General features: G+C 46.3%; 2 protein-coding genes across 2 annotated transcripts; both read right to left on the bottom strand.

Moving 5' to 3' along the window:
• Window positions 1-41750: 41750 nt before the first annotated feature.
• On the bottom strand, window positions 41751-73045 carry ADAM33 (ADAM metallopeptidase domain 33). Its single transcript, XM_076337555.1, has 24 exons — window positions 72919-73045; window positions 69891-69973; window positions 62448-62524; window positions 58839-58914; window positions 58271-58347; window positions 57527-57713; window positions 57020-57085; window positions 56835-56906; window positions 56169-56335; window positions 55971-56055; window positions 55108-55250; window positions 52657-52834; window positions 52199-52288; window positions 51627-51822; window positions 49484-49592; window positions 48738-48942; window positions 47698-47775; window positions 46651-46759; window positions 46148-46298; window positions 45422-45512; window positions 44475-44720; window positions 44012-44175; window positions 43217-43234; window positions 41751-41927 (listed from the first exon to the last, which is right to left on the bottom strand). Exons 1-24 carry the CDS (start codon window positions 73043-73045, stop codon window positions 41876-41878), a joined length of 2847 nt encoding a protein of 948 aa, XP_076193670.1. The 3' UTR covers window positions 41751-41875.
• A 7195-nt stretch (window positions 73046-80240) lies between these two features.
• ALMS1 (ALMS1 centrosome and basal body associated protein) lies at window positions 80241-141036 on the bottom strand. The gene is made up of 18 exons (XM_076335644.1): window positions 140908-141036; window positions 139098-139293; window positions 128595-128712; window positions 125019-127242; window positions 121627-121786; window positions 118631-120370; window positions 117864-117994; window positions 108126-109878; window positions 106874-106999; window positions 104955-105125; window positions 99972-101161; window positions 96520-96634; window positions 94431-94610; window positions 92361-92605; window positions 91093-91276; window positions 90821-90881; window positions 86429-86528; window positions 80241-80529 (listed from the first exon to the last, which is right to left on the bottom strand). The coding sequence occupies exons 3-18, from the start codon at window positions 128669-128671 to the stop codon at window positions 80485-80487; spliced, it is 8502 nt and encodes a 2833-aa protein (XP_076191759.1). The 5' UTR covers window positions 128672-128712; window positions 139098-139293; window positions 140908-141036; the 3' UTR covers window positions 80241-80484.
• Window positions 141037-144179: the final 3143 nt, after the last annotated feature.

The following is a 144179-nucleotide window of genomic DNA, read 5'->3' as shown; positions in this document are numbered from 1 at the left end:
ACAGCTCTGATAACTTCAGATATTTACAACACACATATTCATTTGTCTCAGCTCTCTTTCTAGGCTGCAATTCATCTTATTGCAGGTAGACATCTGAAAGTAGGTCATATTAATCTAAATGCGGACAAATGAATCCTACCCTAAGTGACAACTTCTGTCATGTGCAATTCACCCTTCTCCCCTTCTTGTCTCAAACAGAGTAAGTGTGTGCATCCAGCAGACAGTGTTATTCTGTAGGAATTGTTTAATTTTTTTGTTTTGGTTTTTTTTAGCTGTCACTATAGATGTCATAGACAGGGAGATGCACCAGAAAAGTGTCCTGTCTGATGTCCACAGGCCAGAGCACGCAGACCACAAAAACATCACACTTGTACAGTATTTTCAGCCAAACTGAGAGCTTGATGACAAGCCTGAGGGTGGTTCTCAAAAGACTTAGAGGGTCTGCTAAGCTCCACAGTCCATGTGGAGACCGCTGCTCTACACGGTCCTGGCTGTACCTATCTCCTGGCTGGTAAGAGATGAGATGTGCCAATGACTTAGCTGAGAAGACCTAGACCAGTTTGGTCTTACTAATTCTGGCCTGGAAGTCCTATAGGCATTTATCAAGCGTCACACCTTTTTTTTTTCCTAAATCCCTGCTGGAGGTGGCGGGAGGGCAGGAATTTGGGAGGTTGTGAGCAGGACCCAGCAAATGGAGAGACCACGCACCCTGTCCCACCCCTCCTTCACAGCTCTTAGTGGCAGGCTGTCCCAGGGGACACTAAACACAAGAAGGGAATGTTTTTCCCCCATCCCACTCAAGAGAGGTACTGATTTTTGAGTCGAAAGCTCTCACGCACCTTTCCCAAGATGACAGGTAACCAGACTGCAAAGCTCCTTTCATACCTCGTTGCTTCTCGCCTCTGTGCAGGACTGGCAAAGTGCTCAGGAAAGATGCGGCATTATTCCCATCACCCTCTTAAAAAGACCTTTGGTGGCAAATATTTCCACTCCATTTTGTCCTCTGTTGAAAGATTAACAGCTTAATTTTGCAGCTGTCCCACCCTCTCTGCCTCCCAGCCCTCCTCCTTTTCAGGACAAAAAATTATTGATTTTTTTTTTTTTTTTGCTGTGACATTTCCAGGCATTTTCCTGCCTATGAAAACTGAAAAGTGACTAGCACAGATTTAATTGTGTTGGTGGGCAGGTCTTATATAAAAGCCTAAACTCTCTTCACACTGTGCTTCAAAAGGCTTTGGGGGGGGGGCACAGTGGGCTTTGCAAAGGGTACTTAAGAGCTTAGCGCTCATTACCCTATTACTGTAGCAAGGGGCAACATCTGGCTTTGCATCATAGCGTGGCCAGAAAACTTTTCCAGGTTCATTTTCTTTTTACTCTGACTTGCTCCCTAAAACCGTTGATGGTAGATGCTGTACGGGACACAGGCGTTATTGCTCTTCAGGGTTTTATGGCAACTCCTTTCTGCCTCTTCCCTGCACACTGTTTCTGCTATCATTAGGGTGTTTCCCTAATTGCAGAAATAAGCTATTATCGCACACGTCCTCTTCAAACTGCATAAACAAGATGCGAAACTGCTTCAACTCCCTTATTTCTAAACCGATATATGGGAAGTGAAGCAGAGGTGCACCCGGGTCCTAAAAAGGACTTTTCAATAAAGAAGACCCAAGCAGATCGTGCGTTGGGAAAGACAGTGCCATCAGCAGTAAAAAAAGCAGAAATCTGACCCACTCTCCTCTCCCAAATCACCGGCTTTAGGTTAAACTTTTTTTTAGCAAGACCCAGAATGTGTGTTTCTTATCAGCCTGCTCATGTTTAAGGTGCTTGAAGTCTCACTTTTTAGCTTTCCTCCATAATTACAAGAGTTTTTACAAACTAGTTTTAGAGAGGGAAGAAAAAAAAATAGCATAATCACGTAACTCCTGGAATTGGGACTTTAAAAGTGCATCAACTGCTGCAGTATTTGTGATAAACAGTGTTGCCAGCCGAGGGACTGTTATAAAACTTTGGACATAAGGAACTTATAAGCAGATTGCTTATTGGAGGGGTTTGCCAACCTTTGGAGGACAAGAGGGAGCAACCCAAGGCAGAGAAAGCTGTGCATGCTCACGGCATGACACGTCAAACGCTTTATGGTGGGCTGGCAGAGCTTGCAGCCGGGCTGACACGCAAGGGAGAAGGAGGAGGAGGCAACGGGGGTGGGACTGGAGAGGCAGCCCTTCTCATGAGAAATGCTTTGCTCCAGATTATGCTCTGTTTTGGTAATTGCATGCAAAAGTCTGGGTGTTAAGGCAGTCTGCGACCAAAGTAAAACCAACTGATGGAGACACATCTTTTTTGGCAGCTTTCTGTGTATGTACAGGAAAGGTAGGACAGGGCTTGGGAAGACTCAGTTACCACTGTGGTTACTAAAAGCAATGCTGCTTATTTAATGTACTCCTGCGAGAGATCAGATTTTCTACGCCACAGCCCTTTGATGGACAGGTAAGGTGATCTAAAATGAACATGGCACACATTAAAGGGATTCAAAGCCCTTGACTGACCTCAGCTTGTGCCCACAGATGGGAAAGATTTGCAAGGAAGGTGTGGTGCCCAAGGGATTGGTGCACTCTTTTCGTACCTATCGGTGACCCACAAGGAAACCCCAAGACCTCACCAATGAAGTCTACAGAAGAAACAAGACCCTGGAAGAATATATTGCTGATACAAGGCAGCCTAGATGATATGGTGAGAAGGACATGAGCAATCGGTGAGCATGTTAACACTGCCCAAAGTATAATCAGTACAGAGGCTCACGGTGTGAAGATGAAGATGGTGTGGTTTTTGGGTGGGAGTGGAAAGCCCAGGGATTTTGCAAGGAGAGGTCCAGGTATCACGTCCGTATGTAGCAGTAGGGCCGCTGTGTCTGGAACACTGCATCTTGTTCTGGTATTTACATTGAAAGCAAGAGCAGGGAGAGGTGAATGATTGGAAAGTCTGAGTTAACCTGAGAGGACCCCGGAGTTCAAGTTGGTTTGTTATGAAAGAGGAAGGCCAAGGGGTGGCTGGAACACAGTCTGAGAGACTCCTCATTAAGTGCAGAAATCTGGCATCACTTGTCAGTCTGTCAGACAAAGAGATAAAAAGATCCTGAGGCTAGATGTTAAAGCAGGACAAAATCAAACAAGAAATTACATCCGGTTGCTCTTTTACTAGGAAGGGTAAATAAAATTGGAACAACTTATCAATGGCTGTGCTGGATTGTCCATTGCTAGAAAAGACTTTAAAAAAAGTCCTAGGTGGGTTTTGTTCTTTTCCCCAAAATCTACTCTGATCCCATTAAATAGGAGGGGGACAAATGTCTTCCTGACCTAACAAGAAATCTCCAAAGTCTGCACGTGAGCTGCAGGGCAGTTCCCACATCCACTGAAAAACCCAGGGAGGGAGGGAGCTGCAGAGGTACCTTCTAGGCAAGAAATTGCAACAGCTCCGTGGGGTCCCTTCTTTTCTTTTTGTCCTGGTTTCGGCAGGGATAGAGTTAATTTCCTTCCTAGTAGCTGGTACAGTGCTGTGGTTTGGATTTAGGATGAGAACAAAGTTGATAACACACCGATGTTTTAGTTGTTGCTAGGTAATGCTTACACTAGCCAAGGACTTTTTAGTTTCCATGCTCTACCGACTGAGAAGGCTGGGGGTGCACAAGAAGCTGGGAGGGGGCACAGCCAAACTGGCCAGAGGGACATTCCATACCATGGGACGTCATGCTCAGTACATAAACTGGGGGAAAGCTGGCCGGGGGGGCCGCTGCTCGGGGCCTGGCTGGGCATCGGTCAGCGGGTGGTGAGCAATTGTACTGTGCATCACTTGCTTTGTGTATTAGCATTATTATTATTATTATTATTATTATTATTATTATTATTACATCATTATTATTATTTTATTTCAATTATTAAACTGTTTTTATTTCAACCCATGAGTTTTTCTCACTTTTACTCTTCCAATTCTCTCCCCCATCCCACCGAGGGGGGGGGAGAGAGCGAGCGGCTGCCAACTGAGGTTAAACCACGACACTTTTGCAGGACGGAGATGCACTGAGCACACCCCTCTGTTCCTGGGCTGCTGGTTAGCTATGCACATGTTCATCCTTTCTCCTTTCTGGGGAAGAGCTTGTAACCCTCGCCTGGTTCCCGTGGAGCATTGGCAAATTCAGTAGCGAGCAGTGCCACCTTGGGAATCCAAAGAGGAGAAGGTAAGTAGCTCTTCTCGCCTTGCAGTCCCTATGAGGATCATCAGGTGGTGGAAACACTGTCCTTTCAGGGCCTTTCCCGAATCCCCTTGTGCTTTCCTGAGGATGGGGGAGTTCACCAACACCCTCTCCTCTCTCCAACAGCAAGGGGGACAACCCAGGACACTTCACAGGGCTCAGTGTAGCAAAGGGAAGCCAGTGTGTGCAAGGAGCAGATGCCTAGGAATAACCCAGTCACAGTCCTGTGCTGTCAGGTGCTTTCCCACGATAGAGCATGTCCTCCTGTGTCTATGATTAGATATGATAGTAGCAACAGTGGTGAAAATGTACAGTTAAAAAAAAAAAGCAAGAAAGAAAATACAGCAGCCCCTAAAATCAGTGAGCCATTAAATAGGTGATGATCATTTCCAGAGAAGTTTCAAATATTTAATTAGAAAAAACTGAGGGGAAAAAAAAAAGTAAAAATAAAACACCTGTCTGTCCTCCAGCCCAGCCCCCAGTGCCGTTGCTCCCCACCACTGGGGACAAAAATAGCACCTTTCTCTCCAAGAGGGTGGGGATAAAAGGGATGAGCTCAAAAGGAATGAACAGGTCCAACTCCGGGTCCCCGTATCAGCTTCTCTCTGCAAGGAACATGGTGAAGAAGAGACCCCGGAGAGGGTTTCCAGCAAATGATGATGTGAATTACTTGCGTCAGGACTAAGTAGGTGAGACCAGGACTGCTCTTTGCTCTCTGCAAGGGTAACACCACCACAGGGGACTGGCCCTGTTCTTCTTCACATCCACTGAAGCATTAAAGCCTTTTTGCCATCCTCTCCTGGCTATGTTGCCTTTCTCATCTCTCCCAGCTTACCCAGAATAGTCCCCAGCCTATGAGATGGGCAAAGGACAGTGTCTGGCTTTTTGCATTGCTCCTTGACCCAAGTTCAGCTCCACTCCAACTAGTCCAGCAAAACCATGCTGCTCACCTGCCTTCCACCTCCTTGGGTTAGTGGATGGGGTCCTGCCTGGTCCCATCCCACCCTATGAGGATATTCCTTTCTTGTCGGTGAAGACCAGCACTACCAGGAAAAAGGTGCTGACACAATTTCTAAATTAATTAAGAACTGGGGGCCTCCAGTAAACCACATGCAGTGGGTAGAGGAACTGGTTGCAGTGAGTAGAGTTCCCATCCAGAATGTTTTTCACTGAGCTGGTCTAAGAAGTAGGCGAGGACTTATCTAAGGACAGATAAATCACCTACCAGAGGTGCCAGTCACTCTCTATTGCCCAACTCTGGAGTCTAGAGGGCCATCCTACATCTGATCCGTGTGTAGACTGTTAAGGTTGGGCAAGACAAATTAAACCCCAAGGCCTGGAAATGGTTTTTACATCATCTCACAGATGGTGTGAGCCACTGCTCAACCCATAGCCTGTCCCCAGTCACTCATGCAAGAAGGGTTGGTTTTCCTCATAGTGGCCATCACTGATTTGGACATGGTCACGATGAATTTTGGCAGCACTGTGACTGGTCATGTCCTGCCTCCTTGCCATGACCCCAGGAGCAATCCCAAACAGACCGGTGCTCCTCCAATCCTGCTTGCTTTTTAGGCCAATAAAAAGCAAAATCCAGGTGCCCATTTTTGGAAGACCAGCCCCAGCCCCCACCAGATCACAGTGGTCTGCCTTCTCATTAACAGTTTGGACACCTCCAGAGAGCTTTTTAAATGCAATTTATTTTCCCTTCAAATGAACACAGGTCTGAATATTGGAACAAGAGGAGGAGGTTGGGAGGGAGCAAGGGGTGTATTCTGCAAGCAAATCCCCATTGGCTCTGGTTGTTATGTTGAATTGGGCTGCATCTGTCACATCTGATTAGATTGTGTTGTCCTTTTTTATCTCCCTGATCTAAGCTATGATTCTTCCACTTTTATGTGACATTTCTTTGGCAATATAACTGCTTGGATTATATATTCAAAATGTTTCCCAAACCATAAAACATCCAGATTGCAAAGGGTATTTATTTGCACTGTTATGTTTTGCTTTATTTTGGTTTTTTGGGGGTTTTTTGCTGATGCTGCTTGTAAAGAGGATCCATGAGGCTTTTTGCATTAAAAATTATCAATGGGTTACATTTAGAACAAGGCTATCTATCTGTATCGTACTTGGGCAAGGATGGGACTGTTCGGTTTCAAGAACAGTGTCTGTCTTCTGTTGACCTGATGTCAGGGCAGAGTAAATCCATGAAGTCTTTTAGGTCAACAAATTTTTAGGGGAGGCAAGAATCTCACCCAAAATGATCATATCTACACTTGACTTTGCTGGGAAGTCCTTTGACTATATCATCACTTGTACAAACCACGATTGCTGGGAATAGTGACAAAAATAGGGATCGGGGGGTGATGTTTTTCAAGCTGTGGTATCTCCAAGACCCATCAGTTACACAGTGGGCTGAACTAGTAGCAGAAGAGCCAGTATATCAGCTAATTCCCTCTCCAGTTGTGGATATGCCTGTAAGTCTGGGTACAGACAGTGACAAACCTAATCCTTCCATGCTCTGAGCTGGAAACAGGCTTGATGAGCCCAGGCCCACCATCCAGAAGACCTCAGCCACCACACAGGTCCATTTAGCCTCATCATGTGCCTTGACCATGAGCCAGATGCAATGCCTAGGGAGAAAGCGTTTCTCGCCAGCAGATGTTCTCCAGTTCTCCAGGTGGCCCACCCCTTTCATTGTCAGCCATCTCCAAATGGCCTTGCATGTCAGAGGCAATTAAAAGCAAATAATAATGACAAGAGATATTGACAAGTAGACATCATGGGCCGGCTACTCAGCTCTGTCAATAGATGTTATTCTTGGAGCATGGATAGAGTTACACTTATTATATCAGCTGAGACTTTCAACATCTTTTTACTCTGAGACACTCCTCATCTATAGCTTTTATTCAACTAGATGGTTTCTTCCAGGCTCCTCTCTTCTTGCACACATTTTGTAACCTCAGACACGCTGCCCCGCAAGGCCAATTCTGGACCGGTCAGTTAACTGACCAACACAGTTGGGATTTGATGACTGAATCACTGTGGGAGATGATTGGGAAAAGCCTTTTGGTCCCATTAAATGGCTCAGCTGAAGCAGACCTGGCCCACAAGATCCCCGACGAGGATTGATGCTGGGGCTCCATAATCATGCAGAGAGGATGTTCAGCTGCAGGAACCCACCAGGCGAAGGCTCTCTTGGTAACATCCATACTTCATCCTGGTGGCCCATAATAAACCAACACAAAGGTTGGTGGAGGATCAGGCAGGGAAGGTTGTTATCATGAGAATGATGGACCCAAGTGGACCAAGTCCCCACACCGCCCTACTCTCTCAGACCTGCAGACCCCAGGGCCAAATATTGCCCTGTGAAAAACATCTGACACATCTCTCCATCGACCTGACCCCATCTCACTAAACCTGGTCACATCTTTGTGCCAACATAATCTTTACTCATTTTCATCCATTATTAGCAGGGGTTGAAAGAGTCCTATTAAAAAGCAACTTTGTGCGTGTGTGTGTGTGTGCTCGGAAGATAAATATAATCACTGGGACTGATTGACTAAGAAACTCCTTTCTAGAGTCTGCTGATTATTCCTATGGAGGCGATACCATGATGATGAATTAGCAATGGATTATTAGAGTAGTCCTGTGTCATGTCTGCAGGGCTAATTTTCCTGCTGAGGTAACGTGTGTTTACCAAGCCAAATTTTCAACTGTCTTATCTTTCTCTCCTTGTTTGCAAGAAAATAATTCAAAGCTTCCTCACCAAACTGTGGTCATGGATAGGGGAATGATTGAAAGGCTGAGCTGGTTTGACAGGCTGGGAAAAAAGGTTGTGTGAAGAATTGCATCTCACCTCAAACACAAGATGCCTATTAAATAAACCAACAACAAAGATAGACAAACCAGCTCCCACAGAGCTCAAGTGCCAGCTTTGGCTTTTGTCTTTACCAAGGAGACCTTGAACATGTAGGTGAGAAATGTCACCTGGGCATTTGATACGCTGGCAAGGAAGCATAACACCAGAAGGGTGGTTAATTCAGGTGCTAAGGCTGTTGGGAGCCCCGTAACACAGCTAAGGGAACCAAGAGCAAGATTCATATGTAGGCGAGCCTTTGGGACCAAAGCAAATAACATTTTCTTCTGAAGACAACGGGCTCATGCAACTATATTCATCTGCTCTAGTTCTTCAAGGACAATGAGATTGGTGGACCACAGACAACCAGCCATGAGTGGACAGGTCCAGAACGACCAGGGTGACAAGGCTGGGTAGGGAAGGAGCTGAAGATTAATTTGGTAGTGTACAATATCCTTGCGCAGTCATGGAAAACAACAGGGCAAAGCCCACAGCTGCCAAGTTCCTGCTCCCACACAGGCTTGAAATGGATTTTCTGCCCCAGGACCGAGCACCCCCTGCTCCACCCCCGGGGATGAGCAAGTCAAGGGAAATTCAAACACTTCCCATTGGAAAGACCCTTCTTCTGAGCCATGTCTGGCTCTGAGCTCACCATACTGGAACTGTTTAATGGATGTTGTGGGTGAGTTACTGAAATGATATTTTACAGAGGGTTTTTTTTCCCCACTCAACAAATTCTCTGCCTTTGTAAGGTCTTAAATCAATGCTGAAGCCACTCAGTCTGTTTTCTTGTCTTTCCAAAGTATGTTGAAAGCTTTTCAGGCTGTATCCCTCTCAGTCTCAATTCTGTCATTGGTGTTGCAATGCTTGAGTGGGCTGTGCCATGTGTGACCACCTGGACATATCCTCAGCCAAGCAGTTACATGGGACAGTGATGGGGCCAGACTCAATGGCTCAAATCACTTATGGCCTGGCATGCATCTAAGTGCCAAATCCCTCCTTGGCATTTTCCCCCAGCCCAATCTCTCAGCTCTGGAGTTAGAGAAGGCTCCCCAAAGCAGAAGGACAAATGAGAAGGCAAATGATAGAGAATATGATGTGGGGAATAGCTGTATAATCCCATTTGGGATCTACCTGGGCTGGCTGTGTGGAAGGACCAGGGACCCAGGATGCCCCAAGCACTGAGCCAGGGGATGCACCCTCCCTTCGCTAGCCCAGGAACATGACAGTATTTGCATTTAGATGGGAACAGTTATGAACTCAAATGGCCTTTTGTCACCACACAGCTGCTGCACACAGCTGCTCCTTGATGCAAAAAGGTCCCTTATGGTTGCTACACATCAGCACCCTGCAGTCCTTTGGTGTCTTCCCCCATTCATCTGAATAAAAGCGCTGGGTGGAAATGCCAGAGAGCAGAGAGATTTCCCTGCGGAGTCCTCCCATCGGTCTGTGATCCCTGCACAGCCGTGCCTGCTAACATACCACAACACGTTGGAGGGGGAGACTCTGCACACAGATTCAGACACCTGAACGTAAGCATTTCTGCGTGACCTGGGTGCTTGATTCAGTTGCTTAAATGTGACATATGACATGAAAGATGCTGTAGGTTATCTATAGGGCCACCATGCCACAAAGGTGCAAATCTCCCATGATCTGCAAGCCCTGTGCAGGCATCTCAGATGCCCCTGGACATCTCAAATGCCACTAGACAGCTGTCTTTAAGAAACCGAGTCAAGTCAACTAATGAATACACACTTGAGCTTGGAGAGCAATTCAGCTGAGCCTGTGTCTGCTCCAGAAGGAGCAGAACTGCTCTCCAGACTCCTTGGACTATATTTAGTACTTCCATCAAATTACAACATGAGCTCCCATGCCTTGATCCTAGGAGACGCCTGCACGTACAGAGCTAAAGCCAGGGTGTGAATCTGGAGCTGAATCTCTCCTGGAGTGCTTTTGGCATGAAAAAAAAAAGGATTATTGGTTTAAAAACACACTTCTTTTATAACAGCAGAAACATCCTTTTCTGTAATGCCCTGGGAAACTGGGGTGACATAGTGCAGAAAGAAAGCCCCCAGAAAGCGTAGCTGTGATCTCACTAACCATCACATCACTCCCTTGATGTCAGCGGACGTGATTTCACATTTACCCACTGCAACATCCAGAGGTTTCCAACGAGATCTGTGACTCAACAGGACGGCAGGATTATTGCCCTCACCAAAAAAAACCCCACTGATTCAGTGCAATTGAAATGTTTTTCCTGAAACACAGTGGTTTGGGGGAGGTCAATGACTCATGGGCATGTGGGAGTTCACACTGTCCACTTTTGGAGCTGAGGATGGGATAAAAGCTAAGCATCTAACACAGTACTTTATTAGGGCCCGTGAACCCTATAATCCCCCAGTGGCTGTAAAACAAATCCTTCACCTTGTGAATTCAGGACGTTCATATTTCCAACTCAGAAGCTGTAAGGAGGTGGGCTAGACTTAGCAGAGCCAATATTGAAGATATCTGGACTTCGGATGCTAAAAATCAGGGGTTAGTTACAAAACTGCAATAAAGATCTCATCTGACTGTTGAGATTTTTATGTATGCAAGTTCAGCTGAAATTATTCTGAATCTGGATGCCTTTCCTTTCTGGAAACTGAAACATTTGTAATGGAAGATTTCCCCTCTCTAGCAAGTGCCACCCTGCCCCTTGCAGATGCACTGTCTATTTGTTTACCAACCTTATTTTAGAACTAATATTGACCAGTATTACTCTCTTGGCAGGGTTGTTTTTTCCCCCTCAATGGTGAAATTGCACATGAATGCTGAATTTTCCAGTTAATTGAGCAAGCTAAGTACTGGCAATGCAACAGGCCCCTGCAACGTACATATGCTTTATTCCCCTTTTCCTCGAGGGATCTATATTAGAATCATTGTAAGGAAAAGAAAAGACCGAAGAAAAAAAAAAAAAAGGAGGACACTTGCTGTAACTTGCAGGGTCATTTCTCGGGGGTCTCTGAAATCCTTTCCAGCTTATTTTCTCTGCATCTTGGGGGTTATCTCAGGATACCCCAGAAGCAGTGATGCCTCTATGAGTGATAGGTTTGAGGGAAAAAAAGGGCTGAAACTGAGCTGTGAGGAGCAGAGGAGATTGGAAATGGGATCCTTGTTCAGAGGCAAACACCAGGAAATGGCCATTCTGAGATGGAAATTTCAGCCTTTCCCATGAAACTGGAAGTCCTGGGTCAGGTTTAGGAGTTCAAGTGCAATGCTGACAGCCTTGGCTGTAGGATGGATGCATGGCAAGCTCAGGGCTCAGACCCGAAATGGGGTAAACTGGAAAACCCCTCTCCAGCAAAATCAACTTGTTTGGCCACCCCACCATGGAGTCAACCCTGTCCCAAGGAGCACTTCAGTGCTGATGGCTGGGGCTTTCATAGAATTGTAGAATCATAGAATAGTTTGGGTTGAAAGGAACCTCTAAAGGCCATCTAGTCCAACCCCCCGGCCGTGGGCAGGGACATCTTCAACTACATCAGGTCGCTCAGAGCCCCGTCCAACCTGACCTGGAATGTTTCCAGGGATGGGGCATCCACCACCTCTCTGGGCAACCTGGGCCAGTGTCTCACCACCCTCAGCATCAAAAATTTCTTCCTTCTATCTAGTCTGAATCTCCCCCCCTTTAGTTTAAAGCCGTTCCCCCTTGTCCTGTCGCAACAGGCCCTGCTACAAAGTTTGCCGCCATCTTTTTTATAAGCCCCCTTTAAGTACTGACAGGCTGCAGGGAAAGATGGTCCATCCACTCTGCAATACAAAATCCATCAGCTCCAAGGCGAGGTGTAATTGAGGGCCAGGTCCTTCACTGGTGTAAAGCATTGTGGCTACACCAACACCCAGCAGCATAGGATTTTATTTACCATATGTTCCTCATTGACACAGTTCGCTTTATGTGAAAAAGGATTTGCATTAGGATCGCTGGCGAGAGCAGGAGATGGATGTAAACAGCATGCTCAGCAATAGGTCTGCCCCCTGTGCTGGAGGGGACAAGACTGGTCAAGCCCCTGGGCTGAATATAGCTCCGTATTTTGCAGACAGGGCTTGCTTTCTCCTCCAGGTTTGGGACTGAGCTGCCAGTCAAAATATGAGTCAGGTGTGACTTCCACTGCCGGTGTTAGTGCAGGAAATTCCTTCCCTTTTCACAAAAAAGGTATTATTCTCCCCCGTTTGAACAGGGGCTTTGCAGGAGCTCTCCTTCCCATGGCTGAAAGCCAGGGATGGAAAGCCCACATGCTCCACCTTCACAGGTTCAGGATGTCCTTACAACAGAGAGGGGCTGATTTCCAGCCCCCTATTTTTAACCTGAATTTTAAGGCCCCTAGAAGAGTTCTTACTCAAATGCTCCACTTAGGGTTCCCAAGGCATTTCTTTCTGTCCTTATTACCACTAGAAATCAAGATTTTAGCCATTTCCAGTGCCTCACACTGGAGATTTGGGAAACCAACTCTATTTTACTTCTTCCCCATCTTCCCTCTGAACCAGCTCTCCCGCTGTCTTTTCTTTCACCGCTCCTGGCTCAGATATCCCCTACAATTTTTTTTTCCTCTTCCCTTGCAAGGGTTAAATCACCTCCGAGTAGCCCAGCCACTTACTCCCAGAAACCCGTTCAAGTGGGACCTGCTGCCAGTGCCGGAACATATTTGTATCCCACTGTTCCCAGCCATGTGGCAGGTGATTCTTAGTCACAACAAATTTGCTTTGCTCCTGCAGGACTGTCATGTAGTGTTTACTCCAGGACCACAGGAAATATCGCTGGTCTGAGGCAGGGCTTGAACATGGGAACTGCTCATTTACTGTTTTGCACAGGGTGTCATACTTTTATTAAAACCCAGACAAGCCTGACACCTTGGTGACAGAATATAATTTCCCTAACCAAATGCCTTGACACCAAAAATTAGGCTAAATTGCATTATTTTAAAAGAGCAGATGGGAATGCTAAACATTTACCCGGGGAAATGCTTAAATTGCCACAGTCCATTACCGCCACAGCACGGCAGGGTGCCTAATGGCCTCCATTAGTGAGTGCAGAGCAGAAGCCACAGGTGAAAGTCCATCCGTGGGTGGTCATGTTCCTTTGCAAGCAGTAGCTTCGCTCCTCCCCAAACACAGCAGGCCTGGAGATGCTGGGAGAGAAGATCAGTTTTATAGCGAGGCTGTGAAGATAAGAGGATAAGGGGTTAAAGCATGACCTGTGGGGTAGCTCTTCTGCCCATCCACACTGGTCCTGCAGCAGAAAATGTCAGAGATGACTGCCCGGCCAGCTACTTCTTCAGAAACCTCCCACTTGCTATTGACTGAACCCTTCACAGTTCAAGTAAAGGACTACAGCAATGGGAGTCCTGACCCACACAGTGTTTGCAGCTTTTGCTCAAGCCGGGGTGACAGCGCAGACCCCAAGAACGAGCATTACTGCCTTTCCAAGCTGTATGCGGCCAAGCAAGCCAGGAGACATGCCTGTGTCCTTGTCCCAGATGTCAGTAGCAGGGCCTCACTCTGGACCTTATCTTCCCCATCTCCAAACAGCAGGATCAGCACATGGATTTGGAAGCTGTAGAGGGGCAAGCAAACTTTTGCCTAGAGAACGACTGGGTATTGGGGTGCTTAGATTGGCAGGTGAGAAATCGGGATTCTTGGCTTCTCTGTCCTATCATCTCTGACTGATTAAATAAAATCTGGAGGAGACATCTGACTTCTTAAGAAAGAAGGTAGTGATGCCTACGGCATCTAGATGGAAGGGAGGTACCTCCTGGAGGCTGGCTGAGCATTTGGGATCTTCAACTCAGAACAGCTGGTTGCTTGTGTTAAACCATGGCATTGACTTTTGCACGGGCAGCCGTCAGAGTTGCCCTTCACTGACTGAGAGCCCATCAACAGGGGAAGAGTTGTGCCCCTGCAAACTAACAAATTGTGGCAGGAAGAAGGCATTAGATTGGAAACCTGGAGATGCCAGTCCTGGCTTAGCCACATGTTTGTAGTGTGACCAAGTCTTGGCCCCCACCTGTAGATTCATGAACATGTCACAGCAAAAGCCATACACCCAGAAAGCAAATCAAGCTTCATGCCTAGGGCATTTACATCTCACATTTTAGCCCTCAGCTGGTCAGCAAACCAACCAAAACTCGACATGTGTGAAGGAGCAACTCACTGCTTCATCTTTCACATCCCTGGATTCTCAGGGATGGAGGGAAGGAAGGTGGAGGTCAGTCCGGGCTGGTTGTCTGTTGATGTCAGGGCTGCACACCATAGCTCCCGTTTCCTGCAGTGTTTCTGGAGAGCATGCAGCTCCCCTTGTCCCTGATGACAGATTTGGGGACATATTCATGGAAGAAAACTCCATCAGGTAAATGTCAAGGCCACATTTTGGCTCAGAAAGGTCCTGAGCTACAGCCTGCTGGTGACTGGAGACTTACTGGAGCCTTTTTGGGAAAGCGTCACTGTGTGCTTGTGCTGTCCTTTACCTTTGACATCTGCTACCAACCACTCTCAGAGGCAGGATATATGACCTGGTGTGGACAGCCTTCTCTTGTGCTGAGCATGCCAAGGTGCAAAGAAAGAAGGACTGGTTTGTCCTGAGTTGAAGAACATGAAATGTTGCCTTCAGCTGGCAGCAGAGCCAGCACTGATTAAAGAGAGGTCCAAGCTTCCTCAAAGCCTCTTTGCTCCCACAAGAAAAGCAGGCTGTTGTGCAGAGGTCTCACCAGTTTTTGTCGTGCTGCTGCTGGACCGAAAATACTTCCAAGTGCTGGATGGGGGCATCAAAGCAGCCCACAGTCCCCCCCAGTGCATTGCAAACCTGCAACTGCCAGCACTGCACAGGGTCTTCGATGGGGCTAGACGGGGGAGGGTGGAAGGGCTGTTGCTCCTGTGGGTTGAAGCACGTCTGCCCACATTTCTCAAGCAGGCGACAGCAGAGAGGCAATGTCCCTGGGGAAGATGGGGGAAGGCAAGGAAGAAAGTGTGAGAAATCTTCTTCACCCAGCAGCAGGCTCTGTCAAGAAAACACCCAGCCCCAGGAGCTGGGGAGGGATCTGCAGGTCCCAGCAGAGCCACAGCCTAGGGAAGGCAACTAGGTCAGGAGGTGGAAGTCCTCTGCCCAGGGCTCTCTGCCACCACTGGCAGACCTGCAGGTTTTCTTTCTCACTGTGTCCATATTCAGCACAGCTGCCCAAGCAAGGTCTGACCCAAATCATAGCTTAGTTTGAGCACTGCTGAGCTTTAATAACCTGAGAAAGCCGTTGTGCTTGCCAAATCTACTTCATTTCTGCCTCAGAGTTGTCTTGCAATTGGCTCCAGCGATGAGCAGAGTGAAATCCATGCTGACACGTAACCCATGTCTTTCCCTGGACAGCAAGTTTGCCACAAATTGGATCTTTCTAGTGGTACTTTTCTGAATGCTTTCCAAATGGTCAATGTGCTTTTTGAATCAAGGACTCCATATTCAACTAGTTATGTCAACAGTTTTGCAGAAGGATGGCACATTCGACCTTCTGAATACTCTCTTGTTACGTGTCCAAGGTCCCTCAGGACTTGCCAGCCCCATCCCTGATTTGAAACACCATCAGCTAGAAGCCTCTGTAAAAATAAAACAACCCAGAAAACCCAGGGCAATTTCTAGAAATGCAAACCCAAGTCCAAATTGGAGTAGGTTCAACAATTTCTGCACTCTCTGGAAGCAGAAATGCAAGGAGTGTTTAAGAAACAGTTGGAGAGAAAGCAATCAAGACAATAACAACAACAACAAAAAAAGAGAAGTAGATGTGAAAAAAAAACTTGGTGTGCTGGAAACAGCAGCCGTTTAGCTGGAAAGAGACCCCCCAAGAGAGCAAACAGATGAGGTTGGGGGGGAGGAGAGGGGAGGAAGCAGCATCAGAGAAAAAATACAGCAAAGAGACTGAGCTGGGGAGAGAGTGAGAGCCACAAAACAAGCAGAGAGAACACAAAGCAATCATTAATTAGAGGAGGAAAAAGAAATAATGTGCAACAAATTGCAGAGAGCATTGGCAATTAGCGGCAAGGAATCCATTCCCTTCTGCGCACAATAGTCGCCAGATAAGAACATCCATTTCAGGATGTTTTGCTCAAGTATTGCTGGAGGGCAAGTAGCCATACCAGTTCCGGCATTTGTGCTGGCACTGCCTGTGCAAAGGGAGGAAAGATTTGTCATGAGAGGGAACAGCTGGCTGGGGAGGGGGAACCCGAAGAGACTGGAAAAGTGTGGGTGGCAAAGGATTTAAGAAAAGCATGTCTGTTCGATAACACTCTGAATAAGCTGAAGTATGTATTTAAGACCCAGTAACATCAGGCACCTGCTTCCTCAACTGGGGACCGCACTTGGAGCTGATGCGAACTATCCCTAAACCTGCCTTGACATCTAGAGCAGTGACCCTCATTGCCTGGAACGATGTGGGACGATGCAGGGTTAGCTACCCATATTCCCTCTGGACTCAAGTCACTCCTTAAATAACTTAAGTGCTTTGTGCTGGAAAGCTCTGCAGAGATTGAAGGAACCAGTTCTCCACCCCAATGGGTCTTGAACCAATCCAGGGTACTTTTTATAGATATAGAGATCTGCCCAGGTCCGAGACTTAGCATGAGCGAACTACCAATGCTCCCCAGCGGCTGAAACCAGCACATCCTAAATTAATCAGTGCAAGGCCAGTTATCACTGGGTGGTACCTCTTTAAAGCACAATAGCTCAATTGTTTTTGAGCATGTTGCAAGAGCTTGCTTCTGTCCCAGTTTTCTGGAAGGCTCCCGGCTCCGTTAGTCATCGTGGCCTGCAATGAAAGGTGGAGGTGATGGGGAGGGTGTTTCTTCGCTTCCTGCCCAGCAAAGGGATTGCCAAGTTACAGCTCAGGATCTGAGTGTGGATGGTCAAGTACAGCTCACGCCCCACTCACTGCAGGTGGGATTTAATTCACTGATCTCAATGCCCACATTTAGATGTGTCCATGTAGTTACCCAAGGGTCTGAGCACCCACTGCAGACTTTGGAATCATAGAATCATTTAGTTTGGAAAAGACCTCTAAGATCATCAAGTCCAACCTAACACTGCCAAGTCCACCACTAAACCATGTCCCTAAGCGCCACATCTACGCATCTTTTAAATACCTCCAGGGATGGGGACTCCACCACTTCCCTGCGCAGCCTGTCCCAATGTTTCACCACTCTCTCAGTAAAGACATTTTTCCTCACGTCCAATCTAAACCTCCCCTGGCGCAACTTGAGGCCGTTTCCTCTCGTCCTGTCGCTTGTTACTTGGGAGAAGAGACCGACCCCACCTCGCTACAACCTCCTTTCAGGGAGTTGTAGAGAGCGATGAGGTCTCCCCTCAGCCTCCTTTTCTCCAGGCTAAACAACCCCAGTCCCCTCAGCCGCTCCTCAGAAGACTTGTTCTCCAGACCCCTCACCAGCCTCGTTGCCCTTCTCTGGACACGCTCCAGCACCTCGACGTCCTTCTTGGAGTGAGGGGCCCAAAACTGAACACAGTATTCGAGGTGCGGCCTCACCAGGGCCGAGTACAGGGGCACCATCACTTCCCTGCTCCTGCTGGCCACACTATTTCTGATACAGGCCAGGATGCCCTTGGCCTTCTTGGCCGCCTGGGCACACTGACGGCTCATGGTCAGCCGGCTGTCGACCAGCACCCCCAGGTCCTTTTCCGACAGGCAGCTTTCCAGCCACTCTTCCCCAAGCCTGTGGCGCTGCATGGGGTTGTTGTGACCGAAGTGCAGGACCCGGCACTTGGCCTTATTGAACCTCATACAATTGGCCTGGGCCCATCGATCCAGCCTGTCCAGGTCCCTCTGCAGAGCCTTCCTACCCTCGAGCAGATCAACACTCCCGCCCAACTTGGTGTCGTCTGCAAACTGACTGAGGGTGCACTCGATCCCCTCATGGGATCGAGTTGACTGGAGACCAAGTCAGCACAGTCAAGGGATCCTGGAGACCCATTCCATTGATGAGAGAGGTCTAATTTTGGGGGAGTTGAGTGGATCTATAGATCTCCAGTAGTTAAATAGGAGCTTAAATACTTGTTGCACATTTGGGCACCTACCTAGGGCAGCTGGAGGCCAGGCAGGATGCCCTAGGGTATTCAATGGCAGTAGAAATGTTTAGGCAACTGAACCGAGCATTGAGTTCACTCCCCACCCAGGGCATCCAGTGCCATTGGAGATGGTCTTGGGTGTCCTATCTGCCCTCCAGCATCTCCTTTAAAATGAGTCACCCCCTGTCCCACATCATATCTGCCACCCTTGAGCAGATGCCTTGGAAATCTTAGAGAATCTGACGGGTGGGAAGCGCCCGCATCTTGGGAAATGTAGATGACAGGGATGGGGTGGTGGGAGGCATGGAGGAGGAAGAGGAGATGCAATAAAAGAACAGGCAGGGTTGACGGTACGCGGGTTGCACCTGAGGACAGTGGACAGGCATTGATGGCTGAAGAGGCGTTGTGGGGCTCAGGGGGTGAGAGGGAGGTAAGGGATGGGGGAGAAGGTAGACAGGTCCCTGATCCTTGGAGAGTTTGGTAACTCTGGAGCCAGTAGGAAAGGTCAAACCCTTTCTGTGCTCCTCCCAGAGCTGCCATCCTCTCTGGGGTGGACATCAGTCTTAGTGCGAAATAAATATCCCACCTCCCTCACTTTTCGGTTCACACCGCTCAGTTGCGTTCAGCGACTTAAACACCACTGAAAGCCACGCAGACCCTGGAAAAGCCAAATAAAGCCCTGCCCTGACTAAAGACAAGCAGTGCGAGTGCAGGGATGAGAGGTCTCACTTAGGTGATTTGTCAAACATCTTCCAAGACATCACTACCGCGGTATTGGAAGAAAACTACTCTCTCAGCCTGTGATTTTTTTTCAAAGAGCATCTCAGAAGGTTTCATCTGTGAGATAAATGGTTGAAGTGAAGGGCTGGGGAGTGAGAGGAAGGAAGGAAAAACAGAGTCTGGAGCACAAACTGGTTCGAGAACGGGCAAGAAAGCAATGCCAGAGGTAGAAACCATCTGAGCTTGGAAACACACCATGGGACAGGCTGCACCAATGGGGCCATTGGGGCAGTTGTGATTTATAACCGGTAGGCAGCAAAAGACTGTGGGTTTTTAGCAGGACTGGGCAAAGAATGTCCAAGGCACAGAAATGACCTAAGGAGCCTAAATCTTTTTTCAAAGTAGATGTAGGCACCTACGTTGTTTTTTCCTTCAGATTTTAAAGACCTTTTTCACTGGCTTTCAACAGTGCAGGCACATGCCACAGCACATCCTTTAGCTCCTGCAGTGCTGAAGGAAACCAAACCAAACAGATTGAACAGTCCTTTTGAAACTCATTGATTTGGGGTATAACTGAGTAAAATATTTATCATATAATTCCTTCCACAAAAGGGGAAGAGAGAAACATGAACTGAAGCAAAGGGGAAAGGAGCAGACACAGGATCTGCCTATTTGGTAGAGCCAAATGGGATTTTAGATCCATATACATTGGTGTTTGCAAATGAACATCTCACTGTAATTTTGTTTTCTAGGGAGAGCGCTCCTATTTCATCTTTTCTTATTCTCATGCTAGGAATTAATGAAATATCCAGGAAAACTCTTGCATTTCAAATATGAGTCTTATGCCTTTCACTTTCCAAAAAAACTTTTCAACAATTAAAAATGAGAAGAATTCAATTCAAGCCAAACTGAAAAGCACATCTTATTTTGTTTCTAAATTTCTTGGCAAAAAATCAAGTCTTCCAATTTAAAGTTTAATTCTACTTTTGTGTCAGTACTATTCTGGGGAGAAAGTGTTTGGAAACCGGAGTTTTGTCAACCAGCCCATGCTACAGGGAAATTATTCCTTCCGTGCAGCTAGAGCAGCACGCTGACACTGAGAAAACCTCCTACATTAGATATTAGAATATGAACCTCTTGCATGTACCACATATCTGGTTACCATGCATCGTTTTACCTCTTTTCTTGAATTTTTTTCAACTCCTCTATCAGAGATGCCATTCACTTTTCAGCGAAATATTTCATTCAGGAGCAATGGATTCTTTTTTTGGATAAATATCTGTCACTGCCTCCTATCAGCAGTAATTAAAGTCATATGATGCAGCCTTCAGCATCACAGGTGATGAGCGGTTCGTGGCTGTTGTTGATGGGTAACAAATTCTTTTGGGGAAGGAGCTGACAGTCACTGTACTGACATAAACCACCGCCAGCTCCTGGATCCTCCCAGGACAGAGAGGCCACTGGAACCCACCATCACGCTGTTCCTGGGATGCAGCGACGCAGTCGCTTCAGCTGGAGCTGGCAACGCAACCTGGCTTACTAAGGTCACCCTTGCCCTCAGGGCGGTGTTTCCCTGGCCCCAACCTCCTTCGCTCAGCACTGAGTCCAGAAAAGCTGTTTTTTCTTGTTCAAAGGTCCTCCGACCTTCCAGCTCCGTCTCACTGACCTCCCACACCGGCCACCTCACACATCCCCATCCAACCCAGCCCACCTCCCCCTGCCCAGGCTGCTTATCCCATCACTCTGGCTCTGTATTGGACAGATATAAATATATATCTGTCCATATACATATATATCTATATCTAAGCTTAATTGCCTAACATATTCATGCAGAAGAGAAGGCAGCTGTGACACCCAGCCGTTTCATCACAACTCAGCCCACCGTTTTCCTACAAGTCCCCAAAACACCATGTCCCAGGGATTGCCAAAAGGAAAATTAGGCCCCAAAAATTCCCACCCCACCAGTGAAAAGAAAACCTGGATGCAGCTCAGAAATGCTGATAACTTGCTCCGTCACTGTTTCTCAGACTAAGATCCCATCCTCTCTCCCTCCTGCTGCAGCTAAGCTCCTCCAGCACTCAGGAATGGGTAGACCTTATCCTTACCCATATCCTACTCCTGTTTGCAGCATAGACCTGTCTTAGGTATGTCCCCAGGTCATGGTAAGGAGGTGGAGAGGTTCCATCTACTTTTGCTCTCAAAGCATGTGAGACTCCTCATCCCCAGGAAATTGAGGGGAAGGGGATGAAGTGACAACCCCGGGTCACCCTACAAAGAGTACATGTTAAACTCAGTCACAGTGCAGCCGAGGAGACTGGAAGGAGACTAGAAATTTATTAACTGCATTCCCTTCGGTCTGCACCATACATCCATACACCATCACATGCACCAGACACCCTTCCACCCCCAGGCACTCATGCACAAGCCACGCAACACAAACCACACATGCACTCCTGCTCTCTGCCCCCAGCACTGCTAAAGACCCCAGCTCTGCCTCCAGAGCTAAAACGTAAGTCAGAGCGTGGAGGCCAAGCAGCAGAGATGGTGGTTCTCATTTTCATTCCAGTTCAGTTCAGCATCCTCAAGAAGCAAAGCCACGCACAGGCACTGATAGTGGATTTCATACAAAGTAATCAGAATGCAATAATATTCTCCCCAGTAACTGTCCTGGCAAAAGCCTGGGAGATGTTGACATTATTTGCATCTTTATTGTTCCTGAGCAGTAGAGCAATGATGTTGCCGTGTTTTGACTAAATAGAAGAAGAGAGATGTTTTGTTCCTTCCTTGAGTGTGGAAAGATTAAGCCAAATTGCACATTCACTCCATCTCCCCCCATTCACACACACAGGTTCCGCCTTTGCCAAAACTGCAGAACTGCCCTGTGAGTGATTTAAGGTGGGCATTAACGGGGAGCAAGTATCATCTGCGTGAAATGGAGGGGAATGCCACCCACCGAGGAGGATTATAATGGTTTTGTCTAGGTGGGTTGAGAGTGATGGTGCAGAGGAGGTCCACGCCATGCCAGGAGGCCCCACAGTCCCGGTCCCATCCCCAAACAAGTTCAGTGTGCCAGCGTTAGCGCACCCAGCCTGCAGGCAGTCTGGTTATAAAGGGAGCTTGCATGCCTCATTGCATCCCCTTTTGCACTGTTTGAGAAGAAAAGACAGCCTCTTGCGCCCAGCGCTGCAGGAGCATCCAAGCAGCGCCATGATAGCACAAGAGGAAACAGCCTCAAGTTGCACCAGGGGAGGTTTAGATTGGACATGAGGAAAAAAATCTTCACTGAAAGGGTTATCAAGCATTGGAACAGGCTGCCCAGGGAAGTGGTGGAGTCACCATCCCTGGAGGTGTTTAAAAGACGTGTAGATGTGGCGCTGAGGGACATGGTTTAGTGGTGGACTTGGCAGTGTTAGGTTTGCGGTTGGTCTCGATGATCTTAAGGTCTTTTCCAGCCTAAATGATTCTATGATTCTGATTCCAAGGCCATTACAGGGCTCCATGAACCACCTCCCCATGGAGATCACACGTGGGGCTGCAGCATGGCTGCCTCTGCAGCACCTCCGGGAAGGACGTGGCAAAAACAGGGGCAGTACTGGTCACCCAGTCAAAGAGGATGAGCATCCATCATCAAATCTGCTGCCTTCCAGTCCAGAGGGAACCACAATCCAGCACACTCCCTGGGCAGACCAAACCCCTCCCTCCAAAACTGCAGACAGCTTTACAAAGCAGCTCCCATCCTTCCTTCCCCCGCTTTTTTGCTGTCATGTCCTCAGACAACCCAGACCTCTGCAGTTCCCTTGCCAGGGAGAAAATTACGATGTCACTTTGGCTGTCAGGCTTCTGGCTTGGCATCAGCAAGCAGCCAGAGGAGGAGGGGAAGGAGGAAGAGCAGGGGGAGCAGGGAGGGAGAGGGTGAAGGGGGCGAAGAGGAAGGCGAGCAAAGGTTTGTGCAGTAAAGTGGGCAACAGCTGCTGCTGCAAGATACAAATGGCAAGGGACCAGCACGAAGGACGGATTTTGCTCTCTGGCCTTCCCACCTGCACGAAGAAGGAACCATTGGTTGAGTGTCTGGAAGAGAAAATTAAAGTCCAGGTGGCGAGGCTGACTGAAGACAGCCTGCATGAACTGGGCAAAGGTGGCACCTGGTCTTCCCCAGCTTCCTAAGAAAACTAACCATCCTTTGCCACCCTTAAATCTAGTTTTGGGAGTGCTGGGCAGTGAAGTCGGGATCTACACGCAGCCTAAAGCTGGGGTCACAATGGGGTGGGATGGATGGACTTAGTAGGACCATCCTGGGCTCAGGAAGCTGATTCCCACCCCGCGTGGTATCTCTGCACCTTTCTCTAACCCTCCAGGTTGGGCATTTGTGCGCAGGCAGGTCATGCCCCCAGCTAGCTAGCACTGCTTAAGAGCACAACCCTCAACGTGCACACAGAACACACCAAGGGATGGTGCAATTTGGGATGACGAGTCCTCATCCCACCTTTGCAGGGGCTGAGGTCTGCCGGTGCAGAGGACCTCCCTCGCTAACCTGCTCCTCCATCTCTCTGCTGACGCCCTCCCCAAAGGACCTCTCCCACTGTCCCCGCAAGCTTCCCCTCTGCCAGCTGCAGCTCCCCAGCCTCGGTAGATGGAGATTATTCAACCCGCTGTGTAAATAGCATTTGCCCGCCCGCGCATCATGAATCTCTCTCGCTCTGAGCAAGGCAGAGCACAGTCCCACTTCTTTCCGGCCTTCCAGGTGATTTATTTAAGCTCCTGTCACCCCACTAGGAAAGGGGCTTTGCTAAGGCTTAATGCATGGCAACAGCAGCTCCTTTTTCCACATCTAGTCTTTTCCTTCCACAATTTGCCCCGTAAGTTTCTCTCCATCCCTCTCTGGGTGTCCTCCAGAGGTTTCCAACCTACAGATTCCCCAGGGACCTGCGGTTTTCTAGGGATCTGATCAAGATGCCCAAGAAAAGTAGGTTCAACCGGGAGGGCGTTACAGGTTTGCCTTTTTCTTGTAGCATATTGGGGATTGAAAACTGCAGGTGTAGATGATTCCTTCTTGTCTTCTTTCACATACCTCAAAAAGGCCAGGTTTTCAAGTGAAGCTTCCTAAACCCATCGCAGGGTCCAGCTGCACCCGCTTGTCCACAGAGAGGTTCACCTTGTCCTCATCCCTCAGGTATCAGCTTGACCTCTCTGCCTTCTTCTGCCACCGTGGTACCCCAGGGAGGTAGGAAATAAAAGGAAATTCATGTATATTCCCCATGATACTTCCTCCAGAGCTTGGTCCTATCTGAGTTGCATCCCACCATTTTTCAAACATCCTGCAAAACAACAAGAAACTCCATTTTCTCGGGGTGAGAGCTGCCTTTATCTGCCGTGTCCACTCTTTGCTCCACCCTGATATGAGAAGCCAAAGACAATTAAGGGTAGTTAATGGCTCTCTGGGCAGTGTGGCCACATGCTGCCAGGGTTACTTCATTTTTCACTCTCCACCCTGGAGGAACTGAGCTGTCACCAATTAACACTCCTTTTCTCACACTTCCCCCCAATTTCAGTAAGGGCAGGAACAGATACCGTTGGTTTTGTTTTTCCTGTTGAAAAGAAGAGAGAGTCAGCTAAAGTCTCCCAGTTGCAGCCACATCCACGGCTTAGCAAATCGATCTAATTTTCCACAAATGCAACAGAAAGATGTCTGAAAGTGCAACAAGGAGCTGACCGTCACTAAGCAAGGAGGCACAGAGAGAAGGACCAGCTTTAGTTCCCCATCTCATCAGCTTCTTCAAAATAAAAAAATGACACTAGGGTGATGTTTATGGGATAGCTTTGGCTCTGAGTCCTCCAAGGGTCTCCATTCATCAAGCAACACGTTCCCACACAGGGGAGGAACCCAGCACCAAACGTGAAGCCGGTGAGGAACCTGGAAGTGCAGTGGTGATCACTTGATACAGTCCACCTGGGATGAGTGCAGATAAATCCTGCCACAGCAGAGGGGCAAATCTAGGAGAGGGATGCACTGCCCTGTAATAACCCACCCTGCAGGATGGAAGGATTTGAATAACAGATGGGTGGTGAGAAATCCAATTTTTTTGAGCAGGGAGCAAATGGGAATCGCTGCAGAGATGGCCTCTGGGGTGCTGGCTTCGGCCATGGGGTGCAGCATCTCTGGGGTTAACGGCACCTGGAAATTTTTTCCCCCCAGTTCAGTCCCTGAAGAATGACCGCTGTCTTCTGTAGGTGGGAGATCAACCCTAAGCAATGAGCACTGCATTTTCTGCTCCCACCACCACCACCTCCACTCAGGATTTGGGAAGGCTTTCAAAGAGCCCATTTTTGTCATTAGCCACCGAGAAAGAAAGGTTAGTTGCTTCTCTCCCTGGGTTGCCGCTGCTTGAAGACTGCGCACGGGGGCAGCAGGCACAAAGCCACCGTTGGCAGCAGCTGCTTTCAAGTGCCACCGAAGCTCAGTGGAAAATGGGGAATTTTAATTAGACAGATAGTTAACTTAAAGCCTCTCCACAACCCTGCTTTGGCAGGATGCTTTTGTTGCTTTCCTCAGGTGACGCTCACCCCCGGTGTAAGAGCCTGCATCAGGTCTGTGCACAATTTCAACCTGAATTTGAAAACATAATGAGCGCACCAGACCCGCGCAGGCATGAATTTCCCTCTCTTACCTCCAAGTTTACCAACCCCTTTCCACGTCAGCAGGACCCCTCGCCTCTGCCCAACCATTGCACACCATCCAACAGTGAATTTTTAAATATCTGTCCCATTTGACCCAAGGGACAGCCACATACTGCCACTCAGGAATGTTTTTGAGTATGCAAAACCCAGGAATAAAGTTCCCCTTCTCTGGAGTGGGAGTTTTGTGCTTCTAAATCTTAATCCCACTAATACTTAGTTTTCAGCCTTTACTGTGTTTTCAGCACCTTTGTTTATGATTTCCCTGCTCTGAGCCTCCTGGAGAGGAGCCCCATGCATTCATCATGAACAATGGGGAGCAATCCCAGCAGCAAGTCCAAAGCTAGGACTGGGTCAGGCATGCTTATCTACCTCTAAGAGGAGGGATTACAATGGTTTCCCAACTCCAGATACTTGGTTTGAGAGATGCATTTGGATTCACACCTTGTGAGTTTGGATCCTCTCTTTTTTGAAGCATTTCTTATTAGTAGCAACAACAGCAAGGAGACCAGGGACATCTGCTGTGCGGTCCCAGCGATCCAGCATGGCCTGACCCCAGCCACCTCCAAACCAGTAACCTTGGCTGGTGTGACAGCTCCTACGGGAAGCAGCATGGATGTCTGCCCAACCACCCACCTGCCAGGGGGGTTACAGCCTTGCAATGTCCTATATTTTAGGTTACTGGTTTCACACGGTCACTGCTGCACCTACTTGACAGCCAGGACAACCTGCTCTGCTTCAGGTATCTGGTGCATTGATACCTCCCCTGAGCTGTCTGGGCTCCTGCAGTCATTACTGGAGAGCACTCAGAATGGTTTAGGTCATGCTTTGGTGGGCTAAAATGAAGGAAAGTAACCACAAGCATGCCTGTTTCTCCCCACTTAAGGTAAAGGGGTTCATGACCTGCTGGAGACAGCAAAAGCAACATCTCACCCATGGCCTTGGGTGAAGACACCCTGGAAGAAAGCCCTCTCCTGGCATTACAGCTCATCTCCTCCTGGTCTCCAGAGAGACATGGCAATAGGAGAACTCACACGGCTTTAACCCAGCTTGTGGCACAACCACATCTGTGCGCACCAGACACATCTGTATCTCAGTAGGAACCGATGGGATTTAGGCACATGGCCCGGTTTCGTCTGGGATAGAGTTAATTTTCTTCCTAGTAGCTGGTACAGTGCCGTGTTTTGGATTTAGGATGAGAATAATGTTGGTAACACACCGATGTTTTAGTTGTTGCTGAGCAGCGCTTACACTAGTCAAGGCCTTTTCAGCTTCCCATGCCCTGCCAGCGAGAAGCTGGGAGGGGGCACAGCCAGGACAGCCGACCCAAACCGGCCAAAGGGCTATTCCATACCATATGATGTCATGCTCAGCACATAAACTGGGGGGAGTTGGTTGGGGGGCAGCGACCGCTGCTTGGGAATTGGCTGGGCATCGGTGGGCGGGTGGTGAGCAGTTGCATTGTGCATCACTTATTTTGTATATTCTTTTATTATTATTATTATTATTATTATTATTATTATTATTATTATTATTATTATTATTTTCCCCTTCCTTTTCTGTCCTATTAAACTGTCTTTATCTCAACCCACGAATTTTACTTTTTTTTTCCAATTCTCTCCCCCATCCCACTGGGGTGGGGGGAGTGAGCGAACGGCTGTGTGGTGTTTAGCTGCCTGCCGGGTTAAACCACAACAGCACATTAGCAAAATTGCATCCCTTTTCTTTCTGACCAAAGCTGGGGATTTTACAAAAATTTTTCTTCTAATTGGCTTTCAATACGATGTCTTCCAAAATCCATGCGGTACCCTGGGAAAAGGATCCTGAAACATTGAGCTCTTGCTGAATTTGAGTATCGAGTACGTTTCCGAGCAGACTGACCCTGCTCAGGTCTCTAAAAAGCTGTCTTAGTTAACACCAAACAGATTAGAAAATCCTTCCCTGCTGAAACAGGGCTTAAATGGCAGCATTTCCACACTTCTCGGTGACATCAGGGATGGTGATTGTGGGGCAAGGGGGTAGTGAAAAAAGCTCTATGATTAAGTGATTGAACTGAAGAAAAACATTCTTTTGGACCTATCTGAAAGGTATACTTTTCAATTTTTCACTGGCAAATCATTTGAACAAAATAAGCCCATTTTGTTTACTTGGGAACTTCTTTCCATTTAAAATAAATACTTCTGTGTTTTAAGTTGAAGTCAAGCAAGTGAAATATTGTTTCAAACGGAGACATCAAACTGTTTGGGGAAAAAATGAAGTAAATTGAAGCTTTTCTTTTTCAAAATTGTCTGTTTGGTTATTTCAACCCGAACAACAAACCAAGATTGTTACAAAACCACAGCATGTCACAGGTGACCTGAAAGCGTATCTTTCAGTGTAAAAAGTTCCAGGTGAAAATGTTTTCCTGGCTCCAGCAACCACTGATTCATGAGCAGAATTAGGATTTAAAGCTTGGGCCACACAGTTTAATCCACTTCCCCCAAACCCAGTCAAATCCTCTTTGAACACGACCGGGGTGGAGGAGAAGGGGGGGGGCAGAGAAATCTGCGGGGGAAATGCAAGAGCAGCTGTAGAAGGCCCTGGCATCCACTTAACCTGAAAATGAGAAAGAAAGCAGTGTAAGACCAGGACAATTAGACCCTGAGCAACACAGACCTTTCCAAAAATTAAAGACGGCAGGGGGAATTAACGGGCATAAATGCAACCCAGTAATTAATTGATAAATGGCATTAGAGAGTTTTCTAAAGAAGAAGACTCCAACGTGACTTATCTTCCCAAAGGCAGAAGACAATTTCTCCCTCCTTTCACCTTGCAGATAAGGACAGAGAGACGGGATTTTTCAGTTTTGAGGCTTAAGAGGAATCTGGAAGACAAATAGAAAGGAAAAAGCCCCACGTGGTAGGAGGAACAACACAGGGGGCTGTTGTTACTGACTGAGCTGCCGAAGCCGGAGAAGAGCAACATGCAACTACTTGCCACCGAGTAATTCCTCTTGCAAGGGTGGGAGCAAAGTGAGGAGCAAAATGGGAGCGGAAGCAAACTGAGTCCTGCTACAAAGGCAACAGGATTATACCTTGTAGGGAAGAGGGGAACCCAGGGGCTGGTCTAGTCCACAGCTTTCTGCATAAACCCCTTCGCCTTCCCCACTGGGCAATGTGGCAGGTCTGCGGTGCGGGACCACTTCTGTTTGCTGCAGCTGCAACTTCCCAGCCAGCCCCTCAAGAATGTGCGTTTCCCCCCCTGGACAAGATGAAGCTCAGCTGTGGGCTTTCCATCTCCTCCCCTTGCTGCCTCCATGCCAGCTGTAGGGTCTCATCTGTGCTTCACCCCAACCAAGATGCTCAAGCCAATCCCCCCCCAGCTAAGCTGCAGGGTCCACCATCTCCTGAGACATCCTGCAAGCAGCTCCATCACTGCAGGTGCCCAACAGTGCAGCAATGATTTTTCTCAAGGCTGAATAATTGAGACATTTCCCTCCTGCCCTGCTAGACACTTATTAACAACCACATTGAATCCCTAGACGGGATTAGCTGATAGATGGGAACACATAAATTTCAGTGTCTAAGTGTAGGTGTCTGCGTTCCTGTCACAGCCAGTGGAGACCAAAGGCTCAGTTCAGTTGCCTGAAGTTAGGCATCTTGTGCTATCTGAGATGCCCAAAGGTATGCAAGACACCTGCAGCCTTCTGGAGCAGCACACAGAGGACACATGAGTTACACCAGGGCATCAACGTAGGACCTAGATGACTGGTCTCAGGAGGCACCAGCTTCTCAATAGCTAACGGCTGTCCCCGTTAGTCTTTTTAATGTGTGCTAAACAGTGACTCCTCTCCATGCCCACAAGACACGTGCACTGTGACTTACCCAGCTTCCTCCAAAAAAGACAGACCCAACTTGGTTTAAGAAGGAGAGGCAAAATTTAGGCAGAACAGCTGGAGAAAAGGAGCCACCCTCGCTCATGGTCAATCCAAATGCAGTGGAGAGGCACAGCTGTTTACTCGATTCCTCCCAGCTTTGAGGGCAGGAGGGTAAGAGTATGGTAAGGCCAGGCCAGATGGGTCAGCAGGGATGGAACAAGAGCCAAATTCCCCTGAACAGCTGCCCGTACCATGGTCCAGCTCTGTGGTTTGTGCAAAAGCCCTTGATCCTCCTGTGGAGACAGCTCTGCACCGGTTTATAAACCCACCCACTCAGACCAGTCCTGGAGCAAAATCATTTGCTGCCACGGTGTCATCCCAGCAGAGAACTTGGTCCAGTGATCTCAGTGGAGCAGCCAGGTGAGACCCAAAGACTGGCAATTTCAGAGTGGCCTCCAGAACCATCTCCAGGGTATCACAGACCCTGTCTCTATTTCCCATCCCCTTAAAAGACTTTTGCAGGAGATGACTTGGAGGCAGGCACAAGCACGAGGGGTGCTGTGTGTCTGGAGGGTCCATTCTGCTGGAGGTACACAGTCAAGGTGTCTGGCTGACTCCATCCCTAACTGGGACCTACCTCTGCCATTCCTGCAGGCTGTATGCATGCAGGGCTCCCCCCTCAACCATGCATGAGGCTTTTCTGTGCTTGGAAAGCAAGGTAGGGCTGTAAGATGGCACAATGCATGCCCAGGTCTTGTTCCTATACGGACAATAGGAATTATCTAGGACATATTTCTGGTCCTGGAAGCTAGGAAGACCTTGGCTTCCCCAACCCAGGCACCACCTCTGGTCCCATGAGCTGGTGATGGTGAAGTAAGGCCTATGACTGGAAATGCATCAAGTATTTATCTTGACACTTTGACTCTTCCCGGAGCAGATCCTCCATTCCCAGTCCCACTGGGTAGCAGGCAGACAGAACAGCTCAGCAGCTATTCATTCTTGTCATGAAAATAGGTGTAATCTCCAGCCAACGCACCAAGCCAATTCAGCGAAAACCTGCACAATTGCCCTGAGCTGAATCAACAGCCCCCAGCTTCATCGCTGGAACAGGTCACCTGCTTATCAAGGGAGAGCTGAAATCATTCATAGGGCGCTTGTGGTTTCGCCGTCCTTGCGATGGCTTTCCTGAACTCTGTCCAAAGCGGAGACATGTCATTTAGATTCTGTTAAAACAAAAGTGCACGCCCGCACACGCGGGAAGAGAAGGCGGGGAGAGAAAAGAAGGAGGGAGCTGGGTGTCCTTGAGGTCATGTAATATAACAAATCATGGAGAAGCCATTAGCACCATGAAATGACAGGAGGCAAAACAAGGCAGAACGTTAAGCACCCGGTGCTACCAAATCCATCAGCTGCCCCCGTTATTCTGATGGTGTGTCGGTGCAGCGTATAATCATCAAAATTGGTATTCTGCTGCAAATCATCCATCTCCTGCTTTCACTTCAGTCTGAGTTTTGCTGGCCATTAGGGATCAAGGAGAAAGAACAGAGTCCACCTTGCATCAGTTCTCGCACAAAGTCTGCTCGGCCCTCCTTCATCGGCAGAGCAAGCAAGCAGGGTCCTAAATGCAATAACTCCCGTTGCGTGCTTATAAGGAGGGGAAATGACTGGGAGAGAAGCTTAATCAGCCCTGGAGTCATGAAGACTTCAAGTGTGATGTTGTTTTGGAGGTGGATGGTGGCAAAACTAGCAATGTGCTAGATCTGCAAGGCCTTGGGGCTGGGTCAGTGTTCGGCAGAGTCCTTGTGTCATGTGCAGAACTGTGATGGTATAAAAGAGAATCACCACCATCAGAACTGGAACAACCCAACCCTAGCAGGTGGTGTAACCCACACACATGCACATACAGCTGTCACTCAGGGGACAGGGGCTGAAAGGGGCCCTGAGGAGTCTTACAAGGAGGGACTGGCTCTTACTCAGCATGGGACTTGTCCCTCCAGCATAGATCAGGTTTTATAAGACTCCCTTGTTGAAGCTGGCAAGGATGTTAGAATTGACCAGACACTAAGTGCAATCGCCACTGGCCTTTTCCTGGAAAGAAGAAGAGGAAAGGCTCTGAGCAGACACTCTAGACAGCTGACGGAGGTCCTTTCCAACCAGCATCTCTGCGATTCTTGGGAATGGATGAAATTCATGTTCTGCAAACCAAGAGAGGACCTTGCCCCATCCAGAGGGTCACAGATCTTTGCAGCACCAGGGGATCTCCATCAGAGACAACGTTTGTCTGGGGGTGGTTGCCAGCAACCCCATGGTCATTCCCTGGCTCTCAAGGAGACACCAGCATTGCAAGCTCTGCTTCAGCGACGGCCAAGGACCTCTGCTCTCTGCAGAGTTAGCAAGCTCCAGGTAGCAGAGTTCAGACCAGGTGTGAAGCTACCTAGACCATTTCACAGAAAAAAGGGCCAGCAGATCTCAAAGCTCTTCTTACACCAAGCTTTTGTCTGAATAGTGTTGAAGATCCAGCACATGGGCATCCAAAAGGGTAGTCATGCCACTTTTACCAGTGCTCCTCCATCCTCAAGCCCTGCCACAAGACATTCCCAGTGTGCTGCAGGACAACTGAACAGGACAGCATCATCTGGTTGTTTGGCATGGCCCAGTCTCAGTTCTGCAAGTCCTGGAGAAGATCCTGTCCTCCTGCTGAAAATACAGCAGAGCTCAATTTAGAATCATAGAATCATAGAATCATAGAATCATAGAATCATAGAATCATTAAGGTTGGAAAAGACCTCTAAGAACATTGAGTCCATCTGTCGACCCAACACCGCCATGCCCACTAAACCATGTCCCTAAGCGCCTCATCTACACGTCTTTTAAATACCTCCAGGGATGGGGACTCCACCACTGCCCTGGGCAGCCTGTGCCAATGTTTCACCACTCTCTCAGTAAAGACATTTTTCCTCACATCCAATCTAAACCTCCCCTGGCACAACTTGAGGCCATTTCCTCTCGTCCTGTCGCTTGTTACTTGGGAGAAGAGACCGACCCCACCTCGCTACAACCTCCTTTCAGGGAGTTGTAGAGAGCGATGAGGTCTCCCCTCAGCCTCCTTTTCTCCAGGCTAAACAACCCCAGTTCCCTCAGCCGCTCCTCATCAGACTTGTTCTCCAGACCCCTCACCAGCCTCGTTGCCCTTCTCTGGACACGCTCCAGCACCTCAACGTCCTTCTTGGAGTGAGGGGCCCAAAACTGAACACAGTATTCGAGGTGCGGCCTCACCAGGGCCGAGTACAGGGGCACGATCACTGCCCTACTCCTGCTGGCCACACTATTTCTGATACAGGCCAGGATGCCCTTGGCCTTCTTGGCCGCCTGGGCACACTGCCGGCTCATGGTCAGCCGGCTGTCGACCAGCACCCCCAGGTCCTTTTCCGACAGGCGAAATTTAGCTATACTCAAGGGCCTGTGTATACAGGCCTGTATACATGCTCCTCTAACAAGACAGAGCAGAAAAGAGCAGCCATTTCCCATCCCAGAAAACAATGTGGTTTTTGGAGTTTAATGGAGAAAGTTCTCCAGCCAATTGTCTGGTGGTTTTTTTTAAGTATTGTGCATGTCACTCAGTGCCAAGGATTTCAAAGTGTGTCATCGTTGATCTTCCTTTGTCATTAACTGCCAGGTTTGGGGGGTGGTTCAGAGCTGAGCCGGAGGAAGATTGGAGGCAAAGCTGGCTTGATTAACGCTGTGTTTTGAAACCTTTCTGCATCTTGTTTAAATTGATTTTCTTCTGCTTCTGCTCTGAAAGGGGAAGAGGAAAAAAAAAAAAAAAAAGAGCTCCATCCAAGGGAACATCAAAGGGAACTGAGCTTTTTTCACTGCTGGTATAAAAACGAAAAACATGCAAAGACCAAACTGCACAACTGATGTTAATAAATTGCCCGAGAACAGAGCCCTGTAGAAACAAGGCACAGGAACGGACGATAACACCTTGACTCAGTCCTGAGTTGCTTGCAATACAAAAGCTTCACATATGTAAAACCCTCCTGGGAAAGACACTGTTGAGGAGACTGTGTGGTGAACAAATCATGCCAGGAATGACTTGAAACTCAAAGAATGACTAAACTTTGTCTCGCAGTCATGGCTTTTCTTTCTGGAAAGGGCAAGCAGGGGGAGGAAACGCAACAAAATGAAGCAGAAGAAAAAATAGTTGAAAAAGCCACCTGTTGTTTTTATGCCCAGGAGAAAATTAGGCTGTTTATCCAAACTGTGGCTCATTTTGGATTCACTAAGCAAAGCCAGAAGAATGGCTTGGCAGGCTGGACTCTGGCCTTTGGTCACCTCAGGTCCAATGGAGACCAGGTACCTCCTGTCACATGTTCCCTGGATGACACCTGTACCTCTGTCCTGCGTGTTTGAACTGATGTATGTACTCAGCTCAGGTCCTGCCCCAACACACATATCTATGGCTGGAGACCTTTGCACAGCAGGAGCAGTCTTGATGGGGCCGCCATGTGAGAGCAGGTCTCAGGCTCTGGAGACCCTCTATTTCAGTCTCATTTCTATTTCATGGTAGGTCCTGTCCTGCAGCTGTAAGCTCTGCGTTGCCCTTCCCCTTGTGCTTTCTGCCTTTCTTCATGTTAGCAGAATCTTGCTGTGAATCCAAAAGAGTAAATTCACACCTTGCTAGAAAAATAGTCCAAAAGCTGCATCGAGTTGATCCAGCTGGGAATGGTAAAGTGACTATTCATAAATGAAAGGGGCCTTGCAAAGGTGCTAACGTTTTCTTGTTCCTCATACACACCGCTGACCACAGGAATAACTGGCTTCTCACAATGAAAGTGGATGTTGTCACCAGGGACTCCTCATCTCGACATTTAGAGGTACCCTTAGATCAGTCCTTTTGCACTAATGTTGTCTAAGATGACTTAAGGACTCTCTTCTTTTGTCTTCACCCATTCTCTACCAAGCACAGGCAGAAGCAGGAGGGCCAAAAATGGACCGTCTTTGGTTGAGGAGAGCCACGGAGATGAAATATATTCCTCCTCAGCCTAGTCCCAAAAGCTGTGTCTGTACTCGTGAACTGAACAGTGGACCGAACTCAAGCTGCTGAATTGTTAGTCCTTCCTGGCACACGTTTGGCCTTAGCACAAAGCACGGTGTGACTCTTGCATGGGTCAGCCACTTATGTGGCCCATGAATCATCCCAGCAGACAGTTTGCTGATGGCCACTTTGTTTTGAAGGTAGGAGAATTTAATAACACAGAAGATGACTGCTCTGTGCCATTGGCCTCAGGACCCCCAAAACATTCCCAAGCACATTTTAATCTATGAGCACAGACATGACCAAAGCTCCTTGCTCTGCAAGCCTAGGGATCACAAAGTGCATGAAGTCCCTCAGTCACAGGAGGTTACTTTGGACTGAAACAGCTTCTTTCTTTATTTTTACGCAAAACCAATAAAGATAAAATTATCTCTTTATGACAAAAATTTCATCTTACACCTATTTCTTTAAAGCACCATTGGGTACCAAAGAAGTGGCAGTAATAGCAATGAACAGCCCTCTGTCCCTGGGCAAGTGTCCCACCAGCTTTCCCTGTCTGAGTAGGAAGGCTGGTGAGCAACATCCTGACCTTCAGTGCTTTGCTGCAGGCAAGCACAGTGGAGCTGTGGGCTGGAGGGGTGACTGATAGAAAACTCAGACGTTCTCCCGGGCACTGTCAGCCCCATTCAGTCCCTGGCTAGTCATGACTGTCCTCTGCAAACGTCTCGTAGCATATCTGTGGCCACCATGTAAAGGAGGCCAGGAAAGAGCTTTGAGATGTGTTTCTCAAGGCAGTAATTTGGTTTGTCTTTGCTAATTAGGCCAGAACAGCTCTTCCTTCATTCATATGTCTCATCTGCTGACAATAGCTGGACATCTGGGTCTCATGTGGTGCGATTGAAGCCACACTGTGGTGTTTCCACCCCCATTTCTACATTCTCCAACTTCCTAATTTTACTTCTTTGGAATGGTTTGGTTTGCTTATCTCAGCTGAGCATCTGGGACCAAAACAGGCACGTTGCACGTGCTCGCTGATATCCAGGTACAGCCCTGCCTCCACTCACCGATGTTCTTCAAACCATGGTGGATGGCAGAAGCAGTGTCTTTGCGTCAAGATGCCACATCATCATGAAGCCACGGGGCAGGGCTTCTTCTCAGCTCCAAATGTTGTCCAAACTTGCACTGGTATCTTCATTTGTTTCTCCGAGCAAGGATTTAAAATAGAAAGGAAAGCTGGAGAGGGAGAGCGGCATCCTGCTTTGACACTGCTGACACAAAAGTGCTCCATCTCCAAGCTCGCTTTGTACTTCATAGCGCTGGGACTTGAAAGACGCTCACGTCTTTAAGAAATACTTGGAAATTAGAGAGATAAGACATCAGCTTTAGGCAACACTTCAGTGACAGCACTCAACAGGACCTCAGTCTTTAGCATGTGTGTGTATAATATTATAAATTTATTTCTCTCCTTCTCCCCGTATATATGGAAATGTTGACACAGTGAATTAAAATCAAGCTGTGCTTTATACTTTCATTTTTAATGGGACCATTCTTGGCTCCAAGGAGAGAGCTATCAGCCCCTGAACGGCAGGGACGGGCGGAGAGAGCAGTCGTCTTCTGCCAAAGACAAATAAAGTAAAGGGAGAGAAAAGGCAATGGAAGATGATGAATCGTTCAACTTCCTTGGCTGCGGGAGCCTCTTCATTAACCGCTTCACTGCCTTTTTTTTGCCTTTTTTCTTTGGTTTTTTTTTTTCCTTTCACTCTCTGCATGCGCCTGTCTGCCTGCAGCTCTGTATGCCCATGAGTGTGTTGCCTGCCTGCGGCTGTGTGGTCCCAGTTCAGGTGTCCATCCCCCTCATCTCTCCCACCCCAGGATGCAGCATTGAATGAGAAAAATGAAAAGAAGATGGTTTCACATTTTACACTAACAATGTCACCCCGTGCTGCATCCCAGGGGACAGAACCTGCCTGCTGCCAGGATACCCACAGCAAACTCACTGCAAATTTGGTGCACCTCAAAATTCAGGCTCCAGGGAGCCAAGGAGGACACTTCTTGTCCCAAGGTGACTTCCCCAGTGTGCTCCAGAAAAGCCCCCCCAGTTTCTGAAGCTCCCTGGAAGCCACTCAATCACTGGGGACTCTCCCCTGTCCCCTCCATTGCTTGGCCCTTCCTCCACGTTCATCCCTTGGAAACTCCTGCAGAGCCCAAGCAGGTCAGAAGCCCATGGAGCTGCTGTGGGTCAGGATCTGTCCTCTTGCTGTGGCTCTTACACCCCAGAGTGACGGGGCAGGACAGGGCACAGGTGGGACAGATGAAGGACTGATGGCTCCATTTCACAAACTGAGGGGAACCAAGGCATGGAGATAGAGGCAACGACTTGCCCAAGGGCAAGGAGATCTTGCCAGCTTCATCACAAGTGTGGTGGGCGACAGCGACCCCCTGAAACGGCCAAGGAGGTGCAGTCCTGAGTCCCTTTGCAAGCTGAGCTTGCTTCTGCTCCATAGGGAAAAGCAGCCAGCCCCAATGAGCCCATTAACCTGCTGGGGCAGCTATTCTGGAGCCGGACATCCACAGAGCCATGGTGTCCTCCTCCCAGCGAGCTACATCAGCCCTGCCTCAAATGCAGGACCTAACCCAGGCCCAGTGTCCTGGCCAGATCTGCCCATGACCAGACCCTCAGCCTCAGGGTGGAGTTGCCAGCATGGAGATGAAGATGGCTGTAGCCTCCCCTCCACTGCCACTCGAGCTGTTTCCCTACAGTGTCACATCTTCTTGGCCACCTCCAGGACCAGAATGGGCCCGAATGGGCCCAAATGAGCCCTATCAGCTCAGCAAGACCTTTCTCCTGGGTTGAGGCAGTGCCTGTCGTATCACCTGGATGTTTAATTCAAAGGAGGCCACCGTGTTAAAAGGAAGCCTAGGAGATGTTAAAACACCCCCACGCACACTCCTACACCCCCTAATCAGCCCTGGTAAGAGTGAAAGTGTCCAGAAAGCCCCGAGGCCCCTACTAATTTCATAGTAGGCTGGATCACGAGCTCTCAGTTTTGCTGTTTGCAAAGTGCCTGGTGTGCAGGGACCTCAGAAGTCTTGGCAAGAATGCTGACGGCAGTGAGATACAGCAAGAGAAGAGCAGCTGCGCAGAGAAAGAGAAACTGCTGGAGATGACTCACCCAAGTTACCCCAGCTTAACTGCTCCCCCATTTCATTTGCATAGGACCTGGAGCATCTCAGTGCAGGAGGAAGACGGAGACTGGTAAATCAGACCAAAGCTGGAGAAAAACGTTTGTACCATGGGGAGGAAGGCACAGGAAGATGCTCCCTGGAGCGGTGTGGGCTCTCCATCGCTGGAGGGTTGAAGAACAAAAGGGCAATTATACCAGGACAGAGCAAAGAGCTGGCACCAGGCTTCATCAGGGATCAGGTTAAAATCTGAAAGGAGCTGGGCTTTGCTCCACTTGTCTTCCGAAATGTCTGGATCTTGTTGCTGTTGGAAATGGGATATCGGACTAGATGGACCAAGGGGATGGGCCCATCCTGTCTTCCAAGATGTTACTGGGAATTAAGAGAATGGTTGCTCCCTCCAGCATGTACAACCTAAAGCCATTGAATTTGATATAGATCCTTTCTCCTGAGCTAGCTAGGAGGTTTTTGTCTTCCTCATTTCAATCTCACAAATTCTGCCACATGGTGAGTACAAGTACCACTGGATAAATGAGAAATGTGCATGCAAAGGGACTGCCCAAACCACCAGCAAAGCATTAGCCTGAGCCTCTCAGCCTCAGCCCTTGCTCAAGACTTCACTGAAGGTAGAGAGTTTCAGCACACGTCTCTGTAATCATGGTCCCAGGTTCTCCCTTACCTGACCGGAGGGGAAACGGTGAGGCCCAACCTCCCAGCAGATGCAGCATTTTGTGGACACTTTTGTCGCAAGAGACATACATGCCAATGCCAGAAAATGCAGCTGGGCTAAAGCAGGTTACAGCACTCAGCGTACTCACTCTGGTGCTGGTCTCCACCTCAAAGTGCATACAGGGATAGACATGATATATGAGTTGGCCTATACAGCAGCAAAGCTGGGACAAGCACCCAGAAACGCCAAGGTGATGAAGGTAAAAGTGGTCTGACCCTCTATCCCACACCCACCCCTCCAAGCCTTAAGGAGACTGAAAGACATTTAAGTAGCAGATGGGACCACGATGCACATCTCAGTGCCCCCAGGTTTCAGTGAAATGACTGATCCAAGACCGCCACCACGGGAGCTTTGCCCTTTCCCCTTCACCAAGCACATGCTGTCTGAGCAAGGCTCCATTAGCCAAGAAGGTGCCTTTGACACTGAAGACATGGTACGGTGAAGGGCTGTGGTTTTTTCAGCTCTCCTACTGTCGTTTTCCAAAGGTACCCAAACCGGCAGCGGGCCCCTTTATAAAGGGGAAAGCTCCACTTGGACGGACTGCAAGCTCAACGAGTCATCGGAGGCACTCGGCAGCTTTCATGCCCAGCTCACGCTTTTAATGGATTTGCAGATGATGGGGCAGGGGAGAAAGTGCAAGAAGAATCTGGTCCCTGGAAATCCCAGCAACAATTCAGAGGTAAGGCTGAGCAGAGGCTTTCATGGTCATCTGCTGCCATCTAGTGTCAGCTGGACACCCAAACGCCCTCCCTGGATTCATGAATTTCTCTAACCAGGCCTCAAGTCCTGCTCGGCCCACGGCCCACAGGCCACGTCTTACATTTGTGGATGCGTCAGGATGGACATCCTCCAGCTGCACTCTCTGTGACCATCTCAAGTTAGCCAAAGCCAGCAAACAGACCGTCGCGCATCACCCCTAAATTACGATTTCTTACACCTCCACTCCAAGCAGGGAGCCAGCTTGCAAGGGCAGAGGAGCTGGGTTAGTCTGGGCACGCGGACTGGGAGGGCTGTTCTCAGCACTGCTGCTCTGCCTGGGGAAAAGGGACGTGATGGATCATTCTGCACCATGGCACAGCCAATCTGCCTCAAGAAAAATCCGCTGGTGCATGCAAGGACATCTCCCAGGCAGAGAAAGGGTCTTTGAGAAGGGTAAAAATATCTTTGAGTACTTATTGTGTGCTGAGCAGACCCCTAGACCAGTATATCTTTGCAGGATCTGTGAGATCAGAAATGGGGGTTTCTATCAATTCTTTTCTAGCCTGAATAGCTCAAATTTAGCCCCTGAATGTGCGTGGCCTAGCTCTGCACTGTTGGTGAAGTTTGGGTAGCTGTAGAGGGTAAACTCCCCATCTCTCCCCACTGGCAACAGGAGGAGACGAAAGGGAGTGTGATGGCCGGGTAGGTGACATTAATGGGCAAGAATCCAAGCCCAGGGACATTGCATCAGCTTGATGTGATCATTCAATATCTGGTCTCTCAGTACGGTGTTTTTTTGACCGCAGCGCTGTCACCCCTCACTTTGTCACTAAGCTAAATGGTCCGACTCACTGAGAGAAGTTTTTTCCAACCACTTCATCATTGCAGCAACTTCTCCAAACCCTCTCCAACTGTTTAACCCTCTGCTAACACCTATACTGGACAGTAGAAGGGCAGGGAGCAGGGTTTCCCCTCTCCAGGAGCTCCGTAGGCTCTTGCTCAAGTCTGACCATGTCAGAAGTCCTTGGGAGACCACTCAAAAGAATGGGACCTTGGGAAGGTTTAGGGACCAGGTCATTTATCCTGTCCTCTGGAGGTTATCTGAGGATGATCTCAAGAGGTTTCTTTCAACCTAAATGACTCTGTGATTTTGTGACTTGTTATCAGAGTAAGAGGAGATGCTGGATCCTAGATCCCGCCCGGATATCCACCAACCAAGAAAGATACAGAGGTACCAGAGATGCTTCAGGGAAGACCCATGTGCATGACCAAAGACTTTGAAACAAAGCCTGATCATAAGAGAGTTAAGGACAGCTTAGGTTAAGGCGGCCTTAACCACAACCTGCAATTAGCAGCCCATTTTGTAACACTGGGGATAATGAAACACCAGAACAGTTTCCCGAGGGTTGTCCCTGAGCCTGCATCATGAACAACCTTTCCATTGGTTGGACACATCTCAAAAAGATTTGTCCTAGGTCAGATGGGATCTACCTCAGGGTAGTTGACGTCACACACAGTTGGACCGAATGATCCCAGGTTTAAGAGCTAACAGAAGGGGCTCCAGGGATCTGTTTGCACCGGTGTGGTAGGAGATCTGGAGACCTTGGTGTCTAAAGGCTCAGGGAACTTTTGAGCAAGAAAAGAGCCAGAGGAGCCAGGGGACTGTACAAAGCCTTTGTTCTCATTTCAGACCCTGACAGAGCCGCATGTCAAGTCATAGGAAAGTGGCACGGTATAATACTGTGCAGGTCAACAGCACCTTTCATCTGAGGATTGTAAAGCCCTTTCAAGACATCAGTTTGTTAAACCTCACAACACCCCTGTGAGGTAGGTATTACCCCCCATTTTACAGATGGGGGGAACTGAGGCACAGAGAAATGCAATGGCTTGGCCAAGACCTTTGGGCAAGCCAATGACACAGGCAGGAGGTCCTCCTGCTCTTGTTCCCAGCTTGTGGCTCCTTCCCCCTTCGGACAGCAGAGTGTTAGCAGCTCACAGAGCCACTGCTGGGCTTGCCCCATGAGCAGGGAACATGCAATGTTTATGGAGGGCTCCTGAGCCCCTTGAAAGCACCCTGGTAACCAGCTGCCACCAGCACTTCAGACATTAAACCATTTCCCAGACAGCTTCTCCTTCCAGGTGCGACCCCAGGATTGTCACTGTTTTTTCCTGTGCAATCAGGTAGGAGGCCAGGAGGAGCCTGAGAACTTGGATCCTTCATGGAAATGTCCCAGCACTGTATGGCAACAGTCCAAACTGAAAACCACTTTTCTCTCATGGCAAATGTCTCCCCGGAGACAATGCCCAGCATTGAACTCTGGTGGCAATGGGTGGTGGTGGGGTCTCACCAGGCCTGGAGGAGAAGGAGGAGGTAGCTAGAAGGATATTACACGGCTTTTGCTGCCACTGTTGTCAGCATCTTTCATCAGTGTTGGATGTTCACTTGACCCCAAGTCACCTCATCCCAGCCCATGTGCAATGTCAAGAAGAAACTAAAGCTGGGGGGTAAATTGGCCAGGAAGCGATGCCAGGAGCTGTGGTGGAGTCTCCATCATGGTAACCCCACCGCCAACCCACCCCAACCCTTAGTTACGTCATGGTACCAATTTCCCCTCTCCTCCCCCCACCACGACAGTTTTTGTGCTGAATACATATTCTGCCTTATAAAAATAGTCCTCTGGTATCAAAAGACAAATAAAACAAGAGAGGAATAAAAGACCCCTGTCGCCAGCAGCAGTGCAAATCAGGAGAGCCAGCTCAGGAAGGATGGGCTTAAGGTGTCCTCGGTTTGTCACTTCTTCAAGGGGAAGGAGGTTGATTGGACTTTGATGGCTGGGACTGGCCTAGAGCGAAAAGAAACAGAAAGGAGACAACTCATTTGAGTGCAGAGACTAAGCACCCACCACCTCCACCACAACCATCCTTCCACATCTCAGGAAAGACAGACCAGCTGCTGTCCCTGAGACCAGAGGGGACCTGGGACTGTCATGGTCACCCATGTCCTCTCTCAAAGATACAACCCCAGATTGTATCGCTTTGAGGTGTTTTCCTTTGGTGTACCCTCAAAACCCTGATAGGATTGCAGAGTCCACCAAAGCATGTGGTGACACTGGGCAGTAACCAGCAGTGAGAACTGGGAGCCCACCAGCTGTGGGAGTGATGTCCCCCAAGAGGTTACTGCTCTTGGCTTCCCAGGAACAGCCAAGTTCGTGGACTACCAAGAGACATCACCAAATCAACCAACCTGATATGGACCCCATAGTCCATCCTGGGAATTCATGAAATCTCTCACCTCATCCATCCAGGAAAGACAACAGTTCCCTGGCCCTCTCCTAGCATGTTGGTGGTGTCAAGTAATGAATACAGACCAGGACACCGGCACATCCTGCTCCCTGGAACAAGTCTGGCCCTGCCAGTCTACACTTTCTGACATGGGCACAGTTTCAAGAGAGGATGGCCAGGGACTGCTCTCAGTGGGCAGCAAGGATAAAACTACACCGTTTGGGGAAGGGAGCTGAGTTTGGCTGCTGGGATGTGCCAAGCCTTTCTCTTTTGGGACGACAGAACAGGCCTGTTTTATCTACTAGAAGAGATGAGCTGTAGGGATTGAGTTACACTGAGAAATTTTGAGGCATATTCAGCCTCTTTGTGGTGACAACTACAAAGGCATAAGAACCTAAAATAGTGTAAGAGGGTCAAAGCAGTAATTAGCAAAGCAGACTGTCTGGGGATGAGGGCCAACTTCAGTCCAGCACGGTGCCTTCTCTCCATGGCTGGATATGGCCCACAAGCCTGGCTAGCAGAAGCGGATGCAAGCACGATCCCTTGAGGCTCCACTGGCCCATATCCAGAGGATTTAGCAGTACAGCAAGAGTTGAAAGTAGTAGTGATACTGTAAAGGACTTGGACTTAATCTTCCAGCTCCAAAATGGAAAACCTGCGTCTTCCATTCCCTTGGATACAGGTGCCCAAGCCCTGCTGTTGCTGGGGTACCAAGATGGGCTGCTCATCTAGGAGCCTCTGGGAAGGCAGACGTTTAATCCCCAGTCTCCTGGTTCCCAGCCCAGTGCTTAACCAAAGGCCATCCCCCCACAAGCAGTCCCCATGGTCCTGCACGGTGTCTGTGACTCACCTTTGAGGCGGCATCGGCCTGCAGGGAGGAAAGATGAAAGAGACCATCATTGTCCATCCCTTCACTCCACTGTCCCCCAGCAGAACACCAACAGCTCCCTCCGTGCTCTGGGAGGGGGAGGTCACATGCACGCCCAAAGGATGGCATCTCCCTTAACCCATCAGGACCTTACAAGACCCAAAGACCCAGCCTTGGTCACCGTTGGCCAACCTTGGCCCAAACCCTGCGGGGTCCCGCCAGGTGGAGGCATGGCTGCAGATCCCGGGCACCTGCAGGTACCTTGCTTGGGTGGGCAGGCTTTTCTCCTGCACCATGCAGGAAGGAGCATGGGCACAGGATTGTTTATGCACGTAGCATCCCCATCTGGATAAACACTTTGGTTGCAGATGCTCCCCAGGTAGCAGAATTTGGGACGTCTTCTGATTTCCTTCCTACCTTTTGCTGCTGCCCCCACATGCCCCATACCAAAGATCCACAATGCCCTACAGGCCAGTTACCCCAAAGCTGGTGGCCTTTGAACTCTCTGTAGCTCCAGCAGCGTGCACAGACCCGCACACCCCAGAGCACAGAGCATTTCCCCCGCTCCTCAGCAGCCTGGCCTGTACACACCAGCCATATTGGGGAGGAGCAGGAGAAACCCAGGTCACAGTGAAGACACCACAAGGGGCAGACCAGAGCACACCACAATGACATTTGGGATGTCCCACCCAGACGTGACCCACAAGACTCCCCACTGTGTCCACCTGCAGGACCCCAGCAGTGGTGGGAGACAGCTCAGCTCCTCTCTCAACTTACTTTAATGGCCTTGTGGGGTGGCTCATGGCACTTGTAGCCGACACCTTGAAGTTGGTAGGAGGGACCATGACCAGCAGGGTCTGTCCATGTGCAGGAGGCAGTTCTTTGGCCAGAAGAGGACTTCCAGGCAGTGGCCGACGGGGGGGCTGGTGCTTTGGGATGACCTGGGATCACAAAGTGTATGGAGAGAGACAACATCCTTAGAGGAGCATCCAGTGACCTCCTACCTCCTCTCTCCTCTGCTGCAGAGCTGAGATGCTTAAAGCATGTAACAACAACACGCAAACTACCTTAAAATATTCTCATTATCTAATGAGCTTTCGTCACCATTGCAACAGATTAATCTCTTAGGGTGGCATGACAGATCCTTAATAGTGCCCGACCCAAAAGAGCCACAGGCAGCCAAAAAACAGGGAATTTCTGTGAGTCTGGAAGGAAAGCACAGCCAACCAGCAAAGCTCACCAGCGGGGTCCTCACAGGGCTGCAGGGAAGAGGTTTCTTTGGAGGCGGCAGCTTAGCCTGGGAGATGACCTTTTTGGTGGGGACCATGGGCGATTTGCTGACTGGCGGAGGTGGCCTGGCAGGCTTGGGGTCTCTCGGGCGCGGAGGGATGGAGTGGGGAGGCGGACGAAGAGGGTGGACAATGTTGACAGGCTGAGAGCCAGGCTGGTGAGCGCTGGGTTTGGCGGGGAATGCAGCCCGTGTTGCCTGCGGGGACAAGAAAAGCAGGAGTATGGAGAAAATCCTTAGGTGCATTTTCCTGGGTGCTGAAAAGCAGATGTCCCCTCAAGGTCTGGGTGCTAGGGAGTTGCAGTTGTATTTATTCCACTTTCTGGGACCACCACTTTTACCATCCCACCCAAAAGCTGAACATGTTTCCTCCTCTCTAACCATATGAGAGCACACAAGAATGAGAAAGGTGCTGGTCTCAGGAGATCTGGAGCAGGGCCAGCTCTGGTGAATCCACACCAGATTTCCACCAGACGGGAGACATCATCCCTTCTGCCACGCTCTCAGCCACTGTGGACGTGCTCAAAAACCCTAAATTCTTCCTAAATTCAGCCCTGGGCTTACCCATCCCAAGGTCACCAGAGCTGACACAACCAGCAGCAGAAGCATCTGCCTCCCCGGAGACCCAGCACAAAGTCAACAGCGGGATTGCACAGCCCCCAGCTAAGCTTTGCCTAAGGTTCCTGGCAATCACCGGTGTCTTTCTGAGCAGGCAGAGCTCAACAGGCTCACTTTTAGGAGGGATGTGTACTACTGACCAAGGGCTCACAGTGTAGACACAATGCAAAACCAGCATGGAGCACCAGCTGCTTGCCCAGTTGCTAGAGGTAGATGTGATCACCCACAAGTATCAAGTCCCAGGAAGGGAAAGCAAACCTGGAAGGTGAGTTATTACTTACTTTATTAGTGTGGCTGGAGGTGGAAATGTTCCGCAAGGTGAAAGCAGCTTTGGGATGGCCACTGGTTGACTTCCGACTGATGGTTTTGTTCCTGCCCGAGATCACAAACGTAAATCACAGATGGCAAAATAAAGCAACCATTTTTTGCAACAGCTGCCTCCCGAAATGCTGCACATCAGCGAGATCCTGTCTCCGTTAAGAGATCGTTAACAGACAGTCTTGCGGGGCTGGGTGAGCAGAGGTAACAAGTCTGTCTTGAGATAATGAGGGTTATGAAGGAGCTTGGTTGGTTCCAGAATTTTTTCTCAAATTATTGCATGGGCTCTGAGGTATGTGTGTGCCTGTACCTGTACTAGGAGTGGAAATAATGAGAATATCTAAATTCAGTGCTTCTTTAGAGCCCTTCCAGTTCTTGCAGCCTGCTAGGAGCAGATGGTGAGAAAGCTCCTCGGTACCAGGCCACCTTCGTCATCACTCTCTGGGGTTGTCCTGTCCAGAGGACCATTCCTGTCCTCTGCTCAGGGGAGAGCTGAGAGCCTCAGATTTCCCAGGAGAGAGCTCTTCCTATCTCAAACCAGGTCTCACACCAGTTTGAAACAGATCCTGTGCACCACCAGCTCCCCCACAACTGTTCCTACCAGGCTGGATGCTGCAGTGGCAAGAAAACAAGGTTTCAGAGTCTCACTGGGTCCTCAAGAAAGAAGGGATTTAGGATGCGTCACCCACCTATATGTCTCCTGGCTCCTTCTCCTCATCTCCTTTATCCATTTATTCAGGAGTGAGTTCTCCCGCCGGTACCAAAAGTAGATGCTCATCATCAGGGCCGGGAGGAAGAGCAGGAAGATGAGCAGAAGGGTTATTAAGATGGCTTCATGATCTGGTAGGGAAAGCACAAAGATGAGTGCGGGGCTGGGAGAGCCAGCAGCCTCCGGCTTCACTCGATGGAAACGTCGATCCCATCTGCCCATTCCCGGCCACCCAGGCTAGAGACATCATTGCTGATCACACCTCCAAAAAGGGAGCAGTACCATCCGGTGGCCTCTGATAAAAATGGGTGGCCACCAAGCAACCAGAGCTGGGCACAGGCTGTGGGGTCTGCCTGAATGGACCCAACCCAGCACATTTGGGAGCAGAGCTGTCAGCAGCTTTATCGCCCCATTTCTCCCTCTCGTGGCATCGCCCCAGCCCCACCAGCATCACAAGGCACCGGACGAGAAGTCACGACTCACTGTCACGCTGCACAGGGCCACTGTCCACGCTGCCGCCCAAGCCTGGCTTCTCGCAGTAGGGGGGAGCCCAGCCGGCATCGCAGTGGCAGTTCTTGTTGCTGTTGCAGACCTGCAGAGAGTGAAGGAGGGTTGAAGACCACAAGGGATGTATGGAAACGATGGTCTGTACGGTGGGGAAGAGAGCAGATGGCCAATGGCAGGAGTCCGGGCTGAAGGAGCTTAAGCCCTGCCAATAGTTACCCCTTGAACATCACTTGGATCGTGTCTGTGTTGCCCTCAAATCTGTGATTGCAATGTACAGAGGTATTTTCCAGCTGATACTTTTATTTCCCTGCCCTTTGCAGAAACCTTGAAGACGGGTATCTTATACCCTCAGTTTTCAAACTGCTTGACTAGATAAGCCTGATGCTCTTAATACTTTGTGCTAGGCCAGAAGTTTGTTAAACACCTTCCCCTCAGGGTCTTTCCCATTAAACCGTAGCATTTCTGAAGCAGAGAATCCAAACCAAGAGCCTTAACGACGCTGAGCAGAATGGAAAGGTAAATTTGGGTGTTTTACCTACCACATTTCTCTACGTAATCCAGCAGTGATTTTCTACAGCAGGTTGTTGGTGCCCTATCTGACAAAGCCCTGCGTTCTGCAGAGGTCAAATCTTTGTAGCCTTTAAGCTTTGGACAATAGTGGCTCTTTCTATTCGCTGAACCATTTCCCTGCCTTTTTGCAGTCCCAGTTGTGTTTCTAACTCTTGCTTTGCTCTCAGAGGGAACAGGCGCCTGCTCTGAGCTCTAAACGCTCTCCAGTTCAAGTTGGACCCTGATCCAAATTTTGCAGATGGTCCTTACATCACAAATGATCTTCTTCCTCTAACTTGGACACGGGTGAGCGAAGATCTCAGCTCAGTCTCACCCACAGCTGATGCATTAGACAGTTATGAAAAGCAGATGCCCACTGCATTGCAAGGCTCATCCCTGTGGGAGGCACTTGGTTTTGCTTAAGAATCCGCGCTCATCTCAGGAGCCTGCTGTAGGTCTCAGGCAATAACTCACCCCATGGCCGTTGCACCGCGAAACGCACTTTTCCAGCTCAAAAAGGGAGGCATTCTGGCACCGGCGATCTTTGCAAACCTGAGAGAGAGCCAAGAAGCTGAGGTTAGATAAAGACCCGAGAGAGGGGGGACAGTGATCTTCTGGCTTCACAGATGGAAGTCCTCTGGAAGGATGTTGTCTGTTGGAAAATGCAGGTTGGTTAAATCGTATTGTTCCAGGTGCATTGTTCCATGCATTTCACTCCGATTTTCAGCACAGCCCAGGAAACCTCTGCCACTCCCCCATCCAGGATGGCTCAGCGGAGACCAGCCACCACCACTCCCACCCCCTCCCCTGACAACCCACCTGGTAGCTCCTGGAGAAGGCATTTCCCATCTGGCCCTAAAACACAGGCACCAGCCAAAAAAAACGACACTGGATTTCAAAACCAGCCATCCTTTCTCATGAAAATGTCGACATTTTGGCCTTCCATCCCAAACTGGGATGAAAATTTCACAATTAAAATGCCAAATAGCAAAGGCCATATCTCTGCAGCCAGCTCTGTCTGGCGTGCATCCCTGCTACCGTGTTGTCTACCGGGCTTCTGCCCTTTCTCAGCTGAACTGACCCTCTGTAAAGTACTTGGAGATGCAGGGGCTGTAAAAGAGACGAATGCTCAGTTAGTAGCATCTGTTTGGATCTGTCGTCTTGATTCCTAACACAGCTTTCCCCTGGGAAACAGTTTATTCATCGGAGGAAGCCTCATCCATCAAGTCCTGGGGCATGCAATTCTTCTTGGGGTTGCTCCACTATGTATTAAATCGGTAAAGAAGCATGGAGGCCAGAGAGAAGAATTTGGTGGCCTACACACAAGCATCTGGTGATGTCTAGAAATGCCCCGGTTGACATGTCATCAAGGCAATGCCTGCAAGTGTGGGGGGAACCACGTCCCACGGCCCGGCTGTAACGCAGAGAAGAGCCAATGTCTACGTTGGAGCTGGGACAAGAGCCAAGGAGTTGATCTCCTGGAGGAGACCCCAGCCCTAGGAAGAGGTACTCACCATCCCATCTCCGCATTTTGTCCCCGTCATCACCAGCCCAGGGTCAGAGAGGTCTTCCTCATCGTCCTTTGCGGTGTACATGTAGGTGCCTCGGCACTTCACCTCCCGCCCATTGAAGCGGATGGTGGTGTCGATGGAGACAGTGTTGGTCCCCTGGGGCTTCTTAGCTGAGCTCTGGCACTGGATCTTGCCACACATAGCATCCCTAAGAGCAGGACACAGCCGAGGTGAGGGCAGGAGATGTGGCTATCTGCTCCTTCACCCTCCCTGTCCCATCATCCCCTGCCCCGCTGCTTCCTGACTCACCTCCCTCTGAATTTATGGCCATGGGAGGTTGTGATGGGAGCAGATCAGCAGGTTCAGAAAGGACTTAGATAAATCATGGACAGCACAGAGAAATGCTGGAGGGAACGGGCAGGGGGGGTCCCTCTAACATCCCTGGTCTAACTGGGAATACTGGAGAGCACGCGCTCCCTTAATAGCATCTCCTGCTGATGCTGTCTTTGATTTTCCCTTCAGGCTGGGCTGGGAGGTGGTGCATGGTGGGACAAGCTCCCAGCAGTGATGGAGACTGAGCCCAGGAAGGACCTGGCGGCTTCCTCAGGTCCCAAACGGAGCTGGCCCAAGGGGTGATGCCAGGAGGCCGGGGTAGGGCCTCACCAGCCCTGTCACAGGGGTGGGCAGCGGGGGGCTGCAGGTGCAGGAGGAGGAGATGGGGCACCCATGGGTGCCAACGCTGCACCCACCTCTTGTCACATTTCACGTATCGCCCTTGGCTGTCTTTGCCGCAGTTGCCGTAGGTGTTGCCGGCCATGTTCACGTCCTGGAAACAGGCGTCCGGGGCCGGCCAGGCACCTGCAGGGAGGGAGGAAAGGTCCCACGTGGGATGGGGAAAGCAGCCAGCAGGGAGAAATTCCTAAACCGGGAGCAGTGGCTGGATGCTTCTGGAGAAAACACCATGGAAAAGTCTCCTGGAGAGCTGCTGCTGCGGGTGCTGGGCCAAGAACAGCACAAGGGGGGGTGAAATCCCCTTTCCTCTGGGGTCTAGCAGAGAATTTTGGCTCTGGAGGAGGATTTCCCCCGTGCCTGCTGCAGCTCTCCTGGGGGCACCCACAGGTGCTGGCCCTGGGGGGTGGCAGCACCGCTATGCAAATGGGGACCTATGTGCCCTGTATGGGGTGGGAGCAGTAGGGGGGTCTACGTGGGTGCGAGCGGGGTGTTGGGAGTGTGGGTACGGGGGCTGTAGGGTGTTGGGAGTGTGGGTACGGGGGCTGTAGTGCGCACAGGGGCAAGGTGCAGCACATGGCTGCGCGTGGCCATATGTAGTGTGGGGGCCCTATGCAGCACAGGGTCGTACACAGCTGGGGGCCATACACAGCAGACGGCCATATGGAGCATATGAGCTATGGGCCGTATGCAAAGTGGGGGCTGTATGCAGCACGGGGGCCGTATGCAGTCTGTGGCCATATAAAGTGTATATATATATATACGAAGTGTGTAACAACCGTACGAAGCGTCTGGCCATGTACAGCTTATGAGCCACATCACCTATGGGCCATATGCAGTATAGGGTCTGTAGGCAGCGTGAGGGCCATGTGCAGAATATGGGCTAACTAAAGCAAGGAGGCCATATACGGTCTATGCAGTGCATGAGCCATATGCAGTGCTGAAGCTATAGGTAGTGTATGGGCTGCATACATATGCTGCGTGGAGGACACTTGCAGCATATGGAGTCACGTGCAGCATGGGGATCATATGCAGCACGGGGGCTGTATGTAATGTATGGGCTGTATGCAGCGTGGGGACCATAGGCAGAGGGTAGACGGGCTGTGCACAGCAGAGGAACAGGCACCTGTGAGTGTGTGTGCACAGCACCCCCAGCCCTCCATGCCAGCCCCACGGATGTTGACCCCAACCCTGGATGGGGACAGCACAACCCCTCCATCCACCACCCTTCAGCCCCACGGGCAGGGGGCATAGAGACCCCACGTGCAGACACAGCGCTGAGACCCAACATGGCTCCTGCTCTGGAGAGGGGTGGCAAGGATCATAGAATCATAGAATCACAGAATCATTAAGGTTGGAAAAGACCTCCAAGATCATCAAGTCCAACCGTCAACCCAACACCCCCATGCCCACTAAACCATGTCCCTAAGCGCCTCAGCTACACGTCTTTTAAACACCTCCAGGGATGGGGACTCCACCACTTCTCTGGGCAGCCTGTTCCAATGTTTAACCACTCTTTCAGTAAAGACATTTTTCCTCACGTCCAATCTAAACCTCCCCTGGCACAACTTGAGGCCGTTTCCTCTCGTCCTGTCGCTTGTTACTTGGGAGAAGAGACCGACCCCACCTCGCTACAACCTCCTTTCAGGGAGTTGTAGAGAGCGATGAGGTCTCCCCTCAGCCTCCTCTTCTCCAGGCTAAACAACCCCAGTTCCCTCAGCCGCTCCTCATCAGACTTGTTCTCCAGACCCCTCACCAGCCTCGTTGCCCTTCTCTGGACACGCTCCAGCACCTCGACGTCCTTCTTGGAGTGAGGGGCCCAAAACTGAACACAGTGTTCGAGGTGCGGCCTCACCAGGGCCGAGTACAGGGGCACCATCACTTCCCTGCTCCTGCTGGCCACACTAGTTCTGATACAGGCCAGGATGCCATTGGCCTTCTTGGCCGCCTGGGCACACTGCCGGCTCATGTTCAGCCGGCTGTCGACCAGCACCCCCAGGTCCTTTTCCGACAGGCAGCTTTCCAGCCACTCTTCCCCAAGCCTGTAGCGCTGCATGGGGTTGTTGTGGCCGAAGTGCAGGACCCGGCACTTGGCCTTGTTGAACCTCATCCAGTTGGCCTCGGCCCATCGAAGAAGGCAGGGCTGGGGCTGGTGGGACTCACCTGGTCCCCAGAGCTGGACGCACTGCTGGTGGTGGGTCATGCACATGCCGTTGTTGCAGTAAGCCTCGCCGTAGGCACAGGATGAGCCATCCAGCAGGTATACGTTTGCTGGGCAGTAGGGTGAGGCACCCGTGCAGTATTCGGGGAGGTCGCAGGATCCTGCCGCTTCCCTGCAGATCGTCCCAGCCACCTTTAGCTGCCGCAGGAGAAGAGAGAAACGTCAGCACTGAGCGGCAGCAAAGTGCCGGGATTGCTGCTGCCTGCCAGTACAGCTTGGGGCCATAAACCGTCTATAATGTCCCCTGTGGGACTATGTGGGGCTGTCACGGTACAAAGCCAAATTCCTGGGCTTGGACCCCAGCCACAAAGCAGCCAGCAGAGACTCCCCTGCGGACATGAGTTTACGTATAACCCTCCTCATTTGGCATGGGGTGGGGGGGGGGTTGACCTCAGGGACACGCAGTGTGCGAGTCCCGGGGAGGGGGTGGGGGGAGCGGCACGGGGGGCCATATCTCCCTGCTCAGCCCATAGATGGGTGGGTGGGCACAGTGGGGGGCACACGGGGGGCTCACCTTGCAGTTCTGGCAGCAGTCGCCGTGGGCACACTGGGCCCCCGCCTTCAGCGTGCAGTTGTGTGCATTGCAGCACGGGTTGGTGCACTCCTGCGTGGGGAGAAGAAGACACCACCACAGTCAGCGAGCCCGTCCCTCCCGCGTTGCTGCCCCCAGCCCCTTCTCCACCCATCACAGCATTGCTCTTCTCACTTTCATGATGGGGAAAACTGAGGCACGGGGGGGGGGGGTGAGGAAGACCTGAGCACTCTGGGGCAAAGTCAAGAAGAAAGACAGGACCAGGTTAAATGGAATCAGGAAGGTGGGACTGGGAAGAGCCCTTGGTGTCCCTGTGGTGACCGGCAAACCCCTTTCCCTTGGAAATACCCCTCTCCACATGAGCTGCGTCCTGCCACCCAGCAGCTGAGCTGCTCTGCAAAAACCTCTGTGGGAAAGCAATGCAGCACCCAGCACCCTACCTCCACCTCCCCGCAGTCACAGTCTTCTCCTTCCTCCAGAAAGCCATTGCCACATTTCCGTCCCACCACCAGGTCCTTGGTGTCGGGCAGGTTGAAGAGACACATGCCACCTCCCTTCTGGAAGTAGTTCTCCAGCTGCCTCTTGCTGCAGGAGCTGAACACGCGAGGGAAGGGATGTCTGCGCAGGGGACAGATGGGGAGGGATGGGAACCGGGGCGACCGGGACCAGAAGAAGGTGGAAAACCACAGTCAGAGCTGGGAAATAAGGACACGGGCAAACTGGCACAAACCCTTCCAAGAGCAGAAGCCACCATCAGCCAGATGCATCAAGAGCACGAACATCCCCCACCCCAACTCACACGGCTGAGCATCAGATTAACAACCAGGGGACACCACACTGAACCCAAATATTTTCCAGAACGGGATGGGGTGGACAAGCGGAGCTGCTATATGCCACCAAACCAGAGCATCAAACCTCCAGCAAGAAACCTCTTGGAGTTTGGAGATCCCCATGGTCTGACCCTCAAAGCCCAAGGAGCACCCATGCCTGCAGGCTCTGCCAGCTCGATGCTGGTGTAGGTGCCACCTCCGTGCCTCAGTCCTTTGCACCTGGGTGACCACAGACCCCCCCGTCCTAACCGCAAGGCAGGTCTCCACATCTGCAGTGACTATCTGCTCAGGATGTCTGCTAAATATGTGCCTGTTACCATGGAACCGCTGAGAGGAAATACCCGTTTGGGGCTATTTAAATACCTCCGAGGTTGAGATGGAGAAAAATCCTCTAAAAAATTAAAGAAAAATGGAAAAGACACGCAAAAAAAAAACCCGCATTAAATCATTCACAAGGCCTGAGCAACAGAAAAACAAACAGAGCCTACTACGTGTAAGGTAATTTCTCTAACAGCCCGACTGGCCTTTTGCGTAAGGAGCTGGAGAGACACAGTGATTTTCTGGAGAAGCTCCGAGCATGGTTATTCCGTAATTTTGCACAAGTTTGTGTGGGTTTTTGTGTGATGTACTAAGAAGGAGGAAGCAGAGAGTAAGAGCTGTGCACCGCTCTCCGCTTCAGTGCTGGTTTCACTTCCTCCTATCGCTGAAAAAAAGAATTATTTCATATTAGGACATCTCATTTCCGAGATGACACAGAGGCCTTTTCTAAAAGTATTTTTGACATCTGGGGGAAATCTTTTGAGCTGCAGGGAAAGCTGTAAGTCCATGCAAGTTATGGGAGGGTGAGCAAGTAAATATACCCAATAAGCTGGTACATGAACGTGCAAATAGGGAGAGGCTGAAGACAGACAAAAAAATGTGTTTCCTGCCCATGTCAGGAAAAAAATATTCCAGCAAAAATAAGAGGGAAGAAATGTCACGAGGAGATGTCAGCTCGGAGAGCTTTGCCTGCAGGGGTGAGCAGGGGCACAGCTGAGCTACAGCATCTGCTACTGCTTTGCACCAGTGCATCCAGCTCCGGTGGGTGGGGGCAGGATAATTAATTAACAGGATGACTAAACAAACAAGTGCACAACTGCCTCGTCCTGGAAGGCCGGTGCTTTTCCCCACCACAATCCACCTAGGCAGAGACTAAACCCCACGGGGTCAGCGCCGTGGTCTGACGGCCCTGAGAGCCACGGGAAAACAGCCCGGGGACACCCTGAAACCGCATCATGGTTTTTGACTGTTATTTATTAATTGGAAGAGCGGATGGGTTCAAATAACAGGGAATAAACAGCTGCTTTTCTGCAGTGCAGGGAAATCTGGGCTGACCGTATTGTCGGGAGCTAGAAAACCCAACAGGAGAAGGACCTTGGAAGGGAAAGTGGCACCAACCAGCTGAATTTCATACAGCTTTGGGCCGAATTAAAGAGTAAAAGCAAAGGAAAACAAACCCCGGAGGGGATGCCAGAGAGCATGAAAGCTAATGACTACCACTGCGGAGCATCCCACATCCACATTTAGTGGGCTTGGGGTGAGGGATGTGAGCTCACCCCACCGCAGCCCCACGATGCCATGAGTCCCCGCCAGCATGACCGGGGACTGGGCACCCCTTGGCCCTCTGGTCTTACAATAAAGAATCATTTCATTGTGCTGAGGTGTGGGTTAGCACAGGAAAACACCTTGCATTCCTGTAATGTGTCCACCAGATAACATCCACCTGCTTCCATCCCTAGCTCTTTTGGGATGCGGCTGCTACCCCGCTGCTACCCCTGGGAGACCACCAGCCCTGCCTGCTCCTGGGCCCCGGGATGTTCTCGCTCCAGGGAATTGGGATGTACAGGACAAACGGGGATGAGGGCAACCAGCCGGGTCCCCCTTTGCAATGGGGCACTGCAACCGCAACGGTGCCTTGCAGGACAGGACCCCCTCCCCAGTCCCCAGCCCACCCAGCTGCAAACAGCATCCACAACCTGCTGGGGGCCTTGGGGGACGCATCCCATCCCCACCACCACTTACCCAGTGGCCGCTGCCATGACACAGCCGCCTTGCTCCGGGGTGGCCTCCACGCAGCAGCCCGTGCTGTCGTGGCTCATGCCGAAATTGTGGCCTATTTCGTGGGCCATAGTGGCGGCTGCCCCGATGGGCTGCTCCGAGTGGTCCTGCATAGGGATGGGGGATGCGTCAGCACAGCAGCCAGGAGCGATGGAGAGGGGTGATCCCACAGCAGGGAATGGGGTTGGGGTGATGGAGGGACCACAACATCCCTGATTGCAACTGGATCCCGTGGGAGGGACAGAGAGAGGGATGGAGGAGGATTCATGGCAGAAGTAGGGTTTGGTCTCCTAAGAGTCCCACATGGGACTGTTGGGAAGCTTTTTCTGCTGGAGCCAACTGCTGAAAACCTGGGGCCTTGGAAGGCACATCCCAAAAACCAGAAACCTCGGTGAGCCACACCACCACCCTGCCTAGGGACCACAGGTCACCAGGGCCACCATCGCCACATCAGGAGGAGGATAAGAGTTATCTGGGGTGGAGACGACCCTACAAAACCAGAGAGCACAAGCAGGGAACAAGCAGGGGCTATTCAATATGAGGGGCAGAAGCAACACAGGAGATCCCAACGCTGCTGCTCGCTGCAAGCTGAGGGTGTACCTGGGGCGGGAGACCTTTAAACCAGCCCTTTCTCACCTTCCTTAGTACTTGGCCAACATCTGAGAGGGGTAAGGGGCTACCAGCATCATCATTTGCCCTCAGGCTGCATCCCAGGACCAAGCCCGGATGGCTGGTCCTCCAAGCCCGTGAAGAACCCCAGCAAGACGGGGTGGCGATGGGGTCCCCCAGCCTGGGAGGAGCAGCGGGGACCCCCATGTGCCTCTTACCATGCTGACACCTCCGGAGTTATCCGCGCTGCACATCCCCTCCAGCGGGGCCATGCCAATGGTTGTCCCCCTGAATGTCTTCCCTCTGCCCGGAAAGGAGAACGGAGGGCCAGTTAGCATCCCAGGGGTGGTTTGGAGACCCCGGTCTGAGCCGGGAGCACCCTGCCCTGCTGCCCCCAGGTCCATCGGGGTGCTCACGTCAGCAGCTGGGCGTTGTCGTGCTTCTTGCGTGACCTCAGCGCCTTCTTCCACTGCAGGAAGGACCAGAGCGTGGCGTTGGCGTCGCTGGTGACGGCACACTGGTCCCGCTCCGTCCACACCTCCAGGCCGATCAGGGCCACCTTGATATTCAGCGACCTGTAAAACTGCAGGGAGGGGACAGGGATGGAGGGGATGGGGACTGGCATTCGCCGTACATCCTCCGTCACGGCCACAGTGTTTCAGCTGGTGGGTCTCCATGCTTTACTTCCAGCTGGGTGACTCGGGGACACACTTGTCCCAAATCCACCTGCAAGCATGAGCTCTACAGGCACAGGCGTGGGCACAGGAGCCAGTCAGGGTGGCACGATGCAACCCATCAGCTGACAACGCCTAAGCATGTCCCTGCTTGTGTTGACCATGCCAGCATTGATCCCCATCGCCACAGCAAGGGCGAAGAGCCAGCACCCTCCTCACTGCTGCAGCTCAGCCGATGAGTGGCAAAGCATTTTCCACCGCATGCTCACATCTGCCATCTAAACTCCTAGCCCCAGTGACATGGGGACAGTCCCTGAGGGCCACCACCAGGCTGGCCCCGAGCTCAGGTGCTTTCACATGCACCAGGAATGGTGGAGGTGGTGGCAGGTCCCTCTCACCGGCCGTTACCTTGTCCACGTAGTTTGCGATCTCCACGATGCGCTGCTTGGTGTGGCCCAGGTTGAGGTTCTGGTTCCTGTACTGCAGAGAGGTGGGGATGGGGAAGGGTCACCGGAGGAAGAGCAGGGGGGAAGACAGAGAGGGGTCCCGGCTTTTCGGCAGGGGACCAGGTTTCTGCCCCCCACGGTGCTCACCAGTGTGTGATCGGCAACAATGAAGAGCTCCATGTACTTCATGGTCCTCCAGGCATCTCTCTTCACCTGCAAGACAGACAGCAAGGCTTGGAGGAGCGAAAGAGTGGGCAGCCCGTGGCTCTGGGCATCACGGGTTCCCCAGACACTGCAGAGCTGTCCAGGAAGGACGGCCGAGCGGGGAAACTGAGGCACGAGGAGACCAGGAAAATTTGGACAGCTTTAGTGCAATTCCCAAAGTCACCTCACATCACTTCCCACATTGTATGACACAGCACCGATCCCCAACCCACACATCCTCCCCTTGAGGTCTCCTGCCCAAACTCAAACCAGGTGAGCTGCCCATGAACACCCCTCACGTCCCATCTGCCTGCGCAACCCTACCCAGATGCCAGGGTGACGGGCACCCCGCCCCAAGCTGCAGGCATTTAGCAGGGGCACAGACAGCCCCGCTCTCAGCCCTCTGCCCCTCCACAAGCGTTTGCTTGGAGGACCCCAGGATGGATTTACCCGCTGGTGCATTGGCTGGAAGAGCCGAGCGATGTCAGCAATGGTGCTCCCAAAATCATCGCCGTGGCCGCAGGTCCCACCTCGGATGGGCAAGTGCTCTGCTCGGTGGATGACGTGGTGGCCTGGCTCGGGGGTCCCCAGGGGTTTCAGGTAGTAGCTAGCATTGCTGCTCAGCACTATCAGGCCCCTGGCAATGGAGAGCAGTCCCCGATGGCTCCTGTGGTGCTTTCACTCCAGCTCCCCTAGCCCCTGCTGAGGCCCCGCAAACTCACTGCACCTCAGCTCGGTCCATACCCGGGGTGAGGGCAGAGACAAGAGATGGGTGTCTCTGTCAATACAGCCCTATGAGCTAATATATCCTTAGCGTTAAACCTCCATGCCGGTCAGACCACGCAAAGGCGGGATGGCAGCTGGTGGTTGCAAGAGCTCAGTTCTGGGGTACCCGCTGTGGGGTGCATGGCATCTTGCCTCTTCCAGAGACAAATTTCCTTGAAGGCAGCTCATGCTGCCAGAAAAACAACTTTCTCCCCCCCGGCCCACCCCCGGGGTCGGGTGAAGGACGGGAGAAGGGAAGCGATGGAAAATCAGCCCCATGAAGCATCTAGAGCTGGGGTTGCAGGACCATCGGTGCTGCTCCGGGGGGTCCCCAGAGGGGGGTCCCTGCAGGGAGGAAGGGGGCAGCCCGATCCATCCCCCCTCTTCATCAGCCCCACAAGCCCCCCCCCACCCCACCCATCTCCGTACCGTATTCCCGAGCAGGTGCTGAGGACGACCCAGGAGCCGCCGTAGCCCCGGACGTGCCCATGGTAGTAGCAGTGGTCCTGGGAGAGAGGCGATGGAGACCTTCGTTAGAAAACACCACGCAGGGCTGGGCAGCAACAAACCCCACATGCTCGGCCCAAAAAACCACTCGTTTTGCATTTCCCAGCCGGGCGAGCGGTGTCCCTCTGCACCAGGGAACGGGAGGGACGGAGCTAGGAGGCTGCTGGCTCCAGTGGTTCAGCCAGGGACACAGACAGCCCAGCGCCCGGCTCGGCGCGCTGGAAGGGTGACAAATGGCCTGGGGGGGGGGGTACGTCGGGGAGAGCGAGGACTGCTCAAGCCCGGCGCTGCCTGTGTTTATTTCCCGAGGTGCTGTATCGTGGCCAAGAGATACAGGAGCCACGTGTTGCTGCATTCCTCCCGCGACAGGCGCCGGGGATGCTGCCAGCGAAAACACCGCGCCTCATCCCGGTGGGGCTTTGGCTTCATCCCAAGCGCCAAGGCACCCCGAAAAACAGAGGTGAGCTAAGCCCATCCCCCCAGCGCCCACCGTGTGGTTGGGGGCCACCGTCACGGGCTGCCCGTCCACGGCGTAGTGCGTCTCGGTGTAGCCCGGCGCGAGCAGCCTGCGGAGAGAGGAGGGGGGAGAGGGGTGAGGACCCTCAAGCTGCTCTGGGTGTCTCAGTACAGGGACATGCCGAGCCTCCGTGCCCAGCCCTGGGCAGACATGCAGGGCTGAGCCGTCTGCATGGTCCCCGTTCACAGCCCCCCTTTGCAAAGCTTTGGGCAGCGGAGCTGGCAGGGCAGCCATCGCCACTTTGTCAGGGCCGGCCACCTGACCAGCGGTTGCCCACGGCCAGCGAGGACACAAATCACAGTCCAACGTCCCCCTTTGTGTCTCAGCAAGGAAGGGGCTGCCCATACTTCTTCGAGGTCCTGCTCGTCTGGGAGAGGGGACCTGCACAGGAGGAGCCCGGCTGCCCACCCACCCCCTGGTTCAGGGGTCACCTCGCCACCACCGAGGACGAGCAGCCAGGCAGGGTGACAGCTTCTCCATAGGGACCAAACCCTGCTTTGGCACTACCAAAGTCCCCAGAGGGAAGGATCCCGCTGGGAGAAGAAGGGATTAACCCTGTACTCAGGGTCCAGCTGAGGACTTGGGAGGTTTGGGGTCTCTGACACAGCCACCCCCTCCAGCCCCAGGCATGTGACTTCGCCTCGCTCACGGCACAGCAAGCGTGATGCTCCTGAAGCAACACCCCAGCAACAGGGCCGGGGGGGGTCCCCAGAAAAACAGAGGTGATCGTGAGAAAGCTCAGGCTGCTTTTAGCAAAGCCTGCACCCCCCTGCCTTCACCCCGCGTGCCTCGGCTTCCCCCCAGCTGCCGGCCATCTCCCACCGAGGCCGGTCCCGGGGCCGCCCATGACGCAGCCCCGTCCCACGCTGACAAATTGCTTCCTGCCGCGGGGAAGAGTCAGAGCTGAGCTTGCAACCGGTAAGCATGTGGGGCTGGGGGTCCCAGGGAGCAGGCAGGGGGGATTTAGACCGAAATGACCCCACGGGTGGTGGGAGAGAAGGGAAAGGGATGGGGGTTTCCCACGCCGCCGAAGGCTGCATGACCCTGTCCAGATGCCAGGGTGATGGGCACCCTACCACGAGACTGCAGCCACCATGGTGACAGCAGGTAACCTCAGGGACAGCGTGCATGCAGGGGTCTTGGCCACCCAAAGAAGGACAAAGCAGGGCTGGGTTTTCCCCCTGCTGACAGTTTGGCCCTTGATTTGTGGGGTTTGGCCCCGTCCCAGGGGTTTTATTCTGCAGCAGAAGAAAATAAACCAAGCAGCCGGCCCCAGAATAGCCCTCCCGCCTCTTGGTTTCTATTTTGCAACCAGTTTGGCCCCAAAAATGTCGCTGTGGGCACATTCCCGCCTTCGCAACCCGCCTGTGAGTGGGTGCCTGGCACCAGTAACTCCAGTAACAGCGGAGAAAGGACAGGAGCTCAGCCTGGGTCCTCGACAGGGACCCGTGGGCAGCCTGGCAAGACAAGTGCCCAGCCAGCACGGGGGCAGCTGGGCAGCTGCCCATGCAGGATGGGGACAGGGATGGGGACGGGTCGGCTGAGGACAGCAGACAGGCAAAAGCCTCTATGCCATGCCTGGGGAATAGGGGGAACTGGGAGGGTTGAGCCAATCCCACAACTGAGGGCACAGTGAGTCCCAGCACGGCTCAGACCACTGGGATGTCCTCTCCAGGGCAGGCCAAGGACCAGGAGCCCCGGGGAAGGAAGGGCAAGGAGATGTGCATTCTCCTCCAGCACAAGGGAAGGCCTTCTTGGAAAACACCACAAAGGATGGTTTTGGAGGCCGACCACGTCTCCCCGTAACAGAAGAAAGAAGATTTGAGGTCTAGCATGGCCTCACTGGCCCATGAGCTAGCAGGGCTAAGGCAGCCCTGCCAGCTGGCACAAGACAGCAGTGTAGATGGCCAGGGCTGCATTGGTCTCCCCAGCAGACACAACCACTAGGCACAGCCAGTCTTGGGTGCCATGTCTTGGGTGTCATGGACTGTCCTGGGTGCCATGGGTGGTCTTGGGTGCCACGGACGGTCCTGGGTGCCATGGACTGTCCTGGGTGCCACATACTATCCTGGGTGCCATGGATGATCTTGAGTGCCATGGACTATCGTGAGTGCCATGAACTGTCTTTGGTGCCGTAGATGGTCCTGTGTGCTATGGAAGCTCTTTGATGCCATGGAAAGTCCTGGGTGCCACAGACGGTTCTGGGTGCCACAGATGATCCTGGGTACCACAGACGGTCCTGAGTGTCACGGACAGTCCTGGGTGCCACGAATGCTTTTGGGTGCCATGGATGATCCTGGGTGCCATGGACTGCCCTGGGTGCTCAGCTCCCTTTTGCTGCCACCAACCCCCTCATCTGTTTCACTGTGCCCTCATCCAGAGCTCAGCATCGTGCAATGCCCCACGCTCCTCCAGTCCTGCCAGAGGCACCACAGCCACCAGCGATGCTCTTCACCCCTCCTGGCCACACTCATCCCTTCAGCATGGCAAAGTGGTACCAAGCCAGAATTAGGGTCATGAGAAGACATACAAACATCTCCAGGCCTGGTGCACCAGCTAGAAACAAGGCTAAGCTTTGCACATGAGCTTTCAACCCCCACTGCCAACCCCCCCATTGCCCACAGTCCTAAAACACAACGTGCACGGGAACCCCCCGATTCTCTTTCCCGCACACCAAAAGCCCCTCTGCAGGTTGCTGGGACCTGCTGCCCGACAGGGCTGTTCAGGGGACACCGTGGTGGCTGCTTTCGTACCCAAACAGCAGCAAGAAGAGGGCTCTGTCAGGCACGAGCCACCCACAGCTGCTGGTGAGAAGCAGAAGTGGAAGCAGAAGCCCGTCCTGCAGAGATCAGCTTTCTGCCCTGCTCCGCCACGGGGCCGCCTGGCACCAGGAGGGACCTGAACCCAAAAAGGGACAAATGCCACAGGTGAGAGGGGCAAGAAGAGCAGCGCAGGAGATGGAGATGATTGCTCTCCTTGCTCCAGCCCCAGCACAAAGGGCTGCCAGGCTGGGTGAGTGTCACAGGGGACAGATGCTGCTGGCACCTGCACCCAAGCCGAACCAAAGAAGGAGCCCAGAAAGGGTCGAGCAAGGCTACATGGCGAGGTCACCCAGGAATGGTGCCAGGCTGCCAACCCCCAGACAAGTCCAGCAGAAGAGCAGCAGAGGTTTCCAAATCACCGCCAGCAGTCAGCATTGCCCGCCATGAGATACCTCCAAAGACCTCACAGGATTAGCCCTACCAGCAGGGATGGCAGCCCAAGAGCCCCCCGTCCCGCTGACCCTCTGCCTGGCACATCTCCATCCCCTAAGCACCCCACGCAGCCTTCACCTGCGCTGGGTCCTGCACCGCGGCATCCAGCCAAGGCTGTTTCTTGCACAACACGGGTGTGGGCCGTGGAAAAAGGAGCATTTCAGCCCAAACTGCCGCATCGGCCGCAGCCGGCAGGAAGCCACACCGGGCGGTCCCTTCCCCTGCAGGCAGGAGAGCCAGGACAGGGCGGCCAGGATATTACCGCTCCAGGTGGGACCATGCCAGGGACACCTAAGGCCCCTTCCCCAGTCCCAGCCCCGACACTTACTGGTTCCTCTCCAGCACCAGGATGAGCTCTCTGCCCTCGGCCATCACAGCCACCTTTGCCTGGGCAGGCGCCGGCACCTATGGAAGAAACAAAGGAGGGACGGGGTTAGAAAAGACAGAGCCCAGGACGCTGCCAGCCGGGTGCCTGTCCATCCTGCTGCCTGCCTGTATTATTGTAGGACCTACTGTTCCATTAGCAACACAAAGGGCAGCAGGCGCAATGGATTTTGAGCACCATGCCTGTTTGGAAAAGCAGGAGCTGCTTTTCCAACTGCAAAAATGCAGCAGGAGCAGTGAGAGTACGCATGCCACAGGGCAGGGGCCGGCATGAGTGGGGACACGGGGGCCAGGAGGTCCCTGAGCATCCCCAGCCACTCTGCATGGGACATTCCCCACTGACCTGTACCACCTCTCACCTCCCAAAAGCTCAGTCCCTCGATTCAAGCTCCCAATGGACCATGGGGCACCCTGTGCTGTTCCCACCAGAAACCATCTCCTCGGCCGATCCCTGTCCCCAGCACCTTCCTCTGCTCCCCAGCTCAGGGCACATCCCAGCCTCTCCTCCGTGGATCTACTCCACCTACTCCATCCCCTGCCGCGAGCCCGTGGAAGGCGAGAAATAAACCCTTCTGCTTGATTTCCCATGAATAGCAGCAGATAAAAGAGGATTCGCTCTGGGATTCACCCCACAAGAGTGGGGGTGAGAAAGCAAATCCCAACTCTGCTGGCAGCTCCCCCAGAGAAAGGCAGCAAGAGAGAACCGATATGGGATACAGGATCGGGAGCACTGCCCCGAGCATCCCGAACGGAGTCTCTGTCTGCTCTGTCCCACCGCCGCTCCATCCCACCGGAGATCCTGAGCCGGATCCTGCGGAGGCTGGTCCCTGGGTGGGTCGGCACTTGCGTGCACCCCTGTGGGGTACGGAAATAAATAGCAACCGCCCAGGCACCTGATAGCTGCACCGTTAAAAATACCACAGGGCAGCAAGAGGAAATGATTGACTCAGCTTCCCCAGGATGCCGGCGGTTTTACTCACTCCCTCACTTTGGAGGGCATTAAATGGGAACACGGTGCAGGGATCCGCACCAGCACAGCTCGTTTGCACGTGACGGGATGGGCTGGAGCCCAGAAGTGCTGCCCTCCTCCGATGTCCCCACATCCCTTCCCCGGCTCCAGCGCTGGGGACACTAAAAGCATCTCCCTGTCTCTGTTTATGGCCCGGTCGGCATGGCTGGCTCTGTCTCCCTCGCTCGGTCCCTCCCCATCCATGACGGATGCAGGGAGCCCGGCGGGCTGCCAGCCCTCGGCCCCATGCTCGGGATCTGCCGCGGGGCCTGGGACCCTGGCCGTGAGCTGGCGAGGTTTTCCCAGCTCTGGAAGGAAAGGGGAGAGGAAGGAGCCGTCCCCACAAGGCTCTGGCTTCGGCTGCTCTTAGCATCACGGGGTTTTGCAGCCGGTCACCAGGAATGCAGCGGGGCGGGGGTAAAGTTGGGTGATTCCCAGCTTGGGCTAAAACAGAGGCCAAATCCTGCTGTCCCCTCTCATCCCTATGGAGATGGCAGGCAAGGCTTTGCTCCTCATGTACCTTGGTCCCCACCCCATGTCCTGGGCACCAGGGATGCTGGGGGACCTCCAGCCTGGCAGCCCCAGGGCCACCCTCCTGGGGACCATCATGCTTTTAAGGGGCAGCATCACGGGACAAAGCATTTCGGGGTGCAGGGCAGCCAGGTACCACCGCTGCTGCCCCCCAGGACATGGGGTTTATGCTCCCAGGATGGGTGTTCCTGCAGGTCCACCCCAAATTGAGCTCCAGGGATGGAGGGACCCCATTAAGCTGCTCAAATTGGCCACAGGGATGCTTCTGGCCCCAAGGAGACCCACGGGGCCATTTCCCAAGGACAGGGAGGTGCCAGTCACCCCAGCCCGTGGCAGCATGGGGACACGGTGATGGAGTGGAGCCGGCCAAGCCCCCCCTCTGCCTCCAACACTGTCTTCCCAGCTCCAAAAAAGGAGACCAGACACAGCGCTTTAAAAAAAAAAAAAGAACAACAGCAAAGCAAGCCGAGTCCGAGGCCCTGCTGCTTCCCGGCGAGCCCCTTCGGCACAGCCACGGCACGGCCGCGGCACAGCCACGGTCCCCGCTCCCGGCAAGGGGCCCTGTGTGATGCAGGGAGGAGGAAGCCGGGGCAGAGGGCTCCCCTCCTTCAGCAATGGTGGGAACGGGCTGTATTTTTAGAACATGATCTTATACAAACATCACTCCTTGGCCAAACATGGTCTGTACATTTTTCTTGCCGCTTCTCTTCTTTCCCCTGCCTCGCCCTCCCTTTTTTCAAGCCTGTTTCTCCCCGACTCTGATCTCCCTAACACCCTCTCCCCATAGCCCATCTCCTCTTCCTCCTCCTCCTCCCCAAGTCCCTGCCGGCTCCTTCCCAGTTTTGAATTCCCCAGCAATTACTCCCTGCCTTGACTTAAGGGCCTTTACTGGCAAAATGCTCTTTCCCAGCTGCCGTCTTAAAGGGACACGTGTGTGTGCAGGGTTATCCCGGCGTTCGCAGCTCCCCGTGCACACACCGTCCCGTCTCCCAGGCTGCCAAAGGCTGGAAAACAAACCGCTGCTCATGGGATCTGTGTCCGACCCCCGTGAGGTGGTACATCGCAAGCTCTCCCCTTCCCTGTGCCTCACTTTCCCCTGAGAGCACGTGGGCAGCAGGGGACTGATCCTGGTTTCAGCTGGGATGGGCTGAAACCAGCTCGGCCCCTGGAGAAATAAATAGCGATGAGTAAGGTGAGGGAGAAGGAGGGTGTGAGCACCACTCGTGCCAGTCAGGAGTCAAATAACACAACTCTAAGGCCAGGAAAGGTTATTGCATTAATTAAACACTGATAATTTTGCCTTGAGCCTAACTGGCAGGCCATTGGGTCCCCAAGAGCTGCCAGCCAAGACGTTGTGCACCAGGAATGAGCAGGGATCAGCATCTTCCTGGGCTCCAGCATCATCCCAGGCTCCAGCACCTTCCCAGGCTCGAGCATCCTTCTCGGCTCTAGCATCATAGAATCATAGAATCATCAAATAGTTTGGGTTGGAAGGGACCTCTAAAGGCCATCTAGTCCAACCCCCCTGCCGTGGGCAGGGACATCTTCAACTAGAGCAGGTTGCTCAGAGCCCCGTCCAACCTGACCTGGAATGTTTCCAGGGATGGGGCATCCACCACCTCTCTGGGCAACCTGGGCCAGTGTCTCACCACCCTCAGCGTCAAAAATTGCTTCCTTCTACCTAGCCTAAATCTACCCCCCTTTAGTTTAAAGCCATCATCCCAAGCTCCAGCACCTTCCCAGGCTCCAGCATCTTCCTCCCTCATCCAAACGCCGCCACCCCCTTTCTCCAGTGACCACGGAGCCAGCGGAGCCAGGAGGCATCCTGGCTGGATGTGGAGGTGGTGGCCCCTCTCCAGGACATCCCAGCAAAGCCAGTCCCCCCAGGGGCTGGGCTGGGAGAGGCGAAGAGCAGCTGGGATGAATCTGCCCTGGCCAGGACCCAGCCCACGAGCAGCCCAGAAGACCCACTGGGCCGAGTTCGAGTCTATTTTACTTTTTCAATCCGCTGATCAGAAAAACCGCAGCAATGTTTGCAGAGGAGCTGAGGCCAAGGGGTTTGCATTGCTCTTTGAGGGGAAAGACGATCTTTGTTTCCCCACGGCTCCTGGCCATCCTCCTCACCCAGGCTCCCTCCTCCGCCCTTGCTGGAAAGCTCCTGCTGCCCTGCAGGAGAGCGGCTCGCCTAGGAGCAGGCTCAGAGAGCGCCGAGCTCCTTGGGAAATCACTAGTTAAGCCAAAATCCAAAAGCCACATTCAAATCACAGGCCGGCCATCTGCTCGGGCAGGTCTCACAAGCCCTGATTTCCTAAGTAAGCGCATGCAAGCCCGGATGTAACGAGGAAGACGGGGATCAGAGTCACCAGGAGATGCTCCGTAGAGGATTTGGTGATGGGTTTTGCAGCTGGAGCACCATGGCTGAGCCAGGTCCTCCCCAGGCAGCTGGATCCCAGCAGCAGAGTTAGGGTTTGAAGAGCACAGCCTGGGGACTGCAGTGCCTTGTCCTAAATGCACACCGGGATCAGGATCCAAGAGCTCAAGGACAAACCTCTCACTCCAGCTGCTCACCGAAAAAGCATCCTGGGGGCAGCCAGCTCCAGGGAAGTCGGAGGGACCAGGGTAATCCAGGCCCTGGAGGCAGAGGCAGGATTTTGGTTGTTTCGAAGCAAACTTGGCTCAGGGACCACGTCAAGGTTTGCTCAGTCCTGCCACACGTTGCCAAGGGAAAAGGGCTTCCCTGCAGGAAACAGATTGCAGGAGTGCACGTCCTTGGCACCTGCAGCTCGCCCCCAAACCACGGGCGGTTCTCTCCACCCTTCCTCCTCCCAGAGCAGGGCTGTGACCCCACATGGACGTGATGCTCCCAGGGGAGGGGCCCGTGCCACGGGGCCAGGGGAGGGGTGGGGTATCACACCCCAACTGCGACCGGAGGGGATGCTCCAAGCCTTCGTCAGCAAGGACGAAGGGGACAGGCATGTCCCAGCCCGGGACAGGGTGACACTGGCTGCTCCAGGGACCCAGCAGATGAGCCCACAGTGCAAGGGGAAGCAGTGGGTGGAAGGATGCTCCACTAGTGCCAAGGTGCGTTCCTGTACAGGGACGGGGTGCCAGGAGAGACCCGGAGGGAGGCTGAGGGGCTCTTCTGCCTGGGTGTTCCTCAGTCCTCACGATTTATAGAATCACAGAATCACAGAATGGTTTGGGTTGGAAGAGACCTTTGGAGATCATCTAGTCCAACCCCCCTGCCATGGGCAGGGACATCTTCAACTAGATCAGGTTGCTCAGAGCCCCGTCCAACCTGGCCTGGAATGTTTCCAGGGATGGGGCATCCACAACTTCTCTGGGCAACCTGATCCACTGTCTCACCACCCTCATCGTAAAACATTTCTTCCTTGTGTCCAATCTAAACCTACCCTCTTTCAGTTTAAAACCACTGCAGCGAGAAACCATGCTTGGGAAAAAGCAATGACAAAGGGAAAGAAATAAGGCAGGGAACACCACAGGCAACACGACAGGCTGGGTGGGTCCCCAGGGTGGGGACAGGGGACTCCCGTGCCTCGGGGGCTGGATGCTGGTGAGTCGCCTGGGCTAGGATGCTGGGCACAACCTCCACTTCCAGCTCCGAAGGTCTGGAAAAGCCCATGGTCAGCTCTGGCAGCCTTCGCTCCCTGCCCTGAGCCGGGGGGGGGGGGAAGGAGCGGGAGGAGGAGGATGCCGGCAGCAGCGGGGCAGGATCCCACCCCAAGCTGGCAGCAACAAGGGAGCTGTTTGCAATCAGGGTCCCCACGACCTCCTCCCCGGCCTCTCCGAAATCGCTTCCATGTGTGCCGGGAGCCGTCGAGCCCGCGGGGAGTTCAGCCCTGAACAATAGGAGAGAGGAGGGTGTAGAGCGGGGAGGCAGGGTCCGGCCCGCCCAGCGCCGTGCCAGCCTGCACACAACGGGACCGCAGGGCCACCGCTGCCATCCTCCTCCTCTTCCCATCGGCTTGACCTCGCTCCTCCAGAAGGAGGGAAAGGAGACGTGGTGATGTCCCCCGGGACCGTGGCACGGGCCACCCCGCAGCATCCCACCCGCTGCACGGAGGAGCAGCCCCCGGGGAAGGGATGAAGGAGCCTCGGGGCGGTCACCACGCTTGAACCCGTCATTTCACATGCTCGGATGTTGCTTCCTCGCAGACTCCCGCCCCGAAAGCCAGCCATGCCTGGACAAACGGAGCAGGCTGGCAGCAATCACACAGGCGTATTTATTTCCAGGATCTTTGCTGGAGGGCAGGAGGACGGGGTGGGGATGGGGTGGACTAAATTGATCCTAAAAATACACATGTCAGCAGTACCAGGACAAAAAGGGCCGGTTTGGGGCTCTGTCCACAAGCTGGGAGCCTGCTCGCCCCTACCCCATCCTTTGTCTGGTTGCCACCATCCTTCCCCCACAAAGCCTCCCCACTCCCGGCTGCGACCACCCTCCCTCTCCCCTCCTTCCCCTCCCTCCGAGGAACAGGAGCCTCCTTGTTTCGGGCTGGCTGGAGCCAGCGCAGGCAGAGCAGATGCCAGAAAACACTCCGGGACCTGCCCAGCTACACCGTCCCCGACCAGTGGCCGTGCCAGCCCTGCCGGCCCTGAGGTCCCCCGGCGACTCCCGAAACCCCCCACGCGCCTGCAATTTGCACCCACCCAGCACAGTTTCGGGCAGCGGGGTGTTAGCGAGAGTATAAATAAACCTCCCGCTGCCCAAAATAAACCTCCCATCTCAAGTGCCCTCCAACCTAAATACAGACCGATTCGGGGCTGCTAAGAAGGGAGGGGACATTTCTGCAGGCTGACCACAGCATCCCCAAAGCAATGGACTATTTCAGCTACCGGAGAAGCACGATTCCCAGCAGCCGGCGTTGATGGGAGCGATGCTCCCGCTTCCCCCGGGAAAAGACATCGTCCAGCCCCTCGGAGGAGGCAGGGCAGCAGAAAGGCCCTCTCCACTTTCGCTGCCGGGAAGTGGGGCTGACTCCCCCCCTCGGTATCTCCTGCCTGGAGCAAGGAGATACACTTAGAGGCATCTCAGGTGGCTTCAAAGCTGCATCCTCATCCAGGGAGATGCTACCAGAGAAGGTCACTTCACAGCACTGAGTCTTCTAAGCAGCGAATCTGCTCAGCCCCAAAACAACAGTTTCCCACAACCATCCGTACTGGCGATTGTTTTGCTGGGAAGCGATTTGATCTGCCCTGAAGGAGACCACAGCCCCCGAGACCCTCCCAGCTGCTGGGTACGAGGACCAGCTGCTGCGGCCGATGGGCAGCTGCGGAGCCGGTTGACCCCAGAGCTGGGCAAGGCGCCAAAGCCAGGCGAGGGTCACCACAAGCATCTCATAAAGTGGATTTGGAGACGGCGGGGGTGGCAGGGAGGGTGCGACAGCCAGCAGAGCAGCCCTGGGAAGAGATGTCCTCTCCCCCCGGCAGCCCGTGCCCAGCTTCTCCGCCGTCTTCCCAAGAACATCGCTCTTAAATCCTGCAGCACTTTCCCTTTAGCTAATGCTGCTGGTCTGTCTACCTTGGCCAAACCATCAGTCTGATGAATTACCTCTATCTCCTCTCTCCAAACTGCCCGGCTCCTTTCCGCTCACCCTATAGCTCTTGGCCATCCTTCCTACTGCCTAATAGTTAAGACCACATTTAATTAACACGCTGTTGCATCCTCTGCTTTCCCTGTTCATCACCTGAACAGGGTAACGGGTCCTACAAACTCGACATCCTGCTCGTGGGACCTGCAAACTCCATCCGAGTCCCACCATGAAGACCTCTAGGTGCAGGACCCGGCCACGCGGTGCAGGGGACAGGAGCCGTCTCTGCCCTTACCTTTTCATCCAGACTGACGGCTCGTCTGGTACGGCCCCTGAGGAGCCAGTGTGGGGTGACCCGCTCTCCGTGGGATGGTGGCCCTGGGAAGGAGAAGACCTGGTGAGCGCGTGAACAGACCTTGCAAGCGCCTGAGAGCAGGAGCTCCTCCGCGGCCACATCAAGAGAGAAATGGGGGGAAGGGACAGAGCTGAGGACTCCAGCCAACATCCAGCGCCACCTCTTCGGTGTTTCTGGGGGATGGACACCAGCATGAAGCCAAAGCATCGCCCCCTCCCCAGGTCAGCACCCTCATCGCTGGCCCAGCCTTGCTCCTGGAAGCCTCCCAGGAGCATCGCTGCCCACCCAGGTCCCAAACCGGTGGCTTAAATCCCCTAAAACCCGCCCTGGAGAAGCAGCCAGCACATGAGTGGCACCACCCTGGCCCCGCTCGCGGCCCGGCCGTCACCAACCAGCCCAGGCAAACCCCATCGAGCACCCCCAGAGCACCCCAGCCTGGGGCAAGGGCAGGGGCTGCGCAGGCAGCATGGCAGCAGGCAGCAGCGCATCCTCCCACCCACTCCATCTCTCCTGAATCACACAAACAGGGGCTTTTTGCCTTCTTTGGTTTTGGCTTTGTGCTTTTACACCACTGATCATCGTCATTTACGGGATGGGGAAGCGCGTTTGATCACCCCGAAATCGAGGCATCATCTTTCCAGCCAGAGCTGGGCTCGAGTAGGGAGCAGAGGACCTAAAATTCTATGATTCTGTGATTCTAAAATAGCTGCAGCAAGTTACGGGTTTCTCTGAGCCATCCCAACTCCCCCAGGCAGAGCAGTACAAGCAACTCCTTGGCTCGATTAGAGACAGGCAGACTTTCTAAGATTTTTTTTTTTCCCCCCTAAACAATGTGGCTGTATTTGATTGCAGCAGAGTGAGCAGCTACTGATGACTTAAGCCTGGACAACAACAGGGAAAAAAAATAAAATCTGAAGATGCTGCGGAGAGGGGATGAGATCTAGCAAAAATGTCAAGGGCTGGACCACCTTGCCAAGCCAAATGTTGTCAGTGAAAGCTTGGATCTAATAACCTTCCCCAGCAAAGGGCAAAGTTATTTACTAAAGGAGTGGAATAACAGGACTTATGGCTTTATAATAATTTTATATGCTTGTTTTGGTTCCCCATGCAACGATCTGGGGGGATTTGGCTTGAGGAAAGATGAAGTTATTGAAAAGAAAAAAAAAACCAAAAGATGGAGTTATTGGTTGGGAACTACAGATTGAGTGTTTAATGTGATTGACCTACCCAGCCCGGCCATGTCTGTCCCACCAGGCCCCAGGACGCGCCCGGCGCTATCGCACAGTGGCATTTAATCAGCTTTCATTATATATAGCATGTAATCAGATTCCAGGAATAACTGCAGATAAGGTGGTGGCACGATCCCAATTTCCTTCTCCTCACCTCCTCCAAAAGCGTTAGCGAGGCCCTCCAACCCCCCAGCCGTACATAAGCCTCGTTTTCTGGTGGGGAAACTGAGGCACGGCTGCGATGCGACTTGCGTTCAGCCACGCAGGGCGAGCGGCTCCGGTGGGGTTTGCTGCCTCCCCATTACAGAGAAAGGGGAAAAAAAAAAACCACCCCTATTTTTTCTTCGCTGGCTGCCGCAGAGGGAGAAGGGCAGGGAGACGCTGCCTCTCCCGGCTTGCTGAAAGCCCGTCTTTCTCCCACGCTGTCTGGGGAGAGGATGGGACACGAGGGGCAGCCGTTCTGCCCGGATTACTGGGCTGGGCTTCGGGCCACGTCGTAAAAACCTCTTGGTTATTATATTAAGCTTCTCGCTGTTTTGACTATAGCTTCTGCTGGGAATCAGAGAGACTCAGAGCATGAGATAAGGCCTTAAAAATCTAAGTCAAATAAACCCAAATGTAGCGCAGAGGGGGTTTCCCACCCACCCCTTCTCTTTTTTTTCCCTGGAAAACACACTCATTCCCAGCCCCTTCTGGGAATGCTGTGCCGGGAGCAGCGTTGCTTTGGCCTTTGGGATGTTTGCACCATTGCGGCCGGGCAGCCCCGCATTTGGGGGCTGCCCGAGCCCGAAGATGAGCCCCGCAGCGCCCAGGCTCCAGCCGAAGCGGGCAGCTTTCCCGTCTGCTCCTCCTCTCCTCTTTAATCCAAACAGAGGTTTCTGGCTCCCACTGCCCTCCCCGTCCCTCTCCCAGCTGCGCGGCTCGGACGGGTCTCTCTCGGAGTTGCTGGAAAACTTCTTTTCAGCAGCAGCAGAGAACCCAGCAAAGCTCGAAAGTAAAAAAAAATAATAATAAAAACTGCGCTTTGTGTGGAGAAGCAGCAGCCCCGGCTTCTTGGTGGGGTTGTGGAAGGAGTTAGGGATGGAGAAGAGAGACTACAGGAGGCTGAACCCAACCTGGCAAACATCCTCCCCCACACACACTCCTCCTATTTGAAAAGTGATAGGAACCTTGGGGGAAAGTAACGTATTTCCTCAACAACAGAAAAAGCCGACTTTCACCCCAAAACACGCATCAGCAGCGCAAGCCACAGCCATCTCCCCTTCAAGGTGCCACCGCCCGGCGCTGGGACGGTTGCGGGGACCCAAGGGAGGCACGGGATGGGGAGACGAGGGGTGTCTCTGCCGTCCGGGGGGGTGCTGGGGGAGCGGGGGGGGTGAGGAGCCGAACCCATCCCCGCTCTCGGGGGGGGCTGGCTGGTCCCAGCCCTCCCATCCCAACCAGACCATATAGAGTCATAGCGCAGGGTCCGGCCCCCCCTGGCCCGGGTAGCGCTGGGACGGGGCTTGGGGGACCCGCCGAGGGGAGGGGGGGGCTTAGGGGGGCACATCCCCAGCAGGGCGATGGGGCCGAAGGGAGGGAGCGCTGCTCACAGCCTCCCCCCCCCCCCCCCCCCCGAGCCCAGGGACGCGACCCCCCCAGATCCACATCCATTCTTCCCCTGCAAACCCCGGGGTACCCCCACCCTCCCCGCGGGCTGAACCCGGGGTGCGCCTCCCCCTCGGCCCCCCTCCCCTTACCTCGCGGTCCAGAAGCATCCCCCCGCCCGGGGAGCAGCAGGAGCAGCCCCAGGAAGAAGACGCGGCTCCCCCAAAAAGCGGCCAAGCCCCCTCGGCCGCAGGGCTTGCGGGGGGCCCGCCCGGCCATGCCGGCGATCCCCGGGGCTGTCACCGCCTCTGCTCGCCGCCGCCGGCCCTGCCTTCCCCTCTTATGCTCTCGGATCCCCTCCCCTCCGCCCGGCTTCCCCCCGCCAGCCCCATTCACTCGCCCCGGCCGGCCCCGCTCGCCGGCGGCCGGAGCCCCCTTTCCCAGGCGCCCGGCTGGATCCTGGGCTGTGGCGGCGGGAGGGGGCGGCTGGAGGGAGGGGGCCGGCATTGTTCGCCTTTATTTATTGCTGTGTTTCTTGGCCCAGCCGGGCCGCTTAATGAAAACCAGACCGGAGGAGAAAGCTGCTCCCAGGCTCCCCCCGCCGGGGCATCCCGCCGCAGCCGGGCCGGCGGCCGCCGAGCCCCCCCCCGGGCTCCCCGCCGCCGCTTCACCCCCCCTTCCTCCGGGAGGAGAAGCGAGGGGGTACCAAGAGGCTGCCTACCCAAGGGGGGGGGGGGGGGGGGGGGGGGGGGAAGGCAATTAAATAATGCCATCCGTCCCACCAGGGCGAGAGGGAGCAGGGAGGCTTCTGCGACCCTCAATACACTCCACAGTCGTTACTAATATTTTTGGAGATAGGTGCCAGCATCCAGCCCCATGAAACCGGCGGGTGGCAGAGCTCACCGCCCCACAGAGCGAGCGCACAAGGCAGCGTGGGGATGGGGTGCTGCTCGCTTCCCTCCCTGCACCCACACCGTGCCTTCCCTGCTCTGCTTCAGCCCTTTTGGGTCCTTTCCGGGGGTCACCCAACTCTCCTCCTAAGTTCAGGGCAAGGATTCATCAACAGTTATTGAAGCCTTAATAATAATATTGATTAACGCTAGTAATTAAAGCTTTGCAAATGATTTTACTCTAAAAGACACCCTTACCCAAAGTGCTCTAGGGCCCTCTGGGCACGCCGGCCCGAGGTGACACTTCGGGAGAGGAAGGGACAGGGGACTTTTCTGGGGTTTCCCAGCACAAAGGGCAAATCTAAATGGCACAGCCCCGGCAACAGCACAGTCGGAGCCCTCCTGGCACTCAAACACGTGTTGAGGTCCTGTTAACAGGGCCCTCGGATGCAACCAGCAGATGCAAACATCTGGACAGCGTTAGCGAGTCTTCCCCAGCTTGGCAGCACCTTCAAGGCCCCATTAGCCTCAGATACAGCGCTTTTCAGGTGGGTTAATGCCATTTGGCAACACCGCACTCTCACCACAAGCTCTCCCATGCATCTTCCACCCCTTCTGGGTCAAGCTCTGCAGAGCACCAGGAAGGACTGCCTGAAGCTTGAAGATGGTCTCCTGCTAAACCTCACCATGGAGGGGCTGTGCAGGTCCCACCACTTCCACGAGAGGACAAAAGCTGCAAAAAAATAAAGTCACTCCAAGGAATAAACCTGTGGAAGCGTGATGAGAAACAGAGGGCACTGCCGTCCCTTCTTGGATCCAGGCAGCTCGGTGGAAGTTCAGCAGAGCAGCTGTAAATCAGCAGCCTGGCACACAACTAGGAGAGATTCAAATGCGTGACAGGGCTTTCAGCCATCAGGAAACCATCATCAGCAAGGTCCAGAGGGACGAGGCTGTGCAGAGCTGCGGAGCACCGCGAACGTCTTTCCAAGAAAGGGCAGTTGGTGGCCAGGACTGCCACAGAAAGGTGAGCCAGGGGCTGGGATGGAGTAGGGAGCATAAGCCGGAGGAAACCCTGGGCAGCCGACAGGCTCCAGTCTTTCCCCAACAGCCCATCAATCCCAGCATAGCTTCACCGTTACTACCTGTTACGTGACATTTTTCCTCATTCCTCCACTTTCTCAACCAGCACAAATTACTGAAAGTAGCGCAGTCTCGGGGCTAGGTGAAGGCAGAAGGCTCTCCGCTTCCCACCGGCACAGGGAACCTGAGCGTAGCCGTTGGCCGTGGAGAAGTACGTGGCCCTACACGGGGCTGGGGAATCGCAATGGCTGGTGGTTATCCAGAGCAGCTTATAAAAGGCCTTTTTGTGCAAAGGAACAGGCGTTCTTCCCCCTGCCTACAGCCTTGATCACTTGATATCTCTGCTGACAAAAGCCTACAGAAGCTGTGGCACCCGACCATGGTCTGCAGCTGGGTCACACAGCCTGGCAGCTGAGCCCGAGATCCGGGATTTCTGCGTCCCGGCGTAAGCCAAGAGCAGCACGTGTGAAGCAGGGGCGGGGGATCACTCACAACCATGGAATTAAAAAGACAGGGAGAGCCCCTTGGTATCCATTTCCAGCGTGCTCCTGTCCTCCCAGGCACTCGTTCTTCATAGTGATGGAGGAGGCAGCCAGCACGTCGAGTACCCGAGCATAGGAGGTGTGCTCAGGAAGATCCCAGGCACCCACACTTTGGGTCTTCCACCACTGCTTCATCAGCACAAATGGTCTTAGCCTGTTACGGGTCCTTCTGCAAAGGACAAGGAGAGTTGTAATGTAGTAAAACAGCTCTTCACCATTCATAAAAACCTGTGCCTTGGCAGACCAAAAAAAGGTCTCCTCAGACCCAATTTCACATAATCTCCCATTAAAATGACTATTCAATGTGCACACAGTGCCACAGGAACTCAACTCCTTGTGCACAGGCGTCCAGGAGGCCACGGCACGTAGCTGGCACGCTGCATCTTCCAGATCCAACTGGCAAGTCTCAGAGTCGAAGAGACTTACCCCTCTCCAGGGGAAGGTCAGGGCTGGCTACTCAGCAGATGACTCAACGAGACTTGGCAGAGGCCAGCAGCAAGCCCCCTACGGCAGAGTGATGCATGGGACGTACCGAATCAAACGCGGGTAGGGGAGCCAACACAACTTTGGGAAAGTGAGCTGGCGTCTCTCCTTTGTTTTGCATCACGAAGACAAGTTTGAAGTAGCTTCTGATAAAGCTAGAAAGCAACAAGGCTGCAGCATATTGGTACATGAATAAAATTAGATTGTATTAAAAAAAAAAAACCACACCAACCTCCCTTCTTCCCTATCAAGACCTCTTACAACTGTCCTCATCACCATGGAATTTGAGTGCCTTCCAGAAGTGTATTAATCAACATGGCTTTCATTTGTCATGCAGAGGTCATTCAACCCCCCGCAGGGTCTAATTTGGCCTGGAGAATTCAGTTTATCTGCTGATGTAGGGAGAAAAATATTAATAAAAGTTTGACTTTCAAACCTTGCTTGTGTGAAAGAATCGCGTCTTTTCCATTTACAGCAGTTCAGCCGAATTCCTTCCCCAGGCCTACGACAAGCATGTCCAATGACTTCATGTTACACTTTTAAGCTTTACAGAGGTACAGCCGCCCAGCCGGCTAACTAATATATGCAGCATAAAGGAAGCAATACATTAAGATCTTCTTTATTGGATTAAAGTTTGATCTGGGCTAATGAACAGCCAGCCAGGAAGCAATTTCTTCATTAGGGTATTGTTTCAGGAAAAGTGAATTATAAACCAGGATGCTCTCGTGGATAAGCGGAAGCGATTAGCTTACCTGCTTTTGCACGGGGCAAATCTCCTTTTCAGTCTCCTCCTCTTCAACGTCGTTCAGCTGCATTCTCCTACAGGCACAACCACTAGCAAATTTATCACCGACAGAGGCAGACAGCAGAAGCCCTTCTGGGAAGCAGCCCTCCAGGAGCCAAACCGCTCTGGACCGGGCCATATCTAGACAGATGTACAGTAACACGACTATATTCTGCAGGGAATTTCCTTTTCCAAGGAAGTTGTGCACTTCAACTCTATTTTTACATCATCCTTGCAATTGGTTTCCACGGCGATCTTTCCAGTTACCAGCGATGAGAGAACGTGTCCCAAACAACATCCACTCAAGCCCCATCACTGCCTGATGTGGCAGACCTCTAACCTGAGAACGGTTCTCCAGAGAAAGGAGTCCAAAAACATCCACCAAGAACCAGAGGATTTACCATGTTATTATGAAAGGTCCATCAGGATGGAATTTACAGCACAAAAGGCAGAACTAGGGGAAATGGTCATGAAAGAGGAAATGGAAGGTACTTCTGGAGGGCAAACAAGCCGCTTATTTTAAAATAAGGAACCTTTCAAAGCATAAGGTGGCTTTTTACACCCCTTTTCTCTGCGTTTCCTTGCCTTGTCCACCTCACCCACACGTCAGTTCGTTTGTTCAGTTTGTAGACAGCACATCTAGAGGCAATCCAAAGCCAAAGACCAGTCATTGTATTTACCTGATGATGAACAAGGTACAAACGAACAATGATCAAAGCTGCTTTCAGTTTCTAGAGACAGCTCAACAGACAACCGTGCTGCCCTTTCCCAGTTTTTGAGATAGCAGCTACGACAGCTGGCCTTTCGGTGAGACTCAAACGTGCATTTGGCATCTACACAGTAATCATTGTGCGGGGTCGGGATGGCAAATGCTGGTCAAAGAACATTTCTGATCAACTAATAACAAAAGCCTGCTCCTGTAGGGTTAAAAAAAAAAAAAATTCTGCCCTCTTTAAACTTCCAAAGAAGTGCAGAACTTACCCTAAAAGTCTTTGTGTAGCAGTGGATTAAGAAGAGATGACTCCACTCTGGAATCAACACAAGACAAGCATAATTTCCTGAGTTTTTGGAAAGAAGTTTTGCGTGTTGGAACCAATGACTCCAAATGTCAACAGCCTCCTTTCATAGAATATAAACACTGATGCTTTGCACCCAGCACAAGTTTTATCTGACCTGATGACAACAAGGAATGGTAGTGGAATGGGTGTGAGTCAGCTTCACTAGCATCCCTCATGAAGAAATCAAGAGAAGGACGGATGATAACGCTGTTGGGAGTACAGGGCTGAGGAGGAGACCTGCCTCCTTTAAACCTGGCCACGCAGGACCTAATTTTCAGAAGTTCTGAGAAGTTGCAGCTCCTCCCGATTTCATCTGGAATTGCAGGTGCTTACCCCACTGGGGAGAAAAGTCAATCAATCTCACACTGTTCCTCTACAAAACTCTCTTTTTCCCCCCCCTGCGTGCGGAAAGAATGTTCACTTTACAGTACTTCAGAGTGTAAACTCTTTGTGCGGCCCAAGACCAGCGTAAAACATCCAAGCACAGTCTTCAGATCACACATTCTGATAGACTAAAGCATGCCTGAACAGAAAATTTTTTAAACGGAAGCAAACACTTCTCCCCAGCAAAGGAAATACCCTGCAGTATTATTACCAAATGAGGAATTACAGCTACTCGTCCCGAAAGCTCTCAAGCTGCAACTCTAACTCACAGAATGACAGCGACTGTTAGACAACTCTGGTAGTTAGTAAACATTTTTAAGCAAGGTAAGACATTAAAAAATTTGCAGCAGCTCTTTGTTTTGAAAGGCTTTACAATGTATAGTTCTCTACTTAGAGGAGGATGGGTACTCCAACCAGCTGAAATGGACTGCCTCTACCTTTCTTCGATTTGCAATGCGCTGGATTATTGGCCTCTATGCTTTTGTTAGGGAGCAACACACAGGCACACTACGGACATTTAAATAAAAACAGCCATCAGCTGCGTTATCTGATTGTAAGAAGTCTTCCAAGCATCCCCCGAGGCATCAGCAGGGCCCTTAAGCTCTTGGTTTTTAGTCAGTTGAAAGCTTAAAAGCATATTTAAGCAGCTAACCAGCTTTAAATGAGCACTCAGTGAGGCAAGATCTTGTCATGACTCCAACACAACTGAATTTCTTGTCGCAAGGAAAAAGTCTATTCATATGTATATCAGAGAATCGCATGAGAAATCTCAGTACCAGCAAGTTTTAGCACCTTCTGCTTCAGCAACACACAAAGCTGCTTTCTAGCCCCAGAAGAGCACTTCCAAAGTCAGAGCAGCAACTTGCATCCAAACTGATCCCAAGGACAAGACAGTGGAAGGAGCAAATAGGTAAAAACAGATTTTGAAAAGTGGAAAATTCTAAAGAGATAAATCAGCTCAGAGAATGGCTTATCGCAGCCATGTGATACTGTATTATTTTTAACCTGCACTTTTAGCTTCAGATTTCTGAGACCAGACCAGATACGGCCTTCCGACATAATAGGTCATGGTTTTGTGGTGGTTGGTTTTTCTGCGTGCTATTCTGATAAGAAGAGTACATCCAGATAAATTATAAATCTTACACCCGGATATATTCTTACACTTTATTTCCTCCTGACTCTGGGGTAGGATATAACAGCTGCTTTAACAGCATGTGTTACCACCAGCACAGGACACAGTTTGAAAAATACTATGCCAAATCTTTGTCTAGCGTAATTTAGCATAGTTCTACTGACCTTCAAGGGAATCACATTATTTCCCATCATTTGAAGATTTGATTCATTACATCCCAATGTGAACGCCAGGGGTAACTGGCAGAGCTGGACTGTAGTCACCGCTGGATGGCTTAGCCAAGGGGTGAAACAAGTTTTATGAAATTCTTGGTGAACACAAGAGGTCAAGGCCTCCGAGTTGTGCCTTGCCCTCCACAGAATTGGGTGTAACGCTACAGCTGTTCCTTGAACTAAATTGCTATGAACATCTCAAGTACAGAAAATAGGAAACCACTGTTCGCACCCACTCAGTTTTCCTCAGATGTCTTTTCCTGTTTATATATCTCATGAACTCTATTGTAATAAGCAAATGAAACTAAGACTTCAGGCTTCTATCACCGAGAACCACAATCTTTATATTTCATCTTTTGCCCGTGATGCTAGATAACTGTACAACCAAGTATCCTATCAGAATGCAAACATCTAATGAAGCAAAGGGGACTCTCGCAGGCAAGGCTTAAAAATTCTCAACATCATAAAAAATATCTCTGATTAGACTCTCCTGGTTCATACAGAAAGATCGCAAACCAAGCAAAAGGTCAGTGAAGTCACGACTCCTTCACTCTTTCAGTGCTAATAACATCCACTTTAAACAGCCATTACAGTTACCCTGTAAATTCTTAAGTTCTGTGTTGGGTAGAGTAAGAGGTCATTATGGCCCGGTTTCTTTGGATGTTGTCCATACAGACAGCGAAGATACATTTAATGACTGCTGCAATAGTTACTACAAACTGGTCTGATGTTGTTTATTTAAGGGGGTTTTGCAGTCCAAAACATTACAAGTCAGTTTTCTACACTGAGATAGGAAATAAAAAAATTTTAAAAATCATTGTTAAAAACAATTTAAAATAAATATATAAATGTGCTATTCCAATCAGGTAGTTATAAATATATTTATGAATCAAGTACTTCCAAACTATGTTTACTTTGGCAGTGCATAACACCACTACAAAAAACAGCCATTTATTTAAAAACCTGTCATTCGTATCAAATCATTGATTCTTAAATACGGCAAGATTATATGAGTACAAAAATGACACAAGTGAATACCACAAAACATACACTGCACGAGTATTTACTGCATTATTTTTTTTCACGTCACAATCTCCTTTATGCCGCAAGTTTACTAAGCACAATACACCTTCGTGTGAACAGGAGATCTTTATCAGTTCCAAGGCACCTTCCTCCCTAAGACACGGTTGGTGATTTTCTGAAAGATAAAAACAAAGCGAGAGAGATGAGTATTATTTCTCTAAAAATTAAAAACGCTAAGCATGAAGATACTGTTAATAAAGTTTTCTGAACAGAATATCAAGGGGTAACACACCACTAAGAAATGGCTATCTACACCTTTTAGGAGAGCTAAAGCAGCCTAGCTGTTTCTCAGTCATTGGTATGAAAAACACCAGGATATCCCTGTGCTGGCTGCTGTGGAAATGGTCAGAAACAAGTCTAAGGAATCAGAATACATCTTGACATTAGCTGACAGACTGTTTCCCCAAGTAACCATGACGCATGTCTCGCTCTTCACCTTCTGAATACAAACTTCTGGGCATCATGTGTTCCCCAGTTTGCCATACATTTATGAAAGGGCACAGGAAAACTAGAAGAGTTACAGAGAAGAGTACTAAGCATAGTGGAAGATACAGAAAGTGTTTTCTACAATAAACAGCTGAATAAATTAGGACTCTTCGCTACAGTGGGTGGGATGAGCCATGACTGAAGGGGAAGAGGTGAAAGTCTATACAATCCTAAGCAGCCTGAAGCAGGTGAAAAGGTAATGTTATTTGCAGACTCTTCCAAAAATAATCTGGGGAGGCATCATATAAAATAACTGGTAACAGATTTTAAAGAAACAAAACAAAAAGACACAGAATACTTTGTGTGAAGAGTCACAGCCTTGAGCAGTTAAACTGTGGAACTCTGCCCTGTGGTGCTGCGAACACCATACGTTCACACTTCACAAAGCAAGTGAACAAGTTCATGAAAGAAAAAAAAAAAAACAAAAAACAAACCACAAATCCAAAGATGAATTCAAAGCCCCTTGAACATAAATCACACCAGACTGTTAGAGCATCTTTGAGAAGTACTGCTAATGCTGGCTCTGTTATGATATTCTTCCCTAGGCACCTGCCAGTGTGACCCATTCTTATGAGGATGGGCAATCCAGATAATGAAACACCACATCATTCTGCTAGCTCAGCTGGCAGATCACTGACGTTTTGAAGCATGGAATACATATTATGTGGCTTTATAGAAGTGTACGATAAAGTAAGAGCTTTGGGCAACTCATATATTACTAACAGCAGTGGGAATGATACAGCCATTACCTGATGAGACCTTCTGCATCACACAGATGAACGCAACACGCAGCTCAGCTATTTATACACGCACAGACACAGAGTATGCAGTATACGTGTATATAGTATATACACATATTATATATCGTGTATATCACAGAATCACAGAATAGCTTGGGTTGGAAGGGACCTCTAAAGGCCATCTAGTCCAACCCCCCTGCCGTGGGCAGGGACATCTGCAACTAGATCAGGTTGCTCAGAGCCCCATCCAACCTGACTGTGAATGTGTGGGAACAAACAGCAAGGCGGGAAAAGCTTGAAATCCAGCCATTACAATTTTGGGAAAGCTTTCATAAATCACTGAGAACAAGTGACTACGAGGGAAAGAATACTTAAATCAATGGCAGCCTCACCTGTCAGCATGTTGGGAATATTCCTCAAGCCTCACTAAGAGAATTTGTAGCAGATTAAAAGACACAAAGCTGCTGACGTGAATCTCAGTGTGAAATCTGTCCCCGATATTTCATGAAGCCTCAGAAGGGCTCAAAACGCATCGCACCACACAACCTCTGAACAGTCCTTACAGCTCACAGGCCCTTTTGCAATCTAATAAGCAAACCCAGCTAGCAATTAGATGCTATCTCCTGCCTTTGCTCCACTTCCAGGAAGTGACTACAAAACAAAAAACCCTAACATGTTGCTGACAGGAGGGAAAATGTAGCCAAGGGATGAAAAACAAACATTAAAAAAAAAACAAACCAAAAACCCAACTGTAAAGCAGCAAGCAAAGTGCAATTCAGTTTTACACCTCTAGAAGCATGTGCTTTTTCCTTTGGGGTAGTGACACCTTGTGGCCCCTATCTTGCATAGGCTCTAAAGGACATGTCCCATCCATAAATAAAATAAAGTGTTTAGTGTTCCTGAATGCTAATATCTTCTTTCTTTTTTAAGGGGTAGAGGGAAGTACATAAATTAATAACTTTGCTATCCCCTTTATGGAGGTTTCTCCCATGCCCCCTATTTACAAAAATGGCAAATTCACTACATGTAATAGAAAAGCCTCAGTAACAGAATGAATTGTATCTGATAAACTCATAAAATTCATTTTCACTTCACTGGGGTTGAAAGAGTTCTGATTGATGCTGCCATCAGATCAGAAATCTGTCTTGACTATACAGTTTTCAAAATTAAAGGGCATGCACCATTCCCTTATCTGACTAGTATAATTTTATGCTCTATTTGAAATTAAAAGTACAAAAAGCAAAGGGATACTGGGACAGAACATCAGCCCGGACCCATGTGCATCCTGTGATAAAAATAACTTTGCTATCTTAATAAAGTTAAGCATTTAACAATTCGAAAAATTAAGAATGCCTGTGCAACCCTCAGTTGCCTTCTAGCACAGGAATTTTGATAAGTTTCCAGTTACATATGAGCCCATACTGTTTCCTCCCGAGGATCCCATCCTTACTCAGTGCTAACAAAACTGTTACTTCATTCTCTCTTCACTTCCCACTGCACTGCCCCACGTTGCCACTGTAGCACAGAAATGCCTTAAAACAAGCACTGACAGCCCTTACTTCTCAGGTGTCCTGTATGAGTGTTTTCACTTGTACTTTACAAAAGGTAAGAGAATTTTGTTCACATATATTCACTAATTTGGGGCCCCATTTTGAGCCAAATAAACTCAGTTTCATCTCATCCCTCAACCTGGACACTAATTTAAGATACTTGGTTCCCTACAGCTAACGAAGAGTCTGCCTCCAGAGAGCAGTATGTCCCACCTAGTAGTGGTTGTTGCTCATACTGGAAACACAATTTTGGTTGGTTGGTTTCTTCTCGGGATAGATTTCTAAGAAGCTGGTGTTCATTTTTTTCTGAAGTATTGACCCATAAATTATATTGCTATAATTATATCAATATAACATACCTCTAAATTCTGGTGTGAGGATTTCACTTGTAAGTGATACTTCAGCAAACAGCACTTGTCGATGTTGATGTATGGACAGGTATGAGTGTGTGCACGTTTAATTCATTGCTTCCTTTCCTAAATATAAATCATCCCTAACCTCTGAGCCCTCAACGCCCTATAGAAATGGCATGCACACTGGACTGCTAGCTAATTCCATCCTCAGAGCCAGCTGTACGGCTATTAGCGAGGTGTACACCTAGTTTTACTTTTACATGTCTACTCCTTTGGTATCAGTGACAGGAATAGAAGCAGAAATTCAGCCAAGAAAATACGAGTGTAAGCCTCAGACACTCCAGAACAGGACACCTCAGCACAGACACTTTCACCAGCAGCCTAACCTACTGAGCTGCACTCTGAACTGGAGTAACTGGGGCACGAGTACATCCTTCCCCCCATCAAGATGACCAGTGCTAGCCTGTCAAAATCCAAAGAGAGAATGACAAAGAAGTTTCATTAGCAACAGGTCATGCCACTAAGCACTGACCTGGGAGTCAGAGATAGGAGTACTATGCCCGACTCCACCATTGACCCACACACAAACTTGAGCAGGGCACTTGACACTGTGCCTCCCTCTCCTTTCCCAAGCTTTGTCTGGATATGTGCCAAATGATCTTGGAAGGAACTGTCCCCTACTAGGTTTGTATAAGGCACAACAGGACTCCTCTAGGTGACTGCAATTAAAATAAGAGTCAGATCTATTCCAGAGTACTCATCTGCTGTTCTACATCAGCAGTTCACAAACTTGTCACTATGAGAGATACTCAGACCGCAGTTTGGGTACAGTGCTACAGATCATTTAAATGATACAACCCTAGATTACATATGGTTTTAGTCTAGCTTTTGTACCAGCCGTTTTCTTCTTCTAATACTGTGTCATCTTTGGAGTCATTCCACAGAATCTGTGGTTCTTTTTTTCATGCACAATCAGATCCACTTAGAAACTGATGCTCTCAGCAACACATTAACCAAATTCTAAACAAACCATTCACTGTATTTACAGCTACTCACTACAGCTATTCTGCATCATCAAGGAAGACAAAAAGATTACAATATTTATTGCAATGAATCATCATCCCTCTTCCAATCAAAACCACACTTACATACAAAACTTCTGATCTGATTCCCTCTCTGCTTCCAGCTGACTACGCTACTTCAAGTCAACAACTGCCAGCATTCATTAATTCTTAAGACCTTACTGTACCGGCATCTGAGATTCTCAGACTAGTGAAAAAAATATGCCAAGTTCAAGTAATTCTAGTGGTAAATGCCCACAATCAGATTAGGAAGGTATTCTGGATAATACATTGTGTTACAAACCCTAACTTTTAAAATGCAATTACTGCTGTTCCCAACAAATAACTAACCCTATTATTCCAGCTCTGGTAGGACAACTCAGCCAGGAAAGAGTTGCAATGCTAAAACTGAAGTGCAAGCTTAAGATCCAGAGGAAAAAAAAATTAAGTTAAATTTAAGTTTAGTTTTAATTTTTAATGCATATCCTTAAACCACTGAGGCTTATCATGCAGTTTATTGCCTGCTGCCAGAGTTCTCCAGAAGGCTATGTTTTATGGTATATGGGTTAGTTAAAAAGCAAGAAGGTAAGTCAGGTTAGAACCTCAGTGTTTGTATTGCAAACTGTTGTTTCTCATCTTTTAGTTCTTATTAAGTCTTAACAGAAAGCTTAAGCATATGGATGCCTAGAACAGCTCAAAAAGTGATACACTGGTCAGTTTTGGAGATGCACTTCTCAGAGGGGACAAATGGGCCTCCTCTGTTTTATCAGGACATTTATCACATCATTGTGTATAAACTGATACCGCTTGTTACACAGAAACACTAGATAATTAGATGTGTGCACATGGGAGGGCATAGGGACAGAAGACTCTCTTCCTTGTTACTTATCGTGCTTAACCCAGGTGAGTCTCTAGCACAGCGTTCTTCAATCTTTCTGTCCTTAATTAAACCTGTGTTTAACAGACACAAAGCGCATGTTGCACAACTTGGACAGCCAGGGAGGAAGAGCATTAGCAGCAGTTGTTAGCTGGGACAGAAGCAGCTCCCTGCAGGGATCTCACTGCTCCATGGCAGAATGAGGCAGGATTCAGCAGAGTCCTAGAGTAACCCAGCAAAATGGGCCCCGCTGTTTCCTTCTCCTGCTCACCAAAATCCTGGAGTCCTCACCCCACCTTTGCTCTGCTGCTGGTTGCGTAGTGAGGCCCCAGCACAGAAACTGTTCTTGAACTGCTGGATCAGTGTTTGTGGTTCCAAGTCAGTCACACCCATGCTTAGGGGTACTGGTTTATTCCACAGCTTGCCAGACAGAGGAGATCCTTGGCTGATCAGTGCCAGTGCGGTAAGACCACACTATCAGCTGAACAAACACTTAATGGTGAAATCCACAGCCCCCAAAGTTAACAAATTACCACCAGGACTGCCAATTCTCCACTGGAGCAAAATTAAGAATGACGACTCCAGGCTTTGTTAACCATGGTTGTAAAGTTAGCTGTGAATTGTGTAAGCTAAATCCATCTACAGCAAGGGTACACGAGAGCAAAGCCGGCAGCCTTCAGGCCAAAGAGCTTTGTCTATTTTCCATACACCATGTGTAGGTACTGGAAGGATTTCAGGCTAGGTAGGGGGATTTTTTGTTCCACATTTTGCTAAGCTTGACTGCTTTGACCCTGATTAAATGCTAATATATCCTCACCATCTAGAAGCTGCAAAATACCACCACAGAATTAACATTTAGTAAATATTACTATAATGCTTGTGACCTCAAGGAAAAAAAAAAAAAAATCTAAAATGTTCCAGTAGAAATACTTGACCAGAACACCTACCGTTTTGTAAAGCTGTGCTTTCAGGCGGTATGAGTTATATTCCATTTTTCTCTTCTCTTCCTCTCGCTTCTTCTGCACCTCTGGCAGCTGCTCATAGATCCTGAGGTGTAAATACAAAAAGTCAAAAATAGTGACTTGGAAGGAAGGAACTTATTGATATTAAAAAAACCCCACCCCATCCTCTGTTTTATCTTCACATTCTGTTAAAGCCTACTGGCCAACCACATCATAGAAAAACTTATTTGGGGGTTTACTAGTGTCACACAGAGAAAATGTGGAATACATAGCAGTTGTGAAACTAGAAATTCCCACATCCCATAATGCCTTTCTCTTACAAGCAGCACCCTTCTAAAAGCAATATTTATAACATTAAAATGACCATACAGCTGATATGATTACCCAGCTGCAAAAGGTAGAGCTTCAGTATCTTCAGTACCGAATAGCCCCATTGCCTTTCTGTACTGGTTTATGCTGATTCTGAGTAACATGTTTATCCATCAATTGCAGTATCTTTATCACAAGAATAACCTGATTTAAGCTATTTAGGCATCTTTACAAAATTTCAGTATTTTCAACAATCAACCATGTTGCCCTGTTTAGGTGAATGCTGAATGCTTCTGTCTTCTCCAGTGCTGAACTTCTCCCATACCAGAGCCAAACAGCAAGGGATGCTTTGAACTGAACAGAAGGTGACTGGTGCTCAGCACAGCCAGTGCACTGTTCTAGTCTGTTTTACATGCTACCATCTAAAGGAGGGACCCGAGAGCTAGGATGGCGGTGTCTTGCTCACACTGCCTTCCCCAAATCTTCCTTTAAGATCATAAAGGTTTACTAATTTCACGACAGTGGTTGCCAAGAAACATGCAGCTTCAAAAACATTGCTGTTTAGGGGAGGTGGAAATGAATTATGTTCAAATATTTCAGTCCTGTAATATTTAAAGCAAGACAGATCCTACTATAACACCCTCCTTAACATGCTGATTTGATAATCAGCAAATAGAAAAAAAAAAGACTTGTTACAGATACACTAGTGCATTATACTCTTTTAGAGACTGTTTCATTCTTACATCAGTATAATATCTTTGCATAATTACTGCTGGCACTTCAAATATTTTTAAACACGTCTATGCCTTCAACTTGTATTATCTGAAAGTACTTCAACACACTCCATTTTGAACACGTCAGATCAATACAGCCCACCAGCCAGGAGGGGCATCTTTGACACTTGTCTTGGTACTAATTCCAGCAGGAAAATAAGTAATACTTTAGACTGGCAAGAGAAGCGAGGGAAGCAAACGTGTATCAATTTGTACTGACTAAATAGCAAATGGGTGCAAGTGAGGTGTCACTTGCATGTTTCAAAAGAGAGAAGGACGAGAAGTTAGCTGGAAAACAAAGTAATAGGAAGCTGTACGATAACGCATAACTAAGTAGGCAGAATCAAGAAAGCAAAGATCAAATCCAAATCTCAATTTTATCTCCTGTCTAATTCACCAGCATCAGCTAGGGAAAGCCATACACGTCCGTAGCTTCTACAGTCCCCCACACAAATGTGTTTACCAGTCCATCAGACTTCACAGTGGAACTGATGAGCAAGCAAATACACATGCAACGCCAAAAAAAAAAAAGGGTGGTGGGGGGGAGCAACTGCACTCCTTCCAGTGACCTACCTTCCTGTGTATCCCTATTTTCCTACTCTGTCTGCAGCTGCTCTTAGGAGGTCATCTTTTCTAAAAATGTCACTACCCACGTTACCGCTACAGAAAGGAGGAAATAAATCACATTTAGATGCTTCCTTTACTCCTCTTATGCTTTGCTGGAAGGCAGCAGAGAGTGCTAGGTCTATGCATGTGTTACTGGATGGGGGTAGGGATACCTCCAAGATTTGAGGTTTTGCTTTACTACCATCTCACCATTCTCTAAAGGCTTTCGCCATTCTAAGGCTCCCCTCAAAGAAAGATCAAGATTTACCCCTCACAAATCATCCCACCATAATGATGTTTAGAGCAAGAAGCGGGCAATGCAGAATTGTAGGTAAATTAATTCCAAATTGTTTTCATTACCTCTAGCTAATTTGCCATGAGAAATTCCATTTATACCCTCACAGAGAAAAAGAAAAAGCTTTTGCACTCATTATAGGTATGGATTTCAAAAGAATGGTACAGAATAAATTACTTCTCAGCTCCAACTGAGAGCTGGAGTATGACAGCAGCAAGAACACAAAAAAAGTCACCAAGTGTGACTGCCTGAATCAGTCTCCATAGAAGTCCTGCTGGCTTCGATTATTATGAAATCAGAGTTTCTGAAAACATATGAGTTCAGATACATCGATCTCACAGTCCAAGTGACCGGAACCTGAATCTTTCGACTTCAGCTACAACACGTGGAGATGCATTCCTTGGGGAACTGCCGTATTTACCACTTCTGCCACCTCTCTATTAACACTGTAAAAATACTTTTAAATGCCAAAGGCTATTGAAACAAAACATTCTTTTTGGACTCTCCTATCATATATATCAAGGGGTTTATTTTATATAATGAGTATTCCAGTAGGTATTTTGTAGAATCACAGTGTAACTTAGGTTGGAAGAGACCTCTGGAGGTCACCTAGTCCAACCTCCTGCTCGAAGCAGGGCTAACTTCAAGGCTAGATGAGGTTGCTCAGGCCTCATCCTATCAACTTGTGACTACTTCCAAGGATGCAGAGTCTACCACCTCTGTGGGCCCTGGTCCAGCACTTCACCACCCTCGTGAAAAACCCATTTCCTTGTCTCCAGATAGAATTTCTCCTTACTGTAACACATCACCACTGTCACCGTGCACCTCCAAGAAGAGTCTTCCTCCGCCTTCTTTAAGTCCCTCTTCTAGCAGGGAAGCACCACTGCCAGATCCTCACCTTCAGCCTCCTCCTCCCCAGGCCAAACAAACCCAGCCTCTGCAGCTTCTCCTCGTGCACCACATCCTCCAGCCCCCTGACTGTCTTGGTGGCCTCCACCAGACTCAGGCCACTTTGTTGACCTCTCTTTTGTACTGGCAGCCCAGAACAGGGGACAGGATCCAGCTGTGGACCCATGAGTGCCAAGCAGAGGGAATATCCACTTCCCTCCACCTGCATGAAATGCAGTGTGTAGCTGGCCTTCATCACTGCAAGAGCATACTGCCGACTCATGTTCCATCTGCTGTTCACCAGCTGTCAGGCCCCCAAGGCCCTTTTCAGAAGGGCCACTCCACAGGTAGTCTGTCCTCAGACACTGCCAAAGGGGGTGTCCCTGGGAGGGGTTTCTGTCCCAAGGAGAGACTTGGTATTTGTCATTGTTGAACTTCATGAGGTTCCTCTTGGCGCTTTCCTCCAGCCTGCAGAGATCTCTAGAGACTGCAGACCTACTCTCCAGCACGCTGACTGGTCCTCCCAGTTCAGCGTCACCTGCAAACCTGTTGAGGTGCGCTCCATCCCATTGCTACTACCGACAAAGATGCTGTGAAACAGTCCTGGCCCACAGCATTGTTCCTTTCACATAGCACAAACCCTTCCCTTCATGTGGCATGTACATTCCAAGACTTCAATGCAACGAAGCACTTGCATATATGCTGAAATCCCAACTACTTAAAATATCCCTTGCCTCAAGGTACGCTCTTGACCTTTGTTTTGTTTTGACTCTAAATAACTTACAGTATCATTGTGTTTTTATGTAACTTTACAAGTTACCAGAGATGACTTTATGAATCCCTAATTTACTTTTAGGTATTTATGCTGTTTCTCAACTGGTACTCTTCCAAACCACCTCCTCTTGACCCCAACTACCGTTTCAGAATCTAGCTGCAATAAACTCCATTTTTTATTATACCTTGACATGCTTTCTCTGTAGCATAGGTATTCCAAATGTTTAATACATTGTTAGTGTGCTGTGCATTTCATGTATGAATTACTTGAGTCAAAAATAAGGCAAAATCTACCATAAGGTGGCTTTCTTCAAGGCTAAAAGCCTCTGTATTCCTTTGGTTTTATTTCTTACATAAAGCTATTTTCATTCGGTGAAATGATGCCTCACTTCCTGTACCAATTACCTAGTTCGTTAATGTTTAAAACTATACAGATGCTCTAGTGGCCCACACCCTACATTTCCTCTCCTTTTGGGATAGCTTGCTGTAGTGCTTGGATGGCAGATACTGCAGCAGAATACTCAGGTTTAGTTACAGAAATCATTTTTCCAAAATTATTTTGTTTCTCGGATTTTCTAAATAGGTGTTTTCTCCCTCTGATAGGGTGCCTACATCTCACACTGAAAAAGCTGAGTTATCCCCAACACCCAGTTCTTTGACAGCAGATACAATTCATCCATCTTTCCTACCCAGGTCACTTATCTACCTGAAACAAAATTTTCTTAACCTTACCGTTTAGATCTTTGAACCATTTCACTCTTTGGAATTGTTCTCTTTTCTCTAATCAGGAAACCTAAATGGAAAATTTTGAGATAAGAGAATGGTGAACAAATCTACTCAAAGAATAGTACTGCAACAATATGACTCCTTTTTAAGTTATGGACTCTTATAGACAATAATGTTAAGTACTTATAATACTTTTATTAAAAATACACACACCCTTAAGTGTAATGTGGGAATTCATTAATTCCTACAGAACATACAAAGCAGAACCACGAAGGTACCTCTGTCGGACTGCACGTGACTTGCATTCCTGTAGCCCCTTCTTTTCTCCGGAGGATTAAATAGCTCTTCTCGTTCAGACTGCAGTACGCTCTGTATCCTCCTCTCCTCCATTACAAGCTTCAGATGCTTCACACGCTCTCCAGATCGGGAGATGAAGTCAGGGCGATGCACTGCAAGAGCCTCCTAAGATGAGATGACACAAAACAAAGTCTAGAGTGGCCAGACTGTCTCCCTACAGCTGGAAGGGAATAATCAAAATATCTAACACCATTACCAAAGCATGGAAAAACTCCCATCAAAGCAGTATTTGGTATAACATACAAAATCTTGTATCCTTAATGCTGGGTAGATCCTCAGAGACCTTGTTTAACAAACTATTTGTCAAAAACCAGAAAATTAACTGGCCAGAAAGAAAAAAAAATTGCTAAAATAATTAGCAAAAGGGACACAAACCTCTTCTCAGAAAAGCATGGCAAAAAGTTAACAAAGTTGAGCCCACAGGATAGAAGATTCTGAAACTTATTACAGTCTCCCTTGTTATAAATCAGTGGGCACATCAACATTAGCAATTTATATTGGATCACAAGTGGAATTTTGAAAGCAATTTCCCGATATCTCCATTTGCCACACTTCAATTTCCATCACAGGGCAGTCTCTGAGCACATGAGCAGATGCAACTGAACTTAAAGAAACTTCAGAAGCGCACCTTAGTTAGCTCTTCCTAATTTACATTTCACTTGGTGTGGACGATCTCTCTGTACCCTACATCTCTATTTTTCCACAGATGTTTAGAGTGATCACACCCGATCTGAAGTGTACACCATATATGCACGTATGTACACACACACACACTGTTTGCACTGTATGAATTAAAGCCCATTTTAATCACATACTATGTACATCACACAGTATTATTTCTGCATGGAAGCAAGTATGACGACATTATGTCAGCTACATTCTCTCTAGTTCCTGAAGCCAAATGATTTAAGCCCTAAAATATTAGATCAATTCAAATAGATTAGTGTATTGTGGAAAGCCAGATTACCATAAGCAAAAAGGACTGATGAATTTGTAGGTTTTCTTGGTTGTTTGGGGTTTTTTGTTTGTTTTTTTTTTTTAAGCAGGAGCAGTCTGTAACATGTTGACTTCCAATGATTATAAAGGTGAAATAATAAAAAAAGGAATAAAAAGTGTTTCCACAAGACTCAGCATAACTCCTGCAATCCTACCAAGATCTCAGCAGCCTTACAGTGCAGCGTGCCTTTACCTGTAGCGTAAGCTTCACGAGCGGCCGCGAGGACCTGTTCTCAGCATCTCTTTCTGGAACTGCTGGCTGAATCACATTGCTGTGCTGCTGCTCTTGCCAGTTCTTCTCTCGGAGAGGCTCTCTCCAAGGCTTTGTGCTGGTCAACGGTTCAAACCAAGACGGACCAGGACCAGAAAAGGAATTGGAATGGTTTTCTTTCCTAGATTCAGATTTCAAGTCTTCTGCTTGGACGAACCATGAAACCCCTGTTAAAAGACAACAGAAGAGAATAAAGATTTGTAGACAATATATGTGTCTATTTTCCATCTCCATCTATGGCCCTTTATGCCTGTGCTGGTTTTGGCTGGGATACAGTTAATTTTCTTCACAGTAGCTTGTACGGGGCTATGTTTTGGATTTGTGCTGGAAACAGTGTCAATAACACAGGGATGTTTTCGTTACTGCTGAGCAGTGCAGACACAGAGTCAAGGCCTTTTCTGCTTCTCACAGCACCCCACCAGCGAGTAGGCTGGGGGTGCACAAGAAGTTGGGAGGGGACACAGCCGGGACCAAAGGGATATTCCATACCATATGATGTCATGCTCAGCAATAAAACTAGGGGGAAGAAGGAGGAAGGGGGGACATTTGGAGTGATGGCGTTTGTCTTCCCAAGTGACCGTTACGCATGATGGAGCCCTGCTTTCCTGGAGATGGCTGAACACCTGCCTGCCCATGGGAAGGAGTGAATTAATTCCTTGTTTTGCTTTGCTTGTGTGCGCAGCTTCTGCTTTACCTATTAAACTGTCTTTATCTCAACCCACGAGTTTTCTCACTTTCACCCTTCCGATTCTCTCCCCCATCCCACCCGGGGCGGGGAGTGAGCGAGCGGCTGTGTGGTGCTTAGTTGCCAGCTGGGGTTAAACCACGACAATGCCCAAGGTCTTAGCTAAATCCGATCAGTGGCCTAACACTGCAATAAATACTCACTTCAGTTTAATAACAGTGGGACTCTGTATCAGACACCTTTGGCAGTTTCAAAAGAATTCGTTTGCCAAGTGTCAGAAAACCAGCAAGTCTTTATCAAACAACACTTTTGAAAAAGCACAAAATGACTTAGTTTGCAAGTTTCTCTCTTTATAGAAAGAATAGTTATTTATCAGCAATTTTTCATTTTTAAGGAGCCTCAGTGCTGTCCTAAGCCCTATGGCTTTTTATAGATATTTTTGAAAATCAAATGCTTTACATCTTCCAAATGTTAAGTATGTATACAAGAATTAGATTACTCACAGTTTACATACATAATGGGATTTGAATACATCAGCTAGTACTCTAAGCAGATATTCTAAATTAAACTGGTATGAGAGAGAATGATTTGTCCCTACAACAACAACAATGATGACTAAGGAAAACATTTTTAAACATTTAATCATGACATTGTGAAGACTGACAGGAAATTTAAAAAAAAAAAAAAAAAACCCAAAAAAAAACCACAACACCACTCAGCAGGCTACACCATCAGCCCAAAAATGCAACTCTAGCTAAAAGAGGGAGACGAGTCTAGTTCTTCTGGTGCCACAATCTTCCCTCGAGTACGCCTGAAAAAATACTTGTTCTTTGAAGCCTCAGTACATTAAACAGTAAGTACAACTTACAGTGACCAGTTATTCAGAGCTTAACAGAACCTTTTATACCTTGAAAATCAAAATTAAGTATCTACATGATTCCCATCTCATTCATCTTTCCTTGCCTTATTCACTGCTTCCCATTTACTACCTTTACTGGCTAGGTTGCATTTAACAGCTCGATTGAAAATGCCATCATAATAGAGCATTAGAGAGCTCACTTGACATAGTGGTTTTGTTTACAATTCATTGAATAAAACCAGAATAAGAACAGACTGTGCTAGTGACAGAGACTACTCCGTGTCATAGCTTATCCTCCTCACATATTTTGCTGGTTGCTGTTGAGATATACAGCTTTTTCTAGTCTGCAAGAGAAAGCGTATTTTGGACTGACCTTGTGGTAAATGCAGCCTGCTCCTTTTCGTCCTTTTCTCCACAAAAAAATTGCCTGGCTGTCCCTTCTGCTTACCCTTGCTTCCTGCTGCCTGATGATCTGTGACCATACCATCTGACTCCCCAAAATTACCATCAACACAATGCCAGGGTTCCTGCGGCTGTTGATTTGGCTGGCTAGATCTCGGGGTAGGAAAAGTCACACCAACATCTCGAGTGTTTTTCTTAGTTGCACTGTTCACAATCTCCAAGTCTCCTGTAGTTGAAAATGAAGCAGTAACATCTTATTCCAGCGTAGCCGGAAGTACTTTAACATCAGCACGTGTGACATGCATAGTTCAGAGGATGACCCTCAATTTTTACTTTGAAGCTGAAGGATCACTTTCTTTATCCCACCTTCAAAAGTCAAAATCTTTTATATTCCCACTTTCAATTCAAGGAGAGTTTACAGTGACTCAGGATTGTTACTATATGATAATCTGAATAACATTAAAGTGGTATAAACCAAGTACCCCAAGCAAAAACAAGCATATATATATATGTATGTATATAGTAACTCATTATTACCCATTAGTAACTTTTTTTTAATATATATGTGTGTGTGTGTGTGTGTGTGTATATATATATATATATATGGGGGGTGGGAATTAAACTTGAACCAACTATGCCGCTTGCTGGGGACCTGAGCTGACTCTCTGGAGAATTAACGTCAAATCTGCTGCTGAAAGACACAATAGCAGGTCAACGTACAGCTTTACTTTTTGGACAGTGGAACTGCAGGTTTTTCTGGACCTGATAGTTTGTCCAGTGTGTCCCATCCAAAACTATGTTTTAGCTGTAGAAGACTGGTTTGCTCACAGCACTACAAATATTTAACAGAAACACCACCCCAAATATTTAACAGGGACATATGAAGTGGAAGGTGTCAACTAACATTCAGAAAGTCATAACATGATCTTGAAAACAAGCCATGAAAATACCTTTGTGATTCAATCCACTTGCACATGAAAAAAAGCAGTAATAAATAAATAATTGATATGTCTGATGAATAAAACAAAGCCATTACTCAATCTTATGATGGGAACTTGGTGTGTAAATGAAAGCAATGGATAAACTGATAATTGCCACCAGAAAAACCCAAGTGCAGAACTGCACCAGTCCAGGATCAGCTTATGTTTTAAATAGAATATAACATCCAAAATATTACCAAGAAGAATACGAAACACTGCAGTTGCCTTCTGAAATAGCATATTGTCCTGGTTTTGGCACGGATAGAGTTAATTTCCTTCCTAGTAGCTGGTACAGTGCTGTGCTTTGGATTTAGGATGAGAACAAAGTTGATAACGCACCGATGTTTTAGTTGTTGCTAGGTAATGCTTACACTAGGCAAGGGCTTTTCAGCTTCCCATGCTCTACCGACTGAGAAGGCTGGAGGTGCACAAGAAGCTGGGAGGGGGCACAGCCAAACTGGCCAAAGGGACATTCCATACCATGGGACATCATGCTCAGTACAGAAACTGGGGAAAGCTGGCTGGGGGTGGGGGGGCCGCTGCTCGGGGACTGGCTGGGCATCGGTCAGCGGGTGGTGAGCAATTGTACTGTGCATCACTTGCTTTGTGTATTATTATCATATTATTATTATTATCATTTTATTTCAATTATTAAACTGTTTTTATCTCAACCCACGAGTTTTTCTCACTTGTGCTCTTCCAATTCTCTCCCCCATCCCACCGGGGGGGGGGGGGGGGGGGAGTGAGCGAGCGGCTGCGTGGTGCTTAGTTGCCGACTGAGGTTAAACCACGACACATATGCCTACAAAATACATTCTGTAAGTAACAGATGTCTTGCGGAGAAAACAATGTATAAAAAAAAGATACAGTTAGTCCACCTTTACTATCGAAATGGATCAGAAGCTTAGGTTAATAAAACTTACAAGCAAGTGAGAAAACTGGCTACTACTCAAGCAGACCAAGAAAGGAAATGAAATGGCTCATTTTAATTAGAACATAACATCTTTCTCTAAAAGCATTTGAAGTGAATTTGAAGAATGCTGCGTGTACATACCCATCACCAGAAACATGCAACAGACTTTCGAGAACAGTTTCCAAAAAGATGAAAGGCAGAAGCAAATACAGACAAGACAAGTCTGGAATTCAACAACTCACCTGCTTGGATACCTTTGTTTAGCATCCGTGTCCGCCGCTTGTTACTAAGAGCAGAGCTTGGCCCCCATGAACTGCTGCTTGCAGAAGGTAAATCTGATGAAAGGGAGACTACCTTCTAGAAAAAAAACCACAAAAAACCAAACAAGCAAGAGAACAGAAATTCCTGAAATTCTAACCGAAATGAACAGAAAGCAGGTTTTAAACAGCAAAAAAGTTATAGTCATCACTCTTCACTTGTTGTACCTTGATCCTGTTGTTATTGAGATGTTTATCACAGGCTGATCGGTGTCTCTTATTGCTATGCCATACTACAGTCAGCCTTGACTTTATCCTCATGCACCAATGCACTTTCTGCATCCCATTCTGGTAAGAAGAGTGCATGGTTTCTGTAGGCAAGAGCTTGCCTGTGATCAGATTCTGTACAGCGCTGAGCATCCTCCAATTCGTTTGTCAAAAGTTCCTGCGACAATGTGGCCTGTCAAGACAGACTTATAAAAACCCTTTGCTGTGGCAAGATCATTTGTTGGCTGTACTGTCATGAAAGACCACAAAGTGTGAAATATTTCTGCTTTGGAAAGAGGGAGAATAAACACCTAAACCAAATCCTATATTCCTACCCTCTCAAACCAAAAGCCTTTAAAGGTTGCTGGGTTTGCTGGAGGAACAAACTGTCTTGAAAGATTAACATGTTGCTTTGTAAATTCAAATTGAACTCCAGTTCTGTACCATTGGCATGGCAGAGCAAAGTCCTTTCAAAACATGGGATGTTCCTCTCACCCTGTGATCCTCATTTCACAAAGTTCTCCAGGTGGAGAAAACTAAACTCAATAAAAACAAGAAAAAGGAGACGCATGGTAAGATCATGGCTTAGGCAAAGCACTAGTTTCACATCTTCACCATTCACACAAACAGAAGTTCCAGCTGCAGGGATGTAAGCAGCACAGCTTTGTTGTAATAAATTAATTTAAATTTTATGTCAAGTTATAGCTTTACAGCCATTTAAAAAGGAATATACTCTGTAAGTGTAATGCATCTAGTCCACATGGTTTTTGGTTATATAAAATACAAAGAAGGTTAATGCTTTATTAACAGCAATTAACTGACAGTGCTTCCCCAGGCTTCAAATCCAACAGTGCGGCACAGACCAATCTCCCCTGAATTTAATTTTTAATTATGAAACAGATTTATTTTTTTTCCTTGATCATAGCAATTAGTATCCTATTAGTAACTCATAACGCTAGCCACGATGGAAATGAACAGAGGCTTTTTTATTACCTTTTTATTGAACCTCTGCTATCACCACTTCAATGCAAAACATAATTTCATTTCAACATTAAAAGGAGGCAATTTTTACTCTCATGCATACTGGCAAGAACTGTTTTTTAGTTTCATAAAGCTATTTCAGCTCTAGTAGAGTGCACTAGACAGATGTCGTAGATATGTATCTTCTTTCAGAGAACAGAAGCAAATTTGAATATGCACTCAGCAAAAATGGAGGGAGTATAAAGTAAGGGAAAAAAAACAAGATAACCCATTTGCATGCATATGCATATCAGCCTGCACAAATAAATATAAGCAGCCATTCAATACTGAATATTGACATGCATATTCCTATTTGGACTAGACTATTCAGTGCAGTGCTTTCAAAGCCCTTCAGCAGCTGAATAGTGCAACCTTTAGCTTTGTACCTGCTACCAGATGGCAGCTTGAAGAGTGCTTTAGAGATACTGTAATAAACAAAAACCTTCTGGGATGGGTTCAGCATCTATAAATAAAAAAAGCTGTAGCCAAGTTTTCTGGAAGCAGAGCTGACAATAGGCTCTCATAAAAAAAAAAAAGAGCTACAAAATGCAGCACTTGCCTGAAAGATTCGTACAGTAGTCTCTCTAGGGGTAGGGCTCCTGCTATAAATAAATATCTGCCTCTGAACCACAGATATTTGCAACTAAAAAAAAAAAAAAAAATCTTGATTTCTGTTCAGCCAAGCATCACAGACCATTACCAAAATTTGGATTTTAAATTAAGTTTGCCATTTTGCCATCAATTTTCTCTCACTCCTTATTTGAGGTGGGTTATGTGTCTCTTTATATGCATTTTTAAAAAGAACACTACATCAGCAGATAAAAGATACTACTTTCTAAAGCCATATGGGCTCAATGCAACACCAAGCACTGGGAACGGTGAGCCTTTATTCTCATATACTATTACTGCAATCAGTTATCTCACGGGTGATTTCAACAGGCAAAAGACTAGATGTTGGTTTTAAGGTCCAAACAGACATTGAAAGATTAGTCTTATGAATGGAATATGAAATAAAATAACCTCCTAAATACTACAACTGTGCAAGAAATGTTGGATCTGAATTTCACTGTTAGATGGTCAGTGTTTGATTAATAGTCCTAATGTTGCAAAGTTTATGACAATTTTATTTTACCTTTAAATAAATATTATAAATAAAAATATTAATAAAAATATTTCTAAAACCATTCTTAGTCTTGAAAAATACTTTCTCCCCCAGACATGCATTCATTAGCTTACTTGACACACAGAGTTTGAGTTGTTTCTATAAAAAAAACAAACCCTAACTCATTTCAATGAAATCTATTAGTAATGACGACACTACCACTTTCTTCTGTTAATATGAAAAAAAGAAAAATATTTCTCACTTGTTCCTGTACTTTTCAGCATTAATGCATGTTACAGAACACCAAAACTCTGTAATTTCTTACTATAATCACCAAATCCATGCCAAGGCTCCCTTTCAGGAAATTAATTTTCATTTCTCCTCCAAAGGGCAATGGCCAAATTCAGCTGAGATAATCAGAAAGATTTTCTCCACTTTAAAACAGCTTTACTCCAGACTTTTCACCTAGTATCCTTAAGGTGGAGACTTGGTCTTTTAATACGCCTAAACCGCCAAATACAGAAATTGAAGAAGCTTACAACCAACACTCAGCAAGACAGAGTAACTCCAACATTTAAAATAGACAAACAGTAACAAAATTCAAATAATAATTCCAATTTTTATGAAATGGTATTATCGTGGCCCAGAGATATTCAGGTAGCAATATGCAGTCAAAATTTACAACCTCAACTTGCCACTACGGTCTTCAGGATTGCTAAAGCACAGAACCTGCAGGTAACTAGAAATCAGATACAGCAGGATCTTCCTTCCCAAGACAAATAAAGGAAGAGAAAAAAAGATAAATAAGAACAAAAGGAAAGAAAACACAATTGATGTTTTAAGATATTTTGATCTCATCCTTATTCCTGGAAAGGCAGACAGACTTGTTTGAGCTACTTAGATCAAAGACAGAAGCCTACCATATAAACAATACTCTCTGGGAAATATTAAATGATTGTCCAAAGAACAAACTCTACTACTGTACAGCAGTTTAAGAGTTCCTGTAAAGATTAATTAAAATTGTCGTTTGGTCTAACTGACCACATACCTGGATCTCTTTCCTTTTCCTGTGTCTCTCAGAAGTAACCTTTGGATATTCTACACCGACTGCTTTGCCACTTCCCTTGTCCCGCTTTTCAGAGCGGCTTTTCTGGTGGTTGATGGTATGATAAAGCTGGGAGAGTCTTGGTGACACCCGCACTCTTTCATGCCCAAAAGCCCTGATCAGCCTGGCAGTATCAATGGTGGAAATGGAACTGCTCTCCTCAGTCTGAGTAGCAGTTTCCATCTCTGTTTGGGTCACCACATCTGATTCAGAGGTGGTGGAACTGATTGTGGTGCCATGATCCCTACTAAGCCTTGTCTCTGAGGAAGTGTCACTAGGAGTTTCCAAGTACTGCTGGTGCTCCAAAATTTTATTCATGTGGCAGATAATTTTTTCTCCTGACCCATTTTTCCTGAGCTCAACAAGGCTATTTTTATCATGGGTGATACATGGTCTTTCTTCAACATGTGTTGCATTAGGCTTTAAGGTACTTTCAGACACGCTCTTTTCTGTCAGTCTTATTTTCTTCTGCTCTCTTCCCTTAATTTTCTTTTCAGAAACATTCTTTTCAGATTTTGTTGGTATTAGCGTATGCTTAATGGGATTCTGAAGGACCCTGGCCAATCGATCGAGGCGTTCAACAAGGGACAGCTCACCGTTACTCCTACAATCATGGTGCTGGTGTCTCTTCTGGCACTCCAAAAACTTAATCCAGAGTTCATCTAATCTACCACTGGAGTGGGTTCTCTGTCTCGGTGGCAGGTCTTTCTCCACAGTCTCATTAAGGCGAGTTGTTTGGCTACACGGCACAGGATAATTTCTAGCTGCCTTTTGTTCTGCTTCTCTTCTGCCATGTTGAAGTAGCTCCTTCCCTGACGTTTCACTCCCCAAACTAACATTTAGATCCTCATTCTTGCTGTAATCTGCTTCTGCAGTGAGTGGAAAGAATTCATTTTCACCACCTTTTTTATGACAAACAGAGAAACCACATTGATGATGATGTGCTTTTTTCCGATTCTGCAAGACAGGCCCTGAGGAAGGTCTAGCGCGTCTAATACCAGAACTGTCTTCTGACAGCTCGCTGTTAGACAGGAAGTAGCTCTCACACACGGGCATTGGACGATGAAGGTAGAACCGTGCAGATTTGAAGACCGAATGAGTGGTTTTTACAGACTTCGAATGATCTGTGCATTCTAGAAGAGAAGACGACACTTTAAATTTTTGTTTCTTTACAGGGAAGCAAGTAGCAAACAGCAAATCTTAAACAGGATGATTTTCATCCTAACACTTTCCAATCACTTCAAAGGATTGAAAGCAGGAATCATTGTACCCATTCCCAAAATGCAACAAACTTAGAAATGAAGTTTCAGCATTTTCAAAGTACATAAATAACATTTTCTATCATTTGCAACATGGAATCCAAGAGAATATTATATCCAACTGAATCTGAAGGAGGAATCTACATACACCACAGGTAATTACCCAGACCAAAATTTGGACTGAGTCTTTATTTATATTTATGGAAACTCATGACAGGCAGCCACAACTCATTTTGCCTCTTTTCAGACAAACGCCCAGGGAGTATAAACATCCCCTAAGGCTATGCCTGAACATTATCTCTTAACTAACTCCAAACAGCATATATATAAAGACAACCAATACCACTTCCTGCACAGCTCCTCAAACCATCTCTGATAGCATACCAAGATCTAGCCCTGCTTTGCTTTCAAGCTCAGATGACACATTTTAGTTCAAAGCAGCAGTGAAATCCCCCCAGAATATGCTACTATCTGAAATTACAAAGGACTATATGCGGAAATCCAATTATAAACTCATTTGTCATAGACATACATTAAGTATGCACGCAGCATGTGCTAGCAGGAATATACTCCAAAATAATTTTAAAGCCATTTGTAATACACTGTTAAAAAAAAATCAAATTTTAAAAAGTAAAAATGTGTTTCATGTTATGTTCTTTGTACAATGGACTGAATTATACAATGATCCATGAGGGCAGAAAGTAGGAATTATAGATGCTAGTGCCAGAAGGATTTCCCAAGTCCCTATGCTTACTGCAAGATATTCCATGCCATTTTAGCCAAGTATGTCATGTAAAGATGCCTTATAGAGTAGTAATAGCTTTAATATAAATACAAAGTCAATAAAAAAAAAAAGAACAGTCCATTTACTAATGGTAACACCAGTGCCTAGGTAATGGGGAGCTGTCAGCAAATGCGTATCAAGCTCCATTAATGGCAGGAATCTCACTCATACTATTTTTTCTCTAGCTCTCCAACATTCCTCCTAAGTTTGTTTTTTGTTTGTATTTTTGTTGTTTTGTTTTAAACAGTCTTGTTTCTGTGACTGTGATCTACTGATGAGAACAGAACTGGAAACCAGGTCTCCCTTCCTTCATTTGAGCAAGCTTTGCCACTGATTCAGCGAAAGGGTGCAAGTCCCACAAGCCAAGCCTCTCCCTACCCCAGGAGGAAACACCTACCTACCTCATCAAGAATCACAAGCTATGTTTTTATAAATCCTCAGTTCCACATGGGAAAAAGTGATGCAAGATAAGCTCGGGAAGGGTTACGACTGTGTGAATTCATAGTGTTAACACTGCCTCATAAACCTCACTTTTATTTAGTCACTTGTATAAAATGTAAGGAAAACATCTCTTCCCTTCCCAACACAGAGACACTTCAGTGTAACGTCAAGATCATGAGTAGCATAACCAGACCCAGTCTCACTAACTCTGAAATTGGAGGAATTTGTCTTTCCATACAAGGTCAATGTTTATATACTCATGTAAGAGGATTCCTCCACATCCTCCTGACAAATGAGATCAGGCTTGGGAATACTATGCAGAATTTTTGCTATTTCTATATTTTCAAAAAGTTACCAACAAAATGGAAGGAATGCAAACAGGCAAAAAATAAAAATAAGCGCATATAGAGAAACTTTTTTTAAAAAATACATAACTTGCATAATTTTAAGCTCTAGACAAGCTCTGTGGGTAGAGGTAATCTTTTATTAGACCATCTAAAAATATAGTTGAAGAAGTCAGAGAAGATTTTAGACATGCAAGTCTCTTCAGAGCTTGCTTAAATTTCCAACTGTACTGGCTGGTTTAACAAAAGATTATTTCTGCTTACAGTTCTTTTCTTGCCGGTGTCTTTAGACCATCACAACTACAGAAAAATACTATTAGATAATTTTATATTAACACCTGTGTTCCCCTTTCATTTTTATCCAGGCTATTCAGAGAGACAGGTATCCATTGATCTCTGCTCCAACATGATATTTTGTTTGTCACTGCAGATTCTTGTTCGGAGAGCTGCCTTCTATACACGCACTCTTTCTTCAGCTCTACTGCCATGACCCAGAATTCTTCTGAGTTACCCGCAGTGAATGAAGAAAAGCATTTTTCTATCTTACTCCACTTGTTTCCGTATCCTTGCATTTTATAAATGCTCACAGAGAATTATTTCTTCCATTAGAAAAACTAGGTTAAGATAACATTGTCTTTATTGTTGCACTACTTCAACTATTGGTCCTATGTACACTTACCAAAAAAGTAAAATGAACATAAAATAATGAAGTTCAGTGTGTCTTATGCAATCATTTTAAATTATCTTCTGGAACTACCAAAATCTCTCCATTCTGAAGAGAAAACCTTCAAAGAAAACCCCTTCTAAAGTGAAGAATTAAAATCATCAGAAGGAATCCCTATCAATACATCAGCACAGCTCTGTGGGGTGACCTTACCCCAGGCATATTGAGCTGCCTGCTTAAAAAGGACAATAATAATCACACTGAGGTACTCCATACAAATCTGTTTCATTAAATGTCTTCATATAACAAGTTTACGTGACACTAAGAAAAATAAATGGGCTCCCAAAAACCCTATATATGTGACTGCCTAGAAGAGAGCAGGAACTCTCTAATTCAGAATCCATTACACTGTTCATATGTTTCAGGTCCCATTCCTCATTAACAGCCACAATTATATTACCTCCTTGCAATTTGCTCACTCTTTGTTTAATATGGCACGTGTTGCAAAATACTGTACTGTGCAATAAACAGCTTCCCTGAGGAATTAATAGCTGCATTTAGGAGAGATGGCAACCACTGAGCAATTTTCTGTTTACAGTTACTTCTGTCCAGGAACAAGATGCAATTCTCAAACACAACAAAAATCCTCATCCCTACTCAGACTCAAGGAAGTTCAACCACCACTCAAAATCACAGAATGAGGTTTTGTACAAAAGGAGTGTCCATCAGGACTAATTTTAGCTACTGTCATGAGAGACACCGTCAAAATCATCAGTTAGCATAGTGTAATTTCATTTTGTCAGCATTCTCAACACATAAAGCCTTAAAGTAGACTACTATAGTAGTAAACCCTGACCTTCATCCCTCAGGAGTACCATCCAACAAGGTTAACGGAGGGGAGGAAGAAAGAGACATCAGTCAAATCAAATTAAAAGTCAGTTAAATACCAACATTACAGAGATACTTTATATGACCTCACAAGACGTCAGTGTATTTGTGGGCAGGAACACAACCCCAACCCAATATACAGAGCCATCCCACCTGCTTTTATTTACCAGGGAATTTCTGTCATTTTCTACACAGGCATCCTTTCTACACTTAAAGAAGACTTTGCACTTCAAACTTAAGAGTGCCTTATAAAAAAAAAAAAAAAAAAAAGCCAAACCCCACCAAACCCAAAAAAATCTTACAAAGGCTCCGATAAGCACTGGGGCCACTGGAATGCTAGCAAATACTAATGTCCAAGTATTTGGGCTGAGAGGGAGGAGCAGAAAGATAGGGAAGAAAAAAAACGAGTCAAATTCAGCATCTTCAAGCAGACTATCAGCAATACCATGAGACCAGAAATCATGGATCCTGAAACATAATTCTTTTGCTCTGCTTTCTTTCATGTGTATGAAAACACAAGTAAAATTAAACACACACTTTAACTACCTGGGGAAGCTTCCAGCGGTATCATTTGCTCCTCAGCCCAGGCTAGCTTGGGCTTGGCCCTCTTACTGTAAATTCCTCCTTTGTGCTTGATAGCTGTACTGTCTGGAGGATTATCATCCCTTAAACCAAGCAAGTTTGCCGGAAACCTTGGAGGAAAAGCATCATTTGACCCTGAAGAGAAAGAGATCAATAACTATGAGTAAAAAGAGGCAGCAGGAAAAATAGGTACAGAAATTTCACAACAAAGACAGTGTCTGAAAGAAAGCCTATTATCCAAGTATTAGTACCAGTATGTTCAGCAACCAACAATCATGATCTCTAGTGAGCAGTTCTAGTGACTAATACAGCAGCAGTAGGTATTGCACCACATTGTTCTCCATGATCTTTAGCAACAAGGTTCTTCCCTGAGAGGTAGATAAATTTTACCTACTCTACTAATGAGCAGAGAAGAATACAAGAAAATGAGCATTAGACAGGTTTGCTAGGAAGCCAGACACAGGACTTGGAATGTCCAGACTCCCTTCTTGCTCACATTAAAATTCCAGACATTTTCACTGACTGATGTAAATATCTATTTTCTAAGCTCAGAACAGCAATGGAGAAAAACTGGAAGACTAAAGTAGGACTGTATAACTTCTAAACAAAAGCTCTCTTACTATCATATCGCTGTCTCCTAATGTTAGAAACCTAAAATGGCCCCTAACTGATTTATCATCCTTGTCAACACCACCTGGTTACATTCAGCAGACTTACTCAACTCAACTTCCTTCAGCTACTACTCATGAGCTAAGAATCCTCGCTGCAGCAGGGAGTTTAAAAAACAAAATTTATTTTTTAATTCTGCCATACATTTTCTAGAACCTTGCACTGCCTCATATGCATATTGAATTTTTATATCTAGCATCATACTTTTTGCAAAACAGACTCGCATCACATTTGTTTCTCTCCTTTTGACCATATTACAACAGACAGACTGGGAAAAGGTAATGATCAGAGGCACACAAACAGTTACAAGCACAATTTGTGGCTATGCTGACTAACCTGTGCACTTACTGTCACTGTTGTATCAACCTGCTTCCCTGGGACACGTCTGTCAGGAACTGGACATCTCTGTAATGTTAGTTTTGTCTACAAATAACTTTGGATGTCAAAAAGCTCTCACTGAAAACAACCTACAAACAAGACCTATAATGCTTAAGTGATGTGTTCTTTATGTACAGGAGAGAACTGAAAAATAAGAGCAGGCAAAGCAAAAGAAGTTGATGAATCACAGAGCATCCTTTCCCCCGATAAATGAGAAGTGTTTTTCACTGGGAGATGGGAGGATGGGGGGGGAGAGGTGAATATGTATTTTAAACCACAGTTACAAATTACATTGTTTATAGAAAGGCTTTCTACACTGGAATCCCCTAACATGGAGGAAAGAAATTCAGTACTGAGAAAGCTATTATCTGAAATGCGTGTTGTATTATGCAGATATTTCAGAATGCACACATACCAAATTAATATAAAAAAGGGGGAGAATGTACATAAATAAGGGAACTAAAAAGAAGGAGAACTGGCAGAGATATGAAAGAGTCCAAACTGAATAGTAATTCCCAGAGGAAAGTAAAGAATTATCAAGCTGTAAAACATTGAGCCTTGTTTCTTTTCACTGCCAGAATGGAGTACTAACATCCCTTTCATCAAAGAAATTTAAACCATAGCCTTCAGTCAGGACTCCTACATCTTTGTGTTATAAAGTGGTGTGAACATGAACAAAGACGTTTTTCTATTAAAATCAATGCACTTACTCTAAACTGGTAGGACAGAAGAGTTCCCAGCTCAACTGAGACAACTTTGCATAAGAAATAGGTATATTTTGATCCATGAACTACAACCATCGTTTTGCATTTGGAAGGCCTAAGATAAATAAGTACCTGAGTGAGAGCTCTCAACGCTGGTTTCTGACCCAACTGGAGAAATTTTGGATCCTGCCTTTAGATAAGGAACATAATACATCCCAGTACTTCCAGAAGGTTTATACGGCAGCAATAAGGGCTGATCTGTGGGGATGCAACGCAATTAACAGAAGTCAGGCTTTAATCCTTTAATGCAACTGAAGATAAAAGCAACAAATCAGGACCCAAGGAGACTGCTGAAGATGTCCACTGTGGTAAATCTGGAGAAATACCCTATTCTTTAGGAAAATAAATTGCAATTATTAATTAATTAATTTAATTATTTAATACCCACCCAATGGTTAGAAGGTTGACTGTCTCTTAGCTAGAAAAAATAGCTTACTTACCTATTCAATATTAAATTTGTGACTAGGGTGACAAACACTGACTTAAAAAAAAACAAACCCTCACATACCCACATAGCTCCCAGTTGATCCATGTTTCATGAAATAATTTTAAATGAGCGTGGATATCTGTCTCTCAAGTCAATAAAAACAGTATGCTGTCATAACAGAATTTCATCAAACGTTTGGACCAGAACGTAGCTGACTTCTAACAGCAAAGAGAAGAGGTGATCAGATAGAGTGCAAAAAAATATGTCGGCTGATATAATGAAAGAATCTGCTCTCTCAACTCATACTATTTTACACCTTGAGAATAGAGATACAAAGCCTGGAGCCCAGGAAAAGTCATGAAAACTACAAAAGTCTACACACATCAGTAGTATAAAACACCACTGTGGGAAACCACTGCACAACATCCACATTCCTCCATCAACAGATTTAAAAGCCCTCCACATTTTCTATTTTATTCTATTGAAAATAGTGATGTGCATATTCTCCTCTTAGTTTTTGTACTACCTTGACTAGAGAGTAAATCAGTAATCAGATATATCTCTTGATAAACTCTAAGCAGTGAACCAAATCAAATTATTTAGAAACAAATGTCAGAAAGTTTTCTTGAACCAGACTTGTACACAACAAATTCCGTTCCAGCTAAACCTGAAATGAATCACAACTGTACTGATACAACTCCCTACCCACAAGACTGCAAAGCCCAAGTTTAAGGGTTGGGTTTTTTCCCATATGAGCAACTTTAAATATCAAAATTATCTCAAGAATGTTACTTCCACAAAAAAGCTGGGTTTGTTTTTGGTTTTTAATACCTATAAATATCTCAAACTTGAATAGATTAAAGTCTACATATACATATAAGACAGTAATTTGCTCACCACCCTGCCTTGGGAAAGAGGAAGTCTTGTTAAGAGATGAAGTTGTATTGTTGGGAAGTTCATGTGCTTTCTGGAGAGATGACTGGGGGACAGCATTTTCGCTGTCTTGTGAATTAACATAAATTTCTGCTGAAAAGGTTGTTTTTTCAGGACTTTCTGTTGTTATCTGAGTGGCAGCATCAGAAGTACTTTTCCCAGTTTTTGCAGGAACTACAGAGTTGAAGATATTCTTCAGATTACACCCCCCTGAACCCAGAACGGTAACTTGTGGTCTCTCACTGCTTTGCAGAGGCAGCTCTTGCCCCACTGTGCTTGTAACAGGGGAAAGCACTAGGCAGGGATCTGCTGAAGACGCTGGCATTGGGAAAGATGAAGATCTTTGATCTTCTGGAATAAGGTCAGCAGCTGATAATTTAGAAACAGCTTCTATTAAAGTTTCTGGAGTTTTTAAAGACACGGGTTGAGTATTAACTTCAGGTTTATCCCACAATCTCATCTCATTTTGAGTATTCAAGTCACTATGCAGCTCTGAGTTACTACACTTTGAGGAAAGAGTTATGTGGACACAAGACAGTACTTTCTTAGTTGGTGATGAAGGACATACAGACATGGTGGATAAAATCTCATCCGTAGATGAATGGTGGGACGTATCTATTTGCTCCCTCGCAACCTCTTTCTGAGTGAGAGGTAATTCATCAGAAGGACTTTTGTTTTCTTCTGCCAACAACTTAATACGGCCCTTCAGCAAATCAGTTTGTACAGCTGAACATTCTAAGCTCTCATACAACTGGATGTGGCCAGGTGGGCTGCTTTTCTCCTGCTGGTAAGAGCTTATAGAATGGGGTTCATTAAATCTATTCGTTTCTTGACTGAATCTTGTACCGCAGTCAAGCCCCACAAGTCTGGCACTATGCCTGCCCAACTCCGTCACATCTTGAGGCAGAACATCAGAATTTTTTGCACTAAGGGTCTGTCTTTTATCAGCATGGATGCTTACAGAATCCTGATCTGACAAACAGTCTGTTTCTTGATAAGCTCCAACTCTGTTACTGTCAGCAGAGACATGATGAAACCTGTCTCTCTCAGCAGTAAAAGCAATCTCATTAGACACTAAGCCAGCAAGCACTGGACTTGGAGGACAGGTCTTATATCCTTCCCGGTGCTGTTTGTCATGGCTCTGTTCCTCAGTGCTAGCAGAGTCAACCTCCAAGGGCATTATCCCATCAAGACCATCTCTACCAAGACTAGTGCTGAGTGCCATGGAAGTGAATGGTAACTGCAAACGTTTTCGGGATGAAAAGGTGACAGAAGTAATTTGCTTAGCCATATCTTCAGAACACTCTTCCACAGACAGCTTCTTCTGAGCTGGTAAATAGACTTCTGTTTGTATATCGGAAGCAGCTGCAGACCTCATTGCGCATGTGTCCCATTCCTTCTGCAATGGTGGATGAAGTTCAACAACGGCATCAGAATGACTAGTTGCAACTGTTTGATGTCGGTTGCAGATAGGTGTCTGAATGGTACTCAAAGATTTAAACTGCGTATCCTTCAGCAGGCAACAATCGGAAGGATCAGCTCTGTATAACGGCACAGCTTGTCGTAAGCTTGACTTTAAAAGCTCCTTAGTCCTGACAGCTCGTGTGTGTTTGTCAGTTTGAAATCTTTTGTCACTCGGAGTTTTGAAGTGCTCTATGTCCTGTTCCTGATTATGGCTATACTCAGAAGCAGCTTCCAAACCACATACCCATGGATCCTGAAAAATATAGAAGAATTCACATAGGTTATGTGGATAACTTCCCACCCTCGCCAAAATCTGGATTGCAGAACTCAAAGAAAGGCTAGTGCTGTCAATAATCAAGAGTCTGTCATCATGAATGAGCACACACTTTCTCTGGAACTTATCTGTTAATGGAACTAATGAAAAATTTGTCTTATTTGAAGTGCCAGCAAATTAGCTAACAAGGTTTTGATGCTGTAACAAACAGCAGCAGTGACATCTATAACAGAACCCTTTAGTTTTGTGAATGATATGACTATCTTTTGAATGAATATTCACTATCTAAATTCACTAAGTTCAAAGGGATTTAGACACACACACAAAGATTTAGTGATATATGTTGATTTCAGTGATAATTTTATTAATTAAAGAGACAGCCAGTTAGCCACACAAAATCACAGAAACACTTAGGTTGGAAGAGACCACTGGAAGTCTCTAGTCTGACCTCTTGCTCAAAGTAGGGCTAACTTCAACATCGGAACAGGTTGCTCAGGGTCTTGTCCCATCAAGTTTTGAAAATCTCCAAGGATGGAGATCTTGTATACAACTTAACTACTTGTGATCTGTAAATTACTGATGAAAGGCATCCCTTCATAGCTCCATGGAAAAACAAAACAACGCAGAAACCCATGTTTACTTCCAGTTGTAAGTACTCAAACCTTAACCAAGTATGGAACGTTAAGTTCTAGTGACCCCCAAGAAATCAGGTAGCAGACACACACACTAAAACTCTTGTGGTTTGGACCAGAGTCCAAACAAACTCCACGTTATCAAAGCACTACATTACATGACATTTTAAGGTTACAGGGATACTTCTGCATCTGACATTTTGCTATGCCATAACTATCACTATGTGAAACAGAACTTGATATAAAAGGTTTTCCCTTGCAGTTGAGTTGTTTGACTCTAGCATTTATGAAGCAGAACTAAAATGAAAGGAACTCAGTTACATGGGAACAAGTGGGAAGAAAAGAAAGCTGCTCTTTACAAAGCATGAGAAAATATTTAATTAGAAAAGCTTTAATTTTCCATAATTGAGATTTCTCTTTTCCCCTAAAACAAGTATGCCAGTTTCCCTCTCAGACAAGAGCTGTAATAATTTTTTTTTTTTTTTTTTATGGTCACGGCCCACTGCTGACAATAATTAAAAAATGACTGAAAATAATCAGAGCTTTGATTTGCTCTTTAAGGTAAATGACAACTTGTAAAAACTTTCCAATTCTCAGGTGCAGATCATTTTCATTCTCCCGTCAAAACAGGTATGTTTGCCACAAATACTATTTTTTTGTTTGGAAAGCTGGTCACAATGCTGTAAAAAAGAGAAGGTATTCCTCGCAACAGATAAGACACTAATCCCACCAAAACCAAGGAAGTTCACTGTCAGTTGTCTTTGCTCATAAAATCTTATTTTTAAAAATAAGTTACATTTACACCTTTGACCATGCAAATTGTCCCACACGTATACCACCCCTCCAGTATCAGAGGACTCTGCTATTTGACTACACGTATTCAGGCATCTCTGGCATGTATTTTACACAACAATATAAAATGCTGTGTCTTAAATTACCTGCCTGTGGTCATTTAGGAAACTGAAACTAATAATTTACTTTAGTACTAACTTCTGTCCTGGTTTCTTTGCCTGATTTTACTAACCATTCCCATTTTCAGCATGCTCTCCAGTCCTCATTGCTTCATCTTCTCCTGTACCTCAATCCCCATTCCACCACCAAAAAAAAGTCCCAACAGCAACAATCAACAGCAATTTGTCATACCAGGTAAATAAAATTAAAGCAACATATGCTATAGCCCCTCAGCAGAATCAGACAAAAAAAAATCCACATCCTACTCTGAGCATACTCATCAGATGGTGTTGCCTTTCAGCCACCTTTTCAGCCACCTTTTCAGCCACCTTTTCAGCCACCTTTTCAGCCACCTTTTCAGCCACCTTTTCAGCGAGGCAGATTACTGACACTGCAGTAACTGGAAAATTCCCAGGGTTACAGCCCCTGCTCACTAAGGAACCTACACCTTCTTCCGGCATCTCAAAATGTAACCTGGTTTCTCGACATGCCTTTTGCAGACAAAGCACTAAATATACTATACAGAGATAAAAGGTATGAAGGGTTCAGCAAACAGCCCTAGTTACTTGCCAAGCAACGTAGAAATAAATGTGTCTCAATACTTGATGAAGTTTGGATATTCCAAACTCTTCTTTCAACTCATTACATACAGCAGATACTAACAAGGCACATTCATTGTTGATCTCAGTAAATCTCTGCAGACAAGACAGACAAACAAAACGCGATCCTCTCTCTCTGACTGGCTCACCACCCTCATTTCCCTACTTTCTGCAACTCCCCGTGCATGTGGGGGCATCAGGAGGTAGGGGTGGATAGGACCTTTGCTTCCAAGACTTTTCTCATCACAGCAGAAGCTCCCAAATGCTGACAGCTGATCTTTGCAGCAACTTACCTGACTGGTGTAAGGAGAAGGTCGTTTGGAAGAAAAGAAATGCAAATACCTCTAGATTAAAGATCACACTACAAACAAGTGAATAAACCATCACGCTCCCAGATGCATGCAGAAAGCCTGTTACTCTAAGAGCACAAAGAGAAAGCCTTGCAAGTACAATTGGGAAAACCTTCAGTTAGCACTCACGGTAATTTGTTACTGTCAGCGTTGATCAAAAAACTGCAACAGGTTTTGTCCTGAAGCAAAATAAGGCAAGTACTCACCTGATCTGTTAGCACTGCACCTCCAATGAGGGGCAATAACAAAACAACCGAAACGCTAACCTTTGGAAGCAGCTGTATCAGTTCTAGAGAAATGAACATTTTTCTACACACTGACATTCCCCTCACTTAGATATGCACTAAAACAGGTATCATACTGTTAGTCCCATTCCTGACACAAAATACCACACCACACTTCACACAACATGCTAAAAAGCAGCGCTCTCTTACATTATTTCACCCCAATTCTTTCTGACGGGTCAGTTTAGCGTCAGAGGCAGTATCATGGTTAGTGAACACTGGAAATGGACAAGACAAAAGACAAATAATTTCATCAGCATCCAAACCTTACATCAAAACCATTAGAGCTCATGTTAGTGTATGTGAAACTATAGGCCACCAGCCTTCTTTAGAAAGAATTGCTTAAGTGTGGATATCATTTTATCAGTATCCACACTTCCTTAATTTAAGTGTCATTAAAAATTACAATACTTTCATTGAGGTGCAGAGAGCAAAGCTGAGATAAATGTACTGCCATGGAGATGGGCCACACAAGCTTATTTAAAAAAAAAAAAAATCTAGACTATATTTATTTTTTCCTACTGATTGAAACAATTGTGGAAACAGCAGAGTATATTTCACTAATGAAGTGCAACACAGGTCTTTGGATGATTACATCCTCAGCAGCTAGTTGAAATTTGGAAATAAAAATCAGTCAAAAACATTTTTGGTCACAAAGTATAAACAAGTATTCCACAACAGATGTTCCATCCTTTCTACATCCCAGATGTCATTAGCAGTAAACTATTTCAGCAAGGTCTGGATTATCATTCCAAAGCAGTACTTTTCTGTGGCCTTATCTATTCTAAGCAAGTAAACTAGTTTATTTGGCTTCCTGTATTTCCTATAGCCAAGAGGGACAACAAGGGACTGTAGAAGAACGCAAGGACACAGAGCAGTCCTGTGTCAGGGTAGGGGTGCTCCTGAAATGATCTCTTCCCTAAACCCTGTACCAGTTCAATGGCCTGAAGTAATAGACAGCAACTCCTACTACTGAAAGCAAGCACAGAAGTTGCTATAAACTCATCTTCCCAAGACTTTCACATATTTTATTGTGCTTGTTATGTGTCATCTTTCCAAAAAAGATCTGTATGGCATATGATCCACAAGAGACTGCGGTGCAAATTTATAGCTACAACTCAGTGAACCTCCTGAAAAAGTAAGAAAGTACAAGGAATGGAAAAATACAGCATATAGTAGAAGAATACAGTGTACAAAGGGAGAACACTCTTAGGTAAGTCAAGAGATAGCTATTTGGCACCCATAAAAATACAGGTGGGGTAATAAGTTCCTCAATTTAGAAGGAAAATTCTTAGGTTTAATATGCTGAAACTTTACTTACATCTAACAGCAACTCAAAAACCTTCAATCTCAACTGGGGGACCAAAACAAATGCACATGTACAAACGGCACAAGACAATGGTTAAATTTGAAAGACAATGCTCCTGGAACAGAAGACCGCCTACAAGTCTTTGGCTTTTCCCCGTTATTCTTGAAACTCTTCTTATCTGGAAAGACCCTAATTATTTCAGTGAAAGAACAGTAACAGGGCTGATTTCTGGAGCCTAGGATTGACTTTTCATATGTTTTTCCTAAAAATCTTAACAAACATCATGTTGTTCATGGCTCTTTGTGACTGAAGAGCGTCACCCATCCTAGAGTTTAACTCCTCAAGCCTAACAAAAGAGTAAGTACTCTACTGCCAACTTACTTGCTCAGGCAAAACAATCTCTACAGCCACATCAGCATGGCCACAGATGCAGGAATTACTTGTCAAACAGTAACCTATTATAGGAATGACTTGGCAACTCTCTGCCTCCCTTCATCACAAACAAGTTTATAGGAGAGTGCCATCAGCTTATCATAAATCTCACAAGACCCATCTCTGGACAATCTGAAATGTAACTTTTCTTATGCACACTTACAAAACATTTGCAGTTAATAAATCCGCAGCCTTTGTCTCCTTTTCCTCCTAAAGAAGCCCAAGGCACTGTACTTTCTCTTTCCATGAGTGGCCAATTAAGGCCTTTAGGAAGAGTCAGTATCAAATGGAGTCAGTATGAAATTTAGGAAAAAACCCTCTATGTCAGAAGTTCCATGTTTGCTATCTATTCCTAAGCGTTTCTGCCATGTTTTATAGTAAACATTAAAACTTAACAGTGTGAGTAGAGTATTTCTCTCCTTGTGTAATGGAAGAGCTATAAAGTCACCAGGAAGACTCCACGAATTGAGGGTACAGAAAATAGATTCACTGTGCAAGGTTTGTCAATTTTACAGAAGAGAAAACAAAGAAAATAAAATTCTGAGTTACACTCATGAGCACTGCTTGCTATTAGAGGTACCTCAATATGAAAATTTAATTTTGAAGAGTGTTCCCTTTTTTGGGCCACTATTCAGCTGAGCACTTGAGTACATGTTTGGAGCCCGTTTATGTGCATACGTCCCAATCACCTCCTTAAACACTCTGCTCAGCTAGAACTTGAAAAATCATTATGATGCTTCTTTTTTAGAGCGTCTGTTAACACATCACCAGTGACAAACAGCTATCAAACAGATACTCAACTATCTCAAAAGATGGAACAAGCTTTAGAAGTAAAAGATCACTGACAAGAACTCTCCCAAGCTGTCCTGCTCCTTCGTTGCATTTTCTTTTCTTTTTATAGACAAGCTTCACATGCTTTCTGCGAGAAACAATAAAATATCACAGCGGCACATTATATTTCTTGAGCTGTCACCTATAAAAACGAAAGGCAGAGTCTAAAGTTTCTAAAAAGAACACTCATCATGAGCCTGCATCAGAAGCACTAAATAAAGATGACGGTCTGACGAAAGAATCGTTTGCATGAGTGCTAAGAACAGTTTGTCTTTCTCAGTCTTTAAAGTTTAGGAGAAGGAACATATCTTTTCACAGTCTTTGTTCTGTTCTTTTTAAGTCAGCGCATTTCCAGCTTTGCTCTATAAATTCAACAGGTATTTTACAGAACAGTTTCCATTCAATTTATAGTAGATTATTTTGTCAGCAATAAAACCGGCTGCATTTTTTTCAGTCAAATAGTTTTCAACAATCTGTATTTTTCAGTGACATACTGTTTTTCTTGGAGGGAAAAACACTTTTTTTTTTAATTTAAAAAAACCCAGCCACCTTCATTCTGCAAATTCAAAACTATTTTTTATCTCAAATTAAAGTCATTGTAGAGCAAAAATATTTTCAAGATCAAAGCAGAAAGTGTTGTGGTTGACCTAAAGCAATTTCTTGGAGTCTTGGTTTGCAAAACTGATTAATTTTTTCTTACTCTAAATTGGGATAAAACAATTCATAGCTGACACTAAATCACAAAGGTAAATACTTGGTTCCAGTCTGTAACAAGTTAATGTTAGGGACAACTCTGATCTAACAAAATCTGGAAGTTGGAAAAAAATAGCTTCAGGGCCTCTAGTTTTTAATTAGCAGATTGAAGCAAAAATGTATTCGTGTTTTAATTTTTTTTCTTTGTTAAGAATTGTCTGAATTTCTAAAAATAATAAAATTGTGTTGTTTTTTTTTTTTCAGGTTCCCCACTCAAAGATTACATCAATAACTGAATAATTGAGAAGCTTAGTCTGATGTTTTTTGGAAGCTGATGACTATATTACCAATGCTGTTCGTGCCCAAGAAACTATAAACACAAACACAGACTACTCAAAACATTGTTTTTCATTCTTGCTCATGCAAGGCTTTTAATTAAAACAAACAAACAAAACCCTACTGCTTTGCCTGGGAGGCAGGCAGTCTACAAAGAGAAAAGAAAAAAAAAAAGAAAAAAAAGGAAGATATATTGCTAAAGCTAAGGGCATTTACCCAAAATTTAGGACAGATTATGACTGTATTTTCAAATGCAAGTTTTCTACAGTCTCCTGTAGACTGGCAGTAGAAACTGCCCCAACCTTTAGCTCTGCCTAATTATCCAGTCTCTCTTCCACCAACTCTGGGTTCTCTATCCCGCACACATGAATACATCATCCATCCACTGCTCATGTTAAACAAACATCTCCACATTTTTCCAGTCTGTTATTTTGTTCAAAATACTCTCTATGAATAGTGCCCTATCTTGGGGCATATGGACAGCCCCTAGAAATCATGACATAATTGGACTGGACATCAGATGAACGCTGAAAATAGATATTTAAAGTCAAACTGAAGGTAATATACTCCTGCTTAGACGAATTCCAGTTCGGCTATACTATATGTTAATATATGAACTAGAAATGTTCCAAAGGAGATATGCAAAACATGACAATTCAATGTCAGAAAAATAGAGCTGTAAGAGACTGAAAGCTCATCTAATCTATATCCCTGCCCCAAATCAGCATTAACTACACTTAGATTATTCTTTACTGATACATGCCCAAGCTCTTCTTAAAAACATACTATGATTAACACTCCATAATCTTCCTCTCATCATCCTTACCGTTAAGGAGTTTCTTTTCTAATAAGACTCTTCCTCGCACTTGAAGCCCATTACCTTTGATACAGTCAACATAAAGGAGGAACAATTTACTCCCTTCTTCCCTGAAGCATCCTTTCAAAAATATCAGACTCCTTTGTAAACATTTCAGCACACATGGGAAGTAACAAAACAAATACTGCTATCACCTAGACAATATTGCACTGTACAGTAAACTCCTTCCACAGAAGGAGGAGTTTACAAGGCACAACCAGCACATGCACAAATATTTTGTGAAAAGCAGAACTCATTAAGCGAATTAAGAATCATGAGCTGTGTGCACTTTCTCACCACAACACCACCAATTCTCCCATCACATCATCACTGACCACATCTCTGTCCTTCATACCTTCCTTCAGAACATCTTCAATTGTGTGCCATCCCCACCCGCACCCCAGACCAACCCCCCCTCACCCAAGATATTTACTGTCTAGGGAAAAACAAAAAAACAAAAAACCCACAACAGCATGTGCCGTGGCTGGTCCTAAAACTCACTAAGCCGAAACGAGCGTCTCCACTAAACAGAGCTCTCATTAGTTTGCATCCCCCTCTCCCTGTCTAGCCACCAGTCTTCAAAAATACTGCAGGAATATAATTCATCACTTTAAGATCACAAGCAAGACAGTAGCATTTATCCCCCACTTCAAAAATTTTCTCCAGAGCAGCTGGTTTGTCTGTTTTGTACCTTGGCTAGTGCAGATTTCTTGGCACTCAGAAGCAGCTCTGCCTTTATTTCCTCTATTCTTCGTTGGTCCTCTTCCTTCAAGTCTGACACAGATTCTTGAGATCGGCTGGCCAGTTTTAGCTTCACCCATGCTACACAGAGAACATAAAACAGAAAGCAGCTCCCTTTCCGTTTTCTCACATCATGTATGATAACAGTTTTAGAACTTAAAATCAAAACTTTGCTATGCATTTCTAGCTACCGTGATTGAGGGAACAAAGACCACTATCAAATACCAGAGCTCATGGACTGACCAGGCATACAATTTAAAATGGGTCTTTTGAACATTTCTTTGGAAAGATGGATCCAGGACCCATTGCCTGGTTCTGTCACCTTTACAGTCTCAGACTCAAGTCGTCACTCTTTCACACAATCCCTTCCCAAATTCTTAACCTAGCGCATGCCTAATAGCTATGTGGACAAAACACTTTCTCGTGTCAATGTTAGGCAAAAGAAGGTATTCAAACTGGAACAGTTCAATTCTATCCCATTCTAGCATACTACGTAAGATTACTAAAAAACACTGATCATTTAAGCCCTGTCCCATTAAAGCTTATCATTAATAATATAATATAAACACCTTTAAAATCAGGGGAACAGGCTCAGGTCCTCTTACGTCCATACCTCTTCATTTCAAAGTCATTTCAAAGCAATCCCTTAAACATATACCTAAATATTTGCCATTCTAACATAACACTTGGTAAAACGCAACTGAGACATTTTATTACCTCGCGCTTTCCTCTCCTCTTCATCTGCACTCTTCAGAATTTGTGTTGCATGTATCACAGGCGATCCGTTTCTCAGAAGGTTTTTGACACGGGCAGCTAGCGAATCGCCGCTGCTACTGTCATCACTTTCTCGCATGTCTCCTGTCTTGCTTCTGGCTGCACTAGCTTTAGACAACATGCTCTGGAAGTGGGCTGGAACATCAGTGTCACTGCCTAGAGGCTCTAAGGAAGAAGGATTCCTCAGAAGGTTTTTGACATGGGCAGCTAGCGAATCGCCACTGCTACTGTCATCGCTCTCTCGCATGCCTCCTGCCTTGCTTTCAGCTACACTAGCTTTAGACAACACACTCTGGAAGCCTGCTGGGACATCGGTGTCACTGCCTAGAGGCTCTGAGGAAGAAGGATTCCTCAGAAGGTTTTTGACACGGGCAGCTAGCGAGTCTCCACTGCTACTGTCATCGCTCTCTTGCATGCCTCCTGCCTTGATTCCAGCTACACTAGCTTTAGACAACACACTCTGGAAGCCTGCTGGGACATCGGTGTCACTGCCTAGAGGCTCTGAGGAAGAAGGATTCCTCAGAAGGTTTTTGACACGGGTAGCTAGCGAATCTCCACTGCTACTGTCATCACCCTCTCGCATGCCTCCTGCCTTGCTTTCAGCTACACTAGCTTTAGACAACACGCTCTGGAAGCCTGCTGGGACATCGGTGTCACTGCCAAGAGGCTCTGAGGAAGAAGGATTCCCCAACTCTGAAGTTCTTCCAGTGCCGACTTCACTACTCCCATTGCTTTGTGCAAGACCCACAAAACTAGGTTGATTTCTGTCTGTAGTTACACTACTACAGCCTTCTGGCTCAGACCTTCCTACCGATTTTCCTGTCCTAAACTCTTTGGTCGTTTCCTTCATCATCTCTTCACTATTGCGCAAACTGACATCAGAAGAATTTTCCCATCTTAAATTGCATGTGTTATAATTCAGAGGCTTTATTACCGACCCCTCTTCTTGCATACTTCTTTGGGTCATAGTCTCATCCCATAACAGCATCTTCTGAAACTGAGGGACGCTGTCTTTCACTAACCTGGAATCTTTGGGGCCATCCTCCTTTCTAATCAGCACTGGGGAAGATTCACCGGTTTCTCTAGAAGAGGCAGTGGAAAAGACAGGATCACACCACCTGCCAGCTATATCCTCTGCCTGTGCCAAAAGCTTACGTATTTCTTGCAATGCGCCAGATCCAAGCAAAAAATCACTTTCTTGACCCTTATTTCTCTTACCACCTACACTTGAAGTTTGTGATCCTCTGTCAACTTCCATTTCATTTTTAACTCCAGCCAAAGAACCGGCAGTCCATCTCTGCGGGCTGCTATTCACATCTTTTGACTCATTTTTAGCTAGCAGATCCTGAACACTTGTTGCAAGAAGCATGGGACCCTCTCTGTCAGAACAGCAGTCAGGTAAAACAGTCTGCAGCTGCTGGTTTGGTTCATCTAGTTTGGAGACAGCTGAACACTCTGCCTCCCGTTGTGTAGAAAGCGGAGCGCTTATCTCTAGGCGGTGGCACGACATACTGCACTGACTCACTGGTTTGTCTCCAAAAGATCTTGAGAAGTGGGGAGAGAGTTCACGGGGCGACAGAATATCAGAGCCAACTTCTAAATTCATTGGTATAGACATACTGAGAGTGGAAGTGCCAGAGTTAAAACTTGTTTGCGTAATTTCAACTGCCGACAGCAATTCACCTACAAAGAAACAGAAGATTCATCAAGTTTGGGGCTCCAGAAAATAGCTGCATCAGTGAAGACTACTATTTCTTGTACTAGATGGCTTGTAAAGGGAGGGAAGAGTTCAAATATTGGAAAACATTTAGAGAACTGTTTTTAGAATGAGAGTTGAACTAAGACTTCCATGAGAATTGTCTACTGAAAGAAATCTCTTAGACCATTTTGGATAAATATAGAATATCAAAGAAACTACAGAACTTGACTTAAATAACTTGCTTTTAAATAAATGTTTAAACTAGATTTTAAATAAATGTTCTTAAATAAATGACATAGTGGTGCTTGAATGTCCAAATGAACACTTGGATTATAAAAGTATCCCTGCAAGAAACAGGAGGGCTGTGGGGCACTATTTCCAAAATAATCTTTTGGAAAAAGGCAAAGGACACACTATGGATAAGCTTGTTTCCCACTAGTGGTTAGAAAGGTCCAAAAGCAGACAAGATGCACTTTTAGCATTTGGATAGATAACACCTAATTGCTTTAAGGGGGGGGGGGGGGGGGGAAGCCAAACTTAAGTGCAAATGCTGTTCTTAAACCCATGCTGGCAGGTACACACAACAGTGAAGAACCAGGTCCCAAGTATGCCTGCCAACAGCTATTTTATTTATTTTCACATTTTAATGACATACTACATGGGCATGCCACTGAGGAACTTCTTAACCCTAACTGAGTATACTCTGTTCTTCATATAGAAATGACTCAACACTTGTTAAGGTCATAGTGATTTTTATGTTGAGATGGATGGAATTATGAACTGATCTTGTCAGTTATAAAATGCATATTACTTTTTGTTACACTGAACACACCAAGAAGGCTCAGAAAGAAAGAGAAACCAAGACTAATTTCTCTCACAGGAAGAAAAAGTCTGGTAACATTTCTTTAATCTTCAGATACAAGAGTTCTTAAGAAGGAAATGTTTTGTAAAAAGAGAAATTAAAAAAAGAAAGATAAAATGCCACTGCACTGGCTAGAAGATGCCACATAGCCATGGCTCCTTAGTGAGAAGGCATGTTTTCAAAGGTTTTAATGCTTACTTTTCCAATGCCAAATATCTCACATTTGAGACGGGAGAAGATCAACTCATATGAATGAAACAGAGCATCACATGAGAAGAAACACACTTGACACTACCAGGCCAAGAGCAACCTCACAGGCGAGTCCGAAGGTCTGTGTTCTCCAAGGCTTGCACAACACAAGGTCTTCCTTCCCCATACCTTGCGGCTGCAGAGCAGTCCTCGTCAGCGTGTCAGCAGAGTCCTTCAGCGTTCTAAGCTCTGAAGGGGAAAATTCAACTTCCCTGATCGGTCCTCGGGGTACAAACGGCGTCAGTATAGTTCCAGGTGACTGATCAATGCCAAGGTTGCGAAGATATATCTGGCAAAAGAAGAAATAAGTAACACATACGGCACTCTTACAGAATGTCAGTGGATTCTGAAGCTGCATGTTTTCTGCATCACCTTAAATGCAAACAACTTGTTTTAAAACATCTTGAGCCTCAGTCATGTTCAACTCGCACTAACAGTTCACCCAAAACACTAAAGCAGTCACATATGAGACAACATCTCCAGCTTATTCTATTCTTTGGACCATGAGTGACAAGCCTTTTTTCTAGCTAGTATGACTAGGCTTCCATAACGGGCACCTCACAAGCCACGTGCAGCCCAGCAGAACAACTGACATATCCTGCAATCTATTCCTCATTTATGTTTGGCAACATATTCAGAAATAAGTTGCAAGAACTGTTCTGGTGGTGATAGCTTGTGCTTGCGCTCACCAACAGTTTTTTTCTGGTGCTCTCCTGACCTTTCCTTCATCACGTGCCAAAGATTGCAACTGGCAGTAGCCCGTTACCACCAAACAAGTGCCCAGCCCTTTCCACAGGATCTGGAAACGATGGAAAAGGTCAGCAAAGAGGAGGCCACGTATCTTGTTCTTGTGACAACAGCCGACTGCTTATAGTCTTTTACTCAGTGTATGCTCTGTACACTGCATGAGCAAGAAGTCTGATACTTCAGAGGAGATTGGTAAGCTTTGGCCTCACCTGTTTAAAATTACATTTGCCAGCTGGAAGGAGGACACAAAGGTTTGGTTTTAAAACCTTTTTCCCCCCAAATGATTGCTGCACAAAAGACATTATCAAGACTTTGAAATTCAACCTAGGCAGCAGGAAAGTTCCTCACTCTTAAGGACAAGTTCAATACGGACTAGTCTTCAAGGCAAATAGTTGGGAACCCTTTTGTCAAAGCTGGTTAAAAACCACCACGAAACAGCTTTTGTGATGTTGCTGTAGGGAATAAACCTCTGCTAGCCAAGGGGTAGAATCGCTTTCTGCTGTTGATAGTTTCACGAAGAAACACAGGTAGTCTAATATATAATTGCCCATCTACTCAGTGGCCTAGCGTGCAATGAACAGATTTCAGCAGTACCCCAAAAACTCCCTGGCTATGAAACCATTTCTGGATACAACCTACTGCACTAAGTCTATAAAACATAGGACACTCAAGTGTACAAATTCTATGTACAATCAAGACTTAGTTTTACTAGCACAGCTAAAGCAATAACCCCTTCTTAGTAAAGATGGCATAAAATGCATGTTTTTCCATAAGTACAGAACAAATACACACAAGCACTATTTGTATACCACACACACATATAAATTGCTATCCAAGTATAACTTCATTAAACAAAGCAGTTAGTTTACAGAAGCCAAACAAAAATCATACTCAAAACCTAAAACTACGTTTTTCTCTAGTATACCACAATGAGGATGAGACCAACTCTCTCTGTGCCACCTCTGGAGATTGTCAGTTCAGACACACACAGCGTCACTCCGTGTATTAATATATTTTGAAAGCTGGAGGAGTCTCGTGGAGGTAAGAGCCTACCAAAGGCTGTCTAGGATCTCCCGAGAAAGTAATTTCTTCCCTTTTAACAGAGCATTTAAGTTTACATACAGTCATCATATACACACAAAAAAAAAAAAAACACCACCAAAATTTGCCTTGACTTAATCACCTGTAGGGGCAGGTTAATTTCAACTCATCTATACTATGTCCGAAACTAGCCAACAAAATGAAAAAAATTACCTTGTAGATCTTAGCCAACTCTACTTCCTATGACTTTATTATAAACCTACATATTAATAGCCATATATGTGACCTAATCTCTTTTACCTTGTCAGTGATTTATAAGAACAGAATTCCTCAGAACTAGGGCTGGAGAATATGCCTAATTATAGTCATTAAAAAAAAAAAAAGTAACAGACAACCTTTACATCTCATGAATTTCATTTAAAATATCCTCCCTGCAATATTTATATTTGTTTCAATGCATATTTGCAGAGACAACTCAGAGAAGAGTGCTTCTAAAACACAGTTCCAAAGACCTAATGATTATAGGAGTCATCTTGTGAGAGGAACAACCACTTACTCAGAAGATAATTACATGTTTATCGTTAACATAAATCTGCATTTCATTTTCTCTAACACTCAACAGCTATTAGTATAGTTAACATGGCTGCCACAATCTGCCCTCCATTCTCACCAACCATCCTAAAATGGGGAAGGGAGGAAAGAAGTCTGCATTAGCCAAAGAAGATATAAAGGAGGAAAGGTATGCAGAGGCTTCAAACATCCTTTATGAGCAATATACAAAGAATCAGGAATTTATGCCTTAGATACTGGAACAAAGTGAACAAGCAAAAGGAGTATTTATAGGGAAAAAAAAAAGCAATTTGATTTGCCAAGGAGTTCGGTGTTGGTTTTGCTATTATTGCAGATCTGTGGGTGTGTGAAGTTCATCTCTCTTCTGCAGCCTAGCATTTCCTTAGTCAGCAGTTGAGTCTCAACCTCATGTTTGGATAATTATAACCTGATCTTTTGAAAGAATCTGGAAGATCAGAAGTGGCTTATCAGTGCTCTGCTAAAAGAGCTATAATCCATTTATTTACAAGTCTTTTATCAAACAATTTCACTTTTTATCACTAACGCTATGTCCTGTTCTTATGTCCTTCATGTTCCACCACCATCAGCCACCAATCTTTACATTTCTCTTGCATTCTGTTACTGTGATACTATCATCTATACTTGGAAAAAACAACAACAACAAAAAAATCTTTCCCATATCCAACCCTTTCTTTGCCCATGTTAAATATTACCTAAAAGTTATTCCTTCCACCTCTGTATTTAAGATAAGTGGAAGTAATATCATGGATGAAATCCACCAGTAGCACAGACCAGCGTAAAACCATTTCATTTAGTCTGTAGTGATGCAGACCCTACCAGAGTCTCCTAGAAGAACAGTGGGGAAAAAAATGGGATAATTCTGGAACCAGAGTTTAAAATTAGAATCAGTTATAAAGGGTCCTTTAAGATTTTTTTAGGCTAACATAAAACACGTATTTGCTAGTATTTCTAGAAGAATAACTATCGCATGACAGGTTCCCAACATGACTGGATAACAGAAACTATAAGCATGCTAGTGTCTTGTTCCTGTGATACCTTCTGCACTTCTGTCCTACTCACTCTATGACAGCTGAGTGTACTCTGATCTCTTCATCATCAAAAGGTAAAGAAGAGTTACAAGTTTTTGTTAGAAACTAACTTACTGGGATCCTTTCTTCAATATTAAGCTCTTCTTTCACTGGAGTTTCCAAAGAAGTTGCTCCAACAGGGATGAAGTTATCATCTCTTGCACTGGTTAAGTGCCTGGAAACCACTGAAGAGCACCCTGAGAAGCCCAGGCCCCCCTGGCTACCTTCCCCAGAACTAACAGGAAGATTCAAACTATCTGGAGAAATATCACCGTAATTGTCCATGCTGACATGGCCAGGAGGAATATCTAGGTTGTGAGACTGTCTGTGATTTTCAGGAGCATCACAATTCTTCTGGTCATCAGTTGGAGAGTTTCCATCCTCTCTGAGGAGCTGAGCAACTCCTTCACCGGAAGCAAAAACATTTGGGTCTGAACTTTGTCCTGTACTATTTGTTTCTGCATCTTCACCACTAGATCCAGAAACAATCTCAGCTGTAAACTTTTGTATCGTGGAGCCTCCTAAACTATTTTCAGACACTCCTAAAACATTACTTTTTTCTTCTACAGGCTGCACTGCCTCTGTTGAGTTTGCTGGCGGAATAATTTCAACCAAGGATGCATTCCTGCTGGAAACATTTACCACGTTGTCAGACTGAGATCTAGTAAGAGGGTGGACAAGCAGTAAGTTTTTATTATGAAAACACAAACTTCCCAGGGAACCTGTCTCTCTAGAAGCAGCAGCAACATAATCTTCGGGGTTTCTACCACTTTTTTGTATTGACAAAATATTGTTTGAAGAACTGGCAATTGCACTGTAGGCTTTCCTTCTAGGAGAAACTCCACCTGGGTCACATGAAGTCACTGCATCAGACACCTCCTCTGGCTGGCTCACGTTCCAAGCCCCTACCTTCTCCATGAAACTAAGCGATGGGAGAGACTGAATTCTTCCAGTGTGGGGATATTTCAATTTTAAGGACTCAAAATGTTCATTGTTTTCTTTCTGAGCACATTGGAGTGAATGTTGCTTCTCAACAGATACAGGTGTACTGGTAGATGAGTTCCCTGAAGTTTCTTCATTTAAGCACGAAGGAGAGGCCTGAATATCTGATTTGATCACAAGGACACCAAGTTCTTCTGCCTTAACATTTTTCTTTAGAAATATCCCTGGAGTAGACTGATAGCTTGGATGAGCAAAGTATACAGAGAATGAGCCATCACCTACAAGATTAAAGGAAGGGGAAATGCCTGTAACTTTATGTCCTCTTTCTATGGAAAAATCTGAAATAGTTAATTCACCCCTGCTTACTCCAGGTTCTACTTCCACTCGGGCATCCTCACTGCTTGAAGAAGGAGCTTCCATGTCAGTCACAACTAGTTGTTTCGGTGCACAATCAGTGGTGCTTGTCACGGTAGCGATAAACTCTTTCTCAAATCTCACTGCAGGAGACAGTTGTTTCTGCTGATAATCTAGAAAAGCTCCCTGGAGTTCCTCAGCAACAGCCACAAACTTCAAGCTTTCAGAGCCATTTAAATCCACTCCATGTTCCTTCAACATTCCTTCACCTGTTTCAGAAGTCTTCGCAGAAAAAACATCTTGCGCATCTGAATTTTTACAATTGTCTTTCTTCAAATCATCAGATAAATTATTAGACAAATCAAGCTCAGGAACCTTTTCTTTTTCCAGCTTCTCCAGCTGCCTCATGCACCCTTCTGACTCACTCTCGGCCATTTTTACCTCTTCTTTTCGCATCTCTGTTTCCCTTTTTTCTGAATTCTTAGTTAGTGCTGTTTTACAAGAGGAGTTTTCTGAAGATGAGAACTCATCATGCCTCAGTAAACCTTTTTCTTTCTCTGAAAGCTTGAAAACAGTAACTGGTACGTTGCTGTCGTGGGAGAAAAGTTCGTCTTTTACAGACGTACCACAGGTCTGCTTTGCAAGAGAAGCTTCCATTTGGCTCAGTCTATTTGCCTTGGTTAGCATCACCTTTGAAGTGGAGTTTGCTAAATTGTCACTTGTTTGGGGAATCAATGCCTTCTCATTAGTATCATTTTTACAGTCTTCATTTGCCTCCTTGTTCACAAGTAGTTGTCCAGAAAAAGAGGTTTGCTGAGACAAAAAAACGCTACAACTGGCATCACAAGGTTCCACATGTCTGAAAGGAAGAGGATGCTGGGACAAAGTAAAGCAGGCACTGGGTGCATCAGAGGGAGATTCTGCCTGTGTCAGTGACACAGCTTCACGGATGTGCGAAGGCTTCAAATGCTCCTCAGACGCACCAGAAACATCAGGGACTCCTCTGTAATAGGCAAGAAAAGTAAGTGAATTTCTGATCATATTTTTTATTTCAACATCTATATTCTCTGCTTTAATATAAAAGAGGCAAAAGTAGAACTTCACTCAAACAAGTGACTGGGGTTTAGCAACATACACATAAATACATCCCCTAAACAGGCCAAAATGTGAAGAAATGTAAAGAAAGTCCAAACAACATCAAAAAGTCCTACTGCCCTATAAATAAAGGTTTGAAAATAATACTAGTTTCTACTTAGTATGTCAATATTTTTCAACCTATTTAGGACTGAAGTATTTTTTACTAACAGGATGTTTATTAGTTAAATAAAATATAAGAGTTGCTTACACACATACATAAATTTGCATGTGGTTTGTTTGTTGTTTTGTTTTTTTTTTAACATAAATCACCTACTTCAGTTTCATTGTATGAATTATTTCTTTAAAGGATATAAAATAAGCCAGGTCTCAGAGGAACACAAGCAACAAATTCCTATAAACTTCTAATATTTTTATTGTGGATTTTGAATTAATAGTTTTTTAATATGAAAATGATCATCAAACCCCAATTAATATTACTCCATGCAAGTAGATCACCGGCTCTGGTGGAACTAAGTTCTGATCCACAAAGTGAAGTCACAGTGTATCACATTAGGAAACAAATCTGTCTCCTGTCACACCAAAAAAAGTACAAGGAAGCCTAAACATCAGTGACACTGTAAATATGTGTGTTTATACGCACACTGCCTTTTTTTCCTCTTTTTAATAAAGGGCAGAGGATTTCTTGCCTTCTTTGCACAAAAGGAATCATTTTTCACACCTTGAAATGAAGGCTTGGACAAAGACTTTTACTGAAATAGCTATTTCTTTATGTATTCAAACTTTATATAAAAATGTGTATTTTAAATTCACGTAACATATATTACTCCAGTATATACAAACGACAATATTATGACATGTATATATCTGCATGCATTTACTAGATACTAGTTGTATCTGATGTTTGTCCCCAAAATTTCATGAAGTTTATTTCAGAGTCTAAGAAAGCTAAAAAGATGGCTGAGAGGGTGGAGTTCCTCATTTTCCCATCTTCATCAGGTACGTTAAGGATGGCAAGTTCAGAAGAGGCTTGTTCTGGTTTTCCCTTGTTCAAACTCTTTTGAAGGCAAAATAAAAAGATGAGTAGAACTCTGACAATGCCTTCTCTCTATACAAAACAAACAAAGAGTAAACCACACCTTCGTCTTATTTCTGTGACCATAAAACTGTAATTATTTAATTATCAAATGTAGGACAATTCATGGCCACTCAGGAAAAAAGGGTTGCGTTCTGCCATGACACCAGGTAACTTTATCCTACCTTAGGGGAATAAAATCCATTTCTGATTGCTGGAGAAGCATCTCATCTGAAAATCTTTGGCCTTGTGTTGAATACATCAGCAGTGGAAGACAGGGAGAGAATTGACTGTCCTGAATATCTGTTAAAAGTAACAATAACACAGTAATAAAAGCTTGCCAGGCAGTCCCTCTTTAAACTGCTCTACCAACTAATACAGCCTTAAAAATTCAAAAACATGCCAACTGCAGTGAAAATGATGTAATCCCATCATTTAAATCCTCTGCTGAAGCATGTTCCCTCATGTATTAAATTCAGCTTTCTTCTCGTCAATCTCAGAATGCTACATGACACTGACACCTCGAACTTACCCTCTTATCCTTAAACTTCTTTTTGTGCACATCCCTACCGTTTTCCACTCACTAGTCAGCACCTCCCCTCATGACTTCCATGCAGCCTGTACCATTGGAGAACGTCCACAGGGCTTCTACCCAGATCACTATTTACTCCTTTAAAAACCAAGAATCCCCACTGATGCCTTTCCCAATCTCCATTTTTCCATAGATTTTGCTTATAGCAAAGGCTGCATTTTTTTTTTTAGGGCCTCAAGATGCAAGTAATAATAAAACTGTCATCACAATTATACTAGTACCACTGTCTACTACTGTAGCAATAAATTTTAGTTTCTATCATATATTTCTTTGTTCTTTGAGGTAGTTGGCACTTCTTTTTTCAGTTGACCGCTTACAAAAACAAACAGAAATGTTTTATACCACAAGAATAAAAACAACTATAAGCTGGTATCTGATAACTGTAAATGACTACACATACATGTTTTGATGGATGCAAAAAGATTACTTCCAATACTTTGATAAGTAAGCTTTTTTTTAAAAGCAAAAAAGCTATTTGTCTTCAAGAGTATGACTTTCAGAACCAGAATTCACATTCATTTAATTTAGGTTCATTAGTTTTCAACCATCTCAGACAAGCTGTACTCTGTATCACTTACAAAAGCATAATCACGTCAGATAAGATAACCATTACATACAAAGAATTGAGTTTACATTACGTCAGCTTTATCCTGAGGCTTTCCACAGCCCGTATTACATCACCAGATGAGTGATATCCAACCACAAGATGACCTTTCTGATTAATTTTTAATTTAATACTTCCAATTAACTTTTTTTTAACTACTTTAGAACTCTATGTAGTGAGAGGATAATTATATGGATAGAAATAATTCTACATCACACAGCAAAGCTGGCTCAAAATTTGGATGCCCCCTAATCCAACCCCACTAGCAGCTAGAAAAATAATATGATCGCTATACAAAGATTCCCTTCTATCTCAGCAGCTGTCTCCACCACATGACCAGCCTAATGTCTCCTAGAGGAAGCCAAATTTATGCTTTAGCATCTGTAGTACAGATGGCACAAACATGCTACAGCAATTTAAGTGGGGAGTTTTTGTTTTTCTAGCACCCAGTACCTCTTTAAAGCTAAACTCTCCCCGTTACTTTATTAGATAAATGCATTGCACTAGTCACCACTCCATTTCACTTTCGTCTTAATTATTTGCAATACCAAACATGAATGAAAAGTAAAAAAAGCCACCTGCTTTTTTGGAAGTTTATAGGAAAGGAAATGATATGTATCTTCAAAAAAATAGGTATGAATAGCTACTCCTAAGCAACTTGACAAGAGGAGACATTCAGAAGAGGCTCCAATGTAGACTGGTAAGCACCTGTGCAAAGCTGGATGAAAAAATAATTTTAACACACATAGAAGTGTAAAAAAAGTAGAGGAGGCTCCAATGTAGACTGGTAAGCACCTGTGCAAAGCTGGATGAAAAAATAATTTTAACACACATAGAAGTGTAAAAAAAGTAGAGGAGAAAATGGCAGCATCAGCATAGAGGGAGCAGGAGCCAAGGAAATAAGGAACAAGGTCAGGAACGTCTCATTTATAACATAACAGCGCCTCAGGGTCTGTTATATTATAGGGCACAATCAAGACTTTGGTCTAATGTACCAGACTGATTGGTACTTATGTGATTTTAATCACAATTTGAATCATGGTTTAAAATCATGGAACAGGAGACTGATCCAATGCACTGTAATCTCCTTGGCATTTACTTAAAGTGTACTTTACAGAAAACAAAGAGGTTTGTTTTCAGTGGCTGATACTGACTTAGAACTAAATACAGCTTGCACATTAGATTCCTTATTCCCGACCACTAACTGGGAGTAGACAGTATTTACAATGCATCTACTCAAACATTTATTCTGTTTAGCATACATTTACTCAAACAATTTTTTGTTGTTATACTTGAAAATACTGAGTAGATTAACCATAGTTAGCTTGGATACAGAATTGCATTAAAGGTGCAAAAACATGTATTTTAAGAAATATTAATCAAGTTGGAATCTAAACTATCTTAGCTGTGTTAGATGTACTTTTTTTTCCTCCCAAATCTTGTTTTACATTTAAAATTATATTAGGCTTGTCATCTCACATCATGATACACTTCATGTTTTCAGAACTGGCATCTCATTTGTATTCATACAATAGACGAGAAAAATAAGCTTTCCAGATTTATAGCTTAACTTCTTCGCTTTGAATGAAAATGTGTTTTCAAGCTAAACTGAAAATCAGGAGTGATTAAAGAAAAAGCTTTTCCACACAATAAAGACTGGGTGTGCTGTCTTTGTAAATGAAGAAACAAAAAAGACTGAGGGAGGGAACCAAAAATAATTGAAAAAAAAGCTGTCAAATGCTGTCAAAAATAGGTCTTGCCAAACAATTCTAATGCATCTACACATGTATTGATAAAATAAAAGTGCATATACACATATATACACACACACACAATGTAAGTCACAACATTTGGCTGGTAAATTAATGCTTTAAAGATATATTATATCAATACAAGTGTTGAGTGGTACTTAAATTTTTGTTAAGAAAGTCAAACTCAAACAGATGAAAAAATGATTTAGCATTCTCCAAGCAGGATTATAAACAGGAACTCCTCGCTGCATGGGTATGTATCTAGTCAGTCCCTTCAAGAGCTGTTCTTGCCCGTGCTCTGTTTGAAACTTCAGAAATCCCTAAGCTCTTACAGAGAAGGCACACAGATGAGGCAGCTATTTGCCAAGCAGTAAATATCTCACTGCACAGACCATTGATACAGGGCAGTCTGGGTCACCTGGCATCACAGCATGGCAAAGGATACAAGTTTTAGTATAACTGAAGTCCAGCCACACATTGGTGGGAACAAAGCACCCCAGCAAATCTAAGAGAGTGAAGGACTACCTTAGGAAGCAACAACCTGGATGAGGACTTGGGTTCCTGACGAACAAACCACCGACAGGAGGCCAGTGCAATACTGTATCCAAAGTGGCAAGGAAATTTTTCATATATATAAAAAGAAGAATAGTGAATAAGTAGTAACAAGGACTATTCTTTCCAACCTTTTACTGAAACTACAATTGAAATGGTATTTGCAGATTCTGATGACCGTAACTCCGTATTTGTAAATATCAGAGAGGGATCAGAGAAAACATCTAAAAGATTGAGGAAACATGCCTTATCACAAGAGCCTCCTGGAACTAAATCTGTGTAGTATAATCAAAGAGAAGATTAAGGGTGACTTGATTACATTTGTATGTACATATGCAAGAACAGAAATTTGGTCATTAAGAGCATTTCAGTTCAGATAATATATAACAAGAATCTAACGTGAAACACTGAAGCTGTGCAGACCTAGGTGACAAATAAGACACTTCTGAGTGCACTGACATGATACAACAACATAGCTGGCTTTCTACAAAATGTGCAAGGCCATTTAGATAGATCACTAATGGCTTCAACAGTTATTTGAACAGCACAAATAAGTTTTGCTTCAATTCTCTCTCTTCCCTCCCCCCTCAGCCTCTTACATGTAGTCCTGAACAAGAGCCCCTGAGTTCTCCATCTCCACTTGAAGCAGTAAGACCACATGTCAGCAAGAAGGGACAGACCCAATCTCTCCACCCCAGCCCAGAGACATGTTTTTCCCTCCTTTTTTGCACAGGCAAGAGAACTCTGATCCAGCTGACATGTAACCATCTCTATTTCCAACCCTACCATTACGTTTCAGTCTGAACACAAGCTGATCCGATTGCACCAATCCACACGGTGGGTTTAGCAGAAAGGATGCAGCAGGAACAAGTATGCAGGACAAGGAAAAGCCAGACTCTTCCTTTTCAGTAGCAGACTTTAGCTGACTAAATATACTGCAAAACTGTACCCTCAGACTAGCCGCCATTTCAGGCGGCCTTGCTCCCCTGACTTCTCCAGAGAGCATTCTGGTTTTGCCGCGTAGCAGAAATCTGCCTTAGGCTGACAGTACCCTACCTTCCCCAGAGGTTTCCAGTCAGAGGAACTGTGGTGGTGTTCACTGACTTGAAGCAGCAGATGACTGACAAGGCCAGGAAAGAAGAGTGAGGGGAAAAAAGGGAACAGAAAAGAAAAAAAAAAAAAGGAGGGAAGAGAATAGTCGAGATTCACTGCAGCCGCATCCTCGGTGGAAACCCTCTCTTCCAGCTTGCCCCCTGCAGCAACCTGCAGAGGTGACCTGTAAAAGCATCCTTACAGAGTTCAATAGATGACATTTAACTGGGGCTACAAAACTGATTTTTTTTAATATACATAAAATATAACTCCAGCTATGTCACATGTTCTGCCTCCTCCAGCTTTTTTGAACATTTTCTAATCTTACAGCACATGAACTCTAATGCTTTCAGTGACTTATTTTCTTCAGGAGGCAGAAAGATCATCACTATCATATTTTGGGTGCTTACGATGATTTAGGGGCTCATTACGCTCAGACATAACCTAGGTTTTGCAGGCAGAGAAGCAGGTGCTCGATGCTTATAGCAGCAAGTGACGTCAGTACAACACCCTTCGAGCATCTTGTGTCAAAACAGTAATTCTTCCTGCTGTCACTCTGAAGGTCAAAAGCTTCCTCACAGTTGAATTCACTGAACAAGCAAAGCTGGGCATGCTACTTTATCCTACAGCCTGCTGACAATTCTGAATACCAGAGTCAAATTGCCATTTGTGGAAGACAAAAAAGTAAGGCAAAACAAAAACAAAACCTTCGTGGCTTTGTCAATCTGTTCCACAATGTAGCAGGAGCAATTGCAATACAACTGTCATTGTGATTTCCCCCCCTCCCTAAATGAAATTCAAAACACTTTTTGAAGAGAAGGAGGAATAAATTAGTATTATAGCTTATGTTTCTCCCTTCCTCCCATATCTGGAAATTTAAGTGCATACACAAAAAGGCTGTAGCTACTGACACACTCGCTAGAGAGCAACAAATAAAATACCAGCAGTATACAGAATTCTTACATCTTTGTATCATATTAAAAAGGCTTATGCTTTCTCTTTAGTTCCAGCTGCATTTAAAAAGCAAACTTTGACAAATATCAGGAAATTTTTCTTGATGAAATGGATTTGAGTTCTGCAAACCGCAATAATGTGGACAAAATACTATACAATGTACTAAATACAACAATCCTATACAGCGGATGTAGGCAAAGACAAAGCATACCTAACCTACCGTGTCCTTCCACTTTTTAATACCTGTCTTAAATTTGAACTTCCTACATGGCAAAACAAAAAAGACGGGGTTTTATTCAATATTAACCAACTCTAGCCAGACAGCAACTCACTGTGATGCACACATGGCTTTTAATTACAAAGCTGTCTGTAGGCCCAAAGATGAGATAGCCAAGAGTGCTTTTTATTTCATAAAGGAGAAAACCTCTTCAAGAACATCTCAGAAGTAGTTCCAAATCCACAGCAGCCAGCAATTAATTCAGCCATACCAAGCTTGTCTGCCCGTGTTGTTACGCTAGAATAGAACCTCACTTCATCTTCCTAACACCTTGTCCTTAAAAAAAAATAAATAAAGGCTTAGGACAGCAAGGGACAGGGCTTAGTGTTCAGTGTAGACTAAAAGCAACGTATTAACTCTGCATTGGCAAACGTTTGGGATTTCCAGTAAGTTACCTGAAGTTTCTAAGAAACCAAAAAACATGCTGGTCTTTCCTTTAATGCTGTTGTATCGCACACAGGATTTTAAAAGTTCCTTCAGCAGATGTATTACCTCTACCAAAGCTAACCTCGTGCCAGATTCTGCCTTTACAGATAGAAGTCATCTTCTGTCTTGTTTTTCTTCATGGAAACCCATGTATATTCACCCCCATAAAGTTAACAGAGAACCATTTACAAGAGAATCCCTGAACAAGTAAAACAAGAGGTTCAAGCAGAGAAGCAGCAATTTTTTGAACCAGATAATCCAGGTTACCAAAACCGAGTGCAATCTTTGAAGAAAGCATAACAGGAGACACAAGGGATAGTTGCAGCCATCAGTGCGAGACCTACAGCGGAAGGCATTGAGCCTCGGGCATCGGAGGGGTTCAGTATGAATGAGAACCTCTGGATCCAGATCCACCAGAGAGATGTTTTCTCTCCCTTTACAGGCTCCTTCACAAAGGATGGATCAAAGCATTATCAAAATAACCACAAAAAAACCGATGAAAATGAGCAAGAGCTGCACATTGTAATAACAGCCGAACTCATAAAAACCGCAGGAGTTGCCATGAATGTCTACCAGGCTATTCCCAAGGCAATTTCAACTCCATCCCCTTAAGCAGTTGTTTAACCTCAGAACAAACAAAAACTCAAAAAGCAACCTACATACAAGTAAGATTACACAAGCAGGTACGGGAATGGCAAACTGCAAGTTGAACTTGCAGTTAACTGGAAGCAATGCAGGTTTACTTTAAAATATCACAAGCAATCATGTTATTTGCCTATAATAATTTTGTTTGTTCGTAAAAAAACATAGCCTTGAACTAAAGGCTAAATAACTTAAAGCTAAAAGCAGCTTTAGAAGCACCTTGATTCAGCAGTTTCAGTTACATCCTGGAAAAGTGAGTCACAAATATAATAACCTAATGGGCGGGGTAACACTTGATTTTGCAGAGTGATCCTCTAAGGGATATCAATGCAAAAAGAAACACTTTGGGCTTAGTAACAGCATTGTTAAGTTACGCGTTTCTAAGGAAGTATATGCATAAAAGGAGTCTAGGTGGGGTATCATAAAAGTAAAAAAGAAAAACAAGTGTTATCAGCAGGTAAGAAGAAGTTAACAGAAGACATAACAGTAAGTTACAGTATAAATTAACAATTCAATTGGAGCTGAGACAGAGCTAACTTTGAAAGTCAAAAGTTAACATACAGTGCATGATCGAATTTGATGTTAGAACTAGCATTTAAGAGTTGGGGGGGGGGGGGGGATAAATAGAAATCTATGCCTAAGTGCAACAACTGCTAATTTAAGAGTGGAACCAATGGATAACAATCATGTCTGGAGCTCTGGTGACAGTTGTTTAGCATAGTAACTTGGATGCGTAAGAAAGCAGAAATGCAATAAATGGAAATAACGCAACTAAAGTAAGGCAAGCAAGGAAAACGTTCTAGCTTGGGTAACTAAAACAGCCATCAGTAACAGTCCTGGCTAATTTTGTCTTCCATAGATAGCACAGAAGAGAAAGTAAACCACTTCAACCATATGAGTATTGTTAACTATACATTGCTTAGTTCTGCTTTTGCTGGTTTTGGTTTCATTAAATGTGCACATACAAAAAGGGAAAGACATAATTCCTTCCAGATTAATTGCCATAGCTGAAGCTTGAAGTTAAAAAACAAGAGGAAAATATGAGCAAATAAAGGTAACAGAGAAAAATGGATCTGATAAAAGTTGGCTTTATTGCCAAGAGAAACAAGTTTATCTTGTTGGGGACAGATGTGTTTCCTATGATTGATAGCAATGAGTGGAAAAAAGTGAGCGTGTCTGTTTCCACCATTTTGAGGATTATTAGAAATGATTACAAAGAATCAGCAACATGGTTTGAGTCTTAAGATGCAGAGAATAATGCTGCGTTATAAAGAGAAGTTTTCTTTTTCAAAAGATGTACTACTAACAGTGGACTAAAAATTATACCACCAGAATTGACCAGAATACTCTGACTCCACATGGATTAAAATTAATGTAACCAAGAACGGATAAAGGAGAAATATCAAATCTTGGAACTTCTCAAACCAATCTTTAACTAAACTCTGATGATTAGATGTGAAAGGAAGCAATAAAACACTTAGCTTTTCTAAAGTAGAGGTGCTAGAACTGGAAAATATTACTGGCAGTAATATAAATTGCACCCAAATGCAAGTGGTAGCAAAAAGGAATACTCATAGAATATTAAACACTATAAGTAGTGGTTTATTGACACAAGAATATAAACAATCTGAACAGTCATTGGCGGGGAGGGCAGGGCAGAGAGAAAAAACAAAAAAACACCCGCAAAACAGTGTCTAGATTGGTGTAAATTCCAGGCATGGAACAGAATACAACCATGTCATTAGGAGAAATAAAACCCAGGATATTTTATGTCAAAAATAAAGACAACTGCCAAATAATAGATGCACAAACCCCACTAGCATTACCAAAAATAATCCATCAGTCACTTTGATACCTAAAGTGAGAGCTTGATGCATCACTAATGGTGTATTAATAGAGCTAAAAACGTGTTATGAAAAATGGAGTTATAACAAATTCATCTGTCCTGCGTGAATACAGCCTGAAGCATGCTGTACTTCAATGCAGTGACAACTCCCTGCATGCAAGTACCAATTAGCAGTTAATGTTTCTCTCACCTATGACACTGGAAACAGCTGCATGCATGTTCTTTCCCAGTATCCAGCCTGGTGGGGGATCACGTCAGAAAACTGAACCCCACGTGGAAAAAACAGTAACGTCCTTCCTGTATATATCAAGGACGAAACATATACAGTGTCCACCCATATCATGCATTAGCTAATCGGAATTATATAACGTGGAAGAGTGCTACGCTGGGATTAGCATGGCTGGAACAAACTTAGCAGTGAATCACAATAAATAGAACAAGCAGCTAAAGTACAAGGAAACACCAAGTCAGAAAACTCCATATTATGTTAGAGAACCAACAGCTATTACAATTAAGTGATGTAGAAACCCTGACTATTCACCACTGGTGTATTGTTCTTAAAGGATGCTCACAGCTGTATTACAATTAGGTCTTTAACACCCCACGGGTTTTTCTGTATTTCAAATTGCATTGTTAATGATAACACCTGAATACACCAATACACTGCACACAGGTTTTCACATCTTAGCACTACGATTAACAATACTGACGATAGCACATCAATTGAAAAAGCATTCTGAAGCCCAGATGACCAATATATTGGAAAGAATCAATATCCATACTAATGTGGTACATTCCAATATGGGTATTGTCCAAACCCAGAGAGAAATGTAACAAAGATATTAATGTTGATATGAATGAAGTAAGAATGTGCGTGTAAACTTGTGTTTAAGCACCAGAACAGAGGACTCATTAGCAGAAGGTCCTGTGCTCTGACAACAGGAGGATGACAACAAGGTTGCTGCATTTCATGTACACAGCTCCTGTTTCTGTTAGCCCAACAGGACAGCAGACTACAGCAAAGCACCATCCCAGGACTTGATAGCTAGCACGCATAGGCCGTCATGTTACAGGCAAGCTAGACCACTTGGGAAAAAAAACCAAAAAGAGTTGGTGCTTGTGAGTGCAACAGTGAAGGTGGGTAAACATCAACTTACTCTGACATTTTGTAAATCATTACCACCTTCCCCTTCCACGTAGTCTTTGTTATGCTGACTTCCTACATAAGCAAATCCCTTTATCTGGATAGCTTGGGTTAAATCTTGCAGTAGTACAGTACTTCTAGCTATAATTCCTCAGTTTTTCCTCTTATCTGAAAAGGAATACATATACTGAATAATTAAAGAGCAGTAACGCTTATAAGATACCTTTTTAAAGGGCTACTGAAAACCTTTTAAAACTGAATTTGGAGATTACTTTGTCTATAAAGAAATCCTCTAAGAAGCAGTGAAACATAGAAGCAGTATATAGTAGTTTGAATGTATGAGAAAAGAGTGTGTGCATGCTTGCACCCCTATCAAACAGGTTTTCATGTTATCAATACCATTATATCTACTTTACTATTATTATATCTACTATTTGGAAATTAACAAAGATTTTTGAATAACAAATTAACACAGATTCTAAGGACACAGAGAACTATCACCTCACCTAGAGAGAACCCCAAATATTTCTAACTTTACTCAGGTTTACTATTAATTCTAAAGGAAAACAAGACTACAGTTTTACCTGAGACCAAAGATAATCGCTTTACCTGTTAAAAGTTCCAGGGAAGGTACACAAGCCCTCTATCTCGTTTTGAAGATGGGCTTTGACAATAAAATTATACAGAACACATTTTGTAAACACCAGTTCTCACTAAAAGAAGTCAAATCCAGGTTAGGGACTGATTTAAAAGGAAAAGTAAAATCCTAATTGTTTAGCAGTTAAACAAAAGGCAACTTTGAACATACCCAGCAGTAAGCCATGTGCTGTATCTCCAGGAGACTGCCTTCTAGACACTTCTGCTGAAGGCAACACTCCTTCCTCCAGCGTAGGGAACTCCGTCAGGTCATTTCTATCACAAGTCAGGCCAAGCTTTGTCTCTGAGGCAGCAGTTAAATGGCTGGCATCCACTTCTGCTGGAAGCTGATACCATGACTCAATTCCCTAAGAACAGGTGGGGAGAAAAAAGTGCTCAAGCATCAAGGAAGTTTTATAAGGCATATTTCCAAAGGAAATAGACCAAGTTGTGAAACAATGGAATTATTGCTTCTAAATTGTATTTCCTACACAAATACTCAGTTTTTAATGTAAAAGAATTATGATGCGCTATGAACTGCAGAAGTCCACAGTCAGTTCTCACTACTTCCTAAGTTGTCATCGCTAACTATCTGATCACCAGCCTTCCATCACTTGTCTGAAACGGAGCTCCATCTCCAAATCCTGCCACTGCAGAAGACTTTTTCCAAACCAGAATGAAATCTCTCACTTAGAAATAAAAATCTTAGTAAGGACAAATGCTTCAGTAGGATGTTGGGCCAATACAGTTCCTGACACTGCGTAGTAAAGATGGTTTGCATTGTACAATTGGGGAGTAACAAGCAGAATAGTTTCTGATTTGCCTTTAAAGAAAGTTTCTAGTTACAGAAATTCTGAGTTCACACAAATAATGCCTGCGAATCCTAGCCAATTCTTTGGTATATTTTAAGAAAAAGACTTTCAGTTCATGTTCAAATGGAAAGGAGCATCTTTAGTTCAAGTAATTCATTAAAGAATTTGCATTGGGATTACTGGGGAAGCAATTAAACAGATAAATTTTAATTATAGAAAAGGCACAGACCAGTCTTCAGTGCAGAGAATTAGGAATATCAATCATTTATAAGGCAAACCGTATCATCAGCGTATATAACTTATAATTACATATGTTAATATAAGCAAGAAAGTGTCCCAGTGAATTGGCAGAAGTACAGTACTATCCCTACTTAATAGCTGCAAGTTCTTCTACCTTTTGAAACACTACTAAGGTATTAAAAGCTACTTTTCACATCAGAATTTTGCTATATGAGCTATAATTTTTGCACAAGATTCTTATAATCATTTGGAAATAAAATTTGTGATCAACTCAGTCTTTTCAAAACACCTGCGATCTTATGCAATTCTCAGAGTAATTAAATATTTGGCAGATAGAACTATTACGACTGTATCACGATGTGAGTACAGTTTTCCTTAATCACATATGGAACACATCATTAGAACTCAGGTCTAAAAGTAGTCAGATTCCACATGAACTGAAGCACGGCTCTGTGCTAACATGTAAATCAGCTATTTTGAGGTAGACAGATCTGACAATTTAAGAGGCAGTAGCAGGACCAGGATTATAGCAAATTACAAACTGAATACAGATCAAAGATACTGTTGCAAAGAAGAAAACATTACACTGGAAAATATACTAGGTTTATAACCAGAAAACAGAAAGGGAAGGGAAGGGGAAGAAAATTTAAAAAAAAAAAAAAAAAAAGAAAAAAAAATCACTGAACTACTGGGGATTCAGTTTTGAATGATATGTCAAAAAGTTTTGTAGCACTTGGATCAAGACTAGACTAGATGACTTGTCAGAGTTCACAACAGTCCTCTTCTTCTGCAGTTGCAAGATACAGAAACACAGACCTTTACAGGGCGAGTACAGTGAAGGTCTAAATTATACAGATAAAGCACTTCATATTATTTTCAATCATATAATTAACCTTCAACCACAACCAAAACAAAGCACAGTACAAATACCGAATTAATGGCAGTTTTCTGACATATTGCTTCTCCTAGGGAGATCCCACTGGTAACTGATGCCTGGGTTTCGCTACTGCTGCAGCTTATGGATTCCTCCTTCCAGCCATGACGTGGTGGAGTTGTTGCAATAGGCTAAAAGAAATAATACGTGTTTTTAAAACAGAAAATAATTTCTTGGTATTTCAACATATGTATATATTTAAGTGACAATGAAATATATAAAATACTCAAGCCATCCCCAACACCGAAAGTGAGGCGACTACCTCAATGTACTTAGGCAGTGACCTAAATTCCATCCAGAGTCCCAAAACTTAACTAAAAGAGGCAGGTTCATTTGCCACTTTAGATCCCAAAAAACAGTGAGCATGATTTTCTGCACATTAGCAGAAATTTCCGAGGGCCACAAATTTATTTCTCATTTCCAACCCATGTACACGCAGCTCTGAGTAAATCACAAAATACCAAGAAGACTCATCACCTTGATCAAAGTCAGATTCTGGCATTTGTCCTGTCTGGTTTATTAACAGTGGTTGTTGGGTTTTTTAATAGCAATTGTTTTATTTTTTTTTATATCTATTTATTATTTTATTAAAACCAGAAGGTTTTTACTTGTACCAATGTTGTAAACTAAATTTTAAAAGCCATCTTATGTATATATCTTAAAGCAAGTCCAGGTTGATTTCTATATTATAATTTAGCAATACCTGACATACTTTGAGGGCATGAATTGAAGTCAAATTGGACTTCTGCCTAGAAAAGCAGCTGTAACATTTTTTCCCCCACGAGGTAACAGAGAAAGCTGTTCTGCAGTCAGAATGAAATTTCTCTCCTATAATATCCCATGCCTGAGGTCACAGTGACTGTAATAGCTTTCCCCAGACAACACAGACAGCCAGGTTCAAACACAATGGTATATAATTGTGAAAATAGACATTTCTGGAACACCAAGATTCAGCCCAAACAAAAATGTTCCAGGAAAGTAGTTATCGGCTTAAAAAAACCTGGAGACTACCAGGTAATATTATTAATGCAGCAATTTAACACGAAGCCTCAACCAGAAGAAGGACTTGTAGCTCCCCCACCTCTTTAATTCCCCTCCCTGCCCTTATACTCTTCCTCACGTCAACTCTAGTTCCAATTTAACTCACTAGCAATATTTCTTTAAAAAGCGAAGCTACCCTCGGAGCTATCTTTTAGTGACCAAGCCAGCAAATGGCGGGATCTGAAGAACACTGCTGTGAGTGCAAGCAGGGGCAGGATGAAGCTCCCCGCCACCTACTCCTGTACCGTGAATTATGTATCTACTGTCTGGTGGTATCTGGCTGCCATGAGAATTACAGCGACCCATAATGTGGGCAAACAACGTGCGAAGGGCAGGAGTAAAAAGGTCACAGACTGAGAAAAGGAGAAAGTCAGTGAGAAAGAAGCAAATGATTTCCCAGAAGCCTGCCTTCTACATGAATAATTATAATAATGTTGGATATGTGCCTTCCGTTATGAAATCCTCCAGTGACAATTGTCTTTTTTCTTTTTTTTTTTTAAATAGATTTTCTGAGAAATTGGTCTAATATTCATTTGGAAATTTCCATTCAGTAGTACAGATCTACCTTGATACCATTCACAACCTTTATCAGCAAAAAAGCAAGCCATGAGAGTTTTCACAGAGACACGAATTCTAAGAGGAGAGGTCAGACATAAGCTAGAGAAAAGTCCAGAACACAGACCTGTTCCAATGTAAAAGAAACACGTAAAATTCAGCATTTGAGATTGTTTTCTTTCAATGTGAATACTGCCTACTAGATTAGCTAAATTGACACCTGAATTCTGTTTCATTCTTCTTATGCACTAAAAAGCTGGAACGGTTGTGAATAAAAGCTAAAGATTTTTTTTTAATTTATTACAAGGCTGCTAGTCCATCTTGGAACTTAAGAAAGGCGAATCCACTCTTGACTATTTATGGCACCTCAGTTGAATGTGGTTCTTATACGAAACATAACATCTTCAACCCATCTACAAAAACATAAGTTACAGCCATCACAAATGAATATTTACCCACCTCTTATGTTCCTAAAAAGCCACTAATTCTGCCATGGAGACAGTGGATTTACAAATTACAGAGATAAGCTGAAGAAGACCCCTTCAATTTTGACTCACCTGTTCAAGAGACACCTGAAATAATCACCATCCAGTGGCTCAGCTGCCACCTACAGAGAGAGAGAGTTTGGGTCTTCCCTCTAATTCCCAATTACCAGGCATCCATGCTTCCAGGGAATAGCTTGTTTTCACCCTTATTAAGTCTGAGAACATGCAGAGCTGAAGACAGCCTGAACTCCTCTTGCCTTTAAAGAGCATTTGGTCAGGGGACTGCCAAGACTCGCTGGCAGAGCACCACATGGACTCCAGTTCGCTTCAGCCCCAATTCCGCCCGTGAACAACAGGTAACCCTTAAACTCCTCCTCCCTGTAAACTGCAGCCCACCTCACTTGTAAGATGGGATTCCAACTGAAGATTTTTCCTTTTACCCTTTAAACGCCCAGTTTTTCCTTTAAAATAAGCCACTTGCTCGAATGTCCGACTGCAAACTAAAGAACATCCTTGGGGCAACACCTCTGCATTTTTCAGGCACGGTTACAAAAACCTCAACTCTACATAGTAATCTCACAAATTTTAGCTTTTGGAAGGACAACAGTTTCTAGAATTTCAGTACCATATGCCATCTTAAATCCTTCCAAAAAATAGCATCACTGAAATAAAAACATGACGTAGCTTTCTATACAGGTCAACACTGTAAAGTAAATTACTTGGAATGGCAAGAATATTTTTGTCCAAGTTTAAAAAAGCGATAGCATGCAAAAGGAAGATGTTTATTACTGATTGTTTGTAAATCACACCTATGAAACCAGGACTCAGCCAGGCAGAAGCTACTCTTCCAAATTAATTCCCTGCACAAAATAAGTCTGTTTGGGCTTTTTATCAGTACTAAAGATAATAATTGTAGCCTGTATGCATATATTCAATCCCTATTGCATTCCCCTAGTTCCTTTTGTTCATACTAATCAAGTCATTAAAAGCAGCAGCACTGAAGTGTATGTGACAATAGCTCTGAAGGCAAAGCATTCCAGTAGCTCTTTGGTAATTTAATTAAGGCCTATTATTGAAAATTTGGTTTTACAATATGCATCTTCAGAAAAGGGCAATTTTATTAATCCAACTGGAAATTAATAGCATTAGGTACTGGAAATTAGTAGCGTTAGGTAAGGGACCCATAC

The sequence above is a fragment of the Aptenodytes patagonicus genome, chromosome 4, assembly GCF_965638725.1.
Source record: "Aptenodytes patagonicus chromosome 4, bAptPat1.pri.cur, whole genome shotgun sequence".
In the NCBI taxonomy this organism is placed as follows: domain Eukaryota; kingdom Metazoa; phylum Chordata; class Aves; order Sphenisciformes; family Spheniscidae; genus Aptenodytes; species Aptenodytes patagonicus.
Note: the sequence above shows the minus strand (reverse complement) of the source record. Positions and strands in the feature narration are given on the sequence as shown.

What these genes read in the sequence shown, in the direction of transcription:
- ALMS1 (XM_076335644.1), bottom strand. Translation starts at nt 128,671, where the DNA reads ATGTATTCAACACAAGGCCAAAGATTTTCAGATGAGATGCTTCTCCAG. An exon ending in GACTGCTCTGCAGCCGCAAG is followed by an intron (nt 120,371 to 121,626) that starts GTATGGGGAAGG and finishes GTTTCTTTGTAG; the next exon opens with GTGAATTGCTGTCGGCAGTT. An exon ending in AGAAATCTGCACTAGCCAAG is followed by an intron (nt 109,879 to 117,863) that starts GTACAAAACAGA and finishes TATATTTTTCAG; the next exon opens with GATCCATGGGTATGTGGTTT.
- ADAM33 (XM_076337555.1), bottom strand. Translation starts at nt 73,045, where the DNA reads ATGGCCGGGCGGGCCCCCCGCAAGCCCTGCGGCCGAGGGGGCTTGGCC. An exon ending in CTGGTGCTGGAGAGGAACCA is followed by an intron (nt 58,915 to 62,447) that starts GTAAGTGTCGGG and finishes CTCTCTCCGCAG; the next exon opens with GCTGCTCGCGCCGGGCTACA. An exon ending in CGGTGGCCCCCAACCACACG is followed by an intron (nt 58,348 to 58,838) that starts GTGGGCGCTGGG and finishes CCTCTCTCCCAG; the next exon opens with GACCACTGCTACTACCATGG.